Below are 123,099 nucleotides of genomic sequence, written 5' to 3'. Positions count from 1 at the left end.
CAGTGTTTACTGCTGGGACTTTTCAGTACATGTACTCCAGACAAAGTTGTTCACATGGAGGTAGATACATCAATAAGTTAAATGAGGACATTTAGGCCTTTTGGCCTTCCTCCATTATGCCATTGTTAAAATTTTTGCAAGCACAAAGAAAACATGCCGGCTGACCATGGATATAAAAGTGCATTTGGTACATTCATGCTAAATACATGGGAAAACTCATTGCATGCAATCTAGTCTTGTCCTCTCTGTAAACTCCCAAAGGCAATACCAACATCATTTCAGTTGCAATCTTAGTACCCCTTATATATTTCACATCCTGAGCCTTGACCAGAAGTATTCATACACCAGTAAATGGAGATTGTGCAGAAGTGGTCAATCATGGGTGAGTAACAATGCAAAATGTCCCACTGAACTCTATCAAGGCGGTGGCTGACAAAGCCAGAAGCCAGTACCACCAGGCATAGCCAGTGTAGTCTTCAAATGTGCAGCACCTCGGAAAATTATATCTGATAGGTAGATTGTCATTATTTTCAAAAACATACAATATCCCTCATATAATCACAGGGGCTCATAAGTGGCTATATAAGTCAATATTACAGCGTTTTTCTTCCTTTTTCAATGTTAAAAATAAACTAGCTGAAGAGCACAACACTTGTGTAGCTGTCTTTTGTGTAGCTTGTATTGGCATGTATAGTGCGCCCTCAATAGGGAGTGTGATCATATGTAAATGTGACCTTTAGTTCCGTGACCTCTAGCCATGCCTACTTCCCTCTCCATATGGCCGGCCATGCGTACAGACGTCGCTGTGTTTACTGACGTCGGTGTGTTTACTGTACTAATTTACAGTAAGCACAGCGAGGACAGGAAGTAGGCATGGCTAGAGGTCACGGAACTAAAGGTCGTATTTACATATGATCACACTCCCTATTGAGGGCGCACTATACAAGCTACACAAAGGACAGCTACACAAGTGTTGTGCTCTTCAGCTAGTTTATTTTTAACATTGAAAAAGAAAGAAAAACGCTGTAATATTGACTTATATAGCCACTTATGAGCCCCTGTGATATAATCCTGAAACCACCCCGTAAGTTACAGGTATTAATATTCTTTATACTGGGTCTGCTGTTTGTAGAGGCTAACCATTACTGGTCTTGACTTCAAGACCTCAGTCACTTCGCTCTTGCATAATAATCATGGAAAAGTACGCCGCAAGCATTGAGTGTGACTTAGCATCGAGTCGCTCCACAACATGTCTGTCCCTACCGCCAGCAGCGCACTTTACTTTGATGTTTTAATGCATCAGCGAAGCAAACAAGGTCTGGAAAGCGAGACTAAACCATTACATCTTAGAATGGGATGGCCAAAAAAGAATGGAAAAAGTCCATAGAACAAGCGAGAGAGAAAGAGACAGACAGGCTGCAAAATTGACATTGCAGAGGATGCGAGGAGAATATAGGATAAATTAATGCAAATTAGTCATTATTATAGAAAAAAGGAATGTATTTAATCACACTTCGTAATGAATTTTACAGTGTATTTTTACACAGAATTTGAACACACTACCATAACACAATCAGGATACAACAGATTTTACACAAAAATTTTGGGTATTAAGAAGAAACCCAATGATTCATCTCTGATTAAATGTTCAATCATATTTACAATTTATCTTTGCAGCAATTTTGATTTCTCAATCATCCATTGATGTTTCCCAATCAACTGTTTTGTCTGGTGCAAAACTTTGCACGAGATATTTCAGTCATTTTACCGACCCATCCAGGGATAGCAACTTCCTTCACTGTCTTCTTTTCAAACCTCCTTAAATGCAAAAAAAAATTCGCACCAGCAAAACAGTATTTCTGTAAAAGAGACAACTCATGTAAGAATTGAGCACAGTTTCTGATTTTCAGCCTAAAGAAAAAGTTAATATTTCAGGTCAAAGAGATAGTACTGTACACACAACAGACATGTGAATGTTGAACCGATTGTAGGGATGACAAAACCATGCTACACTGAAAGATTCAGTAGTGTGAGGGCGCTGTCACCTCCATGGTTAGGGTCACTACATGTGTACCGCCTGTGCCCGACTGAATCTTTGTTGAAATTCTTGATTGCTGTAACAATGTGGTATGCATGACAGCCTTAAAGCACACTATTACAGTTTGTGATATTCCAATTCAAAATATTTCAACAAAGATGTGTGACATTTTCCAATTTTTTTACGTTACACTCACTCCTGACCAAAAGTTTTGGTACAGTCAGGCAAACATGTATGCTGAAGTAAGCTGTGAGGGCGATATCTGCACCTATAATTCACTGACGGGTACAAAGTTATAAAATTTGAACAAACATTGGGATGACTGGAGTGAAAATTCACCTCTAAAATATTCTGCAATTACTGGTATAAGCTGTTCTTTTGGAAAGGTCACCACGAAGAGAAACTGGAGGGTGACAATTGGTACAAATTATTGAGCTAAAACACACTAACTTTTGAAAGTTGCAGTTCATCGCAAACATGTTTCATTTAACATGTAAAATCTGAACAATTTGAGTCTCAAAGTGAGCAACAGATCATTGTAGTATCCAAACACTCTGCTCTGAGTAGCTTCAAACATTGGCACCTCACAAATTGCCGGATATTGTACCATTATAAGAAACGAATACATCTCTGAGTAATGATTGCATTCAGATGTCGGGTAGCACTGAAAGAACTCAATAAATTTTAAATCAATCTAGGTATACTACACGATAATAAATAATTATACTATGAAAATGACACTACAGAAACTTTAAAATATTTCAGTTATGGTCCCTGTTGAGTGGTTATGAAATTATTTGGCATATACAAATTCTTGAATAACTTGATTGAAATATCTTCGTCGTGTTTGTAATTTCTTACAGAAAATATAATTGATTAATCTTAAATAGAAAAAAACAACTTTTCTATATATCACCATACTATATTATGATAGTCTAAGTAGAATTCTAAGTAGAATTTTATTTCAGAGATTGCGATATTGCTAAGACTTTCTTAGGAGACTGGAGAGGCATTGTACATTAGACTTTGGAATGCCATTAACTGGGATGTTCAATGTATTTGTAGAATACTCATTCCATTTGTCACACATGCATTTTTTTTGTTGCATTCCATGAATCATGTCAAAACGCCAAGTGTTCAACTTGGAAACACAGTTTGCCTGTGTCCAATGTCTGATTTTCTTGAGGCTACTGATTTTAAGTTTATTACTAAGATTCAATTGTGAACGATAATTCTGCATGTTGTACACAATGTGAGGTATTTGCAAAGCTCATTCTTTGTATTTCAGCATACTTGAAGGCGAACAAAACGAATGTCTTCTTTTTTGGAAGTGTTAAATACAGCTTTTGTCAGCTTCACAGAGGGCACTTTCCCAAGACACCAATGGTTTTTCAGTTGAGCAGGTTCATTGTTCTTGACTCTCGCAATACCCTGTGGTCTCTTAAATGAAATATTTTTCACTTTTAGCATTTGGGACAAGACTCGTAAGGAAGGGACTGCACACAAATGATGGTCAACTAAAATTGCAAGTTTTGGGAGTTTAGCCTATCCAATCCAGTCTCCGGCAGTGTTTTAGCTTTTCTACGACTGATGCTATTTTGTTTTGCTTGCCAATCCCATGCGATATTGCACCAAATCATGCAAATGTCAAGCTGGCTTAAGTAGCAGCACTGATTTGAATCTCTACATGTTAAAAAATAAACAGAATGCAGAAAATAGAGATCTTACGACAAATCATTCTGAATCCACTTATGAAAATGTATGATTCATAATGTTGTTTTCTAGTTCATTTGGCAACTAAACTTCTTTAGAAAATTTATCTAAACAAACACTTTAAAGAATGAATCATGCATGATCACCCAAACTGTTGAACATACTGACGAACTTTATCAAAATTTACAAAATTTCAATAAAAAAATAATCTTTTTTTGGACAAGATCTGGAATAGAACATTTATGATTGAGATATAAAACAATGATGCTGCATAAAGCATAATATTAGCAGGAAACAAATCAGGAATAAACGTGATTTTTTGATGAACTTTTATCCTGCAGAGCATTACACAATCAAGGCAAAATTATTTTAGAGACATGATTTGGCATTTCACCCAAGTTATGAAGGAAGATCACGAGATTTCTGTCTGTTCTGGAAAAAATAGATTTGCAAAAATGTGAAATTACTGGCTCATTTTTCAACAGAATATTAATTTGCACTTGATAAAATATTAGGAAAGTATATTTTTAGAAAACTCTTCATGAGTTGGTGATTTGACCGAGGCAAAATGCTCTGATAGAAGCAATGGTGTGCGGGACATTTTAAACAATTGCATTGAGGAATGTGTATAACTGGGACTTCTTAAATAAACCTGGGTCCCTATTATGACAAATATTCCAAGTTCACTCTATTTTCGCATCCAAACTGTGATCGCCTTTGCCTCTGCGTCACGTTCTTATGCTGATGGCCTTTGCTGTGACTTCGGAGCCTCCCAGAGTACACGTTCTGCACTGGCTGGAGCACGGAGCCCTTGCACGGTGAGAGTTTGCCGCCTGCGTTAATCCTGTACGACCTCCGCGAGCCGGGGCTTGGCCCCTGCCGGCTGCGTTTGGTTCCGGGGCTGAAACACGCCGCCAGAGATGACAAATCACTGTTGCTTGTATCCTCGGAGTTGCTGTCACAACTGAGCACATCCACAGCAAGTATTGCACTGAAGGTGTTTAGAGAGAGCTCTGAAGATATGTCTATTGGTTCATCAAGACCATCGTGCGTGTCCATGGACCATTCTGTAAAAATTGACAGACAAATGCCGAAAACATCAGTAATTTCTCTTTTGAATGTACAGTAATTGCATTACTATTACACTATCAAGATCACCTGTAAAAGGAACTCACTGATATTTTAATATTCTCAATTTGATACTTTTTTCCCGGAGGCTCCATTCACATTATATGGCGTGATAATTAAAATTCCTTGAAAAGCACCTTCATCTAACACCTTTAAGAGCGCATTAAAAAAAAACAAAGGCATGTAAAGAAAATCCCAGACACGGTTTTGAAGGATATTGTCAAGGCTTGTCAATGAAGAAATTCTAACCGGAAATCTTGCAGCGTGTTTGCATAAGGCGGGAAAAACCGGTTTTTTGAAGCTTCAGCAAAACGCTTGTCACGTGACTCCTATGCAAATAATGACCGTGTACTGTGCTTGGTCGGATAGCTCTATATCAGGGCTTTCAGAAAATGTATACTTTATTGGGGTTTGGGACGTGTTCAATTGAGAAAAAAATAAAAATCTTAAAGTGTCTAAAAGGTATGTAGCTACCTTAAACTTAATTTTGTAAAAATAGTGTTTCCCATGTAAAACATGTAATTTGATCATTTTTAAATCCTGAAGTTATCAAGTTGAGAATACTTCCAGGTTACTTTCAGCCAAATGATGACTACATGGCTAGTGACGTCATTAAGAAGATGTGGAATACATGGCATTCAATACACGAGGCATGTTATAACACTTTACTATTTCATGGGATAGACCATACAATGCAACCCACTTTCTACACTTTAAATCAGATGCAGAAAACTAATTTCATTGCAACTATTGTCTTTTGTAAAGTCCAAAAACCATCTCTCTATTATAAGTACCACAAATTTTGTTTTGCAAAAAGGAATACAGTCGTCGGAACAGCGCTCAAAGGTGGTATGGGACCATACGACCAATGACAACACTGAATCCAGGATACGATGGTGATTGATGAAAGTTAAAACATGTCTGTCATAATCTACATTGTATAATTTAAATGTTGCAGCTATGATGATGAGGTGCATCTAGATATCGTGCACGAAATACATTGTTTGTAAACAAGAAACTCGCACAGGCGCAGTTCCGATTAACGTTTCCCTTAAAAAGAAATGTGTCATACCTTCTTCATCAACCTCCATTTCTCCCTCGCTTTCTTGGTCCCCTTCATACCCTGTCCCAACGGAGTCAAAACTCACATTGCCAAGTTCACTTGCCAAGACACTGTTGTCATGGCCAGCCTCTGAAAGCTCAACAAACGGCGTGACAACCATGCTGTCACGATCTTTACTGAGCTCTGATTGGTCCATCCTGTGAAGCAGGAAAACATGTAACATTGAGGAATATTGTGTTTGTCCAGAAAAAGTGTGAGTCAGACAGTCACAGCTAAGAGTTAGCGTTACTTAAAAGATATATGAAGACAAATGGTTATCTAATTCCTTCAGTGAGTTTACAATGACTTGACACTGACTTCACTATGTTTTGGGGAATACATGACAGTTACATTGTCACAGATCTTTCCCCGTTTCATTTTTTCCAAGTTTTTTCCATGGATTGACAAAAATGAATCTTTCTGGACGTTGCAGTCTTCAATCCATGGTTCTCACATTAGTCCTTGTTGACACAGACTATTCACATGTTGTCAGTTCTCTATCCTCTTTTTGAACGTTGTGTACTTCATGATCAAGTTCAGAGACAAAAGCTGATAATCAACCTTCCCATTTAAGGTGCTAGGAAAGAATTAACATTCAGGTAGAAATAATGCACAGAAAATCAAACAAGTGATAAGTCTGAACTTCTGTAACAATGGCATTTTGAGAAATGTTATTTACCTCTCTTTGTTGGGTGACAGGAAGTCCATATGGCATGGTTCATCGTCCTCCCGGGTGGAGTTGTCATCAAGTACTGACTGAGCACCTAGCATACTACACAACTCTGTGTATTTCATGACCTGGATCACGATCAAAAGGAAAAATGAATTAACAAATTCTTGCTTAAAATGTCATGACTTAGTCAAGAGTAGTTGCCTATCACACCTGTGTATCGAAGTTAAGTTTTTAACATTTGCTCCAACTTTCCTCTGTGATATTTTAAACAATTTTTTTCTAAAATCAAGACTGAGTCATCATTACCATGCCTAGTAAGTGATCAGAAGAATAAATTACTTAAAATATAATGATACTTTAAACTCAACATGGCCACTGTATTATATGTCCTATTTTCAAAGGAACAAGACTGTGAAAAATTTGTGTATTCCACAGGATTTAAAATGAGTCGACATATGTAGACCAGTAAAGTATCATAGAATATGAGCATCAGGAACACTGTCTGCAAGACGCATTCTAACTAAAGACACACTCTAACTTGACTCAAACCAGTCTAGCAGACAGAATTTCTTTAACAGGGTCGATTTTTTGAAAGAGGGTACCAGGTAAAGTATTCACGACTGACTACAATTCATTCGTACCACTGATAGCGACTTAGACTTATTTTACAGAAAAAGAGAGAAACTGCCTCTTCAAATTGGGATTTATGTTAATCGGTACCAAACAGTAAGCGATCGGATGTGTGCTCAGTCAACTGAAAGTTTGAAAGACAGTTTTACTGCCTGCTTTCACTTGCTTCATCATAAGTCATTTTTCTAGAATTTGCTCACCTCCATCTTGGACACCTCCATGAAGTCACTCTCTGAGTATCTCTGCTTGATAGCCATCAGAGTCACATCTCTGTGATCTGTCAGTGATGGCTCAACAAAACTGAAAAAAAACACCAAAATAATGACATTATCTCGTATGATAAAAACTGAGAGGATTATTACTGAAGGCAGTGTGCAAGTTGATTTTACATGTACAACACATGTTACCTCTCAGATGTCAATATGAAACGATGCAAAAAAATATGATAAGCAAACAAAAAGCCTGAAATTAAAAACAATTGTAAAATCAAACATTACAACAAATCACTCAAAATAATATCTCAGAATACTTACCATTTCCTGAACAGTAGCAATGTACACGGGATTATGTCAACAACTTTGTAGCCTGTGAACTCTACCATGTGAGACGGCCATGGGAAATCTACAATGAAAGCATAATGGAAGGTTTGTTAATGTAGAGCATTTTGGCCTCCCATGGCCAATTCAGCTGTGTTTGATATTGCAGACTGCAATTCATGTACTATGGAACGCTGTTCCTACACATAGCACGATCATCTATTAAAGTAAAATAACTGGATAGAGAAGAATTTAAAACAAATCATGGTGCAAAATACAAGACATAGATACATATAACTGAATAACATTGATTTTCAGACCAGAGTGATAGATTTTGCCAGTTTGCCTTTATATATTATTCAATGTTAAGTAGTGGTAAAGGCTATTTTTGCACCAATTCTTTTCTCAGAGTTAATGTCAAGTTTCAAGTGTTAGAATCAAGATATTTAGTTCAAATTTTCAGGATAACTCCCTTAGTTAATACTTTCTCCAAAGAATATAAAAATTGTATATTTGTAGCCATGATTTTGAAATATGACACCAATCAATATCAAAATTTAATTTTTCATATTTTTTTTACATATTTGAATTTAATAATAATTGGATAGTATTAATATTACCAAATTAGTTATAAATATGTTGACACTATTAATTGTAAGATTTGTGCGGCAGGATTTGTAAATAAAATTTGTTTTTATGATTTTACATGGGTTTACATATCAAAAATTATTAAAAATTCTTTCAAATTTCAAAATGTGATTTTTCAAAAAGTACTTCAAATACAGGAAAATTGTGCCATACAAATCTTATCTGTAACCTTGTTAATAGGCTGTAAAAATTCCATGTCCATATCTCATTTCAAAGGTTGGATTAAATTGGTATAAAATTATGTAGGAAAACTGTTATTCTGTCAAAAATGTTGAAAACAAGCCATATTTGCACCCCTCTTTTGAAGTCACAGAGCAGTCTTTTTGGTTAATCTCACTTTTGACACCTCTTTGACACTCAAAGAATCTAAAAATGCATTTACAATAGCAGTCACGCATTCTAAATGCAAGCACTGCCTTGTCAAACTTTCCTGAAAAACAGTAAAAAAATGACTTTCCCTTTTCAAACATTTTTTTAAAAGCTAGGGGACCTCTGCCATAGTTAATACACTAAGGACTACTCAACTTCCTCTTATTTGGTCAGTTTTTCAGAAGTTTCAACAGGCAATAACTCTGCAATGCCTATGACCCCAAATGTCTATTTTTTTATTCCACAGAGAATGTTGACTACTTTTATGGTTTGATACAGTGGAATTTGATCGAGTGTCCGTTTTGCCTTGCAGAGCTCGACAAGTCTACATGTTGCTTATCATTAGAAAAGTGAACATTTGCAACAAATTGAGTCTTTGATGTCAGATTATACAGCGCGCGCGGCGAACGTTTCCCATACACTGTCTAGTCTACAATCATGACAGTCGTTTCAGCATGCCACTCATGCACAACAAGCTTGACACCGCACTATAGCTATAGCACATCATCAAAGTTTTCTTTCAGCTATTTGTGTACTTTGATTTGGTACAACTCAGACAAAACTCACTGGCATATTTTTCGAGTGTCGGATCTATATCTCGAGGAAAGTCCTCAACATCAACCGGACTGACTCTGGGCGTTTTATTATAGTAGAACATTGTATTTCTTCAGCAAGGTAAAGAATATTTTGAAGGCAGAGAGATATCACCGTCCCCTCAATGCTAACCCGTTGCCGTGTATGATGTTGTCCGGGAAATTAAGTGCCAAAATACAGTGAATTATTTCAGAAACACTGGGTGTGTTATTTAATGGCACAAAATGTACCGTGTTGATTGAATTGCACTTGCATGTGCAAAATCTTCAAGTCTATTTTGTAGCTCAGAGAAGTGTCAATTTAGAAAGTTTCATTTAGCTGAGACAAAAGATAAAGCGGGATTAAAGTTTCATGCAGGAGTGTTTAGCATTTTCTGGTTGACAATATTCAGTGTTGTATCGTGTCAAACTTGTTGATAGAGTAGACTGCACTGGCAATGCTACAGACTGCATGCTGAAGGAACTGTTGCCGTGATTGCTGACATCGAGAGAAGAAGAAAAGTTTTTTTAAAAGAATTTACTTGTTTCTTCATAAAGTTCCCAATTTAAAAGTAAACACCTAAAAGAAAACTGGTGATGTGCATGTAGTGCAGTGTTACTAGTAAGCTTGTTGTGAGTGACATGCTGAAACGACTGCAGTGATCGTGACGAGACAGTGTATGGGAAACGTTTGCCGCGCGCTGTAATCTAACACCAACCAAAGACGAAGACTGAATTGTTGCAAATGTTTACTTTTCTAATGATAAGCAACATGAAGACTCGTCGAGCTCTGCAAGGCAAACCGGACACTCAATCAAATTCCACTGTAGTTTTATTGGAGTTTATAACTGACGCTCTAGCCTTTACCGCCACTTAAAGAATCAGGCAGTACCTTAAATATGAAGTATTCCATAGTGAACCTATGCAAGTTTCAGGCCATGGGTAATGTGTCATTCATACAATGGCTGATAAATAATTATTCTGAAGTTTGAAATTCTTCAGGAGTCTCTCAGTCTTAGACTCGAGTACAACTTTGTTTTCAAAAAAACACACAGACTGATGCACTGGAAGACTGACATACAGAAAAGTGGGCACAATGACATTCACTACAAACCTTGCTGTAGCAGCATCCTGGAGAGGAACACGGCACTTGCCGCGATGGTTGCCGGGGAATTTGAACCAAACTCTGTGTAGAGCAGTGTCATCTCTGCTAGAAACTGGGCAAGGAATTCAGTCTGTCTGTCCACTGCAGCCAAGTTACAAAAGAGCTTCAGAAAGTCTAGTACTGTCGGGACCTGAAAATTGCAAGTCAAAAACAAACACAGATTATTAAGAAACTGTAATGAATCATCTTTGCTTTATGAAATGTCATGGTAACAACTATCAATGGTATTTCATGTAGAGTACATGAATGTGACTGAAGTAAATTTGTCAGAGTGGCACTATAATACAATATTCACTGATGGTCTGGCTTTTTTTACCCATAATTCAACCTTACCCTGATCTGTCCATGGAGTACAGCTACAATTTCTCCAATCATTCTCACTACCTCTTCATAAGCATAAGTGCCGTCTGTAAGCCATGCTGCTTCCCTTATTGTGATAATGTCTTTCTCCAGCAACCTATGGAAAAATCAAACAACACAATAAACATCTTCAAAATCGAGCTTTGTGAGCCACTGACTTTGTTTAAGCTAATGACACACCACATACTTCTTACAGAGTGCATTACCAGGAAATCTAGGAGAAAACTGCGCTTGAACATGTTTGAAGGTGGAAGTGGACCATGGTACAAATAGAACCACGAGTAGAAAAAAAACTGTCTATTCTTGTCCACACATTTATCCATGTTTTTGTTTGTACCACATAGCGTCTTCAGTGTCTGTTTTCCATGGAACACTGTCACAGTCAGAGTACCACATTGTATTCTGTAGGCCCATTAAATTGGCATTTTTTTCCAAGCATATTTATTGGGGCATAGATCTTAGATCTTCAACGACTGATCTTCCCTCTTTCAATTTTGCACTGACCTTGAACATATAACCATTGCAGAAATTCCTAGAAGTTGAAGGTTTGACCTTGTAGTTGGCTGTAACAATAGATATCTGTCAATACATCGCACTGCCGTGTGTAGCGTGAGATTGTCAAAATCCTTCATGTCTGTAACTTCAACCAACCAGTCAATTAAGATATACCTGTGAAGATGACAAAAAGAGAAAAAAATGTGTTTTGCTCATTAACCTTGATAAAAACTGTATCGCAATAATTTCTGTTTGTCCATATGTCCTGCGCAGAGATATGCAAATCTAAATTTTTGCATAAATTTCTTCAAATGTGATGCTGAACATTTTCAAAAACTTTCTAACATACACATGGATCACACAAAATCAAAAATTTGCTTTCTTGACTCCTCTCTTTTGAGGACCATTCATATTTATTTACACAGAAGATTCTTCATAAATATAGAGGCAGCCATACTAAATCGTGAATTTTAGGGGGACTGACCTACGGTATTTCCATGGTGAAATTGCAAATACTTTGGGAAATATGGCAGGAAAAATTCAAGAGATTAAAATTCCAACTTCTGCTATCGCTAAAACCAATTAGACTATGACCTCTGAACTCTTGCAAATTAGGCGGACCCTTCTGTTGAAAGAATGGCTGACGTACCTCATGCTTGCGTTCAGATTTTGTTGTTGGAAGAACATATCAGAAGTTCCCATTGGCCTTGAACTTTTCACAAGCTGACTGATGCTCTCTGCAATCTGTGGCTTCGTAAGGCCACCAAACTGGCCTTTGGAGTAACACTCGAACAAAGTTAGCTATGGGAAGGGAAAAACCAAGAGAAAGCAACCGTCAATTCTACATGAGATGTAATAAAGAAATATCACTTGAATGACAGAATAGAAATAAAAATTCAGACTTGTGTTCAAGATTTCTTGGTCATCCTAAGCATCTCAAAACATGCAATAAATTAGATTTTGAAACAGTGGGCCCACACCTTGCGTAATTGTGACATTTCAAATATAAACATCAGTATTCAGAAAATTGATGACATGTCACAATGTCAAACCAAATTGAATTTTTTGTAGTTTGATTTGCAAATTAGCATATTTTCAACTAAATTCATTCAGGCTTTGTGAACTATAACCTCCTGGGAAAGAGAGGGATTAATTTTTTTCAATATTGACAGACTTACTAAGATGGACAGACTTACTAAGATGTTGTGCACAGCACAAGTGAAGCAACAAGAGTTGACAAGTCATACCAGTACTTGTCTTATTACCTAAACTATTGGAAGAATACAGTTATCCTTTGAAGTACAGAGATTACAGTAAAAATGGCAAACTAAAATGGTAAAAGTTGCCATTGTTCACTATCCATTCTAATATCATTCATGCACAAAAAAATCACAAAGTAGGAAATCTGTGAGTCACCTTGACATCAATACAGCTGTTGTTTGCACATTCCCTGAGTTGTCTGATGCTGTTTAGACTGCAGCCTGGATCCAAACGCTGAGGATATACAAAGAGAGGTCAAACTAACAAAATGGTTGAAAAATTCTGCAAATGCATCTGGGCATACAGCTCCAGCAAACTTGCAATCTTTCATTCCAAAGATCTCTTGATTTCAGTAAATTTTGAGCAAAAGTTAACACAAAAAAGTTTTAAAGAATCTTTGGCACAAACTTACTGACAATGTTCATGTGAAATATGAAATATGCAAAATTTGTGTGTGACAGTTTTTTGGCGGGAAACGCATGGGCAGTCCAATTGCCTACACTTACATTTTGACTTTGAGCATTCTTCCATGTAACTAGAGCTGCATGAGGTGATCCATGATTGCTTGCCTTCTGGTACCAATCCATGGCTTCTTTTTGCTTTGCTTCATCCTGGAAAGGAACAAAATTTGTTCAACTGTCAAAAAAATTCAAGGTTTTATCATGCAAGTTGATCTAACATACATGGACATTTCAAGGAAGTGTAACAAAATCAAAACAGTCCAGTGCCTGAGATAGGGTCGTACATGTTCTATCCAAAACAAGTTTGCATGTGCATGAAAAATGCTTGAGATCTTACAACCAGTAATACTTACGTCAAACAGACTGAGAATTTTTGCTATGCAGTACATGGTTGATGAACTTGATGCCTGTAAACACAAAAAGCAGCAAAATGAACACTTTTAAGGTGGTATGGACAAGTATAGATTTCAAGACAACTCAGTGAATATATAACTAACAGTTGCCATGGTGTTAGTGTAGTTGCATGAGTAATAGCTATGTATTGAATGAACATTTTTCAAAAATTGAACAAGAACTTACTCAGTGAGCAACTGTACCCTCACTGTAAATCAGATTTCTTGATTGCAAGCATGGGCCAATCTTCTCCTGATGCTAAACATCTAAACACAGCTTCCTTAACTTGTACAAGGTTTCTGACCTCACATTGAATTACAGTATTTCCTACAAATTTCTTTGTGCAAACGTTATACTTGTGAACCAGATATGACAAAATATCTACATTCACAGCAATCCCAAATTCATGTGTGCTGCTAATTAATCGTATTTCTCCAAAGTTGTATTTATTTCTATGGTTTCTCTATGGAACCTGGTAAAAAGAGGATTTAAGTGCAATCAAAATGATGAGAAAACCTGTGTTAAAATACGGAATAACTCTCTGGTAGGTTTTTAGCAAAGCATGTAAGCCGTTGGATCATACCAACGCACATACAAGGATTGATCAGAGCTGGGTGGGGGACTACAAACCTTCGTTTTACAGTGGTTTTTCATGTTATTGAAAACCATGGCCTTGCAACATGTACCACTGGCTGACCATGGGGGACGGATAAACAACCACGTGAATGGCAATGGGCTGAGAGCCTCGGCTTTGCAAAAATATTTGGATGTCTGACTGCTGTTATTTGCTGCTTTGCCATCTTCTGAAACTGAAGTCAATAAAATAGAAAATATGTGAGATGTGTCATGCATGCATGATCAAAAAAGCATGTAATAATAACAAAAATAGTCTTTATTTTCAGAAACAATAACTGACAACCAAATGCCACATAAAGTTGGCGATAAAGAAATCTAACACTATTTTTTTTTGTTTTTCCTAATTAAGCAAAGTTGGTAAACGTTTGACAAACCTTGACAATCTATTGTTACACAATTTATCACAATATCAAATTGTTTGTCAATCATTGAGGACAGCTTCCCATATCTAGTTGTCCTAAAGAGTGTCTGGATATTTGTAGATAATGCCACTTGTTCAAATCTACACAGAAATTGACATAAAATTTGAAGAAATTTCTAAATGTCTAAATATGACAGAAAGTTGAATCTCCCTACAAGGACATTTTGCAGTTTCCATCACCATAAACCTCAATGCCATTGGTTTAACTCTTTACCAAAGAAGACTGCACAAGTCATCTGTTACTAATTAATGGCTTGCTCACAATTCACACCTGTTTTTCCGTTTTCATTGTATCCTAGATATGAAGTTCACACTCTCATTGTGTTTGTTACACAGGAAGCTGACAGAACAGCTGACATTTAGATGAACTGTGAATGATGGGTTGTCAAGGTTTATCAGGAAAGGGAAAGTCTACAGATGGTAGTTGACAAACTGTAAATGGACATACAAGAGCTGTTCACACTATTAACTATGTGCCAATGTCTAGACAACTCTTGCACACATTGCTGTCCAAGAAAGCCCTAGTACAATGTTTTGTTGTGGTCTATCATTTCCTTTGTTTCCTTTATACAGAGTCAAACCATGGATGGTCCAACAAATATGGCCTACCAGCAGGTTCCCGTATCATACCATATAGCACCAGATAGATGCTAGTCTTTCGCCCATGATCATTCAACCATGCCTAGCCATTGCCACATTTTTGAAAATACTATTCACTATGGAATAGTAATAAATTTTGAAAAAATATGTGAACGATTGCCCTGAATGCTCTTTAAAACTCTAAAATACAAGACAATTTTGTTTAAAAAAGTTCATTAAAAGAATATTAAGCCTCATTCTTCCTTTTAGGCAGCCCTATCACTATATCTGCAATGGGTGTAGTATTTGACCCAGGTCAGGGGACTTTGTAACAAAGGTCAAAAGTCACACCTGTAATTTACAACTCTCTACAGCATATATACTATCTTGAGGAGAGCAGGCCTCTACACTTTGTTTATGCACTTGAGTTTCTAATGAAATGTGGATTACTTTTGTCAAGACACGATTTTTAAAACAATTCTTGGGCTGGCTATCTGCCCAGATATGAACACACTCAGCACACAAGGGCCATACAGATAAGATATAAATAATCCACTTCACCCATGACTTGTCCAGACAAAGTTGCTGACAGAGTTCTGAAAACTACAGTCAGGTGAAAAGTGTTTCTCAGCATTTCTTACTCAGGTGACAGACGCATGCAATCATATTCATCAATGTCTTAGAAGAAATTCAATGTTTATCACGCAGTCCTATGATCAAACATGACCCAGCCATGTTCTGGCACAATACTTTCCGGTTGTAGGTCAGACTGACAAATTACGTAAGTTGATAATCTTTTAACCACATTATTCTTGCTTTTTATAGATTTTTTCTCTCAACCTTATTCTTTTTCATTACTCTGAAATTCATTCTGAGGTTCAAGTTCACATGTACAGATTGAATTTAGCCGACAGTATGCTCAACTTTTCGACGTAACTCGCAGACCAGTAAAGCTACTGATCAGCCAAGGGTTCAATGACATTTTGATTAGCCATTTGTTCAAACAAAACACCAACACACTCAATACAGACGCTTAGTTTTTCAAATTAAACTAGTTATTGATAGGTTTTTGAACTTGAATTTCTCATTTTAAGTGATTCAATGAGCACAAAGGAGGCATCTAACAAAATTAACCTTTGCACAGTGAAATTTTTGAACTGTTGTAGTTTTTGTCACATCAAAGGAAAACTTAACACAGAAACTACACATGAGTAAAATGTCTCTGTGTTTTGTTGATTATGAACGGACAAACAAGGTGACATAACATGATGCATAAGAAATAACGAGAATACTTACTTCCTTCGTTGTAAAGATACGCTACGCCAAGTTTTATTATTGCTTCAATATTATTATGCTCTACTGCCCTGTGGAAGAAACAAGAACAACTTGTGTTAAATGTGAGACTAAATAAAACAACTTCATTGTTCAACAGAATTCTCAAAAACTGTCCTTTTTCATCAAATAATCTTTATTTCAAGGGCAGATTACGAACTTGGGTTTGTTTTGTCACCACCATTATCTACAACTTTGAAAAGGCCTTGCTTGGAAACTGTTTTATGACTGACCAGACCACTTGGTTTTATGACCAGAAGTCCATATATATCTTTCTTTCTTGGTCTCAGACTCCATTGTAACACATTCTGTACTTGGTCCACTTGTCTGATTCTGTGTTTGTTGTTATTTTTGAGTAAGTCAGTATATGACTATGTCTACAATTTCAATTAAAATGTTAGTTCCTTTTCCTCTACACAAACTTAGACAATAATTTTTTCTATTACTCATTGGATCAAGGTGTGAATTATAGAGGAAAGGCAGCTGTTGCATTGATAATGCATTCATACACGTCCCAACAATTGAGAATTGGAATTTTCTGGGTGATGGGAAACCAACAGGTGGGCAAAAAATTCAAAATAATGGAAGACAACTAAAATGAGTTCAACATGTCACAACATGGAAATTATGAAAATACTTTTGTCTGAATCCCACGCATATCTCACCAATACATTGACAGTTAAATTATATCACTTTTTTAACTATCTACAATCTCTCCCCACTGATTAAACATCAGATTATGACGATACTAAAGATTTCATTTACTGCTTCTTGTAAGTTTTGATCAACCATGAGTATAACATGGCTTTGGGTAGATCATTGATTTGTCTACCAAAGGAGAAAATGCCTTCATACTGAAAAATTTGCTGGTTACATTTCTTTCAAATTCGAAGAAAAACCATGCTAGATTTCAGAAACCATGATCAAAAGACAAAGACATTCTCAGCTGCAGTCTTCAAGGCTAAATTTGCACAAATAAAATAAAAACTGACAAATGAAAAGTTTTATACTATAAAATTAAAAAGGACCAAAAACGCCATTGGTATAAAATTTGAAGAGCACACATTTGGAATATTGCCAGCACTGAAGGTGTATAAATTCAGTACAATTGATAAGAGTAAGAGCAGAGCATCACAATTCAGGTTAAACTTTACAATAAAAGGTGTTACAAAATAAAAAAGGGTCCTTGGAAACGATAAATAATTGCTGTTACTTATTAAAAGTGAGGTGAAGAGGAAATGTCTAACGTAAAACATGAAAACTGATATGGAATTTTTTAGCTTGTACCTAGAGGGCACAGAAACATTTCTGTAGACCTTCACACACACCGTTACTTGGATTCTATTCAAGAATGCTACCTAGCACTTGGCACTCTTTCAAAACACTCAGCAGCGCTTCAAACTGATAAATTCAAATGATATTATCAAAATTTCGGTTAAAAGAAGCTGTTAAATTCCAAAGGTTGTTGTTTTTTTGTTTTGTTATCATTTTTTTTTATTTCACTTTACATGAAATTTACAACAGACATCTGGACAGCTATTCTACATTTTTCATGCAGCAAACAAGCGCATAACCTTATCCAAGGTCAACTCAACCATGTTAAAATCTCTAGAAATGATGTTCAGAGAAAAAGGAAATTCATTTACTCATACTTGTCCATATCTAAATATGCTTGCCTTGTAATAAAACTACAAACAAAAGAAATATGACTTCTTTGATGTCCCAGGGCTTTATGGATCACAGGTAAATCCATCTAAAAACACACAGAGATCAAATAAAAACACCCAGGACTGACCTTTCAAAATGTGTTCTGTTTCCAGGTGATGGCCACTCGCCATGAAAATGGACAGTCGACCAGATGCTCGGGTTACTGTCGATAAGGTTTCTGAACTTGGAATGCACCTGAGGTCAAGATCAAACATTAAAAAGCCTGTGTACATTTTCTGAATCCACAGGGGGACGATAAACCTTTTCATTCTAATTTCCACGATTCAAGGAGGGTGCTTAAATTTGGCTCTAAAATTTCTATTCATTAATGATTGCTTCATGTTTGTAAACTTCTATAGAAGTTCATATTCAGGTCATGTTTTTCCACAATCAATATTTCTGTAAATATATCAAGAAAAATAACCATTTTTTCAAATACAGAAACTCAAAATCCGGCACAACAGTGTCAATAAAATATTTTCAATAGTATTGGTTTCTTCCACTTCCAAATGTCAAAAAATTTCAAATAATAGTCAATAAATCCTTTTTTTAAAATAACAGACCACGGTAAATGAAATATAGATACATAAAGAATCAACAAACACTTTACGAGTCTGAATTTACACAGTACTTTCACGAAATACCGATGGTAGTACTTACTGCGCGAACTGATAGCAGGTCCCTGGCTGGCAAGCCGGCGAACAGTAGGAGTTGAACTTCTTCAGGTAAACACCAAATATTATATTTGCTTCTTGTAGATCGTGTTCTGGGAACGCGGTTTCTTCTCTGCTCTGTTATACGAAACACATATTTGTTTGCGTAATTTTGATTCATAATGACTACCTGGAACTGGGTGATTCTTTCCAGTGGTAACCGTTCGCAAAAATCTGTGGGTACCTCCCTGAGACCGTTGGTGGGTGACGCCGTCCTGAGTTCGCAGCCGTTGGCGTTCAGGACACTGGACTCAATACCGGTCGAGTTAACGGGTTTGGCCGCGCCGACCAGACGTGTCGTTAAAATCAAACACAAAGAATCAGAGCGTAGAAACACCAACAGGCATTGAATGAAACAGCAAAGTTGCACTGCCAACGAGAGAATAATCGCGTTGTGGGTGAAAATCCAACGTAATCAGTTGCGGCGTCTAAGAGTTTTTCAAATGACCCGCCAGTAAACGACTCGCTAATGAGATGCACACACGTTGGACGTCTGACGAGAAACCGCCGCAAATGCGTTCAGGAGCTCAAAAATTACAGGTAAAATGTGAAGAAGAATTTTGTATAAATCGGTCGATGACGCTTTGCGAGTATATTCAGGAAGATCAGTGATTGCTTGTGGTAGGTCAAATTTCGGTGAAGCCCGCCAACGTCAAGACGTTGGCTAATTACCATACAAGAAGTTTACCGGAAGTTTAACGAATGTTTGCCGATACCGTGCAAAAACTGCTCCCCCGAGTCCCTGACACGTTAATTTTGACAGTGACGACAACAATAAATTTTCTTTCGACCAGAAAATTTGCAATCATACACCTCATTCCCACAAAACTCTAATTTTGCTCGATTTCGGAAAGGGAGGGAAGCGGTCTATACAGCTGACCGTTGAACCACAACACTTTGTACTGGCCATTTAACTGACCGGCGGCGCGGGATCAAAACGATACAGGCCGATTTACGCCTCTTACAAAAAGTCTTGGCGAGTAGCAATGGTGAGAGCAGGCAAACTGAACTTGTACTTACCTCTCATTGTGATTCCCTGAGAAATGACAGCGCAAAAAGAGAAGGAAAGGGAGAAGAGCGGCTGAGCAGACGGAGAGTCGTTACGAACACTGCCACTACACTAACTGATTGCATACATGTGTTGTCCGTTACAGTGGAACGCGTTCGTTGATTGGTCAGAATGCGTTCTCGCATAATTAGGTAAACAACCGTTTCATAACAAAAGAACATCGACTGCGCCCCGCTCAAGCGCAATATTTACTCACTGCACTGGTGACTCAGGTGTGGTGATGATGTATCTATAACAGGTTCGGTTTCTTATAGCTGTGGTCGGTGCAAATGTCATTTGTAATCGTTCTCAATTCTAACAGGAATATTTCAACTAACTAATCATGGAAATAATTTTTCCATAGTAACATTAAGAAGACAGCATCGTGAAGTAGCTGACCTATTATTAAACTGCCGTAAATTAATTTTCTGAGTAAATTAATGTTCGAAATATTTTCGCCTCTATTGGTCATTTCAGAACGTACGGATAGTAAAACATATCACCTCTGCCCTGGGGACTTCATAAAAGTAATTATGTTCCCTAAAAGCCACTTATTTGGTCTAAGTTTGTTGTAAACACAAATGTAGCGATTCTTGTTGGGACAGGTTCCCCGTGTGAATAGAAAGTTGAGCAGCAGGTGTCTGGACGCTATTCATTGAGTGCGGGTGAACTCCTTATCGCCTCTTAACGTTGGTGAAAAAAGAAACAGCTTGAATGTTTCAACGGACAAGTTGTCCCCTACTTTTCAGACGGGCAGCGATGAGCGTTTGTTTAATCGCTTGTCAGATAAGGCGCTACTGAACAGACGCGGTCATTGAGAGAGACAGACACAACCGCTGACGACCATTCGGTTATTTTCACACGAGAGTTATCGGTTTGGTATTTCGACGCGTAGTGACAATAGCACCAACCGCCGTAACACCGAAAGCAATAATTCAGGTTCTGTCACCAAAGCGTGTAATTATGGCTAGAGAAGCCGTAGTGTAATAATGGTCGTTATGAACACATTTCTTGTCCGTGCCTGGGAGGATTAATCGAATAGCGATCTTGTCGTTTTGTGGTTCGAGGTAAATACAATTGTTAAAAACTATTTTTTGTGTGTGTGTTTCTCGTGAAAAACAGACGCTGAGATATATAAAAATGTAAAACTGTTCTTAATTATGATTGTTAAACACCGGGGCAGAAGCTCAAAAACACAATCCACATTTGATGATAGTAAAATACTCAATTGCATGTGCTGCAGAAGTGAGTTCCGGCTGTATCATCTGCAGTGTTTTCTCTGCATGTTCACTGAAAGCAGTGGAAGGGGCAATTTCTGTTTCATTAATCAAAATTAGGGGTATACTTGATATTTTAGGGGCAGAAACAACAGCAAATTGACAGGTCACTACACTATGAGCTTGGGTCACCATCATAGGGCGTATTTGCTTGCTGCGTATTCAGTGCGCGCGATTTGCGCGCTAAAAGGCAGAAAATGGATCGAGCGCAGGCAAGAGAAAACCCTGCATTTGAAGAACTTTCTTTTTTCTATCATCTGTATGATGTTAGCCTTATACCTACTGCTACTAGCATTTAGGTCTTTGTGAGTTACCGCCATGCTAAAAGTGATCAACGTTGTTGGCGTCATAAGAACAAATACAGTAGCTGTCTCGGTATCGTTTCACATTTATCACATGACAACAAAATATGCCCAGAGGTAATTCACTGTTCAGACCAATGCATTAAATCAAAATATAAAAAGGTTTCCGATACTGCAAAAGATATTTACATACGTCCAAGATCAATACAGTTCAAATATATACTGGCTGCCAACAACAACCTGTTAGTGTGGGTGTTATATCCGCTATTTCTTCAAAGTTTTAAGTTTTTCTAACTTTTACAGGCTTTAGTGTAGGAAAAAATCCCAGCTTCATGTGTTTGACCACGCCTTTCAAACATTCTTATGTAAAGCCCGGCTCGAAAAGGCCCGGGATCGAGATTAACTGAGGCGTTAAGAAGATTATAAAGTGTTTTGTCTTTTGTCTTCTTTTGAAATTGCAATCATTATATAAACATGTTGTTAAATTTTTTGGACTAAGTCAGCACAGGGGTTTAAGCTTCTAATTTCATGCATAATCACTGACATCGCTGATTTCGCCCGCCCTCACAACGGACTGCTGTGCTATAAATGAGAAGGGACTGGAATTTTGCTGTTGAAGATGAAATGCAAGTAATGTGAATTATGCAGACTTCAATATTTTATAGAACAATGCTACTTTCTTATATTGCCGTTTTACTATACATAATGTCTATGCTTCCTTGACTGCAAGTTAATCGGCACGACATAATTGGAGTAGTGGATACACCTACAGAATGGTCACAATGGTACGATTTCATGAAATTTGTCTCTTGGTGACCTGTTATCATCACCAATACCGCTTTCAATAGCAATAATAGTGATATTTTAGTAAATTTGACAATTTTCCATGTATACTTAAAAACGAATTCTAGTTATAAGACAAAATTTGGTATATTCGCTGAAAATTACAAAAATGCTATTTGTTGACAATGACACCCATTTCTAGTATGTTGCAAAGATGGCTATAGCATATGTTATTATGTGTTTCTGTTAGTTGCCCCCTGTATTAATATAATTATGTTGATTCAGGAATGTCTAATCGGGTATTTCGAATTTTTACTCGAAGTCGGAGGGATGTTCACTTCACGATTGTACCTGATATCTGTAATATTGGAAGTTGACTAGAAAACACGTTTGGTACTTCACCACAAAGCCATTGCCAATCGGGTTTCTGATCTTGATGATCGACGAGTGCAGCGAGGTATGAACCGTTGTTAAGATTTTATAATTTATAACTTGGTGGACACTAGCGTTATTTTATTACAGCATTTAACGACAAGGTTAAAACCGTTCCCCTTTGGAATCAAGCATGTAAAATCAGGGGTTACCGAGCAAAATTTGGTTCTAGAAAAACACATTGTCTGCTTCAAATGGGCAGCCATCCCTGTGCTAACGCTATGAGGAAAAATTAAATATAGATGTTGAATCAATAAACAAACACATATTGTACAATGCTATGAAATGGTGACTTTTGTTTGTGTACTCATTCTGCACTAAAACGGGACAAGTTACGCAGTGCTATTGTACAGAATGATACTCTTCCACTGATAAAATCGTCAAAACGTGTGCCTGCGATCGTGCAAGGCGCGTTGCATGATGAGTCGCGTCAGGTTCTATTTATAATGGCATGACAACCGAACGCTGAAATGTTCTGTTTTGAGTCAATGTTTCGGCGTTGTCAGGTATTCCGTGTTCGTCATACGGATCTGAAAGAAAAGTTGCCAAAATGGGACTGAAACAAATTATTCTCGCTCTCTTTGTGTACATGGTAAGGTTGATGTACAGTCTCTTACACTACCTACCTATCATCGGGACAATTTTGACGATTTTTGACAAGATTGTTGACTCGATCACTGCCCTCTTCAATGATTTGCGTCGCAACGTCGAAGTTGTGATGGATCACATGGAGGGAGTGGAGCGTTTCTGTTTCAGTGGATACACAGAAAGAAAAAGGAAAATTATCCACAATATTCTGAAAGTTGGCTTTTTCTTGGCATTTGTGGTGAGATGTGTGGTCTACAGTTTGCCCGTAGTAGGCTGTCGGATTGCCAGTTTAGAAAGAGCGCTACTGCGGCTGTTCCGCATAACAGTAGGCCTAAATTCGTTCAGAGTGATTCAACCAATGTTGAGCATCTTGAATATCACACCTGACATTCTCTGCAAAGAAATCGTCAAGAAATCAACTCGTCAGTCAACACATAGCCAAAGCAGAAACGACAGCACGAGCAAATCGGATAGAAATGGCGGGATATCCGAACCGAACGAGTCAGGGAAAACAAAGCCAAGCTCAAGACAGCCAATACTCAAAGTGCAACCACTTCAGAATCCAACGATTATACCAGGTAAATCGTTTATGTCCTCAATGCCCTTCGTCAAATCCTTCATTCGTTCATCGCTCTTGGTAAATTGGATTCCCGACGCTTGCTTTAAACTCTGTGCACAATATGCAAGAGGCTCTTTTGCCCGCACTGTCGACAGAATCATGGGAATTCCAGCTTATAACGAGACCAAACAGGTGGATGGGATCACCAGTAAAACCAAGAAAGGCAAGGAAGGAGGAACCTCAATTGTCAGCGACAAAGGATCTCACCCTGATGACCGCTATCACGACACACTTGCAAAACTGGAGGAGGCAGTTACCCGCCGCTGCGACATGCTTACAAAGCTTGATTCTGAAATTGCCAACCGTCGTGAGCAACTTGCCAAGTTAGACGCTGATATTGCTGACCGTTTTGATAAACTTGCCGAGCTCGACGTTGATCTCGATGACAAATACAGCCGCTTCAGCAGGCTGGAATTCATCAAGATGGCGTATCGCAGCCAAATGCTCAAGAAAACATTGTCGCGTGAATCTGCAAAAAGAAGCAACCATCAGCAGTTTTGAGCAGAAAAAAATGTTTGTGTCTGACTGCATGAATTATACAATTGAACAAAATATCTGGATGCACCAGCACGTTCGATGACAGAGCAATTGTGATGTGTGCAGTAAAAACTATCGAGAACCCAAGTTGGTGACAAGAACTGTCCGCCAAGACACATAAAAGGAGAAAAAGGTGAACTAATAATGGCCGGAAGTCTACACAAAGGTAAAAACGTTCTTCGAAGACAGGAGACAGTCTTCATTAATACTGACCTATAGACAGATTGAATTCGTCACTGACAGACCGCGACGAGTTCGACAAGAAAGGGACTCACGCGCTGCTATCAGGAAGTCTTGGAACTGTATCTTCAAATCCCGGGATTGTGCAACCATGGAAGTAGCAGTGCGTACAACGAAATAAACTCAACTTTACCAACTGTCTGGGGCGTTTTTTAACAATACACATATTTTGACGCTGATCAAACGGACAAATTTGAAATGGATGGAAAAAAATCAAGCATTTGCCATTTGTTCTGACAATAAAACCTATGCAAAGTAAATAAATGTTTGTGTTGACCTAGTCTGTGATGCTAATCGGTTTTCACACTGGCTCTGATGCAAAACCAAAAGGCCAGCAGTGTAACTTTTGATAATTTTTCACGATTTTTGTTTTGAATGTCGACTATAAGATCTTGTTCTACTCTCCAAAACATGTTGAAACACATGTTCAGTTTGTCAACTCAGCCTGTACAAGTACAGACTGCATTCAGTGTTTTCATGTGAAAATTCACTTGTCAACAATGACAGTGCAGTCAGCACTTGTACAGGCTGAGTTGACAAGCTGAATACTGAGTATCTCAACGCGGGGGGGGGGGGGGGTAGGACAACAAAAGACAATTGACATTCACAATAAAAGTTGTAAATATTCATCATAAGTTACACTAAGCTATACTATTTCTTCAAGGGAAATATCCGAAAACAACAGATATGTTATCAGTAAGATGCACGTCATTGTTTAATCTCGAGTCTCTCTGAGATTTAAAGTTAGAAAGTGGAAATATTTACGACATCATAGAATATGGTAACCTTTGTTTTTACCATGGTCAATCTTGTTTTCATGTGTCATGGTTTACCTGGTCTGAACAACCATGGGAAATTTCTAGTTTCAAAATCACATTCATTTTTCCGTGTCTCGCGCGGTAAAATATTTGTGAATGTATTTAAAATTACAAAATTCTGTTACGTAAAACTCATTTAAAAATAAATAACTCCCGTCCACGAATTTATAAATACAATCTTCTGCGTGTACGAGAATAAACGTGAAGCGAAGAAACGATTTGTGATATTTTATATATTTAAAAAGTTTTCAAAGTCTTAAAAAATGACTGTCTTACGCGAATCGCGAGAAAAAAATGAAAGATTGTAACTTGACCCATATGAGAAGATTGATATAAGTTTAATCTGGCAAAATGCAGAGACACGTTGCGGGATTGTAACCGTGACTGTGCCAGTCGTCCAATCATTCCCAATACCAAGGAATATTTGCCACATGTTTGTGAGTGATTCAGAAAAGGGGAGAAGGTTCAGTCGTAGACAATGGCTATATCGTTTCATGCTGTCGACGAATATTACATGAATATACAGCGTATGTGTAATCGGTCGTCGAGTTCAATGTTCGACTTATAATAGCCATGTTGAAATAACAAACGCCTATATTATTATGGAACATGAGCGTCATCAGCCAAACACTTTATCTAAGTTTAAATGTTTCTCTCGCCTATTTATTTATTAAATTGTGTTTGTTTGTTTGTTTGTTTGTTTGTTTGTTTGTTTGTTTGTTTGTTTGTTCGTTCGTTTATCTATAATTCATTTATTCATCCATTCATTAGTTTATTAAAATTACACCAAGATTCTCTATTTTTTGGGACATCGTATCTTATTCCGTGTAAAATCTCAAATTGTCGTTCATAACTGTTGTGTTTTACATTTCTCGTCGTGCTACACAAAGTTGGTGTGAATTACGGTCCCGTGTCTATCGTATACGTGCGTGTCCCGTAGAGGGCTACCCGTGGTTGGAATAGTGGAAGGCAGATCCACTGACTTGCATGTACAGCCAAAATTATTCGTTTCTTTACATTTGAACCCATGAAAAGATACCGACTCAGTGGTTTTTCTCTGTGTTACTGACAATTATCTCCGTTGCTTGATCAGCAGTCCATTTGTTTGTTCGTAAATCCAAAGGTCATCGTAAAATAATTATTTTCGAAGTCTGCACTTAAAATGACAAGGCTTCAGTCTTAATCAGCTTCGTGCTTTTTTGAAGGCTGAAATTTGTCAAAAGGTAATGTGATAAATCCAAAGGTACAATTTATTTCCCCAAGACGTATCTCTTAAAAAGTAAAATGGAACTTCCTATTTTTCTCATCAAATCTCTTCTCTACTAAACGTTGTCTGCAACATATACAGTTATGATGAAAATTACAATATTTTACTTCAGCATAATCGCCTACCTAAACTGTATTGTATATGACCTTCCCAGTATGGAATTTCATACTTTCCCGCCAAAAAGAACCAAGGTAAGACGTTCGGCATCGTCAAGGCGCGATGAAATATTGCGTCGCGTCAGGTAAAGACTGCAGGCAGCGTTCTATTCATAGTGACAACCGAGCGCTAAAATGTTCTGAGTCAATGTTTCGGCGTTGTCAGGCATTCTGTGTTCGTTGTTCCGATGCAAGCAATACGCTGTACGGATCTGACTGGAAAAGTTGGCAAAATGGGACTGAAACAAATCATTCTCACTCTCTTCATCTACGTGGTTAGGCTGATGTACAGTCTCTTACACTACCTACCTGTCGTCGGGACAATTTTGACGATATTTGACAAGATTGTTGACTCCATCACTGCCCTCTTCAATGATTTGCGTCGCAACGTCGAAGTTGTGATGGATCACATCGAGGGAGTGGAGCGTTTCTGTTTCAGTGGATACACAGAAAGGACGAGGACAACTATCCACAAGATTCTGAAAGCTGCTGTCTTCATCACATTTACAATAAGAGGTGTGGTTCATAGGATGCCAATCGTAGGTCGATGGCTTGTGAACGCAGAAAGATTGTTACTTCGGCTGTTCCGCATCTCAGTCAGTGCTTTTAAAGCGATCCGACCAATGCTGACTTTCTTGCACGCCACAACCGGTCTTCTGTCCGAAGGTACTGAAAAATCAACTCGTCAGTCACCACATGTACCTCGTCAAACCAAAACTGATGGCAAGGAGAAGTTTGCTCGAACTGGCAGCAAATCCGTACCAAACCAATATTGGATGGCAAAGCTTGGTTCTAAACAGGATCAAACGACGGAACCAGGTAAATGGCTCGTAGAAGCTTTCATTCGGTCATCACATGTACTTGGTAGGATTCCAAATGCCTTCTTGCAACTCTTTGCCCAATCTGCTCTTGATACCGTCGGCTCTTTCGGTCGAATGATTTGTAGTATCGTTGGAGTTCAAGCTACTGATCACACTGAAGTCAAACAGGTAGTTGGAATCACCGATGGAGGCAAGCAAAGCGAGAACACTAGGAAAATCTCAGCCTTCAGCAGCAAAGGATATCGTAAGTCAGATTCTACCAATAGTGACCGTTATCACAGCAGAGTCACAAAACTTGATTCTGAAGTTACCCGCCGCTGCCACATGCTTACAAAGCTTGATTCTGAAATTGCCAACCGTCATGCTCAACTTGCCAAGTTAGACGCTGATATTGCTGACCGTTCTGACAAACTTGCCGAGCTCGACATTGATCTCGATGACAAATACAGCCGATTCAGCAGACTGGAATTCATCAAGATGGCTTATCGCAGCGAAATGCTCAAGAAAGAAAGGTTGTGAGCATCTGCGAAGACAAGCAGCCACCAGGGGTTTTGAGCATAAAAGATCTGTTCGTGTCTAACTGTATGAATTAACTTCGCTAAATATATTTTTACAATTAGCAGGTTATGAAACTACTTATGTCTATCTGTGTGGAGATACATAGAGTTCTGAGAGTTGTATCGTGAAGATGGCAATTAGAGCAAAAGCACATCGGACAAAGAAGAAACCATGGCATCTGAAGTGAAAATTACCGAGAGCAACATGAAAGGAGCAATAACTGAAATGATGATGACCGCGAAGTCTACCTCATGAAAGAAACTTTCAGGACGACCAATTTGAAGACCAGGGATACGTGTCTGGATTGATGACACCTGTCGGCGGATTGTATTCTTGAATCGATCCAGCAATGATAAATTTTCGAAGAGTTCAAGGAAGTGATAGTTCACATCTGTCATTCGTGTACTTGACTTTGTGTACTTCTGTTCACTTTGTCCCATTTGTGACAATAAATTAATGAAAATGAAGCCACCAAGTGTCTGTAATGTTTTAAACTCTAAACGGTGATCTTACATTCAGATCCAAGTGTGTAATGGCCCATGATGATGCAAAATTAAGATAAAGAATGTTTGAAGTGAAACATGAATCATCGTTTATCCTCGACCCTGACCCTGGCATTCAATGACACTTACTGGCCAACAGATGGGAAAAAGTAATGAATACCTCTGCTTTTGCCAGACTTAACGACTAAGCTTACTAGCTCGCTTTTTGCTCAAAAGACATGCATCTTCAGCGGAACACAGGGACCGGGAATAGAGCAAGTTGCGACATCAAAACCATGACAGCATTACTTTTCTTTTTGTAATATTGGATGTAACAGGCAAAGGTACACGTTTATAGGGTAAAACTGAACATTTTCTGTACTTTTCTGAAATGTGGAAAAATTCGACACAGGCCTGCTATGTCTGTCTCTCTCTGTCAGTTTGTCTCTGTCTGTCTGTCTCTCCCCACCCCCCCCCCTCTCTCTCTCTCTCTCTCTCTCTCTCTCTCTCTCTCTCTCTCTCTCTCTCACACACACACACATCACACATCAATTTCTCAAAATTTTCGATGCGAGAACGCGGACACCCCTTCGTGCTCTCCTTATTAGGGTGTTCTGTATTAGTAAAAACAAATTGAAAACACCTCAGATTGCACCAGACTGCACCATTGTACATGCCAAGTTTTAAAAATTTCCTACACAAGCGAGGAGACATCCCCCTGACACTTTCCCCTTTAGCCTGTCGCATGTTCTCCCCCATGTACTTTCAAATTCTGTCAAGTAAGATATCCTAGTGAAAACCCTGTCATGACACCCATCACAATTAAACAATACTATATAGTCGGATACTAGTTATGTAGCGAGAGCTTTTACATCTGTATTTTGTTGTCACTTTGAATTTCATTTTGTTAATTTCACCTTTCTCAATCGTCATGAGAGAACAGATGATAATCAAGCAGGGTACATCAGGACTTGAAAAGTCTTTACTATTTACTATTGCTGTATTTTTGTAAATTTTACAAATACATGTACTGGTATTTAACTCTTCTAAGTGAGGGGTCACTCAAAATTTCTGAGTTGGAGAGGGGGGTTATTCAAATTCATCATGGTTGGCAAGGGGGTTACTCGAAATTTCGGAGTTTCCAATGAAATTCCTCCGATCCCCCAGGCCGTAAATAATGACGGCTCCCTACCACTGCTCCCTACGTCAAGTGCGCTAAAAAAGAAATCATGTGACAAGGCTGAACCAACCGCTGCCCTGGTTCCAATAGAGATCAACATAGAAATAATCCTATAGCATGAATAAGCATTGTCCGCAATGAAAACCGAGCAAAGTTTGTATACCTGAAGTAATCTGCTAGCAAAGTTCTACGTTAGGCTCATCTCACCTTAGTATTCAACCCATTGGATTGCGCAGGCAATGGTTCCATTGGCTTAAGCCAATCAGGGACAGGGAGACAAACAGCTTTTTCGTTCGTGCAACTCATAACGGACGACAGTGCTGTAGCCTACGGGGGAGGGGGGGGGTAAGAGCTGCCCCCGGAACTTTCTACATTGTCAATATGTAGGCTAAATATGTAAATTACCCAGATCCCAACTAAAATAGTTTCTGTTGTCCTTGTCAATTTGTCAGGCACGGATGATGATGATGATGATGATGATGATGATGATGATGGTGATGATGACGACGACGACGATACCGAACACGGTGGTGGTAGTAATATCAATGATATCGCAAGATTACCTTCAGCCTTCAGGTTTTATCGTGAGATATATATCGTATGCTTTCCCATGTTGTTTACATTCTGTATTTTGTTTTAGTTCTATACCTAATCTGTCCTGTGCTGTGACTCGCGCACTTTCTTCGCGTTTCTTAAGAGATAAACCAATACTTCTCGGGAGGAGATGGCCAGGCTGCCAATATGCACACTACTTTTTTTCTCGTACAGAAGATTTTATAAGTAATTTTATTTCATTTTATTTCATTTTACAAAAGTATTTCATTATTGTTTGTGTAGAAATATACCGCTTTTTCGGCTTCGAGAAATAGCAATCTGTATATGGTAATACACGGCATCTCGTACCGTCCGCTCGCACGGGTCCGTTACTTCCCATTAACTACCTGTTTTCGGGAAGCATCCAGCTGCCCCAACAAGAGATCTGGCAAGCGAAGATGGGCATCTCCATTACATGTAGCGGGCGCTATTGCCCCCATGACCATGCGATTAAATATAGATCACACAGACAGCGAGTTCACACTTTTTGTCTGGTTGTTCCACGAAACACCATCATTCTACAGGAAAGATGGTCGACGCCGAGACAGCAGCCAACTCTGGTATGCGATTTTCAGTGGACAAGATACGGAACTTCAAGGTCAGGAGCGATGACGTGTTTCTCTTGACCTATCCAAAATCAGGTAGGTGTTCCGGGCGTTCCGTTACCCGGAATATACTTCACACACCAAAAGTAGCTACACGACCTTAGCTACACGTGAATATCCCATCTTCGCTCGCCAAGGTCTCTTGTTCTGGCAGCTCGATGCTCCCTCAAATCAAATTAGCCAGTGGGAGGAGACTGAAGTAGAAATAAGGACTCGTGCGAGCGGACGATGGTGAATATATCTCTGTGCATCGCACTCATTCTTTCATGCCAAAGGAAACTATTAACTGTGCGTAAACAACACTGTCGCTGGCTTCCTTCCGGTATCTCAGTTAAAGGGATATAGTCGTCGGAACTGCGCTCAAAGGTCGTATGGGACCACAGGCGCTCCTTAGCTGGGTAGTGTGCTAAGTATATGATTTTCGGCTCGATCTATTGATCCCGTAGTCGATATGCCCACCACTGCAACCTAAGGTTGCAGTGGCGGGCATATCGACTACGGGATCAATAGATCGATCCGAAAATCGATATACTTAGCACACTACCCAGCTAAGGAGCGCCTGTGTATGGGACCCATATGACCCATGGCAACAATGTATCCAAGGCACAATGGTGATTGATGACAGTTAAAACATGTCTGTCATAATCTATCATCGTATAATTTAAAGGCGAGTCAGAAAACCCGGACCGAGACGAGTCGAGACGAGACCAAAAGACCTCCTATCTTACTGATAGAAAAGTTACGGGTTTTTTTTGCACAAAGGCAGCATCTGTACCAATGCCACGGGAAAAAAAGGACGTTGATCCACTTCTGTCTTAGTCAAAGAAGTGATATCCCACCCCTACCATCGACTAATGCTTGTTCATTTTCGTACATTCTAGTCAGTGGTTACATAGTTCTCCGAATTTGAATCTTAATCTGAGGCTGCCTCAGATTCCACACACATAACATACATGTACTATAGTATCGGTAATGTAGAAAAATGGTGCAGAGCCACTATAGGTGCCTGTCAATAGACAAAAGTTCGCTATTGACACGCGGGACGTTTTTCTTCATAATTCACCACATTTTAGTGAAATAAACTGCTCTTCTTCCACGTAAATGAAGAATACATTGTTCTGCCATGTAGTAATTACAAAATAAGTTCTAAATAGGTCGGAAAATCAATATTTTGCAATGCTAGCGAAAACCGTCACGCACGGTACGTCGTACGCGTTCACCATGTTACTCTAGCACAACCACGGTTCTAAATACGCGTATTTTTGCCGATTGGTGATACTTATTTGGTACACCCTTTAGTGATGATGAGGTCCGTTTTGCATTGTAAAAGTCGGAAAATCTTATATAGTAGTTCACGTCAGAGAACTGTCATGACAGGCATCGGTGATTTCCGATGGCCGCGACATTGACAGCTGGTTGGTCGCTTTCGACATAACTCCGCATGCCTGCATTGAGAAACGACTATTACCATGGTGACAACATTCTAAAGCTTCGTCAACTAATCCAAAATAGCAAGCAAAATGCACCCGAAGCGTAACTTCACGGCCTAGAACGACGCGAGGCAAGAGCCAGAGAGAAAGATACAAGGAGTCTCAACACAGGGAGCCGACATTTTAACCTTGACCTCCAGTTCGGGTCAGCACTGGTGTGCTGCCTCCATGGTATAGTAAAGCCAATGACCTTGGGTACGACAAAACTGTACCCGGAAATTAAAACATTTTGGTAAAAAATTTTCTCGCTTAAAACATCGTAGTAAACATTGCTATCACTTTCAATATCATGTCTTTCCTTTTCAATGTGCAAAAAAGTTTTCAATATGGATCTATACTTGACAAATAGGTTTGCAGGGGAAGCAAAGTCGCCTTGCCCCCACAAATTGATTTTTTTACCTAATAAACGTTTTGTTTACTTTATAACATTATTCTCAGAACTATTCTTAAAAGATGATGCCATTTAGGAGAAATTCCTGACTCTCCAATTGCAATAGCATTACCTCTTATCCTCATATTTCGGCTTTTCCTTTGCAATTAAAAGAACCGTGGACGACGACTTTGTTCATTCTGACGAACAAAATGGCAGAGGAAAACATTCTGAGAAGCATGAGGAAGTTTATTTCGCTAAAATCCGGTAAAATTTGGCTAAAAAAGTCCCGTGTGTCAATAGCCAACTTTTGTCTATTGAGAGGCGCCTGTCAATAGCCACGGCATAAAATTAAACCTATGAGCTTCCAGTTTACTTTCCTATAATGTGTTTATAAATGGTGAATCTAATTTCTAAAAAATGATTACTTAAATCTCCTGTATGTATGTTTCTAATACAAGGTTACCTATTTTGAATTCACAGTAGATATCATAGTAGAATCTGAATCTGGCGCTTGTCGCTTAGGCCAAATGCCGACGTCGCATCGCAGTTCGCATGTTTCGAGCTCACCTTGAACTCAGTTGAAAAACCTCAACAAATCTTTTTTTCAGTTGTTCCGATCGTTGATTGTGCTATCTCTTGCTTTGTGCATCGATCTTTGACACTCACAACAAACTGCAAGCTTTCTGTAGTATTGTATATATGATGTATTTACAACGCCCGGCCTGAGGGGTCATTATGGTCTCGTCTCGACTCGTCTTGGTCCGGGTTTTGAGACTCGCCTAATTTAAATGTTGCAGCTATGATGATGAGGTGCATCTTGATATCGTACACGAAATACTAGTACATTGTTTGTAAACAAGAAACTCGCACAGGCGCAGTTCCGACGACTTTATCCCTTTAGGCTAATTTGTGAACGTTCTCTGCGTACACATACATGTGAAATGGTGGCCTTACATGTATAACATCGTACAAGTGACTGCCTGGCATAGCGTGTTCCATAGGCTAGCATAATACGTGGTTTTCGTACTTGATTTGACATTGTTAAACATGGTTTTCATTGAATTGAAGTCTAGAGCGGACAGAAAAACAACCTTCACCTTTGACCGACGCAGTTCAATACCATGAATACCAATGTAGGTCATGGCGGCGGATATTGCAGTTATCATACCTGCCAAAACCCAAGTCCAGGATCTCTCAGGCATTTCGATACCCAGGTTTCTAATCTGTTTTTTTTTTGTTTTTATTTCGTTTTTTTTTGTTTTTTGTTTTTTTTGTACCGCAACATAGGTAGTCTGGCCAGACCTCAGGTGACCCCATTTCAAACGATAGCTTGCTACGGCGAACGCTTACGCATCGTATCCACAGCAGCAGCACTGGCTGCGTGGTTAACTATCAAGTTTGAGAAGTCAAGTAATGCATCAGGAATTCAATTTCAACCCATTGGTGTATACGTGATTATTTTTCGAGCGTCCATTCCGGTAGCTGTGATATCGCAGCGGTACCTGTGGCGAACACACTCGGGTCATTGGGGTCATAGCCACAGTCCCTGTGGCGATGACTGTGGGGTCAGAGCGCGTTCAATACACGCCACAAGTTCAGCTGTGCGCAGTCCCTCCTCGTGGATAGAGGGACTGTGCGCTGTGATATCACAGCTACCATTCCGGTCGTCCATTCAATCATGGCCCTAGCTTTCACAAACGGTTCCGTGAGAGGGACCATGCTTAAACGCTTCCTGCTGAAATTTCCATTTACCGGTGGTACTGTATGGTGTAGCCAAAATCACCTTAATTAATAGTCGTCTTTCGAAAATAGTTTTCCCTCCTCACAATCCATCCACATCACACACAAATAACTAATAACAAGTTTACGTTCATGTTCCCAGGGCGTGTGACTGCGCCCTCTACTGTATACGGCTATCCGTCACGTCCTTGTCATCAAAGTTAACCGTAATCGAGAAAAAATTAGAGAAATAAATCATCGCGAAATCGTTTGCCCGCACCGCCCGCATCATGTATAAGCTTACATTTCGTGACATCATTTCACAAAGCGTACACGGGAACAGAACGAAGGGCGAATGACAGTGCGAATTAGTTTCGTCAGCGCAATTATACAGGGTGAGAGCATAAATGGACCCCACGTTGGCGTTCTAACACTCAAAGCTCGCTAAGTTAGAATACGAGAAGACGTGTAAGGGAGAAAGGAGCAGCGGATTATACTTGTCATATTTGTTGAGGAAAGAAGAGGGGCGTCAAGCCGGAGAGGTCCTTTACAAACGTTAGCGGAAGGTCATTTGTACTTTCACCTTTAACTATTTACTTATTCAATTGTTAACAGGACAGTTTACTGATATTTAGCTCAAGAGCCATCTAGAGCCAAACTGATTCGAATCTGGGTCGGTCTTATATAGGATATCATATATTTTTTCTGCGACCCCCCCCCTCTGGTGACGTAATACGATAGCGTAAAAGACCGACCCATCACTACATCGGATTTTAATCAGATTGCATCTAGAGCCACAGTGTATTATATATACTGTGCAGTAACTTTCGCCGTAGACTGAACATGGGTAATGGTGTCACTTGTATATTTTCCCATAGATTGTAAACTACATAAAGGTTTCCAGAGGGTTGTTTACATAAGCAGATTACAATGTGTAAAATTTTATTTTATTAATCATAATCATAATTTATCAATAATGATAATTATAACAACTTACAGTGGGTTTTCACAAAAAAACGACACTGTAAAAAAGGAAGATTTTATTATTCTGTAATTAATTTCTGATATAACTGGAAAAATCAACACAAATAATGTCCTACAGCAAAAAACAGGATGGTTGGACAGTCTCATATACATTACGTTTACTTTTTTGTACGTGACACACAAGTTTTGTAGATAACATTGTAGATAAAAAGAACCGACTCATTTGAGTGTCTGGATAGAACACACAAGGGAATTGCTAAATTACTAAGCTACTGCAATAAAACTGCTTACACTAATTAGTTTCAGCTGTAGCCAGCTGGCAGGTTGGCGTGTAGTGTGTTATAACTGGGCAGTTTCTGTTTCACCCGTGGCCACTTTAGTGTTGACCAAGGTTACTTGATACAGACAAAAAAATTATACTTGTCCAAAGGCAAAACTAGCTCTGTCTGGGGTTGTAAATGGAAGTTTACGATTGTCACCCTGTGTTCAAGATTAAGATACAATGTAACACTACCATCACTGGTCCATGTACAAATCTTGTTTATTTCAACTTCCCCAGACAAACTGTCTGCATGGGACATACAATGTTGTCGACTTTGCCAGCTGGATACAGCTGAAACTAATTAATGTGAGCAGTTTTATTGCAGTTCGCTGCAGTAGCTTAGTAATCTAGCAATTCCCTTGTGTGTTCTATCCAGACACTCAAATGAGTCGGTTCTTTTTATCTACAATGTTATCTACAAAACGTGTGTGCCACGTACAAAAAAGTAAACGTAATGTATATGAGACTGTCCAACCATCCTGTTTTTTTGCTGTAATTAGCCTGTGCTATAGCTCTGCATGGCAGGGCTGTGTGTTACCGGCGTTATACGGCCTCCCATCCACAAGGCCGTATAACGCCGGTAACACACATCCCTCCCATGCAGAGCTACCTGTACTAGAGCTGGGGTTAGAATATAAACGTGTCCGGTGGACGTATCTCCAACGATCACTGTCCAAGAACCTTCCATTTATGTAATAACACATGAGAGCGAGGGCAATATCACAATTTATTGCCTGCCCTCGGGATGGTGGTCATGATCGAAATATTGATGATGCCCTCGCCTACGGCTTGGGCATCATCAGTATTTCGATCATGACCACCATCCCCTGGGCAGGCAAAAAATCGTGATATTGACCAAGCTCTCATGTGTTATTATTTCTATTACACGAACAAGCAAACATGCAAAGAAACAAAAAAACAAAGACTTCTTCGAGTACAGTTCGCCTTCTTAGTCCGGACGTCAGCGTAAAATGTTATCAGTGCCGATCGAAATACTGATGATGCCCTCGCCTACGGCTCGGGCATCATCAGTATTTCGATCATGACCACCATCCCTTGGGCAGGCAAAAAATCGTGATATTGCCCAAGCTCTCATGTGTTATTATTTTTATTACACCAAACAAGCAAACATGCAAAGAAACAAAAAAACAAAGACTTCTTCGAGTACAGTTCGCCTTCTGAGTCCGGACCTCAGCGTAAAATGTTGTCAGTGTCTAGGGTTGCCGCTAAAGTTTGCCGATCTCCTCGGTGGCGTATCCAAATTTGTTGCTTGCATAGTCGCTGAACATAGAAATTGCATTCCTTGTTGCCATTTTCGTTCGTTTGCTGTTTACTTGCATCAAAATATCGTGTAACTGTGCCGGTGACAGCTCTGCATGACGTTTCGCAGCCATAAGTTGCCAACTGCAAAGTACAACAAGCGAACGACAATTTGTTTTGCGCAGAAAGGATGCGCAGTAAGTAAAATGATGTCATCCATGTAATATCAAATGCAGAGGGCATCATCAAGTTCGCAGAGGGCATCATCACATTCGCAGAGGGCATCATCACGTTCTTTTTACATGTCACGTGAGTCGTGTTTAACCAATCGCAGTGCACGCTGAATGAGTGAGGTGTAATAATTCGGTTTATTACACCTCACTCATTCAGCGTGCACTGCCATTGGTTAAACACGACTCACGTGACATGTAAAAGAACATGATGATGCCCTCTGCGAACTTGATGATGCCCTCTGCATTTGATATTACATGGATGACGTCATTTTACTTACTGCGCATCCTTTCTGCGCAAAACAAATTGTCGTTCGCTTGTTGTACTTTGCAGTTGGCAACTTATGGCTGCGAAATGTCATGCAGAGCTGTCACCGGCACAGTTAGACGATATTTTGATGCAAGTAAACAGCAAACGAATGAAAATGGCAACAAGGAATGCAATTTCTGTGTTCGGCGACAATGCAAGCAACAAATTTGGATACGCCACCGAGGAGATCGGCAAACTTTAGCGGCGACCGTAGACACTGACAACATTTTACGCTGAGGTCCGGACTCAGAAGGCGAACTGTACTCGAAGAAAGCTTTGTGTTTTTGTTTCTTTGCATGTTTGCTTGTTCGGTGTAATAAAAATAATAACACATGAGAGCTAGGGCAATATCACGATTTTTTGCCTGCCCAAGGGATGATGGTCATGATCGAAATACTGATGATGCCCGAGCCGTAATCATCAGTATTTCGATCATGACCATCATCCCTTGGGCAGGCAATAAATCGTGATATTGCCCTTGCTCTCATGTGTTATTATTTAAATATGTACTCGAGCACGTTTGACCGTATAGATTACTGAATAATTTCTCTTCCCGTACCTAAACCTGCCGACCTCCATAACTTTGTCATGAGGAACTTACGTAAATCAACCTTTTCTTTAAATATCGACACTGACCTAAATTCTGTGCTGTAAAATCATAATATGAACGCTGATATGTTATGGTCAACCATGGAGGTAGTAGAGACCCTATGGGTCAACGGACCTTCCCTTTATTCTTTGCACTTCAAGTTGGTCAAGTTAAGTGATTCTCGCCAGTGTAAATATCATCGAAACATTAATACCAAATACCAATACCAAATTACACTTTTAGTAACTCTCGATAAAGCCAATGTAAAAAATCAAGCTCAAGTTACATGTATGATTAATTACATAGGCGCACGACGAATTTTAAAATCACTTGTCTGTAATTGAATGGTGAAACTTGCATTTTATTAACAACTGTGCAAACAGAAATCATGCGGACAGCTTTTGAGACATACTGTGAGCAGCGCCCAGAACACGGCTGTGGCCGCTCGGCTATCTTGTACACATTACTCTATGTACAAGACAGCCGAGCGGCCACAGCCGTGTTTTGGGCGCTGCTCACTGTATGTCTCAAAAGCTGCCTGCATGATTTCCGTTCGTACAGTTATCAATAAAATGCATGTTTCAACATTAAAATTGTAGACAAGTGATTTTAAAATTCGCCGTTTCTATAAAGTTAGTAACGTTAACAGTAGAGCTGAGCGGCCACAGCCGTGCACGGGCACTGTTCACTGAATGTCTCAATAGCTGCCCGCACGATTTCCGTTTGCACAGATTTTAATCGTATGTTTCAACATTAAAATTACAGACAAGTGATTTCAAAAGACGTCGTGCGCCTGTTGTTAATTAGAGGAAAAATAGCGAAAACTTTTGCGATGCGGCATTGGCTATCTCCAACGCTATAGTTTTGTGATCGCAGACCTTCGGCCTTCAAAAACAAACCAATGGATGGTCTTGTGTCCAATAGTATCCTACATGGAATGACAAAATTGAGATCTCCATCGTATCTCCTCTTCTTAAACACCTGTAGGTACAACATGGATGAAAGAGATTCTGCCATTGGTGTTCAACGGTGGGGACATAGACGCGATTAAAGACATACCGGTGGATGTCAGAGTACCGTATCTGGAATTTACCATTTCCGCTGAGGATGACAAAGGGTGCAGGGGTGCGCAGAAATCATTCTTGGTGCCGGACGATTTTAACTTAGACGAGATGGAGTCTCCAAGAATAATTAACAGTCACTTGGGCGAGAAGTTCCTACCGATTGAGCTCGAAGAAAAAAATCCTAGGGTAAGAGAAGGGGCGAACTGAACTACAGAATCTGTTGGGAGAGATAGTCAAACAAGCTGTGTTGTCGGCAAACATATGCTGTAAATCACTCTCTTCACGTTCCACTGTTCTTCTTTTTCCCCTCTGTGTTAGCTCTGCGTGGCAGGGCTGTGTGTTACCGGAGCTGAGGCCTATAACGCCGGTAACACACAGCCCTGCTACGCAGAGCTACCTCTGTGTAGACTTGGCTGCCCGTCTACCCGTGCGTTACGCAGGTTCGTGGTGGGATTTGGTGCACAGTCAGAGATGCCACCCGAAGAGGTGCTCTGGGTGCGTAAAGTCTGTGACTTGAAAACTTTGATTGACCGTACTCACCGGATCTACCGTTAAATGTGATCGTCTCCGTCATCTACGGCCTACTTAGACTGAACAATCCGTCGCTTGAAGACGCTGTATGCTCTCCTCCTCTTACAGGGGGGGGGGGGGGGGGGGGTCGTATGGGAGCGCCCTCGAGCGACCGAACTTTCAGTCTACTTGGATAGAACCGTGTCCATACGTGGACAACTCAACATATCATACTGTGATCGCGTCATTCCACTGGGCTAGTGGTGGAATGACGCGAATAAAAGTTTGAATCAAAGTGGCCACACCAGTTTCGTCGTCGCATCTGACAGAGAAAACCCTGCTTCAAAATTAGTACCCAGAACATAATCATGTCTTCGAGATTAGGGAAACAGGAGTGAGCGATGTTTCAATGTCGGCTGTGAAAAAATCAAATCTAACTAGTTTTATTCTCAATTTTTTTTCCCGCCAGATTATCTACATTGCACGAAATCCAAAGGACGTGGCTGTGTCATCGTACTATTTTGCTCAACTGATGTTGGCTAGAGAATATAAAGGCAGGATAGCAGACCCATACCGAAACTTCAGCGAGTTCTTCCCTGATTATTTGGACTGTAAGAATCGATTTCAGGTTGTTGGATGTAAGTGTATCATTCTATTTCAAAAATGCGCGCATGGGCTTGTTAGAGAATGCTCACTTCATAGTCACTTTAATTTTTCTTTCGGAAGTCCAAAGAGTGTGGACTACCAAAAGAATATCGGTGATTGCTACCGTAGGCACAGATGACCGAATTACTTTAAACTTTCAGCTTTAAAGCTGAGAGGCTTAATGTTGATATGAACGTTTTTCATCGTGTATCAGTTAATACATACAGGCGACCGACTTACTTTAACCCTTTCACCCCAGTTCCCTGTATACAGGTCCAACTTTACCATAGAAAACAATGGATTTGGGACAAACCATGGTGGTGAAAGGGTTAAAGGGGGAAATTTTTATCAGCTTTATCTACACGCAAATTGGCCACTTGGATAAAAATTTCAATGGAAAACAAAGGGCTAACACTATGTACATGCTAAATTTCACCAAGGTCTAATGCGAGAACCAGGTATTGAGGACTGCCCCTTTAAAGCACTATGGTTTAGCGGCCCAAACACATTCCTATCAATGGTGAGGCGTGGACCCGTTTATTGGGAATCATGGATGAACACGTTGAAGGTGTAAGACCCAGCTGATGGCATTAGGCGTTCATTTTACAACCGGAGTTCACAGAGATCACTTCGTACTTGAGGGTCTTATGAGCGTTCAGCTCTGTAGCGTTAGAATGAAAACAAACCAATCACAGTTTGGCAAACTGTACTGATATCCTGAGAGTACAGTGCACATTTTTGTTTTTCAGAATAATGTAAAATTATATATCTTTCTGTTTGAAACTGGTGCTATGGTCAAAGCCCACCTAGAATGGTATTGATCTCCAGTGAATTCAAAATGCCGTTGAAATGCCAAGCCCTAACGATGAAGTGACAATGAGAGAATTTATTTTGAAAATGTTTTGTTAGTAGCAGACCATGCAAAACAAGCATCAAAGCGCGTTTTAACTCCTTAACAGAGATATTTCAGATAAGCAGGTTCATAATCACCATCGAAAACAATAGGTTTGGGCCAAACCATGACGATATTTACGTGTTTGGAGTTTCTTAGCTACAATATCACACTATATTAATTAATTAATTAATTAATTAATTAATTAATTATTAATTAATTAATTTATTATTTATTTATTTATATTAATTAATTAATTAATTAATTTATTTATTTATTTATTTATTTATTTATTTATTTATTGGGGGTGTATCCCAACCGAGCTCCCAGCTTTCTTTTCATTAGATAATCAATTACATTGACAAATATTGGACTTGGGACAGGGAAGATCAATAAATCTGCAAATAGTTTCTTATTTATTCCTTAAGATGATGGGAGTCAATGGCACGAACACGTGCTCACGTGGTGGAAGAGGAGGCATGATAAAAATGTCTTGTTTCTGAAGTATGAGGACATGTTTCAGGTAAGTCTGAGAAGTGATAGCCAATTACATCGGAGGGGGTCCAGAGATGAGTTCCAGTAGGTCAGGTACGGGTTGATCATTACACCTCTGCGAGTGGTCGGGGAAGACGTACAAAGTTATTTCACGTTTCAATCTTCTTCCCCTTTTCCGGCGTGCAAACATTTTACTATATACGAAACGTGCCCCTGTATTTTTGCCCAAGTAGCAAGGTTGTATTTTCACAAGATTGTGCTGCAGATACTCTCTCCAGTTTGATCACTGTGGTCCAAGATCTGATTGTCGATCCCCGCCATACTTTTCAATTGACTTCTTTACAGGCACTGCATATATAAAACAGAATATTCTTTTTCACTCAATCTGTAGGACCTAGAATCGAATATTCGAAAAATTGCAAAGTTTCTTGACATCCAGCTGGCTGACGATGTTGTGAAAAAGATAAGTCATCGCTGCACAATAGGAAACATGAAGAAAAACAAGATGGCCACCAAAAATAACTACTGCGAAAAGTCTGTCAACGTGAAGGCTGAAGGAGACTCTCCGTTCGTAAGGAAAGGTGGGTTACTAGATTTTCATGGTTCATCGGTCGTTGAGTTTTTTCCTACTTACGATATTAAAGTCACTGTTGTGTCGCAAGATGCATAATGTTGTTGCTGTTGGTCAATTTACAGGTGGAGCCGGCGGTTGGAAGAAGTACTTCACAGTGGCCGAGAACGAAATATTCGATAGGCATTACAAAGAATGGATGAAGGACAGCGATTTGGAGATGACCTTTGAGCTTTGATAATATTTTTTCCTTTAATTCGCGTATGGGACAGGCATTAGGCAACCCATGCAGTTGTTATGTAATTCTAATTTCTACAAAATATATATAGGATACAAGAAGTATTTTTTTATTTCAAAAAAGCTCCTTCAATTTGCTATATTATTATGAGCACTTACAATGTTTCGGACAGTAATTACTGTTCGCAACTTATCGCCAAAAGTCCTCTCCCTGCCATTTCACTTGATAAGCTTCGAAGCGGAGTAAAAAAGTTAGAGTCCGAGAGTTTGGACCAGAACTTCCTGATCGAACAGCGCTGGTTGCTGGCAACTATACCGCTAAAGGCATTATTTTTTCCCGTTTTTCTAAGGGTAGTATGCGCGTCGAAAACTTAAACTTTTGCTTAAAACTTTCCTCAAGGAATCTTTCAGTCATTCTCTTTCAAAACCGAGAATGAAAATCGGGAATCACCGTGCAAATTTCGGTACTAGAGAAACAAATTAGCCAAGATTTACCGATATTTGAAATTCAAAAGGACCACCGTCTCTGTTTAAAACGTAACTCTATGGGGAAAATAAAACAAACACAGTTATCGTTATAAAAATATGTCCTGTTGACCAGGGCTACTGAACACGCTGGAATAGGTCACGATCCTTTACCCTCAGGAAAATTGTGAAGCGTAATAGTCTTCCATGGCAACGCTGTCTAACAAAGCAAGATTCCATTAGTATAATCATTCCATTTCTCTTGAAATTCGCACTTTTTATATCTGTTAATATAGTTTTTGTAAACTCTGAATTAACTCAAATGAATGATACATAAATGGTAATTAAAGGTATTACTCTTCAGTGGCTTTGTGATGATACATTTTTAAATTTAATTTATCAGTCAATCAATGTATTTATTTATTTATGTTCATGATTAATTACCTATATTCTCAAGTACCTCCAAGTGACTGTGGCATTTATTGTCTCGCTTTTCTATTGAGAAACTGTCCACAGCCTGATAGATTTCAGGATGTAGTGTTACCGGTAATACGTCACCTGAAATTGAGTGAATACAGACTATAAAACTGTAACATTACTGTGTTTCTAGTGAATACGATCATCTAGCATAAGTAAATACGTCAATAGCCAGCGTGTTGCTTTCCGTGATTTCTCAGCAAGGATACTAGGATGGATCGCACAGTGCGAATTTGTCGCTCCCAGACTCCTCCCATATGTGAGGCAGTTTCTGTTGATGTGTTGATGTTGATGTATTCTATGATAGTTGAGCGGAGACATCCAAACATATGGAAAGTCGTTCGGGAGCCCCGACAACTACATTCGAACCAAATTATGCAAAATTCATACAAACTGTAGCCAAGAAGCGGTCAAGGAGTACATCGATTGCCCTGGAAGTCGGAAGTTATGACAGTGCGCGTGTGACAGTCTCATCTTGCCAGAAACGATCAACGAATACATCGATTGCATTAGAAGTCTCAAGTTCTGACTGTAATCGTGGGCCGGTCTCGGTCTTAAACATTCTCTTTACAAAATAAAACGGTATACCTTAGCATGACAATTTGTCCATCTAAGAGCAAGACTATTGGATTCGTAACAACGATGAAGGCGTACAATGAAAGAATGTAGACAAAACACGGAAAAGCTCGCCGTTTCATCCCACAAGTGGTTAGTTCAACGGAATGTAAAATATTAACCTTTAGGGCTTAAAGAGGCACTCCCATTTGGTAACATTTTTAAAACACATCTTTTTAATGCTAACGGTCGATATTTGACGTGGCGACTGCGCGCGGATCGCGAGATATCGATAATAACATGTCATTTCCCGAGCGTATTTTTCACATCCCGAAGTTTTACGATCGTTTCTGATTATGACGCGAAATCCACCGAAGGTTTGTTGTTGTGCTTATTGACGATATTCTAGGGAGTCAATAACTTCGAACGATGCAATTTTACCTCCCACTGCGAAGACTTTATAGCATTATCCGTGGGCTAGAGGGGGTCTACGTGCACCCCCCCCCCCCACAGGATAACAAACCTGTATTTTTCAGAACCCTTGGGATCCCTAGAATACGAAATGGAATTTAACAGGAAAAATATAGGGACGCAATAGCTGTTATGGTCATGTTTGAAGGGTACCGCAAAATCACGATTTTCCAAGCCAAATGCATTTTCGTCAAATCTGTCTTCTTGTAAGTCATGTGCTGAGCTCATTTTTTAACATAACCTCACTTGTTTGGTATCATTAGAAAGGGAATTTATTCTTCTTTAAGATGACATATTGCATTATGCAATATCTTCTACAGTTTTCGTCAAATATAACCAAAACTTACCCCTTACCCCAAAATTTAACATTGCAAATTACAGTAAAACTCAAATTCTACCAATTTTTTAGCTGGGCATAATAAAATATGCATTGCTTTGTCTGCAATCTGTTTTATTTGATACAGGGACATGTCAGAAATATGAAATAGACTTTTAACAGAAAAAATATTGGGAATCTACAGCTGTAACAGTCATATTTTGAAGGGTACCGCAAAGTAACAGTGTTGCAGATTTGCATGCATTTTTGTTAAAACTGTCTTCCTATAAGTTATCTGCTGAGCTTGTTTTTGGATATAACCTGGCTTGTTAGGTATCATTAGAAAGATAATTTACTAATCTTTGAAATGACATATTGTAACATGCTATATCTTGTGTAGTTTTCATGATATATAACCAAAACTTACCCCATACCCAAAGTTTACATTGAAATTTCAGTCATAGCTAAAACCAAATTCTACCATTGTTTTAGCTTGACACAAAAAATATGGCCGTTTTTGCTATGAAATCTATTTCATTTGGTACAGGGACATGTCAGAAATATGAAATAGACTTTTAACAGAAAAAATATTGGGAATCTGTAGCTGTAACAGTCATATTTTGAAGGGTACCGCAAAGTAACAGTGTTGCAGATTTGCATGCATTTTTGTTTAATTTGTCTTCCTATAAGTTATCTGCTGAGCTTGTTTTTGAATATAACCTGGCTTGTTAGGTATCATTAGAAAGATAATTTACTAATGTTTAGAATGACATATTGTAACATGCAATATCTTGTGTAGTTATCATGATATATAACCAAAACTTACCCCATACCCCAAAGTTTACATTGAAAATTTCAGTCATAGCTAAAACCAAATTCTACCATTTTTTAGCTTGACACAAAAAATATGGCCTTTTTTGCTATTAAATCTGTTTTATTTGGTACAGAGATATATCAGAAACATGAAATAGACTTTTAACAGAAAAAATATTGGGAATCTACAGCTGTAACAGTCATATTTTGAAGGGTACCGCAAAATCATAGTGTAGCAGATTTGCATGCATTTTTGTTAAATTTGTCTTCCTATAAGTTATCTGCTGAGCTTGTTTTTGGATATAACCTGGCTTGTTAGGTATCATTAGAAAGCTAATTTACTAATGTTTAGAATGACATATTGTAACATGCAATATCTTGTGTAGTTTTCATGATATATAACCAAAAATTACCCCATACCCCAAAGTTTACATTGAAAATTTCAGTCATAGCTAAAACAAATTCTACCATTTTTTTACCTAGACATATAACATCTGGCCATTTTTGCTATTAAATATATTTTATTTGGTACAGAAACATGTCAGAAATATGAAATAGACTTTTAACAGAAAGAATATTGGTATTCTATGGCTGTAACAGGCATATTCTGTGGAATACTGCAAATCACAGCAGTGCAGACTCATATGTGCTTTTGTTAACTTTGTCCCATTGTAGGTCTTCTGCTGCGCTTATTTTATTACATAACCATGTTTATTTGGTATCATTAAAAAGCTAATTTACTACTGTTTTAAATGACATATTGTTATATGCCATGTCTGATATAGTTTTCATGGAATATGACGAAAACTTACCCCATACCACAAAGTTTATATCGAAAATTACTTTCGTAGCTATCGTCAAATTCTACCAATTTTCTAGCTAGACATAACAAATAAGGCAAGGCTTTATATCAAATCTTTTTATTTGGTACTGAGGAATGTCAGAAATATGAAATAGACTTTTAACAGAAAATATATTGGGACTCTACAGCTGTAACAGTCATATTTTGAAGGGTCTCGCAAAATCACAGTATTGCCAACTCGCTTGCTTTTTCGTTAAATGTGTCTTCTTATAAGTCATCTGCTGAGCTTGATTTTTGACATAACCTGGCTTGTTAGGTATCAATAGAAAGGTAATTTACTAGTCTTTAAAATGACATATCGTAATATGCAATGTCTTGTTTAGGTTTCATGAAATAGGACCAAAACTTACCCCATACCCCAAGGTTTACACAGCAAATTACTGCAAATCTGAAACTCTACCTTTTTTTACAATTTATTAACTTTATATACCAAAGGCAATGCTTGTATGCAATCTATGAAATCTGTGATTTTGTTAAAAAAGTATGTCACAAATATGAAACTATCTTTTAACAGGAACATAATATGATTTTGTAGCCTTTTGGATCATATTTGGAAGGGTACCCAGGTATCAGGGCAAATTTGCCGAAACACATACATTCGCAATATATGGGTTCCCCCTCCAAAAATGATCCAAATGGCTACTAAATTGTATCATCTTCCCGTTATAAGTTAATTTTATACTTGTGACATACTTTTGTAACAAATAAATCAGATTTAAACAAGAATTGCCTTTTGTATTATGTGCAGCAAAAATGGTAGAATTTAAGATAAGCCGTAATTTGCGATTTGAACTTTTTGGGTATGGGGTAAAGTTTGACCATATTCCAGGAAACTATGAGTGACATTGTGTATAACAATATGTCATCTTAAAGAAAAATAAATTGCCCTACTAATGATACCTCACAAGCCAGGTTGTGTCACAAAATAAGTTCAGCAGATGACTTACAAGAAGAAGAATTTAACAAAAAAGGTGCCAGTTTGCGGTACTGCGATTTTGCATTTCCCTTCAAAATATGGCTGTTACAACCATACAGTCCAAATATTTTTTCTGTTAAAAGTCTATTTCACATTTCTGACATGACCCAGTACCATATACAACAGATTTAATACCGAAACAGAGCTATTTTTATCATGTCTAGCTAAAAATTCACGGAATTTGATCACGTTATGTATGACAGTACTTTCAATATAAACCTTGGGGTATGGGGTACGTTTTGGTCATATTCCATGTAAAATATACAAGATACTGCCTGTTACAATATGTCATTGTAAAGAATATTCAATTACCTTTTCAATGATACTAAACAAACCCAGTTATAATCAATAACAAGCTTAGTAGACGACTTATAAGATGACAGATTTAACAAAAACACATACGAATCAGGAATACTGAGATTTTGCTGTACCCTTAAAAATACAGCTGTTACAGCTATAGAATCCTAATATTTTTTCTGTTAAAAGTTCATTTCATATTTCTGATATGGCAAAATACAAAATAAAACAGATTTTATACAAAAAATTGTCTAATTTTTTATGTCTGCGTAAAAAATTGCTTGAATTTGACAGTAGCTATGACAGTAGTTTTCGATGTAAATTTTGGGGTATGGGGTAAGTTTTGGTCATATTTCATAAAAATCTGTACAAGATATTGCATGTTACATTATGTCATTTTAAAGACTAGTAAATAATCTTACTAATGATACCTAACAACTTACATTATATTCTATAAGAAGCTCAGCAGATGACTTAAAAGACGATAGATTCAACAAAAATGCACACAAGTCAGGAATACTGAGATTTTCCTGTACCCTTCAAAATCTGACTGTTACAGCTGTAGATTCCCAATATTTTTTCTGTTAAAAGTCTATTTCATATTTCTGATATGTTCCTGTACAAAATCAAATAGATTTCATAGCAAAAACGGCCATATTTTTTGTGTCAAGCTAAAAAATTGGTAGAATTTGGTTTTAGCTATGACTGCATTTTTCAATGTAAACTTTGGGGTATGGGGTAAGTTTTGGTTATATATCATGAAAACTACTGAAGATATTGCATGTTACAATATGTCATTCTAAACATTAGTAAATTATCTTTCTAATGATACCTGACAAGCCAGGTTATATCAAAAACAAGCTCAGCAGATAACTTATAAGACGACAAATTTAACAAAAATGCATGCAAATCTGCAACACTGTGATTTTGCGGCACCCTTCAAAATATGACCGCAACAGCTGTAGAGTCCTAATATTTTTTCTGTTAAAAGTCTATTTCATATTTCTGACATGTCCTTGTACCAAATAAAATAGATTTCATAGCAAACACAGCCAGATTTTTGTGTCAAGCTAAAAAATGGTAGAATTTGGTTTTAGCTATGACTGAAATTTTCAATGTAAACTTTGGGGTATGGGGTAAGTTTTGGTTATATATCATGAAAACTACACAAGATATTGCATGTTACAATATGTCATTCTAAACATTAGTAAATTATCTTTCTAATGATACCTGACAAGCCAGGTTATATTCAAAAACAAGCTCAGCAGATAACTTATAAGACGACAAATTTAACAAAAATGCATGCAAATCTGCAACACTGTGATTTTGCGGCACCCTTCAAAATATGACCGCAACAGCTGTAGAGTCCTAATATTTTTTCTGTTAAAAGTCTATTTCATATTTCTGACATGACCCGTACCAAATAAAATAGATTTCATAGCAAACACAGCCAGATTTTTTGTGTCAAGCTAAAAAATGGTAGAATTTGGTTTTAGCTATGACTGAAATTTTCAATGTAAACTTTGGGGTATGGGGTAAGTTTTGGTTATATATCATGAAAACTACACAAGATATTGCATGTTACAATATGTCATTCTAAACATTAGTAAATTAGCTTTCTAATGATACCTAACAAGTCAGGTTATATCCAAAAACAAGCTCAGCAGATAACTTATAGGAAGACAAATTTAACAAAAATGCATGCAAATCTGCTACACTATGATTTTGCGGTACCCTTCAAAATATGACTGTTACAGCTGTAGATTCCCAATATTTTTTCTGTTAAAAGTCTATTTCATATTTCTGACATGTCCCTGTACCAAATAAAATAGATTTCATAGCAAAAACGGCCATATTTTTTGTGTCAAGCTAAAAAAATGGTAGAATTTGGTTTTAGCTATGACTGAAATTTTCAATGTAAACTTTGGGGTATGGGGTAAGTTTTGGTTATATATCATGAAAACTACACAAGATATTGCATGTTACAATATGTCATTTCAAAGATTAGTAAATTAGCTTTCTAATGATACCTAACAAGCCAGGTTATATCCAAAAACAAGCTCAGCAGATAACTTATAAGACGACAAATTTAACAAAAATGCATGCAAATCTGCAACACTGTTACTTTGCGGTACCCTTCAAAATATGACTGTTACAGCTGTAGATTCCCAATATTTTTTCTGTTAAAAGTCTATTTCATATTTCTGACATGTCCTTGTACCAAATAAAATAGATTTCATAGCAAAAACGGCCATATTTTTTGTGTCAAGCTAAAACAATGGTAGAATTTGGTTTTAGCTATGACTGAAATTTTCAATGTAAACTTTGGGGTATGGGGTAAGTTTTGGTTATATATCATGAAAACTACACAAGATATTGCATGTTACAATATGTCATTTCAAAGATTAGTAAATTATCTTTCTAATGATACCTAACAAGCCAGGTTATATCCAAAAACAAGCTCAGCAGATAACTTATAGGAAGACAGTTTTAACAAAATGCATGCAAATCTGCAACACTGTTACTTTGCGGTACCCTTCAAAATATGACTGTTACAGCTGTAGATTCCCAATATTTTTTCTGTTAAAAGTCTATTTCATATTTCTGACATGTCCCTGTATCAAATAAAACAGATTGCAGACAAAGCAATGCATATTTTATTATGCCCAGCTAAAAAATTGGTAGAATTTGAGTTTTACTGTAATTTGCAATGTTAAATTTTGGGGTAAGGGGTAAGTTTTGGTTATATTTGACGAAAACTGTAGAAGATATTGCATAATGCAATATGTCATCTTAAAGAAGAATAAATTCCCTTTCTAATGATACCAAACAAGTGAGGTTATGTTAAAAAATGAGCTCAGCACATGACTTACAAGAAGACAGATTTGACGAAAATGCATTTGGCTTGGAAAATCGTGATTTTGCGGTACCCTTCAAAACATGACCATAACAGCTATTGCGTCCCTATATTTTTCCTGTTAAAATTCCATTTCGTATTCTAGGGATCCCAAGGGTTCTGAAAAATACAGGTTTGTTATCCTGTGGGGGGGGGGGGTGCACGTAGACCCCCTCTAGCCCACGGACTTTACAGCATTATACCTTTACCACAGGTCAGTTTTGGAAAACTTCTTCTTAGCTTTGTCGTTGTCATTATTTTTAACCAATATTACATAAACATAAGTTTTTACTTGTAAATATTAGCCGCCTCCGATCACAGGTGTGCGGAATGTTTCGTAGATCGTCGTCGGATTGGAAGTGACCGACACTGTGAGGCCGAAGGCCGAACCTCGGTACTGTATTCTTATACACTGTACCGAGGTTCGGCCTTCGGCCTCACAGTGTCGGTCACTTCCAATCCGACGACGATCTACGAAACGTTCCGTACACCTGTGCCTCCGATGACTACATTTTGTTGTCTGCCACACAGTACGTGTGGTTCGCCGCGCGCGTGGTATGCGTCTATGCATACCACTCGGTGGCCGCTATGTATCAACCGCACGTAACTGGGCTAGTCACCTATGCGAATTCTGGTGGAATCAGCAAAAATTGTTTTTCGTTTTATCACCAAGTCAGTAAGACTCAGCTTTCCCCCCACGGGGCATGACCGATCACCGAGGCAAGTGGTACTGTGGCGTACAGCAGCGTCAGTGTAGACTCGTACTCCATAGCTTAGTTGACAATGCCCCAGAGTCGAACGTTCGATGTTCGGAAGCTGAATTTAGGTGGGCCACAAGAATTCAAACTTTTACTTTTTTGAAGACATGATTTTATCGATATCTCGCGATCCGCGCGCAGTCGCTACGTCAAATATCGACCGTTAGCACTAAAAAAATGTGTTTTAAAAATGTTACCAAATGGGAACGGTTTTCCTCAAGCAAATTTCAACCATTCTCTTTCGAACTCAAGAATCAAAATCGGGAATCAGAGTGTAAATTTCGGCAGTGAAGGAACAAATTTCCCAATATTTATCGACATTTCAGTGAAATTCAAAATGGCCGTTATCCCTGTGATATCTCTGTGGGGGAAATAAAATTCCATATTTTTACAAAACTAAGCTGGTGAAAACTTTGTATACCCCATAAGCTTCAAAATGAGTGCCCACAAGTGATGGGCCAAAACACGGTCTCTCCACAAAGGGACCGTGGCCAAAAGGGTATTTGCTAAAAGTTTGACAGTCCGAACATATTAGGCACGTTCTACTTTGATACCGTCGTCCACTTCTTGGGTATATTCTAAATTTGTCTGTAAGTGCGAGTATATTTGGTCTCAGGCTGTTTGTATAGGTATACATTACCTGTGCGTAAACAAGACAACTTTTTTCTCGTTAGTCAAAGCAACGGCTTACGTTCAGCGTTAAGGGCTCTTTCTGCAGAAAAATCGTGAACGGTAGCATCATCCATGGCAAGCTAACGTGATGTTTTCAGTTTTTCACGTCTGGGTCTTAGCACAATGATGCAGTCAACAGGTATTTTAAAAGTTTTTTTACACTAACACATACTATACGTAAAATTACAAATTACCTCAAAAGAGGGATAAAACTCTCTTGTTTGATTTGCTGTTTGTGTTTCTCGTTTCTCTAGCTAGTTTTAGTACTGACGAAGGGTTGCACCCGAAACGTCTGGGTATTTTTAGTCTCTGCGATCTGCAAGTGTTTTATTTCCCGCTGGTCGGTTAGTATTTAACTGTATTTGTTTTAACTATATTGCAGTTTTTATCTTCTGCCTTTTAACAAGTATTGTCTTTCCAGCTAGTCGGCCAATTTTTTACTACATACTATACGTATCCCTTCCACAAATATATGGCGGGGAAACTGTGCTTGTTCTACGTAACTGCGAATGTGGACCGACTTCTCCTTTGCGTGTGTGTTGTGTGCAAACGGTGAAGACACAAAATGCCATATCAATTCCTTTATCAAAACACAGAGCGAACGTAAACAAAAGTGCCATACGTAAAATATCAATTTTTTCGCAACAGACGATTGTATCCTCCTCTCGGGAGCAGTTAAGTTTTTCAGCACCGGAACAACTTGGTTTGGTCCGACGACTTCTGTTGTGATTACTGGTCAGAAGTTGTTGCCCTGTCACTGAGTATCGCTGGTGGCAACCGCTTGTTTCCTGAGCATTTCGCTTCGATAAGCCATCTTGATGGAGTTCAGCCTGCTGCGTCGACTGCATTAGCTAGCAAGATCAACGTCGAGCTCAGCAAGTATGTCATAACGGTCAGAAATATCAGCGTCTAACTAGGCAAGTTGATCACGACGGTTGGCAATTTCAGAATCAAGCCTTGTTAGCATGTGGCAGCAGCAGCAACTATTCTAAAGATTCTAATCTTGTCAGTCTGCTGTGATAACCGTCACCGATGGTGGACTCCGACTTACGAGATCCTTCACTGCTGGCATCTGAGATCCGAGCGTTTTGACCTTCGCTGGTGAATCCAACCATGCACCTGTTTTATTTCGGTAGCATCAGAGGCTTGAAGACTGACAATTCTACTAACAACGTGGGCAAAGAGTTTAATGTTATCGCGGGTACGATAAGCACAGGTTTTCGAGCTGGTGTGGGGAATCTCATCTACTGTCAGAGCTTAGCCAATAAAAGCGTTAGTGAATTACAGATGTACAATCTGGGAAAGAAAGCAAAGTTACATATCCAGCCCCAGGGCCTGAAATAGTTCAATACATTTTATCACGGTCACTTATTTCATATATTTAACCAGGTAAATTTTATGCTTTCCTTTTGGATAACCATGACATTTGGGAGGGATGGCTGCGCTGTGAAAATGCACATAATGCTTTTACCGGTACGATATATACAAATAATTTTATTATTATTGGTGTAGAAATATATTGCTATTTCTCACATAAAAGCATATCGAGGTAGCGGGCGCTATAACCCTCGTGACCAAGCGAAACGGGTTCATAACACGGACACTTTTTAAGCCACACAGCGAGTTTTTGCATTATTCTGTCTAGTTGTTCCATTATGTAGGCTTACCGTACCACCATTCTACAGGAAAGATGGTCGATTCCGAGACAGCAGCCAATTCTGGTTTTCGACTTTCAATGGACAAGATACGGAACTTCAAGGTCAGAAGCGATGACGTGTTTCTCTTAACCTATCCAAAGTCAGGTAGGTGGTCCGGGCGTTCCGCTGTACACCTGGAATCTGCATTATTCTGCATTAATCTGCCCCACACACCCGGGCTCACACACCAGCATGCAGCAGCTACTTAAGGTTCCAAGACAAGAAATTGGCCTTTTTAATCTAACGATTCGCTGGTGGTTGATAAGCTCAGAACCCCCGTAAATAGTACATTTTCTGAAAGCCTAGATATAGTGGGAACAATTTGGTAACAACAGTGTCACCATTGTTTACATAACTATCACGTGACAGGTAATTTGCATAACCCTATGTGTTGTCTCAATCCTTCAAAATATCTGAATCAAACTTTCTGGAATGCAAGCTGTCACAACGCTCTTCCAAAGTGTGTCTCAGATTTTTTATATCTTGCTTAGTTTTTTTGGAGCACAATTTTAAAGAAATCAACTGGGATTAAATTCACCGCTCTGGAAGTTTTTCTGGCATAAAAATTGTTTTACAAGGTTTAAAAAATTCTGAGACACATTTTGGAAGATCCTTAGGATAGATTGCAGGCATAGAAATTTCAGCCTAATATCTCAAAACTTTAAAACAAACATAGGGAAAACCGATTTTTTAAAGGTTATGCAAATTACCTGTCACGTGATAGTTATATAAACAATGGTGACACTATGGTAATCAAAATGTTTCCCTATACCTAGGCTTTCCGAAAATATATAATTTACGGGGGCTGTGAGCTTATTAACCACTAGAGAATTGTTAGCTTAAAAAGGTCAGTTTCTTGTCATGGAACCTTAACTAGATCAAAACTGTGCGTAAACCACGCTCTCGCTTCCTTCCCGTAGAAGGTTGTAAACGCTCTGTGCCTTCACATTTAAAAATGGCTCTACATGCCGAACCTTGATACAAATGAATGTCAGTCATTAATATCTGGTACCTTAGCAGTGGGTCCATAGCTATGATGTTTTCAGATGGGATTCCTGCCTTTGACGGGCTGATTTTGACTTTTTCGACTTTTGATGAAGGGTAAAAGTCGTAAAACACCACAGCTATGGACCCACAGCTAGTGGTTCTCGTATAATATTTTAAAATATGGTGTTACTCCAATCATGGTCTACTGTCCCTAGGCCCTGAGCAGGGACTGTGATTGATGAGATGACGCTGTGACAAATGACCTCAACTTTTGACCGGCGCAGTCATCAACTTGTGTAGCAGACAATCTTGGTGTCCTGAGGATGGGGCGAAAAGCAAAAGGTGCAACAGACGTCGAGGTTCTCGACTATTCATCACCATCAAAGCAGGTTACACAGCGTTTCCTGCAGCGGCGGACATTGCATTAACTGGGGATCGAAGTCTAGGATCTCTCCTGACCTCAGTATGACCCATTTCAAACGATAACTTGACACGGTGACCTCGGACATGTCGTATCCACAGGAGAACTAAAAATTCAGCCTGCAGCTATTAGTAATAACCAACAAAGGTGGTCGTTTTACTGTTTTTACTCCTGATATGTTGTGATCATAAGGGTATAGTCTACGGAACGAGGGCATTCTCGTGAGCCAGAGCATAATTTCCGCTCCGCTGACCAAGCATTGCAAGCCAGCCATCTAGAGCGAGGGTTAGACTGTAAACGTGTTGGATGTGTGAATGTCCAAAGATCACTGATCACTGTCCAAGGGCCTTCAAATGCAGTACGCCAAATGAACTGTAAAAAAGCAACCCCCTCCAAATCAACTTTCAAAATTTGACCCCCAATTCATCAATTGTAAAATATTACCCCCCCGAAAAAAATTCATCGAATTTTATTCATTAACTCTTCGCACCCTATGGCCCTGGAATGAACAATTGGGCTCTTCAAAAGTTATTGCAAGTAAAAGAGTGACCAACCCCAATTTTCATGCACAAAAAACAGCGACCCTCACCCAGATGTCACAGTCCGTATCAATAATATCTCAATTGACTTATAATTTCATCTTTTTTATTAGTTTTTTATTGAGTTACAGAAATGCTTTTACAAAGTTATGTTTGATTAAATCTGGAAATATCTGGAAAGTTGTACAATCAAGAAAAGTTAATAAATACAATACATTGTTAATTGTTTGCATAGAATGTTTGGTCCTAAGTAACAAGTTTTAAGTATCCAGCCCATTTCCTTATATGGAATTCTAATTTGTTCTTTCTGTTTGCAATATTATATTCGATTTTTTGTATTGACTGTACATATTGTTTATAAGCTATAAATTCTATCTTCACCTTTTTACAACGACTAATGTATATAAACCTTTTACCAAGAAGAATAAGAAAGTTTACAAGACATGAGAGACTTGGCTCTCCAAGAACAATTTGCCAACCTTTTAGTTTACTCTGCAACCATAGACCCTAAAACCCTAAAATTTATCCCAAAATAACATGACATGTTCACATTCACATAACAGATGCATCAAAGTTTCCTCTTCCTGCTTGCAACATGTGCACAAAGCGCTTTCCACTCTTGGGGGTTTCTTTTTATACAGTTTAACATTTGTCATTAAAATATTATGAAGAATCTGAAATTGAAACTCACGAAGTTTTGTATCAATAGTAATTTTCTTGTAGCTAAATACTTTGTACTGCACGGGAGAATTATTTCTCTATCCAGAGCTTTCGACAACTAACCAGCCGTCTTTATCAATGGTGTTGATTAGCACCACTGCGCATGCGTGATCTTAAAATATTATCCCAGATTCGGGGAAGTTGATACCGTCCGCCATCCCGATTCAGCGTTGGTTTATGTGTTCTTATGTATATCGCTTCCTTAATACCTCTCTTGAACCAATCTGGCTCCCGATCCAAGATTTTCACATTTTCTACCATGAAATTATGACCCGGGGAATCATTGTGAATATGTTTAGAAACCTCTGAAGTGACGCAACTTGGACGCCGATGTTCTTTCACTCGGGCTTGCAAGGATCGTTCTGTTTCTCCGATATAGTCCATTTTGCATTCATTATCTCCACAACCCTCACATCGGATGTGATAAATAGGACCACATACGTCTTTCGATGGTGTGGGATCCTTCGGGCATACCAGTAGTTGTCTGATGGTGTTAAAGGGCCTAGCGTGTAACTGTTCCATCATGTGAATAATTCCAAACAGTTTTGTGATATTATCAAAACATGTCATCTTGGACCGGATGAAGAAATGCGATCGTACGATGTTAGTGCGCTATTTACTAGTGTACCGGTGGACGGGGCCTTGCAGATTATAAGTCAACGCCTGGAAAGTGATACAACTTTGCATCAACGTACATCCATGACTCCGGCCGAAATTATCATATTACTGGGACTGTGTGTGAAATGTACATATTTTACGTTTAACGGATCTTTCTATCAGCAAATTCATGGGGCAGCTATGGGATCTCCAGTGTCTCCGATAGTATGCAATCTATACATGGAACACTTTGAATCTATCGCTCTGACAACAGCTCCCAATCCACCGTCGTGGTGGTACCGATATGTTGATGACACTCACACAAAGTTAGAGCGGAAATTTGCTGATGAATTTACGCATCATATCAACAACTTGGACCAACACATAAAGTCACAACGGAGGAGGAGCATGATAACGCATTGGCGTTCTTGGATGTTGAGACAATCAGGCGCCCAGATGGCCAGATAAAAACCAAGGTATTTAGGAAATCAACACACACTGACCAATACTTACATTTCACCTCAAATCACCCCCTGGTTCATAAAATGGGGGTAGTCAGAACCCTCCATCACCGAGCAGATCTCATCTGTAGCGATCCCAATGATAGGCTGGAGGAGAAAACCCACATCAACAATGCCCTTCATCACTGTGGTTATCCATCCTGGGCAATTAAGCAGGCAACCCGTACCAGAAAGAAGGCCCACACTAACTCAGTACAGAGGAATGGAAATCAAAAGAAGGTGCACGTAACTGCTCCATACATCAAAAACCTAACAGAATATTGCAGCACACTTTCAGAACATATGGTGTGCAGTTACACGCTAGGCCCTTTAACACCATCAGACAACTACTGGTATGCCCGAAGGATCCCACACCATCGAAAGACGTATGTGGTCCTATTTATCACATCCGATGTGAGGGTTGTGGAGATAATGAATGCAAAATGGACTATATCGGAGAAACAGAACGATCCTTGCAAGCCCGAGTGAAAGAACATCGGCGTCCAAGTTGCGTCACTTCAGAGGTTTCTAAACATATTCACAATGATTCCCCGGGTCATAATTTCATGGTAGAAAATGTGAAAATCTTGGATCGGGAGCCAGATTGGTTCAAGAGAGGTATTAAGGAAGCGATATACATAAGAACACATAAACCAACGCTGAATCGGGATGGCGGACGGTATCAACTTCCCCGAATCTGGGATAATATTTTAAGATCACGCATGCGCAGTGGTGCTAATCAACACCATTGATAAAGACGGCTGGTTAGTTGTCGAAAGCTCTGGATAGAGAAATAATTCTCCCGTGCAGTACAAAGTATTTAGCTACAAGAATATAGTATGTCTGCACAGATGAGTCTGCATCATTGTATTAATAGTAATTTTCTGTGGCAACTGATAAAATTCACCCCAGGATTTAAAATGCAATTCAAATATGTGAGAAAAATAATGTTCTGCTCGAGGTCTAATAAAAATATTCTCACTGATTTTTTCAGTGATCATTTTTGTCGTGAATTTACTTAAAGCTACCAAATCATTCCCCAACTACTCTGGCTTCCCCTTCGGGTTCATGAAAATCTACATTTTGGCCCATTTTATTAGGCATGGCCTTCATTAACCCAAACCACCTCAGAATTGAAGACTGCGGAACTCCCTTATTTCGAATATTTTCCCAACTGATGTTATGGCCATTCTCTGTGTAGAGTGGGTCAAGATAATAAATGCCAATATTTACGAAATCCCGATAAAACACTGATTTACCCGCAATTAAAATATCTTTGCTATTCCAAATAATTTTTCTCTGTGGAGAGACTTGGTCAAAAAAGGGCTGTTCTGTTTGCAACTCTGACCAAGTCTTTAACATGCTATGGAAAAAACCTGTTACCTCTATATTAAGTAAATCAATATTAAAATTACATTTCAACAATTAAATCTATACATCCTATTGGATATAAAATTCTCTTCATTACAATTTTCATGGATGCTTTAAAGAATCATCACAATATCTCTTTATCCAATTGACTCTCGCTGTTTTATATTTAGCATAAATATCTGGCATTTCCAGTCCCCCATTTGCCTTTTTACCTATAACAGTGTGTCTCGCTATTTTGTCTGGGCCACGCCACAGAAATTTGTACAACATACCATTAATTTCCTTAAGTTTTACATTGGGAATATTTGTTATTGACATTTTATACTGAACTTTAGACAGCTCCATTGATTTAATTATTCGTATCTTTCCCAGTAGTGTAAGATCTCTGCTTTTCCAAAAATTGAGCGAAGTTTTTAATTTCTCGATTGGTCCTGCAATTTTCATATTGGATGCAGCTTCTTTGTCATATGAGATATAAATACCCACAATCTTGATTGGTTCTCTCGGCCATTTGACTTTAAGTGGCTTTTTCTTACACATTTCCATTTTTCCAAGCCACAGTGCTTCTGACTTATCATAATTAATTTTCAAACCCGAAAAACTTTGAAATGCATTTAAAAGAGTAAATTGATTTTTCGCTGACCTCACATCCTTTAAAAAGCATGTTAGGTCATCAGCAAAGGAGGCACTCTTAATTTCCTTACCGCCAATTGGAATACCTTTAATACCTTCTTGACTAACTAACTCTATCAAAAAAATTTCTAAACTAAGTATAAATAGTGCTGGGGATATGCTATCACCTTGTCTCACACCCCTACTCAATGGAAAGTACCCTGTAGTCGTACCTTTGTTCATGACACAACTTTCAAAGTTAGTATACGGCTAGTTTTCAATCGGATTCGAACCCACAACATACGGCATCAGTCGCCTAGCTGAGAGGCCACAGACAGAACCGCTCGGCTAAATCTCCACTCCCAAAAAAGAGTGGTTCATAGCCGGCTAAGCTGTTACATCTTTCTGACTGAGACCGCTCAACACGTTGTAGAGTTCGTGAAGCACTCACGCACGCATATAAAGACTTCACCCAATGAATGAACGAATGTCCAAAATTAAATGCCTGAAGTGCTTTTAATAGGAGATCCCACTCCAAACTATCAAAACCCTTCCTAAAATCGATTGTCAAAAGTATACCTGGAAAATTCATTTCATGTGTATAAGACATAATACTTTCAATTAAACGTATAACATCCCCTATATATCTATTGCTAACAAATGCTGACAGAGTTTCATGAATAATATTTGGAAGTACTTTTTCTAAACGCTTTGACAAACAGTTTGTGCGAATCTTGTAGTCCATATTTAACAATGACACAGGTCTCCAGTTTTTGATGTATCTGCGATCCTTCCCCTTTTTTTCTAAAAGATTAATTGCGCCCTGTCTTTGTGAGGGCAGGGTGACATCTGCCCCTTTTCAAAACCGTTATTTAGAGCTGCAACCAATTTTGTATCCAGAATATGCCAAAACTGTTTGTAAAACTCCGCTGTTATCCCATCATTACCAGGTGTTTTGTTATTTGGTAAGTCTCTCATTGCAAATGTGGCTTCCTCTAAGGTAATTAACCCCTCACAGAAATCTGAATCCTCCTGGGACAGCTTTGGAATATTACATTTATCATAAAATAACTTCGGATCAGTACCGTTATTCACATTGACAGACGGTATTTTTGAAGAGTACGGGTCCTGATAGAACTCTTTAATTTCTTGGTTTATCTCCCCAGGATTAACAAGAATTAAATTTTCCTTCATGGAGAGTAATTTATTAATCTGTAGCTTTTTGTAGTTTGCCTTTTCCAAACCTAAGAAATACTTGTTGTTCTTTTCCCCAAGTTCATACCAATTACACCTAGATCTAACAATACAACCCTCTGTAATATAGTCCATTTCGGTCTGTAAATCCTCTTGACTAAGTTGTATTCCCGGGAAATTAGTTCATTCTCGGGGTCAGATTCTAACCAATTTTCAATTTCTCTAATTCTTTGCTCAAATTTTAAGATCTTAAGTCTTCTCTCTTCGACCTTTCTTTTGCTATAGTTCATTGTACACTTCTTAATTTTAAACTTTACCCAGTCCTACTCTACAGCAGGATCAGTAATTTTAGGGTTACCTGTCCACTGAATAAGATTCTCTTCCAATAACTCTACATAGTTAGGATCCCTCAATAAACTGTCTAGTACGATGGTCCCCTTTTAGTCTACTCCCACCGCATGGATAACACAATGGCAGAGTGGTCAGAGCAAACACATGGCACAATTGATGCGTTAGTGATATCAGACTGTAAATTATCAGTTGTCAGAAAATAATCAATTCTGCTCATAACTACATTTGGGTTGAAACGTTTCCATGTGACGGATTTCTTGTTTGGGTTCAAAACTCTCCATACATCAATTACGTCAAAAGTCTCCATTATTTCATTAAAACTCTTAATTGAATACTTCCAGGGGTCTGGGTTTCCACCATATCGGTCTAACACCGTGTTTAAAGCAACGTTGTGGTCGCCTCCCCAAATTATATAATTTCACATTTAACCTTTGAACTTTGAAAGAATCCTTTTGAACTTTACAAATAATCACTTTGATGAAATTCCAATATAATATCTGTTTTTCAGATCTGCTCTTTCAAACATAATATGCTGATCATGTACATTTATATCAATTGTCACACTTTTTTATAGTACAGATTTAGATAGTTTTGTATTGTGAAAAAAAATATTCAAAGTTTCCTCACAGACCACAATGTACAATCAACATTTTTGGTGAAATTCCAAAATCAAATTTCTTACACACACATGAACTTGTAATTGTCCTAGTCAAATCAAGTACACTAATATCGATAATCAAGAGTACATAAATACACAGATTTACCTAGTTTTGTATTGGAAAACAATAGTTTCCTCATAGACCACCATGTATAGTGAATCAACATTTCGGTGAAATCCAATGTCTTCCACAAACATCCACTTGTAACCACCCTACTCTAATCAAGTACACAAATATCAATAATCAAGAGTACATAAATACACAGATTTACCTAGTTTTGTATTGGGAAAAATTATTTATAGTTTCCTCATAGATCACAATGTATATTGAATCAACATTTCGGTGAAATTCCAAAATCAAATTTCTTACACACACATGAACTTGTAATTGTCCTAGTCAAATCAAGTACACTAATATCGATAATCAAGAGTACATAAATACACAGATTTACCTAGTTTTGTATCGGGAAAAAAATTATTTATAGTTTCCTCATAGACTACCATGTATAGTGAATCAACATTTCGGTGAATTTCAAAATCCAGTTTCTTACACAAAAAATCCACTTGTAATCACTCTACTCTAATCAAGTACATTAGTATCAATAATAAAGAGCATATAAACACAAACAGATTTAGCTAGTTTTATATTTAAAAGAAATTATTCATAGTTTCCCCATAGACTACAATGTATGGTGGATCAAGCAACATTACTATGAAATTCCACAATCAAATTTTTTCCGTACAAACCTTCGTAAAATTTGACCCCCTCCAATCATTTATTGTAAAATTTGACCCCCTTAAAAACGGTTTCGTAAAAGTCACCCCTTCCCCCGATTTCCACCGACCCCCCTCCCTCTAAAAAGCGAATGCCTCCTTACCGAAATAGATTTAATACTTCCCGTACCTAAACCTACCGATCCTCCATTACTTTGTCATGATCAAATTGCGTAGATCAACCTTCCTTATCAATGTCGACAATGGTTTAATTCAGCGCAATAAAAACACAATATGGACGCTGATTTGTTTAGGTCAACTGGCCTCCTTTATTCTTTGCACTTCAAGTTACTATATGTCAAGCTAAATCATTGTTGTAAATATCGTCGAAACATGGATACATACATGACAGTTACTGACCCAATTCCATTTTAGTAACTATTGGCAAGCCCATTGCAAAATTAGAATTTAGCTAACATGTACGTCAGTTAATAGTGAAGACTTTGGTTGACAATGCGTCATTGGTGATCTCCAACGCTTTTGATTTTGTGATCGAAAACGTTTCTAACAAACGCAAAGTGATGTGTCCAAAAGTATTCTACATGGAATGACAAAATTAAGATCCATGGTATCTCCTCTTTTTGAAATCTTGCAGGTACAACTTGGATGAAAGAGATCCTGCCATTGGTGTTCAACGGTGGGGACATTGAGGCGATTAAAGACATACCGGTGGACATCAGAGTACCGTATCTCGAATTCACCATTTCTGCCGAGGATGACGAAATGTGCAGGGGTGGGCAGAAAGCATTCCAGGTGCCCGACGATTTTAACTTGGACGAGATGGAGTCTCCGAGAATAATCAACAGTCACTTGGGCGAGAAGTTCCTACCGATTGAGCTCGAAGAAAAAAATCCCAAGGTAAGAGAAGAGGAGGACTAAACTACGGAGTCTGTTGGGAGATATTGTTGTAAATAGCTTTATTGTCGGCAAACGATTTCATGCTGTCAATCTTATTCTTCAGCCTCTTCACATCCAGTCAGTTTCTACCGACCTTCTTTCGCTCTGTTGGTGTAGATTTGGCTGCCTATCTACCCGTCGACGGTTACAGATTTTGAATCCAATATGAATTGCGATCCAGCGCTCAGTCAGAGTGCCACAGGGCCGGTGAGGTGCTCTGGGGCGGGCCGGGCGATTATTCAGAATAGGCGCACACCGTCTACGACTCGAAAAGTCTGATTAGCTGTAATCACTAGACTTTGTTCAAGTCTGTGATTTGTGAATGTTTGAGTGGGAAGAACGCAAAGATTTGTGTTCCGTTTTTATGAAACGTGAGAGTGGTTTGAACGCGATGAGTGGGGTGTACTCGAAGAGTGATGGAGAGTTTCACGCGGAACCCGGCAGAAACTAAATGACTACTGCGCAGACTCAATGGTAACGCGTTCGATCGCCAGGCAAACCTGACCTTGGCTGCCGAATTTCAAAGAGGTTTGTATGAAATAGAAGAGACACAAGAGAAACTGTTGCAAATTTTATTGTTCAAATATTCACTGACATGACCGAAATCTACATTATCGCCGGATTTACGGTTAAATGAGGTTGTCTTCATCATCTACGGTCTACTTGGATAGCGCTGAGCCATGCCTTATTAGGCAGCTCGTCATGTCAACCGGACAGTTGGTAATCGCGTTATTGTATAGATGGTGGAAGTTCGAATCCAAGTGGCCACATGAGTTCCATTGTCACATTTAACAGAGAAAATGCTGCTTCAAAATTAGTCTTAATATGACGATGTCTCCGAGATTAGAGATCGAGGAATGAACCATGTTTTAAAGTCGACTGTAAAAATCCAAAGTTAAACAGTATAAATGTTCTCAAATTTTCCCCTTCAGATTATCTACGTTGCACGAAATCCTAAGGACGTGTCAGTGTCATCGTACTATTTTGTTCAACTGCTGTTGGCTACAGAATACAAAAGCAGGCCAGCAAACCCATACAGAAACTTCAGCGAGTTCTTCCCTGATTATTTGGACTGTAAGAATCGATTTCAGGTTGTTGGATGTGAGTAAATCATTCAACTCAAAATATGTGCATGGGCCTTTGGGAATATAAGCTTACTTCATGGTAACACTTTCATTTTCTTGAGGAAGTCCAAAGGCATATCGGTGATTGCTGCCGTACAGACAGATGACCAAAGTACTTTAAACCTAAATGGATTACTTTAACCCTGAAGGCCGTCGACACGAACGTTTATCATTGTGTATGAGTTCATAGATACAGGTGACCGACTTACTGTAAAGGGGTAGAGAGCCAGAGATTGAAGACTGCCCCTTAGAATCACAATGTTTTGGCCCAAACCCATTGGTATCAATGGCAAGGTGTGGACTAAACTTGTTGCAAGTCCGTGAGCATATAAATATCAAAAAATATCAAGGTGTTAACTTTAGCAGACTGACGCGTTAGTGGTAGGCAACAGCACGTGCAACTTGGGCAGCCAGTAACTGTTGCCGATAAAAAGCCAAGCGACTGGGGGCCAGGCTAAGAGTGTATCTGTTTACGGGAAATCATGGATGAACATGTTGAAAGGGACAACACAGGTGAAAGACCTAGCTGATGACATTAGGCGTTGATTTGACGACTGGAGCTCACAGACATCACTGCATGCTTGAAGGTCTTATTAGCCAAAACCTAACTGGTGGTGATATAAAGTGAATCCAATATGCCGTGCAACGTCCAGCCCTATACTGATGAAAAGTCAAACGCAAATGCATTTTTAAAAAATGTTTGTTTGTGGCAGAGGATGGAAAAAGCATGACGGCGCGCTTAACTCCTGGCTAGAGAAATTTCCTGTAAACAGTTTCATAATCAGCATCGAAAACAATGGGTTTGGGCCGAACCATGGTGTTATTGAAAAGGGTTACGTATTGGAGGGAGGCGCCGGGGGGGGAGGTCATACATGTAAATCACGACGTTCTTTTATTTTAATTGAATCTTGCAAGATATTCAGTTATTTTAGGACGCGATGATCGTATTTATTTATTTATTTATTTATTTATTTATTTATTTATTACTGATTTACTTAATATTTATTTGGGGCGTTTCGCAACCGAACTCCCTGTGTTCTCCTCATTAGATTACCAACTACATAAGAGCTGTAATTTACGTATATTTCCAAAATGGACAATGGCTGGAACAGCTTACATCGCCTCGGCGTGCATGGGTGTATATTGTGTAATGGTAATCTGTTTCGTTCGCGTAAAAACGGTTTTTACTAGACAAACAGACGACTTGGGAAGATCAACAAATCTGACAAACACTTTCTTATTTTATCCTAAAGATGCTGGAAGTAAATGGCATGAACATGTTCTCACGTGGTGGAAGAGGAGGCATGATAAAAATGTCTTGTTCCTGAAGTATGAGGACATGTTTCAGGTAAGTCCAAGAAGTGATAGACAAATTACATCGGAGGGGGTTCCGAGGATAAGTTCCAGTAGGTCCGGTACGGGGTTGATCATTACATCTCTGCGAGTGGTCGGGAAAGACGTACATAATTATTTCACGTTTCAATCTTCTTCCCCTTCCGGCTTGCAAACATTTTACTACCGGCGAAACGCAAAGTAGCAAGATTGTAATTTTCACAAATATTGTGCTGCACATACTCTTTGCATTTTGATCGCTGTGGTCCCCGTCATACTTTTCAATTGACTTCTTAACAGGCAGTGCATTTCCAAAACAAAATGCCGTTTTATACAACTCTCCTGATTGAATATTCTTTTTCACTCAATCTGTAGGACTTGGAGTCGAATGTCCGAAAAATTGCAAAATTCCTTGACCTCCAGCTGACAGACGATGTGGTGAAAAAGATAAGTGATCACTGCACAATAGGAAACATGAAGAAAAACAAGATGGCCACCAAAAGTAACTACTGCGAAACGACTACCAACGTAACGGCTGAAGAAGGCTCTCCCTTTGTAAGGAAAGGTGGGTGAATAGATTGTCATTGTTCATCAGACGTTGAGTGTTTTCCTACTCTCGATAAGTCATTATTGTGTCACAAAATGCATAATCTTGTTGCTGTTGATCAATTTACAGGTGGAGCCGGCGGTTGGAAGAAATACTTCACAGTGGCCGAGAACGAAATATTGGATAGGCATTACAGAGAATGGATGAAGGACAGCGATTTGGAGATGACCTTTGAACTTTTATAATAATTTTAAGTTTTTACTTTTGCGAATGGGATGGGCATTAGGTGCCCATGGCTGGTATATAATTTCAGGAAATATAGATCGGGTATTCGGGAAGTATTTGTTTTGAATTTCAAAAAAGGCTCCTTCAAGTTTTTTTATTATGAGTACTTACTATATTTTGGGAAATAATTACGGTTCGCAACTCCCCGCCAAACCCCCTCTCTGCCATCTCACTTGATAAGTTTCAAAGCGGAGTAAGAATCGCTTACATGAACGTGCTATTGTTATATATTTTACACTATTGAATTCAGCGGCTACCGTTGATATTGAAAGACGCTACATTTAGTTGGACGATCCTGAGAACGTAGAGGGATGTATAATTTTAAACTAATCACAAACATATAAATAAGTAAATAAATAAATGCTGTTTAGCAATGAAGATTTAATGTGGTTACAAATAACCGACAACTTGGTATCAGCTTCAGTTACTGAAAGTGTTACGATATCCGACCGGTACCTCTCAACTTCTTAACCATGAAGCAGCAGTTGTGAAACTAGAGAAACAAATTAGGCAAGATTTTACCGATATTTGAAATTCAAAAGGGCTACCATGCCTGTTTTACTAGTAACTCTAGGGGAAAATTTTTTTTCGATTTTCGAAATACTAAGTCGTTGAAAATTTTTCATGCACCGATGGCAAGAGCTTCAAAACGAGCCCACACAAGCGGTAGATCAGAAAATAATTGTATTTGAAGTTTGAGAATATCTGCCCCCACACGCTCCAGACGCATTCTACCTTAAAAGCTGATAAGTGTGAATGAACCAAATCAGATAATTTAGATACATATTTCACCCATTTCGTTTCCTTTTACTAAAACGTTTATAATGTGTGAGACCAGAGTGCTTAAACTCCGCCTTAGCGATCATGTACATCCATATTGAACCATCTGCTATGTATATGAAGAGAAGGTAAAGTAAAGTTATACCACTCTTCGCCTCGTGCCCATTGTTCTAACCATGCTCTCTAATTTCCATAACCGAATATTTTATAATTACCACCTGGCTTTATTTTGTTTAAAAAGTGTCCGATTTACAAGTTCTTTTGTTTAAAAAGTGTCCGATTTACTAGTAAATCGGACAATTCTTTTGTTAAAAACTGTCCGGTTTACTGGTAAATCGGACACTTTTAAACAAAAGAACTTGTAAAATGGACACTTTTTAAACAAAAGGAAGTCACGTGGCGACGAGCAAAAAAAACAAATGCGAGACATTATACCAGAAGAAATTTATTTCACCATTAAGTACAGAGGAAAGACACTTTAAAAGAATCACCGGACAGAATTAATTTTGCACGACTGTACATCTCAAAATGAATTACAGGTCAAAGTGAAATAACGGTATTGATTGCAAATATCACTTCTGTGTTAAGGTTATTGTTATCACGATCATTCGAAGCTGAAATTTAAGACTTCAAAGTCAGTTATCAATACTGATTGTAGAGGTTTCAGTCGCCTTAGGTAAAGTTAAATCTAGCTACAGGCAAACACACACGCAGTACCACAGTCATTGTGGATCTAGACATATTGTTTTTTGTACTTGCAGTTTCTGTTGCGCCTTTCTCTGACGTGGCTGTGTAGCTTGGTCTTCCGATTGTGGCCGTTAGCACTGGCATGACAGGGGGACTTTTCTTTTCCATCTTTGGCTTTGGTAGTTGAAGTGCACCGGATACAGCTTCCATTTGTACTTCATCCGCCATATCGATATACGTAGAGCGACTCGGCAATTGCGTGTATGCTGTTCAAAGTTTTCGACCCAAATGAGCAAAACGTGACTCTAACGTCGATCTGCAAACACCTTTTCACTTCATTCAACCAACCAATCAATCAAACATAATTCATACAATTCAAATCAAACCAGGTGCTCAACACGTCATCGCACTACAATAGCAACACATGTCAACTTTGTTTTATCCAATCATGCGTTATTTTTTTTATACTTTCGTTCAACAAGGTGTCAGAACGCGTAAATGTTTTCCTGCCAAAGTTTCAACTTGCACTGCACTAAAATTACAAATAAAAACATTCGGCGTGCAAACAAGGCTCTAAAACTCGGCAAATTCGTGGTATAACACGGTCAGCGAACTCGTAGTCGGCGGTTTACGGAATTTAACGGTACAGTTTGCCATAAAACTCCTCGGCCCTGCGGGCCTCGGAGTTTTACTGGCAAACTGTACCGTTAAATTCCGTAAACCGCCTCCTACTCGTCCGCTTACCTATAGTAAAGTAAGCCTTTATTGAAATCGTATCCCAGTTGGGATCTTGATCATAAAGTACAAAAAAGGTTTTGCAAAATATATATATATATATATATATATATATATATATATATATATATATATATATATATATATATATATATATATATGAGGTCAACATATTACAGGTTCATAAATAGTTTACTTTGTTTTTTTTCATTTTTTCAAGGTATTACTAAGACAATTATTGTCATACTTCCAGTTGACCAGGGCTAGTGAACGCGCTGGAATAGGTCAGGATCCTTTACCCTCTGGAAAATTGTAAAGCGTAGTAATCTTCCATGGCAACGCTGCCCGACAAAGCGAGATACGATTAGTATAATCATTCCATTTCTCCTGAAATGAGCAATAAAAGTGTGCGATTTTTATATCTGTGAATACAGTTTTTGTAAAGGTTGAATTAACTCAAATAAATGATAAATAAATGATCAATGAAGGTGTTACTCTTCAGCGGCTTTGTGATGATATATTTTTCAATTTAATTGATGAAAATATTTATTCATTTATTTATTTATTTATTCATTTATTTATTCATTCATCTAGTTATTTATGTTCAATATTAATTACCTATATTTGAAAAGTACCTCCACGGGACTGTGGCATTATTACTGTCCACAGCCAGATAGATTTGAGGATATAAATAATACGTCACCTAACATTAAGTGAATACTGTCCAGTAAAATCTAACATTGCTGTATACGCAAATGTACGCCATGATATTTGTAGTGTATGCGATCATCTACCACAGAAGAGAAATAGGTCCATGGCCAACGTTTTGCAAAATGGTGAAAGGTGGAGACTCTGTTGGTGTGTATTATTAAAGGTGTTAGAAAAGGTCGAATGGGTACGATTTTTGAGCAGAGACCGCTTGTTTCCTGAGCATTTCGCTTCGACAAGCCATCTTGATGGGGTCCAGCCTGCTGGCTGTATTTGTCATCGAGATCAACGTCAAGTTCAGTAAGTTTGTCAGAATTGTCAGCAATATCAGCGTCCAGCTTGGCAAGTTGATAACGGCGGTTGACAATTTCAGAATCCATCTTTGTACTCACACAGCAGCAGCGGGTAACTTTAAATTATAGTTCAGTGAGTCTGCTGTGATAACGGTCACCATTTATAGAGTCTGACTTACAAGATCCTTTGTCGCTGACGGCTGAGATCCGACCGTTTTGGCCTTCATCAGCGGTGAATCCAACCACCTGTTTGATTTTGGTGGCATCAGAGGCTTGAACACCGACGATTCTACTGAGAACACGGGCAAAAGAGTTGACGTTATCGCGGGTACAATAAGCACAGATTTTCAAGCAGGTGTTGGGAATCTCATCTACTGTCAGAGATTAGCGAATAAAAGCTTAAGCGAATGACATAGATGTACAATCTGGGAAAGAAATCAAAGTTGCATATCCAGCCCCAGGGTTTGAAATATTTCAATATATTTTATCATGGTCACTCATTTTTTAAATTTAACCAGGTAAATTGTATGCTTTCCTTTTGGATAATCATGACATTTGGAGGGATGGCTGCGCTGTAAAAATGCACATGTTTTTACTGGTACAAAATATTTAAATAATTTTGTTATTATTGGTGTTGAAATATATTGCTATTTCCCACAAAAGAGCATCACGAGGTTGCGGGCGCTATAACCCTCGTGACCAAGCGAAACGGGTTCATAACAAGGACACTGTTTAAGCCTGACAGCGAGTTTGCGCATTATTCTGTCTTGTTGTAATTTATAGGTTTACAAACATTCTACAGGAAAGATGGTCGACGCCGAGACAAAGGCCAATTCTGGTTTTCGATATTCAGTGGACAAGATACGGAACTTCAAGGTCAGAAGCGATGACGTGTTTTTCTTGACCTATCCAAAGTCAGGTAGGTGTTCCGGGGTGCTCCATCATTCACCTGGAATCTGCTTCTAACAATCTAGCAGCTAACCTGGCCATAAAACTATCAACTGTGCGCAAAACTACTGAGGCTTATCAGTGACACACCTTTTTTGGTTTTTTATCCAACTAATGCCCGCCGCACACGAGAGAAATTAGCTGAGCAAAGTTTCATTCGAGGCTGTTTGCTCAGCTAGTTTACCCTCGTGTGCGGTCGATTTTTCGTGAGTTTTTGTCCTCGCGAGGCGTTGAGCAAAATATCCAACCTGTTGGATATTTTTTGCCTCGCGAGGCAAAATGCTCACCGTGTGCGCCGGACAAAGTCATTTTGCTCACGCCTTTACTCTAAAGTGCATGCGTTAAAATCATACGTATCCGTGGCGGGGTTAATGGCGGGGTTGACCTTTTGATGACCCGCATAGCGACGCACGCTACAGATAGCTGCGTTTCCACAGCTAAGGGACTGGTCAGTTTCTTCGGCCGGGGGGGGGGGGCGGTGGATTGTTTTTTGCCGACGTCAAAAAGTGGCTGACCCCCCCTATTCCAAATTTTGAAAACAGGGTGACCCCCCTATTCCAAATTTCGAAAACAGGGTGACCCCCGCCCCGGCACGCGACATAGGTAAAACAAAAGGTGGACATAAATTATATATATGTATATATTTATATATATATATATATATATATATATATATATATATATATATATATTTTACATTTTACATATATATATATATATATATATATATATATATATATTATATTTTACATTTTACATATATATTTATATTTTAAATAGTCATTCTATGTTTTAATGAAATTGTTAACATGTCAGTTGTAAGATAGGAATTTCAAAGTGTCAATCTTAAAGTTTGAATACAGTACATTTTGAATGAGCTGTATTTTGAATGAGCTGTGAATGTATTTCACACTTTCTATGCTTAACCAGATGTCCTGAACTGTTGTACAGAAATGGATGTCAATCATTAATATCAAAGAGGAAAAAGCAGTGAATAAAAAACTTTGATGGGTGTATAGAGTTGCCAACCATCCAATTAAATCTCCTGAGGAGCCATAGAGAGCTTTTTTAGCCAAATCTGATGTGTACAGTGTCTGAGAGGACCTTTTCTTGTAGCATTGAAACCATAAAAGCGCAGCTAGTAATGACAAAAACTGCCTTTTTTAACTATTATTTTGTTCATAAAAAAGCATCTTCTACAGAAAACCTGTGACACAAAGGAAAATAATTGCATCAATGAGAAGGAAAGATATCTTGTCATTTTTCTATCTCTAAAATAAGTCACTGTATCAAATATATATTGTGAAATATTTGTGCATGTTACTTTCTTATACTGAATTCTCACAGAGAGAACAGAAAAGTATCAGGAATTTGTCATCCTTTTCATATGAAATGCAGATTTCATAATGTACACTTTCACTTTGCAAACATCAAGATATCTCTGATTTATTAAAGTATGGCGCCCGAAGGGCACGCCGAAAAATATGAAACATCCTGATATCTCTGATATATATGCCTTGTATATTAAAGTCATGCACCTGAAGGGCATGCTGAAAAATGTCTATATGTTAAAGTAATGAGCTTGAAGAGCACGCTGAAAAATATTGAACATACAGATATCTCTGATGTATGTATGCTTGATATGTTAAAGTTGGGCGTGCTGAAAAATATGACTGATTATTAAAGTTACGCGCCCGAAGGGCGCGCCGAAAAATACAACTGAATGATGAAATTTGTGGCTGACACTAGCATTTTAGGCAATGATGAGCCTGTGTCAAAATTCAAAAACACACTGACCCCCCTATTGGGTATTTCAAAAACATGGTGACCCCCCTATCACCAAAGTCAAAAACAGGGTGACCCCCCCATGAATCCACCGGCACCCCCCCAGGCTGAAGAAACTGACCAGTCCCTGAGGAGGACCAAATTTCAAAAGATGGCTTGCCACGGTGACCTCACACGTATGCGCAGCAGAACTAAACATTCAGCTTGCGGCGATCTAGCTGTGGGAACGCAGCTGTCCGTGGCAGGGTTGACCTATTTGTGGCAGGGTTGACCTTTGACCCGCATAGCGACGCACGCTACCCCGCCAACAGATAGCTGCGTTTCCACAGCTAGACCTTTTGATGAACCGTACAGACGCCGCCTACCCCATCACAGACAGCTGAAGCGATCAGTAATAACCACCAAGGATTATCGTTTTTACTTCTAAAATGATGTGATCGTAAGGATAGTGTCCAGCAGCGGGGCAATTTTCACCATATTTGAGGGAGAGGACATATGATATTATGTTAAATCACAGACAACTTGGAAAACTTGAAAGCTGGGGAAGTCGAGTACTGGATCAGAATCTCAATCCATTGGTGAACGTGAATATTGAACTAGCATACCTTCAATCACGGTCCTTTCACAAACGGTTCCTTGAGGGACCGCGTTTCAATTCAACGTTTGCTGAAATTTCCATCTAAGACTAAGTGTTGCACTGTATGGTATAGTCACAGGGAACTTGGAAATCTGGTTGTTGTTGTTTGTATTGTTGTTTATGTTCATATTAGTCGTGTTTTTGTTGTTGTTGTTGTTGTTGTTGACGAATAAAATTCAACGAACATAACTACGTAATATAGATATCATAAGAAACACTACAAGGACGCTATCGTTATTTGACCCAATGCAACTCTCTTCCAACGTACTCTCTCTGTATGTAACAGTTTATACAGAGAGCATACCTTGGAAGAGTGTTGCATTGGGTCAAATAATTATAGCATCCTTGTAGTCTTTCTCAGGACATCTACAGTACGTCAATTTAAAACAACAGCAACACAATATTTATGTTCGTTGAATCTTGTTGGTAAACAACAACAACAACAACACCAACAACAACAACAATGCGACTATATTTACAACAATACAAACATCAACAACCAGATAACTGGGTTCCCTGTGTTCTAACATTCTGAGCTCGCTTGGATAGAATGCGAGCAGCCATGTCAGGGAGAAAGGAGAAGCGGATTACACTAGTATAAGCCACCCTTGTGGAAAAAAGAAAGAGGGGCGGCAAGCCAGAGAGGCTCTTTGCGAACGATAGGGGAAAGACATCTGAGAAAAGCGTGTACTTTGCCCTTTAAGTTTTTCTCACTAGTTCAATACTTTGATGATTATCGGGACAGTTATCCCTGGATATTTAGCACGAGAGCATTTCAAGCCTGCCATCTAGAGCGAGGGTTAGACTCTAAACGTGTTCGATGGATGAATGTCCAAAGATCACTCACTGTCAAAGAATTAACCTTAATGGAATTGTAGCTTACCGAAATATTTGTATTTCCCGTACCTGGCCCTACCGACCTGCATTACTTTGTCATGATTAAATTCCGTAGATCAACCTTCCTTATCAATATCGACACTGGTTTAAGGTTCCAAGACAAGAAATTGACCTATGTTTTGTCTCAATGCTTTGAGATATGTGGCTGAAATTTGTATGAGTGCAAACTATTCCAAGGATCTTCGAAAGTGTGTCTCAGAATTTTTTTAAACTCACTTAAACTATTTTTATGCCAGAAAAACTTCCAGAGGGGTGAATTTAACCCTAGTTGATTTCTTTAAAATTGTGCTCAAATAAAAACTAAGCAAGATATAAAAAATCTGAGAAACACTTTTGAAGAGCATTTTAACAGCTTGCATACCAGCAAGATTAAGTAAGATATTTTGAAGTATTGAGACAAAACATAGGGAAAACCGATTTTTGAAAGGTTGTGCAAAATACCTGTCACGTGATGGCTATGTAAACAATGGTGACACTGTGGTTACCAAAATGTTCCCCTATATCTAGGCTTTCAGAAAATGTATAATGTACGGGGGTTCTGAGCTTATTAAGCACCAGAGAATTGTTAGATTAAAGGGGTCAATTTCTTGTCTTAGAACCTTAATTCAGCGCAATAAAAACACAATATGGACGCTGATTTCTTAAGGTTAACTGGCCTTCCCTTTATTCTTTGCTGCTGTGTTAATTTAATGATTCTTGTAAAGATCGTCGAAATATGAATACATACATGGCAATCGTTGACCAAATTACATTTTAAGTAACTTTTTGCAATCCCTTCGGAAAAATAAACCTCAGCTAACGTGTACATTAGTTAATTAGGAGGGTAGGGAATAGCGAAGACTTTGGTTGACAACGCGTCATTTGCGATCTCCAATCCTTAAATTTTGTGATCGAAAACGTTATTAACAGACCCATGGTGTTGTGTCAGAAAATGACAATGGAATGAACAAAGGAATGACAAAATTTAGATCCTATACTCTTCTTGAACACATGTAGGTACAACTTGGATGAAAGAGATCCTGCCATTGGTGTTCAACGGTGGTGACATTGACGCGATTAAAGACATACCGGTGGACATCAGAGTACCTTATCTCGAATTTACCATTTCTGCCGAGGATGACGAAATGAGCAAGATTGTGCAGAAAGCATTCCAGGTGCCCGACGATTTTAACTTGGACGAGATGGAGTCTCCGAGAATAATCAACAGTCACTTGGGCGAGAAGTTCCTACCGATTGAGCTCGAAGAAAAAAATCCCAAGGTATGAGAAGGAGCGGACTAAACTACGGAGTCTGTTGGATTGTTGTATATACCGGTAGCTGTATTGTCGGCAAACGATTTCATATACTTTAAATCTCATTCTTCATATACAGTCAGTTTCTACCGACCTTCTTTCGCTCTGTTTGTGTAGATTTGGCTGCCTATCTACCCGTCGACGGTTACAGACTTTGAATAGTTGTCACTGCCGGTATGCAGCGACAGTGATACTGCCCGTCGGCAGTGGCAGGGCATGTAGCTGTATAACTTTGTATTTTGACAATATTTTTATTCAGTTTATACAACTGTGTTCTTTATCTACTCCCTAGAGCATGTTGAGCTGTCCAGTATTCAGCTTGCCAACACAGTCTGTGTATGTGTACCGTGTATTTGTATCAATGACAAATAACTTTCAATCTGGACTCGAATTCATTTATCACCAATATTTAGATATACAGACTTTGTTGACAAACTGAATATTGTGTGTTTCAGCGTGCTGTAGAGAGATTAAGAAACTGTATTTGATACATTGCATAAAAAAATTGGAAAAAAATTTCAACGGTTAAAGTTTTTGCCTCGTTGCAAGGCCAACTTGTCATTTTACGAAAATTTAATGGCATTCAAACATTTTTAGATTTGCTTAGATTTAAGTCATAAAATGCGACAAAATGGTTCAGATTTTGTTTAATTATTACTAACATTAGAACCGTTGTTTGACATAGAAATGTTGGGCCAAAATATTTTCAGGTCCCCCTTGTAGGTAGAGCAAAACTTTCAACCCCCTTCACCACTTTTTGAGAACGCAGCCTAACAGAGAAAATCCTGCATAAAAATTAGTACTCAAATCTTAATATGAAATGTCTCCAAGATTAGAGATAGAGGAATAGGCGATGCTTTAACGTCGACTGTAAAAATCCAAAGTCAAACTTTTATGGTTCTAATTTTTTCCCCGCCAGATTATCTATATTGCACGAAATCCAAAGGATGTGGCTGTATCATCATACTATTTTAGTCAACTGCTGTTGGCTAAAGAACGCAAAAGCAGACCAGCAAACCCATACAGAAACTTCAGCGAGTTCTTCCCTGATTATTTGGACTGTAAGAACCGATTTCACGTTGTTGGACGTGAGTACATCATTCTACCTCAAAATATGTGCACTGTCGTTTGGGAATATAAGCTTACTTCATAGTAAGACGTTCATTTTCTTGAGGAAGTCCAAAGGCATATCGGTGATTGCTGCCGTAGAGACAGTTGACCGAAGTGCTTTAAAACCATAGACAGTAGATGGGGATTCCTTACTCTACTGTCTATGTTATAAATCTAAATGAGTTACTTTAAACCTGAAGAGCTAAATGTCCACACGAACGTTTATCATCGTGTATTAGTTCATTGATACAGGTGACCGACTTACTTTAAAGGGGCATAGAACCAGGGATTGAAGACAGCCCCTTTAAAGCACTATGGTTTAGCCCAAACCCATTGGTATCAATGTGTGGACTAAACTTGTTCCAAGTGTGTGGGCATATAAATATCAATACAGAATAAATTGAAGGAGTACACTTTAGTAGACTGTCAAGTTAGTTGTAGGCTGTTGTTTAGATCGAGGAGGTGAACGTGTTAGACTTGCTCCAAGTCTGTGGACATATGAATATTAAAACAGAATAAATTGAAGGAGTTAACTTTAGCAGACTGTGGCGTCAGTTGTAGGCTGTTGTGTAGATCGTGGGGTGAATGCGTTAGACTTACTCCAAGTCTGCATATAAATATCAATACAGAATAAATTGAAGGAGTAGACTTTAGCAGACTGTCAAGTTAGTTGTAGGCTGTTGTTTAGATCGTGGGGGAATGCATTGGCCCAAACTCTTGGGCAGAAAGTAACAGCTGCCGAGAAGAGTCAAGCAGTCTACGCAATCGATTTTTACTAGAAAAGCATTGGATCTGAGAAGATCGATAAATCTGACAACTAGTTTCTTATTTATTCCTAAAGATGATGGAAGTAAATGGCACGAACACGTGCTCACGTGGTGGAAGAGGAGGCATGATAAAAACGTCTTGTTTCTGAAGTATGAGGACATGTTTCAGGTAAGTCTGAGAAGTGATAGCCAATTATATCGGAGGGGGTTCAGAGGATAAGTACGAGGTAGGTCCGGTACGGGGTTGATTATTACATCTCTACGAGTGGTCGGGGAAGACGTACATAGTTATTTCACCTTTCAATCTTTTTCTCCTTCCGACTTGCAAACATTTTACTACCGGCGAAACGTGACTTTCTAACGTTGCCAAAGTAGCAAGATTGTAATTTTGACAATATTATGCTGCATATACTCTTTACATTTTGATCGCTGTGGTCCCCGTCATACTTTTCGATTGACTTCTTTGCAGGCACTGCATTTCCAAAACAAAATGCCGTTACATTCTTTTTCACTCAATGTGTAGGACTTGGAATCGAATGTCCGAAAAATTGCAAAGTTCCTTGACCTCCAGCTGGCAGACGATGTTGTGAAAAAGATAAGTAATCGCTGCACAATAGGAAACATGAAGAAAAACAAGATGGCCACCAAAAGTAACTACTGCGAAACGATTTCCAACGTGAAGGCTGAAGAAGGCTCTCCGTATGTAAGGAAAGGTGGGTGAATAGATTGTCATTGTTCATCAGTCGTTGAATTTTTTTTCTAATAACGATAAGTCAGTATTGTGTCACAATATACAAAAACTTGTTGCTGTTGGTCAATTTACAGGTGGAGCCGGCGGTTGGAAGAAGTACTTCACAGTGGCCGAGAACGAAATATTCGATAGGCATTACAAAGAATGGATGAAGGACAGCGATTTAGAGATGACCTTTGTACTATGATAATAATTATAATTTTTTCTTTCGCTTATGGGACGAGCATTAGGCAACCCCATGGCTGATACATAATTCCAGGAAATAAATACAGGGTAATCGGGAAGTATTATTTTGAAGTTCGAAAAAGGCTTCTTTAAGGTTTTTTTATTATGATTACTCACAATGTTTTAGATTACGGTTCGCAACTCGCCGCCAAATTCCCCTCCCTGCCATTTCACTTGATGAGCTTCAAAGCGGAGTAAAAGTTGAGAGAGTTTGGAGGAGAATTTTTGCTGATTGAATGGCGCTGCTTGCTGGCAACTGGACCGCTAAAAGCATCATTTGTTTCCATTTTCTCAGGGGAGTACGCGCGTCGAAAGCAAATTTTTGCTCAAACTTTTCTCAAGGAATCTTTCGGTCATTCTCTTTCAACACCAAGAATGACCAGATGTGAACTGAATATGCCCACGTGTTTTACAACAGGTTCATTAATAGCAGTATGCTTCACAGAACAATCAGATATATGTTATATCACTATATTTAGCAGGTTTTATCAACTTTCGCACGGTACTCTCAGAGTTTCATCACTAATGACAAAACTTTATTTAGTATGCAAGTGAGCTGTTAATTAACTGGACACTATATGGGACAATTAGATATCCATCAGATCAACATTTGTAGCACGTTTCATTAAATTTAATGCTGTAATTTTAGAGTAATATTACTAACTACAAAGTTCATTAAATATGCAGATGAGCCCTAAATTAACTTGACACTGTTCATTGTTTCATAGCACAATTAAATATTTATCAGATCAATATCTGTAGCATGTTTCACCAAATTTGGTGAATATTTGTTCACACACGTGAGCTAAAAATCGGGGGGGGGGGGGTCACCGTGCAAATTCTGGTGCTAGTCCAACGAGTCCCACGCCCTTTCCACGTTTGGTGTAGGAGATATCCACGTGATATCTAGCATTTTGGTCAAGGCTGGGAAATCTCCTATATAAACTAGCTATTGTTACATACTTTACACTTTTGAATTCAGTGGCAACCCTTGATGTTTAAGGACGCTACATTCCATGGGACAATCCTGAGAACGTAGAGTGATATGTTTTAGAATAATCATAAACGTGGTCAACAAGCTCTGCCTTTTTAGAACAGCTTAAAAATATTGTTTTGACAAACTTATGTTTAGTGTTTGGACACGTGTTACATTCTTAAGGTACATTATGTAGTTAAAGTAACAAGTCTTAAGCATTCATTACAATATGTATATTTGGAAAAGATTTTAGCTGACAAGTATTCTTTTTAGACAAAGAATAATCAATCAACTTTATTCAGTACTATAATAGGCCACAGGCCTTTCGAGTACAATACATACATTTCAAAGTTTTACAGTCACTTGAGGTTTTATCTAAGCTGTAACTTACTCAGTAATATCGATCAAGAGCTGTGTCGTCTTTTGAAAGAATAATAAAGGTATTTACCAAGATTCTCTAATGTGTGTAACTTATCCGTTTGAAGAAGCAAAATAAATTTCTATTCACATGCTGGGGAGTAGTAAAATTTTGGAATAAACCTGTGTCTTATATTCTTGATAGTTTGGGCAAACTAAAATAAAATGAAATTCATCCTCGATAGAGCTACATTGAAATGGGCAGTGTTTCTGCTCATATGGAATCCAGGTTTCCTTCCTTCTTCAATGCAATATTAATATCATGTGATGACAATCTAAATCTAGACAGGGCTAGTCTATAAATGGTATCATTGATACAACTTAAATACTTCTTACATGTCAAAGTATTCTTAAATTTACAGTACGTTCTTAGTTTCGAACTATTAGTAACTTCAGCCTGCCAATCCTGAATAGATATATCTAAACATCTTTGTTTAAACTGTATTAAAAAAGATTACTGTTAACTGAATACTGATTATCCCCTACATCTGCAAATCCAAATTTACATAACAAGTTTTTCACAAAAAATCCCCTGCAATTATACCCCTTTTCTGCCCTGTCATATTGGTATCTATAGCTGCAATCTTTGACAACCTGGTGAATCAATGTGAATACATTTAAACCAAAAACGAAGGATATCTAAATACAAAGATACATTCGAACAGGGTGTCTCCCTAGCTCACCTCTTGCTGCAGTATTTGCAACATTTGTATGCACTCCTAAAACAAACTACAAAATCTATGATGAATCTTTTCCACATCTAAAGAGTCATGTGTTCCCCATATCGCACTACCATAAAGTAAAATTGGGAGTATTTTACAATCAAACACCCTAAATGCAATGTCTGGTTGTAATCCATCCAGTTTATAAAGATTACTTTCAAGAGAGTACAAGGTTTTTCTAGCCTGTTCTGAGATAAATTTTTGTGCTTGAAACCAAGCATCAGAACTGGAAAACATTACACCTAAATAGTTGTATTTTGAAACAGTTTCAATTTTTTTGCCATTCCAGAACCATTTCTCACTTTTCTTTAGGCCACCAGCTTTATGAAACACTATAATTTTGGTCTTTGGTAAGATTCACAGTCATTCTCACTTTCTTACAGTAATCAGACAATCTATTTAGAAGACGCTGCAAGCCAATTGGAGAGCTGCTGAATAAGACAAGGTCATCAGCATATAACAAATAAAAGAGTTTCATCATATTTGCATACACAACCGTTTCTGTACCCTGTTTAAGGGCTTCCTCAATATCATTTATATAAAAGCAAAACAATAGCGGGGAGATAACTGACCCCTGCTGTACTCCTATATTGAGTTCAAAAAAACTCTGTCACACCATGTGGGGTTTTAACTGCAGCTTTAACATGTGTGTACATAGAATATAAAGATGCTAAAAATTTACCCCTCATCCCTGTTTTGGCTAGTTTATAGAACAACGAGCAGTGATGAACTCTATCAAACGCCTTTTCATAGTCAATGAATGCACAGTACAAACGACTTTTTAAATGAAAAACATACTTTTCAATAAGGGTACGTAAAATAAATATATTGTCAAGAGTGCTTCTCTTCTTTCTAAAGCCACTCTGTGGTTCAATAATCTCATTATATTCATTAAGCCAATGCGTTAATCTATCAGATAAAATATTTGTATACACTTTACTTATCACATTAAGAAGCATAATTCCACTATAATTACTTGGAAGGTCTTTATTCCCCTTCTTATGTATAGGACTTATTAACCCAATTGCCCACTCCTGAGGAAAGATTCCATGGTCAAAGATTTCATTATAAAGTATATGCAGCATATCAAAGATTTCTACAGGTGCATGTTTCCAACATTCAGTAGGTATACCATCATGACCTGGGGCTTTATTATTTTTTAATTTTGCAATATTATTTTTTATTTCGGCCATAGTGATAGGTTGATTCAAAACTGAACAATCCACAGCAGTATTTTCCTCCTCAAAATTTTAAATCATCAATATAATCTTGAATAGAAGAGAAGAAATCTTTCATGTCTTCTGCCTCAACCATCTCTGGCTTAAATAAAGTTTGAAAATAATCAAACCAATCTTCTTTGTTAATTTTATCAGATGGGCCTGTAGTCCTTTGATGGACTTTCTGCCAGAATGACCTACTATTTGATTGCACAGCTAAATGAATAAATTCCTGCCTTTTATACTTCTGATATTAGTTTTTTTTCTCTCTGATTAACTTTCTATAATTTGTTTTGGCTTGCAAATAATTATATAGACTATCCCTGTCACGAAAGCTTCTGAAATGGTTGAGACACCGGTAAACTTCTTTCTCAGTTGTTAAACATTCCTTGTCAAACCAAGTGTTCTCTCTTTTTATTCTATTGTTACCAAAATCTTTAACTTTCATATCATTGCAACTAGAATACATGATCTCAGATAAACATATTTCCTTGAGCTATACTGTCATAAAAAGTATTATATCATAACTGACCAACTGTATCTGTCTGGAAATTACAATGAAAACTATCTTTTTTCTGGAGACCATCTCAACCTAACGGTATCAGTTGGATGAGTTTGAATATTCTGGTAATGAACATGTGAGATACTTTGAAAAGTGACAACAAATTGTGAAGGCAAATGATCTGAGTCTATGCGATTGCTGACACTGAAATCCTTAAATTTTGAAAATAAATCACCAGTTGCTAAAACATAATCATTTAACAGCTGTACCAACTTTCGAAATATTTCACTATACTAAATCCAGTACGAGAACAAAAATCTAATAACTGTAAACCATACTTGTTTACCCCATCATCCTGTGAGTTTCTCTTAGTTAAGTCATATATTACTCTGTGTTTCTCCTATAGGTAACTAATCAGTACTTATTTCGACATAATCAGGTCTGTTTCCAGTCCGACCATTGAAATCTCACGCTAAAACCAATCCACAGTTATAATAAGAGGACAATCTGGTCATATCATTTTCAAGCTTGTCAAAAGTCTTTTTCAGCAAAATCTGATCCCTCAGGGGGTCTATAAATAGTACCAATTAGTAACACAGGTTGACTCTTTTTTGTAATCAACGTCCAACAAATATTTTGAGAATGGTCACTAGTGAGAAATTTCACTTCAAAATTACAGACATTATTTTCCCGAAAAAGGATTGAAATACCACCAGATGCTCTTCCGTATTTCCGCGTTCTTGCTCCTTCTACATGCATGCTTTTGAAGCCATCGAGGCTTATATCAGACTGTTTATACAACCACGTTTCCGTAAAGCATATCAAATCAAATGAACTAATATACTCACGAAAGTCACTGTTACCGAGCTTGTTCAACAAACCATTGACATTCCAAACTAAAAACGACAACTCTGAGTCAAAAACTCGTTCTCATGTTCTTGTCTTTCAATATTTGTCCGACCCTGGCCATTTTCCTATACCGCTCTTGTACTTCGCTCTCCGTCTCGCTGACCACTCAACGGGCGAAACTTCTCTGTGTTTTCATCATACACGTGTACAACGTTGTCAATTTTAATTTTATCATAGACTATCTTCGCCATTTTCCCGGCTGACCGAGCTTCCTCCACAAATCTGCCCAGCATCCTTCGAGTTTCTCGAACTTTCGGTGTAAAGTCCTCGCTAACGCGATATGCAGTTCCTTTCAGTTTCAGCAATATCAGCGTCCAGCTTGGCAAGTTGATAACGGCGGTTGACAATTTCAGAATCCATCTTTGAACTCACATCGCAGCAGCGGGTACCTTTAAATTATAGTTCAGTGAGTCTGCTGTGATAACAGTCACCATTGATAGAGTGTGACTTTGAAGATCCTTAAAGCTCCATATGACAGTAAGTTAAAAATTATCTATTACACAAAGAAAAAAAGCTTAAAAAACTTGTTAAAAATAAGAAATACGACTGTTTTGGCCTTCAGCGGAGAATCCAACCACCTGTTTGATTTCGGTAGCATCAGAGGCTTGAACACTGACGATTCTACCGACAACGAGGGCAAGAGAGTGGACTGTTATCACGGGTACGATAAACACAGATTTTCAAGCAGGTTTTTGGAATCTCATCTACTCTCACAGCTGAGCGAATGGAAGCGTGAGCGAATAGTATAGGAAAGAAATCAAAGTTGCATATCCAGCCCCAGGGTCTGAAATAGTTCAATGTATTTTATCAAGGTCACTCATTTTATAAATTTAACAGGTACATTTGTTCTTTCCTTTGGGATAAACCATTACATCTTTGGAGGGATGGCTGCGCTGTAAAAATGCACATAATGTTTTTTTTCTGGTAAAAAAAATACAAATAATTTTATTGTTATTGATGTGGAAATACATTGATATTTCCCACAGCATCATAGAGAAATAGCATCTTAAGGTAGCGGGCGCTATAGCCCTCGTGACCAAGCGAATTGGGTTCATAACACGGGCACTGTGAGTTCACATTATTGTGTCTCGTTGTCCCATTACATATGCGTATCACCATTCTGCAGGAAAGATGGTCGACGCCGAAACAACAGCCAATTCTGGTTTTCGATTTTCAGTGGACAAGATACGGAACTTTAAGGTCAGAAGCGATGACGTGTTTCTCTTGACCTATCCAAAGTCAGGTAGGTGTTCCGGGGTGCTCCATCATTCACCTGGAATCTGCTTCTAACAATCTAGCAGCTAACCTGGCCATAAAACTATCAACTGTGCGCAAAACTACTGAGGCTTATTAGTGACACACCTTTTTTGGTTTTTTATCCGACTAAAGTTTTGGGTTTTTTGTATCCAACAAAATTTGGCTTTTTATCCGACAAAGTTTTTTTTTTATTCAACAAAATTTGCCGTTTTCTATTCAACAAAATTTAATTTTTAGCCAATAAAATTTGTGTTTTGGTCCTGTGCGCCATGAGGTGCTGTGTTATGACAAATTATGTGCGGGGACAAAGTGTTTGTTGCAGTATGTCGTTGTTAAACTCAGTGGTGGAACTTTTTTGTATGAGTTTTTGATGGCTCCACCGATGGTCATGAAATTTAAGAGATCCCTGAACTGTTGTTCTATGAACATGGCTACTTCACGTTCTCCTGTTTTGTTTTTGCGACGGAACAGACCTTGTTTTCCAAGCGTTCTTTGCGAATGCCCGAGACTTAAGCTTATAGAAAAATTTAAAGATGCTGCGCGCTGACAAAACTAGTTGAATTTCACGATATTAAGTCAGTCCAAGATGAAGTCTCTTTGCTCAACATTCATAATCCGTCACAGAATTTGCCAGAAAGGTGATGAGTTTTGCAAATGGTCACTACACCAATTGAACAAAAGAGTTGTTCTATTAAATGCACAATTTGCGGGATAGAACACAAATTTATTTAGATAAAAACAAACAAATTTTGATGGATAAAAAAACAAATTTCGTCGGTTAAAAACAAATTTTGTTGGAACAAAAAACTTATTTCGTTGGACAAAAAAATTGGTCGGATGCAAACAAAGCTGGTTGAATAAAGAACAAAATTTCGTGAGATGAAAAAATAAAACAAATTATGCCGGGAGAAAAAACAAATTTTGTCGGATAACAAAAAAAGGGTGTGTCACTAACAAGCCTCCGTACAAACCACGCTTTCGCTTTCTTTCCGCTGACGGTTGTGAACGCTCTCTGCGTACACATTTATTAATGCTTTTACACCTCGAACATCGTATAAGTGACTTTCTGGCATAGGTGTTTCAATGCTTAAAGCCACAGTCGGTCATTAATAACAGGTTCTCGTATTTGATACTGTTAAACATAGTCACTTTTTTCTTTAGCTGAAAAAAAAACGTGGCTGTATATGGCGTTTTCACAGCCAGGTGTTATTGTAGTATTTTCATTTAGACCTATGTCTATTTGTTACTCAATAGTCTATTGATGAGATGAAGCTGACAAACGACCTTCTATTCACCTTTGGCCTGCGCAGTTCAACATCTTCAACATCTTCATCTTCTTGTCTAGAATCTTGACGTCCGGAGCATTGGACGAAAACGAAAAGGCCCAACCACAATCACCTTTGATCTATTCCACTCTGTGTCCATGCGCCCCATAGACGTGTGTACATATGCCTGAGAAGAACCATCTACACACGTCTATGGGGCGCATAGACGCAGAGCGGATTAGACCACTGGTGACTGTGGCCCAACAGACGTCAAGCTTCTATCCGTTTCTAGCTCCATGCTTCTCCGTTTCTAGCTCCATGGACTATTCAACACCATACAAATCATGGTTACGCAGCGTTTCCTGCAACGGCGGACATTGCATTTATTTGCGGATCATACCTACCATACCAAATCTAGGACCTCTCCGGCGGGGGTTCAGTAAAGAAGTACCATACCGCATCGGGGTTTTTTTGTACCACGACGTAACACTGGAGAGATCCTCGACTGGTCTGACCTTAGGAGGACCCAATTTCAAAATATAGCTTGCCACGGTGACCTCACACGTATTGGCAGCTGAACTACAAAAACAAACAATAACATTCACTCAGCTTGCGGCGATCTAGCTGTGGGAACGCAGCTGCTCGTGGCAGGGTTGACCTTTTGATGAACCGCATAGACATAGCCTACCCCGTCACAGACAGCTGCGGCGATCAGTAATAACCACCAAGGATTGTCGTTTTTACTTCTAAAATGATGTGATCGTAAGGATAGTGTCCAGCAGCGGGGCAATTTTCACCATATTTGAGAGAGGACATTCACTGCCAACTTGGAAAAGTTGAAAGCTGGGGAAGTCGAGTACTGGATCAGAATCTCAATCCATTGGTGCACGTGAATATTTTACAATATACCAGCATACCTTCAATTACGGTCCTTTCATAAACAGTTCGTGGAGGGACCGCGTTTCAATTCAACCCTTGCTGAAATTTCCATCTAAGACTAAGCTTAAGTGTAGTACTGTATGGTATAGTCACAGTGAACTTTGAAATCTGGTTGTTGTTGTTTGTACTGTTGTTTATGTTCATATTAGTCGTGTTGTTGTTGTTGTTGTTGTTGTTGTTGTTGTTGTTGTTGTTGTTGTTGACGAATAAAATTCAACGAACATAACTACGTAATATAGATATCATAAGAAACACTACAAGGACGCTATCGTTATTTGACCCAAATCAACTCTCTCCCAGCGTACTTTCTGTATGTAACAGTTTATACAGAGAGCATACCTTGGGAGAGAGTTGCATTGGGTCAAATAATTATAGCATCCTTGTAGTCTTTCTCAGGACATCTACAGTATGTCATTTTAAAACAACAGCAACACAATATTTATGTTCGTTGAATTTTATTGGTCAACAACAACTACAACAACAATGCGACTCTATTAACAACAATACAAACAACAACAACCAGATAACTGGGTTTCCTGTGTTGTCACACTCTGAGCTCGCTTGCATGGATGAAATGCGAGCAGCCATGTCAGGGAGAAAGGGACAGTGGATTATACTCATCACCCATGCTGAGGAAAGAGTGATGGGCGGCAAGCCGAAGAGGTCTCTTGGAAACGATAGCGATAGCGAAAGGACAACTGAGAAAAGTGTACTTCCCCTATAAAGTATTACTCACTAGTTCAGTGTATCCCAGGATATTTATCACAAGCGCATTTCAAGCCCGTCATCTAGAGCGAGGGTTGGATTGTCAACGTGTTATATGGTGAATGTTCAAAGATGACTCACTGTCCAAGAACCGCAATGGAGTTGTAGCTTACCGAAATATATGTATTTGCCGTACCTGGCCCTACCGACCTGCATTACTTTGTCATGATTAAATTCCGAAGATCAACCTTGCCTTTCAATGTCGACACTGATTTAATTCAGTGCAACAAAATCGTAATATGGACGCTGATTTGTTGAGGTTACCTGGCCTTGTATTATTTGCAATTCAAGCTACTATGTCAAGTTAAATCATCCTTGTAAATATTGTCGAAACAGGAATACACACATGGCAATCGTTGACCAAATTACATTTTAGTAACTCTTTGCAATCCCTTCGGAAAAATAAACCTCAGCTAAGGTGGGCATCAGTTAATTAGGAGGGTAGGGAATAGCGAAGACTTTGGTTGACAACGCGTCATTGGTGATCTCCAATCCTTTTGATTTTGTGATCGCAAACGTTATTAACAGACCCATAGTGTTGTGTCCAAAAGTATTCTACACGGAATGACAAATTAAGATCCCATTCTCTTCTTGAACACCTGTAGGTACAACTTGGATGAAAGAGATCCTGCCATTGGTGTGCAACGGTGGTGACATTGAGGCGATTAAAGACATACCGGTGGACGTTAGAGTACCGTATCTCGAATTTACCATTTCCGCTGAGGATGACGAAATGTCCAGGGGTGCCCTGAAATCATTCCAGGTGCCGGAAGATTTAAACTTGGACGAGATGGAGTCTCCAAGAATAATCAACAGTCACTTCAGCAAGAAGTTCCTACCGATTGAGCTCGAAGAAAAAAATCCCAAGGTAAGAAAAGGAGCGGACTAAACTACGGAGTCTGTTGGGAGAAATTTTTGTAAATACCGGTAGCTGTATTGTTGGCAAACGATTTCATATACTGTAAATCTCATTCTTCATATACAGTCGGTTTCTACCGACCTTCTTTCGCCCTGTTTGTGTAGATTTGGCTGCCTATCTACCCGTCGACGGTTACAGACTTTGAATCCTATTTGAATTACGATGCAGCGCTCAGTCAGAGATGGCACAGGGCGAGGTGCTTTGGGACGATTAGTCAGATTAGGCCGACGCCGTCTATGATTCGAAAAGTCTGATTGGCGGTAATCACTGGACTTTGTTCAAGTCTGTGATTTGTGTATGTTTGAGTGGGGTGAACTAGATGATTTGTGTTCCGTTTTCATGAAACGTGTTAGTGGTTTGAACGTGATGAGAGGGTTGTGCGCGATGAGTAGTGCAGAGTTTCACTCGGAACCCGGCAGAAACTGACTACTGCGCAGACTCAATGGTCACGCGTTCGATCGCCAGGAAAACCCGACCTTGGCTGCCGAATTTCAAATAGGTTTGTATGAAACAGAAGATATACAAGAAAAACTGTTGCAATTTTTTTTAATTCACTGACATGGCCCAAGTCTATACACAATCGCCCGATTTACGGTAAAATGTGATTGTCTTCATCATCTATAGTCTATTTGGATGGCGCCGAGCCATGCCTCATTGGGCAGCTCGTCATGACAAAACTGTACAGTTGGTGATCGCGTTATGAATAGATGGTGCACTGTAAAGTTAAGTGTTCAAGTATAGAACACCAATTAAACACCTTTTTGTAACACTTTTTGAACGCCTCTAGACGTCAGAAATTTAATACTACGTGTTCAACCAACGTTCAATTTTGAACACACGTGTGCAGATTTTGAACGCTACGTGTTCATCAGACATTATATTGAACACCATGGTGTTCCATATCTGAACACACGTTGCACAGGAAATGTGTTCAAAAAATTGAACCCTTTACGCGTTCAAAGGGCTGTAACACTTTTTGAACGCATGGACGCCGTTCAACGATAAGTGTGTTAAAGGCTAGAACACATGATGCGCGCTTTTGAACACCTTTAATTTTGGGCGTTCACGGGGAGTTCAAGCCTTGAAATAACATTACAGACCATTGATATCCAGTAAAATTTCTTATTCTAAAAATACACGAAACATTTCTAGAGTAAAATACAATAATTTATTGTAAAATGGGCAAATACACATTGCAACTTTGTATGTAAAGTTTGTCAGCAACAGTGTTTACACCTTCCTATCAAAAACATAAGCAATAAAAATCACCATATTGTGGATTACGTTTTATGTTCATACTTGTTTAAAACGTACAAAAATCATCTGAAAAAGCTCAAAATTTTGTATACTTATTGTCTTGAAAAGACGTATATGTATGAAATGCATACTCCATTTTTGTAAGATGGTTTCTTAAAGACATTTCCTCCTGTATAGACAATTGTAAATTTTGAAGAAAAAGAAGTTAGTCAAGGCTTCTCTGGTGCACATAGTATATAGTTGTCCACACAAGTAAACACAACATGTCAAGTTGTCAAAGTGTCACAGTAAGGCACAACATGCTGAAAGTGGGGAAAGTGTGTCCTTGGCAGGGTAAAACCTATTTCCTTGTCCAACAAAGTCCTTCATTAACAAAAAGGTTTGTTTGTTTGTAATATCTTTAAATAAACCCTGAAATAAATGGGTGACATTTCAAAAATATAATTCTCAGAAATTCAAAACATATTCGTAAAGACCTTTCAAATTCCGGTGTACCCTGCTATTAATTTTTATACAATTTTTTTTACCAAAAGTGGTAAAAATCACCCTTAAAATGAAAAAAAAATGTACATTTCATAATAACTTGAATATATCACATTCTGGTAATCCCTAAGTTCTTAAAAATGTCTGAAATGTCGTTAATGCCCTAAAAATACAAAGTTGCAAATTTCTGCATAATTTGAACAATCTGATAAAGACTATCAGTTAAGATCTATGTCCTAAATATCAAAGCTGTTCGATTAGCAGTTTTGAAAAAGTTTTAAAGATTTTCTGACCAAAAATGACAAAAATTGCCATGAAATATAAAAATTTGAATATTTCATTACAACTAGCACAAATTTGACTAAGGTCATTTTTAGGGACGTGTTTACCAAATATTGAAGACGTCAGCAAAAGAGAAGAAGCTTTTTGCCAAAAAATAAAAAAATAGCAAAATTAGCCTCAAAAATATAAATTTGCATATTTCATCATAATTTGAACATATCTGATTAGGCTAATCCCTGGTACCAGTAACCCAAATATTAAAGGATTCGTACAGGCTGTTTTGAAGAAAAACCTGTGGATGTACAAATTTGAGGACAATGCTACACATCCACCTATTTAGCTGACAGCAAAGCTAAAAAGCAGTTGCTAAGTACAAGAAACGTGTTGAGCTGCTATACAAAATAATCTACGGTTACGTTTGGTAGCAGGCTATGATCAACTAAATGTTACAAGGGCGTAAGCTTTCAAAGACGTGAAGTCTCCTTCATCAGATGCAAGGGGGATGAAAAATTGAAGCAGAAAGTGACAGAAAATTCAGAGTGAAAATTTCAGAAAAATCAGTAATTCAGAGTGGACATTTTTACTCTGAATGGTCTGTCGCTTTCAGCTTTAATTTAAATAAGGGAGACTACACGTCTGTGAAAGCTTATTCTCCGGCAACATTTAGTTGATCATAGCATGTTACCAAAGCTTAGATTAATTCAGAACAAAAATACAGAAATTTATCAAAATTCAGTTACTGACCCTTGGAAGTAGTACATTAGAGATGAACTGAGGTTCTCAAGCTTGTTTCCAGACAGCTACCTGTACACTCATCTTCTTCGTTATCTGTACCACCAGCTTCTATGAAAACTCTTCGATTTTCAGTTAAATCCAACATGATTTTACATCCTGAAAAAATGCAACAATAAGTAATATGGCGAGATGATACTTTAAATGAAAGACAAGGGGCTGATTAGGTTAAGGAAAAGGAGAGACTTTCATATGGAGTGCCTCTCTTCAATACTGCTACAAAATATTTGCTGTTTCTTTTCATCAACTGATTAAAATAAAAAAGCCAAACTCTCATATGCTGAAACAATACATTGTATACTCTACTATGTTTAACTGATGTTTTATATGCGAATGTGTTTACTAAAAGACATGTGTGTTAGCTGTGATTACGCAGCGGTACTATGCAAGGCGTATCGATCGCGCTCAGGTCAAGGGTTATCGCTACAGTTGTGTTGCGATGACCCTTTACCCGAGTGAGATCGATCGATAGGCCATGGCCAAAAGTACCACTGCGTAGTCACAGCTAGTTGTTAGTATAGCAGCCACTGAAAGAAAAAAGGTTTCTTCACGTAGTTAAGCTATTTAAAGGTACAATACAATTAATTTCAAAAGACGATAATATAGATGCTTCAAAAATATAATACCTTTTACTATTTTGGAGAGGAATACTTACCCTTTCTGGTCTTGCTTTCGCACGATCACGACTTCAGGGTGCGCTTACAAGAAAAATGTCGCAACTTCCGTTTTGATGCATCATGGGATAGGAAAAGGCACCAAACTTGAACACCAAGTGTTCAGAAGTAGAACGCCTCTTGCACGCCGATGTTAAAATTAAAACGTTCATGGTGGTTTTCTGATTTTCTTTTCTAATTTTTAAACTGTCAACCCGTAATAAACGTGTAAAATTATTTTGCATACTTCCTTTTTTAGAAAAACATGCTTTCAGCAATTGTAGGCCGGAAATATTTTTCACTTTGTGTGAAATTCGTTACACCAAAATCCGTGTACGTTTGCCGGACAATGAAGCAATAGTAAATTCAATATAGCCATTGTAAAGAAAAAAAACACAAAAGATTGTTTCACAGTATTGTAAAATTTCTGTGATGCTGAGTTTTTGAACACTTGAAGGAGATGGTTGTTAACACTACGTGTTCAGGTTTAGAACATCATTGTTAATATTATGAACACTAGTATTAACAATATGAACACTAGCCGTTCAAATTTGAACACCGACATGTACATTTTGAACGCGTAAAGACGCGTCTAGCGTCCGCCATTTTTACAGTGTGGAAGTTCGAATCCAAGTGGCCCCATGAGTTCCGTTGTCGCATCTAAGGCTGCGTTCACAAAAAATTTTTTTTTTTTGGGGGGGGGGGACTAGAGGAATCGCGATTGAAAACTTATTTTTTTTCAGATCCCCTCAATACCCTAAAAATTTTCAAGTCCATATGATAATTTAAATTCAAGTCTTCCCCAATTATCATATAGCCTCATATTTATTAGGAATGCATGCAGAGTAAAAAAAATAACATGTATTGCATAGTTTTGCTCCCAGATGTTCGACACTACCTCTTATCAGCAGGTTGTAGAGCCATATTCCTAGCGTAAGGCAATTCATTTTTAAATGCATCAGTGAACTTATGGGATTTAGCAGTCTAAGCCTAGCTTGAGTTAATCCAACTCTGGCCAGGTCAATGGCATAAGCTGAAGAGCTCACAAAATGACAATCATGAGAGAGTATGCAAGTTGTAAATTCCTGGCAACATTTTGCCAAACTGAAAAACTGAGCACAGTGACCCACGGAAAAATAGTTTTTTTTTTTCAAATGTACAAGACACATATACGACTTAGCTCTTACGTGTTTCTCAAAGGAATGGGCGATGTTTTAAAGTCGACTGTAAAAATCCAAAGTTTAACTATTTTATTGTTCTAAAATTTTTCCCGCCAGATTATCTACATTGCACGAAATCCAAAGGATGTGGCTGTATCATCATACTATTTTAGTCAACTGCTGTTGGCTAAAGAATATAAAGGCAAGCCCGCAAACCCATACGGAAACTTCAGCGAGTTCTTGCCCAACTTTATGGATTGTAAGAACCGATTCCAAATCGTTGGATGTGAGTACATCATTCTATATCAAAATGTGTGCATGGGCTTATGAGAACACTTTCATTTCCTTTAGGAAATCTAAAGGCCTATTGATGATTGCTACCGTAGAGACAGATGACCGAAGTACTTTCAACCACAGACAGAGGGGGGGGAATTCCCCCTCTACTGTCTATGTTTAAACCTAAATGAGTTACTTTAAACCTGAAGGGCTGAATGTCGACACGAACGTTTATCATCGTGTATTAGTTCATTGATACAGGTGACCGACTTTAAAGGGGCATAGAACCAGGGATTGAAGACAGCCCCTTTAAAGCACTATGGTTTAGCCCAAACCCATTGGTATCAATGTGTGGACTAAACTTGTTTCAAGTGTATGGGCATATATATATATATATATATATATATATATATATATATATATATATATATATATATATATATATATATATATATATATATATATATATATATATATATATATGTGTGTGTGTGTGTGTATATATATATATATATATATATATATATATATATATATATAATATATATATATATATATATATATATATCAATACAGAATAAACTGAAGGAGTACACTTTAGTAGACTGTCAAGTTAGTTGTAGGCTGTTGTGTAAATCTTGGGGTGAATGCGTTGGCCCAAACTCTTGGGCAGAAAGCAGCTGCCGAGAAGAGTCAAGCAGACTAAACAATTATCGGTTTATACTAGACAAACATTGGGTCTGGGAAGATCGATAAAAAACTGACAACTAGTTTCTTATTTATTCCTAAAGATGATGGACGTCAATGGCACGAACACGTGCTCACGTGGTGGAAGAGGAGGCATGATAAAAATGTCTTGTTTCTGAAGTATGAGGACATGTTTCAGGTAAGTCCGAGAAGTGATAGACCAAATACATCGGAGGCGGTCCAGGGGATAAGTACCAGGTAGGTCAGGTACGGGGTTGATTATTACATTTCTGCGAGTGGTCAGGGAAGACATACATAGTTATTTCACTTTCAATCTTTTTCTCCTTCCGACTTGCAAACGTTTTACTACCGGCGAAACGTGACTTTCTATTGTTGCCAAACAAGCAAGATTGTAATGTTGATAATATTGTGCTGAACATACTCTTTGCATCGTGATCGCTGTGGTCCCCGTTATACTTTTCAATTGACTTCTTTACAGGCACTACATTTCCAAAACCATATGACGTTAATTCTTTTTCATTCAATCTGTAGGACTTGGAATCGAATGTCGGAAAAATTGCAAAATTCCTTGACATCCAGCTGGCAGACGATGTTGTGAAAAAGATAAGTGATCACTGCACAATAGGAAACATGAAGAAAAACAAGATGGCGACCAAAAGTAACTACTGCGAAACGACTGCCAAAGTGAAGGCTGAAGAAGGCTCTCCTTATGTAAGGAAAGGTGGGTGAATAGATTGTCATTGTTCCTCAGTCGTTGATTTTTTCCTACTCACGATAAGTCATTATTGTGTCACAAAATGCATAATCTTGTTGCTGTTGGTCAATTTACAGGTGGAGCCGGCGGTTGGAAGAAGTACTTCACAGTGGCCGAGAACGAAATATTCGATAGGCATTACAAAGAATGGATGAAGGACAGCGATTTGGAGATGACCTTTGAACTTTTGTAATAATTCTAAGTTTTTTCTTTTGAGTATGGAATGGGCATTAGGCACCCCATGGCTGGTATATAATTCTAGAAAATAAGTATAGGGTAGTCGGGAAGGATTTTTTTGAATTAAAAAAAAGGGTCCTTCAAGTATGTTATATTATTATGGGCACTTAAAATGTTTTGGAAAATATATACGGTTTGCAACTCACCGCCAAACTCCCCTCCCTGTCATCTTACTTCAGAAGCTTCAAAGCGGAGTAAAAAAAATGGTGAGTTCAAACTAGATTTTTTTTTCTGATCGAATCGTGCTGGTTGCTGGCAACTAGACCGCTAAAGGCATTATTATTCCCCCGTTTTTCTTCGGGTAGTATGCGCGTAGAAAACTTAAATGTTTGCTCAAACTTTCCTCAAGGAATTTTTCAACCTTTCACTTTCAAAACCAAGAATAAAAATCGGGGGGGTCACCGTGCAAATTTCGGTACTGGTGTAACGAGTGCCACGCCCTTCCCACGTTTGGTTTACGCACGTGGTTTACGAGATATCCAAGTGATATCTAGCATTTTGGTCAAGGCTTAGAAATCTCTTATATAAACTTGCTATTGTTATAAATTTTACAATTGGATTCAGTGCAACCCTGGATATTTAAAGACGCTACATTCCATGGGACAATCCACGGCCCCAAGGACCGTGGACAATCCTGATAACGTAGAGTGATGTATTGTTTTAAAATAATCACAAACGTCGTACAAGCTATGTCTTTTTAGAACAGCTTAAAAATACCGTTTTGACAAACTTATGTGTAGTTTTGGACATATTTTACATTCTTACATTCTTACGGTACATTTTGTAATTAAAGTAACAAGGACTTTGAAACGATTTAAGTCGTGGACTTACTAGACAAAGAGTAGAACAGAGCTGGTACAGACATTGTAGACTTGAGTTCGGAATAAAGATTTAATGTGGTGCATATAACCGACGACTTGGTGTCAGCTTCAGTTACTGAAAGCCTCACGATCCCCGACCGATACCTCTCAACTTCTTAACCGTGAAGCAGCAGTTTGAAACTAGAGAAACAAATCAGCCAAGATTTACCGATATTTGAAATTCAAAATGGCCACATCCCTGTTTTACCAATGTCTCTGTTGGGAAAAAGTAAAATTTGCGATTTTCGAAATACTAAGAAGGTGAAAATGTTTCTATCACCAAGAGCTTCAAAGTGAGCCTTCACAATTGGTAGATCAGAAAAGAATTGTAAAAGTTTGAGAATATTTGTCCCCGAGGTGCATTTTACAAAAGCTGACACTCCAACTCGGTAGTAGCACGAGAAGAAATGCAAAACACTAAGCTTACAGTTAATGAATGTCAGTGTGAGATTTCACGTGAATAAGACGTTCAAAAAATTTAGAGTTAGTTTTGATGTTATTTAAATTAACGAATAAATCAATAAATAAATGAGTAATAGATAAGAAAGGAAAAGAACAAACACACAAACAAACACATAAAGAGAGAAACATATAAAGGTTTAGATAAAATTTTCAGCCGATGACGCTCATGTTCCAACTTTCGAGTCAATATAAATCAATCATCGAACTCAACAACCGATTACGCATGCGCTATATATTCATGCAATATTCGTCGCAAGGTTTACACCATGAAATGCTATTTATTCGGATCTCCATATGCCATATATAGGGACAGCCATTGTGTGCACGAGGACGACTCTGACCCACTCTTCTGAACCACTCACAAACATGTGGCAAATGTCCCTTGCTTTTCGAAATTACTGGACTACTGATATAGTCACGGTCTACAATCCAGCCACGTGTCTCGGCATTTTTGCCAATATATCAATTTTTGAATTATTTCTAATGAGTTTTGTCTGGCAGAATTTTGTAATTTCAAGAGATTCAGGAAAAATTCACCACGAAAGGCATGGAAACAGTGAATGTGGTTTGAACATTGACATTTTCCCATGTTGTTCAGACCAGCTAAACCACGGACAAAAAACTTTAAGATTGTCCATGGCAAAGACCGAGGTTACAATATCTAACACGATTGGAACTAATTTGGGATAATTGGATGGTGAAGTAATGCCGATTTAATCTACAAATGTAATCTCATCTGCTTTTCTTTTTATATTACACACTTGTTTTCATGAGTAATTTGTATTATTGCAACATTCAACTATCTTGCACCGAACAGTTTCGAGAAATTTAAAAAATTTAAAAATCCAATTATCCCAAATTAGTTCCAATCGTGTTTTATGTGATTCTTCGTCAATATTTCCACTTTATATTTGCTGTTAAGACAATGACCCGTATCTGACTGAACACGAGGCTGTTGTTTTGGGATATTTTTCATTAAGGAATATTTGGTGCTGTAGTATTCAGCTAGTAAACTGTGCAAGAACAGACAGCATTGACCATTGTTATTGTTGACAAGTGAATTTTAGTTCGGCTACAATTCACTTATCAACAATAAAAATGCAGTCTTTATTCGTATAGGCTGACTTTACCAGCTTAATAGATGTTTCAGCATGCCTGAGAGAGTAGAACAAGAACATAGTTGACATTCCGAAAACAAATATGTATAGTGAAACAATTATCAAAGTTACAGCTTCTAGCCCTATAGTTTAGCATCGGAGCCAGTTTCAAAACCAACGAACATCACATCGACCAAACAAGTACAACACAAACATTTGGTGACTTCGCATCCATAGTTTATTATCTGAACAAAGTGAACAGAAAACTGGCAAATGCTTGATTATTTTCCATGTGATTTCTTCAAATTCCTCTCCTGGGTCAGCGTTTCGTCTTTTCAAAATACGTGTATTGTTCATTTCCCAGACTTTTGGGACACGTTTTGTACTTTGTTGTACAATGACACTTCAACGTCTGCTTATTACACTGGATCGGATTTGAAGATCTTGAGGTGTACAGTCACAACACTTTCGTATCAGCAGCATGTGTCTTCGTTCCCTGTCGGAATCGTTTCGGGTTGTCAGTGACAAATTTAGTCTTTCTATATAGGTCAGTGTTGATGAAGACAATTTTCTGTCTTCAAATTAATTAACTTTGAAGAATGTTTTGATGATAGCGTTGTCTTTCCAGCCATCATCAGTTCAGTTATAGGGCAGTTGTTATCAGCTAACTTTGGCTCTCGGTATTGTTTACTTTAAACATCACACTCCTGTTTTCGTTATCGGAGATGCTGATTATCCATATATATTTTGTGCATTTAATCCATGCAGTCAGAAACAAACTGTGTTTCTTCTCAAAACCGCCGATGGATGCTTGTCTTCGCAGATGCACACATTTGTTTTCTGAGCATTTCGCTGCGGTAAGCTATCTTGATGGATTCCAGTCTGCTGAATCGGCTGTATTTGTCATCGGCAAGTTTGTCAGAACGGTCAGCAATATCAGCGTCTAACTTGGCAAGTTGATCACGACGGTTGGCAATTTCAGAATCCATCTTTGTAAGTATGTCGCAGCGACGGGTAACTGCCTCCTCCAGTTTTGCAAGTCTGTCGTGATAGCGGTCATCTGATTCAGCTATTGACTTACGAGATCCTTTGTCGCTGATCTTTGACATTCTTCTGTCCTCGCCTTTCTTGATTTCACTGGTGATCCCATCCACCTGTTTGGCCTCAGTGTTAGCAGGAATTCCCACGGTTTCGCCGACAGTGCGGGCAAAAGAGCCTCTTGCATACTGTGCACAGAGTTTAAAGCAGGCGTCAGGAATCGCGTATGCCAAGTGCGATGTACGAATGAAGGATTCAGCGATGGACATTGATGACATTGGTACAATCGTTGGATTCTCAACTGGTTGTACGTTGAGCTTTGTTTTCCCTGACTGGTTCGCTTCTAATTTCCCGCCAATGCTATCCAATTTGCTCTTGCTGTCGTTTCTGCTTTGGCTATGTGTTGACTGACGAGTTGATTTCTCGACGATTTCTTTGCAGAGAAAGTCAGGTGTGAGATTCAAGAAACTCAACATTGGTTGAATTGCTCTGAACGAATTTATTGCGATGTGGAACAGACGTAGTAGCGCTCTTTCTAAACTGGCAAGCCAACAGCCTACTACGGGCAACTTGTAAACCACACATCTCACCACAAATGTCATGAACACGCCAACTTTCAGACTCTTATGGATAGTTGTCCTCGTCCTTTCTGTGTATCCACTGAAACAGAAACGCTCCACTCCCTCGATGTGATCCATCACAACTTCGACGTTACGACGCAAATCATTGAAGAGGGCAGTGATCGAGTCAACAATCTTGTCAAATATCGTCAAAATTGTCCCGACGATAGGTAGGTAATGCAATACACTGTACATCAACCTTACCACGTAGATGAAGAGAGTGAGAATGATTTGTTTCAGTCCCATTTTGGCAACTTTTCCTGTCAGATCCTTACAGCGTAATGCTTTACATCGGAACGACGAACACAGAATGCCTGACAACGCCACAACATTCACTCAAAACAGAACATTTGCAGCGTCCCGTTGTCATGATGAAAGAACACCACCGATGTCTTTGCCCGACGCGTCGTAGAACTTGACGCACTTAGCCGCATATCCCTATATCATAATTTGTACATGCTGCGTGGCAATAGAGCATGAAGCGGTCCACGCACACGACTTGGCCTGGTCGGTGTGCTATAGTCCACTGAGGGAGAGTCCCTTTCCGAGCAAACACCCTCGGTTAACGTAGTAGATAGAACAGCGCCGAATCAATGGATTCCTTCTCAATATTATTGTTCACTCCAGGAAAACGAGAGAGAGAGAGAGAGAGAGAGAGAGAGAGAGAGAATTTAAATATTACAGTAAACAGTTTGATAAATATGTTATAACTTTTATCAGTTGCCAACATACTAGTAGATACAATGTTTGGTCGTATTGGTCTCGTACTTTCATGCAACCTTTAAAGGGAAGAGGTCGTAGGAACTGCGCATGTGCGACTTTCTTGTTTACAAACAATGTATTTCATGCACTATATATAGATGCATCATGGCAACATAGCTGCGACATTTAAATTTTACGATGTACATTATGACAAACATGTTTTAATTTCATCAATCGCCAACGTAGCTTGGATACAGTGTTTACATCGACCGTAGGGGTCCCGATAGCGACATTTGAGAGCAGTTCCAACGACCCCCTTTTATTTTTATACGCAGAGAGTTGACACTTGTAGATCTTTTGATTTCCGTGCTTATCACTGCTCCGAGTGTGTATTTTTTTTAAAGAAACCGTCGTCTATTTTTTATCATTTGCTGGTATGAAAATTATTTTGCTATTCTTTTCCACAGGTCCAGTCGGCATTAATTCTTACTGTAATATTGATAAACCTATGAATGCAGTGGAACTTACTCAGTTTAAGGCCGAACAAAAAAAATTGTGCTGTTCAGATTACGCGACCTCTCCTATTTTTTACCTGCCGACCCTTAAGTTTTTTAGAGCTACGTAAACACGGAAGTAGGAAAAAAAAAAAAGAAAAAAGCCCGTAAAATCACGCGTTCGTTACTTGGCATTTTACTTTTGCTTGAACGAGGATGTCTTTTATGATTTTTTTCCTTTCATATGTATGATACATTTTTCTGGAAATGTTGTGGCCAGTGTTTGATCGTCCTGAACCCCTGAATTAAGATATTTAACCCTTTTCCTGCCAGACAGTAATAACTGTCTTCCCCATCAGCCAACTTGAGTCAGTAAATAGCGGTATTGAGCCAAAAAATGACGTATTTTCACCCACTTGGCTTGGTATGTTATAGCATCTTTTGTCAAAAATCAACTTTACAGTATTATGTTTTCAACAGCCTTCAAATGTACAGTATTATGTTAAAACACATGACATGGAATACATTGTGTTTCGTTAATTTTAACCATCTTGACCTGGTGGTGCAATATTTTAGAAGAAAAATCATGCCGACATATCATCCCTATTTTTGAAAACCATGTTATCGGAACAGCACAATTTATACCTATTTTTTTGGGCCTACCAGTGAAATGCCTATATACACCTTTCATGTCTACTCCAGCACACATATTCTCCAGTCTCTCTATTCTACAAGTTGAAATTTTTCGGAATCTTCATCCGAGAAATGCAAAAAAAAAAGCCGTCGTCAGCCGATGCAATCGTTATTCAAATATCTTTCTGACACTAAAGTTTCAGAATGCGGGATTTTCACCGACAATTATGAGCTATTCTGGATTGTTTGAGACGCAACATGCCGAACAGTATTAAGAGATTTATGACTGGTGCCCAACAAAATATGTAAAGAAGTTTTGAAAAATAAACGAGCAGTTTTGATGGTAATTCATTCAATGTCAATATTACGACTAAATAATCGACTTTGGGCTTCAAGAATCCTGCGATTTTCAGCGTAAATTTCATGAATATAAACACCTTACTTATGTATATTGGCATAGTCATGAGTCAAAGGTTGTCAAATTACCCTATGGTATATATTATACACGATTGCTTAAATTTTTTAGTTGAGTTTTTCTCACAGAAGTCAAAAGAAACATCATGTATGGTGCACGAGCAATTGCATTGGCATGCTATTCCTTTGGGAATGAACTGTGAGACAGGATGGCATGGCCAGAGTGGGATTGAACAGACAGAGCGTGCGTGTTCTTCCCTCGCGACTAACCTTTTTTTCTGTCTATCATTTTGTAAATATTCTATCATTTTGTAAAAATGTCCATCAGCCAAAGTTCTGGACTCCCCCCCAAGGTCTGTGTTGTAGCCCTTGTGCTGGGATCGGTCACCTCTCGTAGAATCGACGAATCCTCCCATGGCTGCAGTGTGTACTTATTGATAAGTGTGCTAATTGATAAGGCTTATGCCAAAGGCCACTGTTGTGCAACTAAAGGACATGGTGGACGCGGAGACGATCGCTAAGTCTGGGCTTCGGCTGTCCCTGGACAAAATTAGAGACTTCCAAGTCAGAGGTGATGACGTCTTCTTGATTACGTACCCGAAATCAGGTATACCATATTACCATACCATACCATACTATGCATATCTATGCTCGAGATCAAAGGCGATTACTGCATGCCACTGCACTGAGTATTTGTAGAGCTTTTCATAGCGCACTGGCATTGCTTCTCAAGCAGCTGCAAACTGACGGTGCTTATGTAAGGCGCCGCGTTACATAATGTGTCAGTTCATCCAGGTGTGGCGTTTGTAAGGGACCGAAAGTTTTTTCCGGCCTAAGGTCTCAAATTCTTGTCATTGGTTTCACTAAAAACACACTCTCCTGCAACCGTTACCAAGCGGCTGACTCGCAGCGTGTTTGCAAGGTTATATCTGATTGGTCGATTGTCACTATTCACAGCAACTTAGGGAGTTTATTTGTATTATTTCATTATAACGGTACGATTCTGCCAACCAATTGGATAACAGCTTCGAAATCGCTGCGAGTCGGCCCTTGTATCACCCCAATATGTAATAATTAACCCAATATGTAATACTAACCCAATATGTAATAACACTTAACCCAATATGTAATACTAACCCAATATGTAATAACACTTAACCCAATATGTAATACTAACCCAATATGTAATAACACTTAACCCAATATGTAATAAAAATGAATTTGGGATATAATACTGACCAAAATAAGACTAAAATATGCATAGCAACCATGATCAAGCCCCTTCACAACCTGCAGCATTTCTAAAATTTGATAATTTTTCAAAGGTTTTTCGAGTTATTTTTACCCAATATGTAATGCTAACCCAATATGTAAGATATAAAGGAAAATGAGGGCAACTCCACACATCGGCTCTACCAAGATTGTTTATTATTACGTTATGGTGAATAAAAGGATCATTGCATTTATTTTGTGTGGAATACATGGCGAGACACCGGTGAATCGATAGTGCTTTGACCCTAGTCATGTGATCTGGGTCCCCGGTAAACCGGTTTGTTGATAGAGTGATTCGTCTTAACGGTGTTTCGGAACCAAAATGGGGTTCCTTCATCAGTCGCTCTCTTGTTTTGTATCCCATCCGCTTGGTTGTGTAATGAAGTCATCCTCGTCATCGAGGAGGAGAAGCCAGATTCGTTATTGAGAGAGTTAGCCACTATTGACTGACTCTATAGTGAGCGATCCGGTGTGTGGTGTCATATTATAATTAACATGACCCAGCATCGACCGAAGTTTCTGGACGCTTATAAGGATTTTTAGGCATATTTTGAGCGTTGCTAGTGCTCGTTATGTTAACAGTAAATGTTGCACTAATCTGTCAACGATTAGTTTGTTTTAGGCATCCGAACTTTTAGTTTTGTGTCTATTTTTCGTGGACTTTGTAATAGATTTCGGGTCGATATTGGTGCCTGCTTTCCGGTGTTTGAAAAGCATATTGTGAAGGGCTGTTTCGAGAAATAAATCTTGTTTCTCTGTGTTTAGCCAATCCCAGGTTTCATGGTTTTGTTAACAATATTTGCTGTAAACGGCCTTTGAAATCGGTTTGGTCTGAGGAGAGTATTGGTTTATTTAATTCATGCCGCCAACTTTGATTACTTATATGGCAGCTCTCTCAGATTTTGATTTTCTTTGCCAGATGATGTTTCCTGTATTGCTCAGCAATCTTTTCAGTTTGGTTGATTGTAGTACCAATTCGATGACAAATTGCATCTTGGTTTTATACGATAAAGTGTTATAAAATGGAGACAAAAAAAAATTCAGTTTCCCCGTTGTTAAAACCGCTATCGTGAAACCTTTTAACTATTTCAGCGATATGGGCAAAATGTATTTGCATTATCAAACCGGACTTTTTGGTTGTTGTTCCGGATATCGACGGAATGCTTAAACCTTCACATGCGTATGTAATACTAACCCAATATGTAATAACAATTAACCCAATATGTAATACTAACCGAATATGTAATAACTTTTAACCCAATATGTAATACTAACCGAATATGTAATAAAACTTAACCCAATATGTAATACTAACCCAATATGTAAAAACACTTTACCCATTATGTAATAAAAATGAATTTGGGATATAATACTGACCAAAATAAGACTAAAATATGCATAGCAACCATGATTAAGCCCCTTCACAACCTGCAGCATTTCTAAAATTTGATAATTTTTCAAAGGTTTTTCGAGTTTTTTTACCCAATATGTAATGCTAACCCAATATGTAAGATATAAAGGGAAATTAGGGCAACTCCACACATCGGCTCTATATGTAATAAAACTTCCATGCATTCTCTATGGGGACTTTATTACATATTGGGTTAACCCAATATGTAATAAAACGTCCATGCATTCTCTATGGGGACTTTATTACATATTGGGTTTACCCAATATGTAATATTGGGTTTACCCAATATGTAATAAAACGTCCATGCATTCTCTATGGGGACTTTATTACATATTGGGTTAACCCAATATGTAATAAAACTTCCATGCGTTCTCTATATGGACTTTATTACATATTGGGTTAACCCAATATGTATTAACACTTCCATGCATTCTCTATGGGGACATTATTACATATTGGGTTAACCCAATATGTAATAAAACGTCCATCCATTCTCTATGGGGACTTTATTATATATTGGGTTAACCCAATATGTAATAACACTTCCATGCATTCTCTATGGGGACTTTCTTACATATTGGAGAATACCAAAAATAGTTCAATGAATTTTTCTTTTTATCCAATAAAGTAAGACTTATATACGAAAGGCCGGTATTATCATTCAATCGAAGTTGGTCACTTCAGCCTTTCAGAGCTACCATGTATAGTTTCTTCTCTTTATTAATCCGTGGAAACATTTATGTCAGGATAATATTCCCGTTAATTTGCCCATAATATTGTGATATTACACATCATATTAATATATCGGTAGTCGCTTTCATATTTACCATAAATTGTGTTTGGTTTTATGAATATTGACAGCCATAAGCGTTCCGAATGTAAACAAACAAGTAAAAAATTTGAACCATTGCTGTTATTTTCTGATTGTCGTGTGGTCAGGAACTAGAATGTTGGTGAAACTTTTCATTCCGTCATGAAATTATTGCTAAATGATTATAAGAAATGTGTGTGTTTTCAGGTATTTTACGCTGTATGAAAATTAAGGAACAATTAAAATTAAAATTTAAATGCTCGCCGACGGCTTGATTATGGTACGTGGGCGTTCCTAGCTTTTTAGCAAGTTTACTGATCTCAATAATTGTCGGCGCTTTCATCTACAGTTTTGAAGTGTTTTGGCCACACAGGGATGAGTTGATGGTTGTTAGGCATTTTTTTGCATTGTTATGCTTAGTATTATATCCCAAGTTAATTTTATTACATATTGGGTTAAGTGTTATTACATATTGGGTTAGTATTACATATTGGGTTAAGTGTTATTACATATTGGGTTAGTATTACATATTGGGTTGAGTGTTATTACATATTGGGTTAGTATTACATATTGGGTTAAGTGTTATTACATATTGCGTTAGTATTACATGTTGGGTTAAAAGTTATTGCATATTGGGTTAGTGTTACATATTGGGTTAATTATTACATATTGGGGTGATACAGGCCCTTACCAAGTCAAGACGACCCCTTTGACAGATGAATCTATCACGTGTTTTACCTCAGTCCAGCCATTACAGAAATGTGGTTTTGCTGCATGAACTATGTCCACATTTTGGCTCCGCTGACAGAGACGCGGAGCTGTTGTTCTATTTTGTTCAAATGGAGATAAAATATGCATATGCAGAGTTTTGGGCTAGTTTTCTCATTTTTTGTCGAACATCAGTGTAAAGATACCGCTGGTCAGATAGTTTTCAAATTTGTTATGTAGCTTTCAAAGGATGCCCTCATTAAAATACATTAAAATTAGCATTTAATTTGCATATTTAAATTTTTGACAATTTCTTTTATATTTTGCTAAATTTTCCTCAATTTTTGTTTCTTCTGAAATGGTTTATCAAATAGCAATCTAATTTGCTGCCAAAGTTCCGTGAAATGACGTCAATCAGATTTAAAGAAATAATGGTCAAATATGCATATGCATTTTTGGGCTAATTTTCTCATTTGTTGTCAAAACACTGTGTCATCTGATACCACTTGTCTTATGCCTCTGAAATGAAATACGTAGCCTGATAGGTATGTCGATATTGAGTTTATCAAAACGAGCATAAAATTGAATATTTAGATTTTCAGATTTTTTTTCTCATTTTTAGCTTGTTTCTTTTCTCTGAAAAGTAGCAATCATTTTTTAGCGAATTCCAAGCGATGAGCTCACTTCATTCTGCTTGGCTCAAATGATGATTAAATTTGATTCATATATTTGAATACGTACGTTTGAATTTTTCTAAATCATTCCGAACAATTATTAAAACCACAAAACGTTCGGATTTTCTAAATCAGAAATTGTAATCAATCGATTCCGTTTCTCAACATGGCTTTTTGTCGGCAAGGTCAAGCCAGCGCAGTCCAGGGTATAGATAACAGCCCCTCACACCCTCGGCCGACCCCAAAAATAATAGTACAATGCGTTAGAGATCTCTGTGGCACGACACTTGACAAGGTCCTTCCCGGATTGACGGTTGCCAAGAGACAGAAATTTTAATGTCTTTGAGTCACTGCTACTTCTAACATTAAAACTATAGCACAGGCAGACGACACACTTCAAAGTGAACGGGTCTGCCCCGCTGGTGACAAATGTGTACGAAGGTTGACTAAAGTACGCTGCTATGTGGTTATTTTGACTAATACATCGCAAAATTATTAATATTAAATGCTCTTAGAGAAGTGAGAAGAAAACATGCATCCCCTGGCAGAAACATGTTTCGTATAGCATTATGCCAATGAGTGAATGTGGACTAAGCTTTGCGAAGGAAAGTGATTTAAATCAGATCAAGTTATTAATGGCACTGGTGTTTTCTTCAATAAAATACGATGAGTGAAATTTTCTAGAGTATTAAAGGGACGCGAGAAATATATTCTCGTCTTTGGGCAACTTCGGTAGCCGAAGGTGCTTCTTCGGCAGAGACACTCCCTCGAAACTACTAGTTTGCTACGCCAACATAACCATGCTGAGAAGACTGGACAATGTTTATGTTCCACAGTACTCTGTTCACATTGCACCTGCGGGAATCAATTTTTTTTCAAAATTTCAGAACGAAACGGGGGCAATCATTATCTCTTAGTCGGGCCTATTTGCCTGGCCTTTCTCCTCCTGAAAAATTCTACTGAAAACCCTGTAAGTGTACGTTTTGCACTAGAACTATAGGCCTACATGAACTGTACAGTTAACTCTCGTACTCACTTTTTCCTTAATGGTCAAGTTGTCCCTGTCAGTTTTTCTATATGAGTCATAGCGTAACGAAATACGTGCACAGGACGTGTTGTCACCTTGAAAGCGAATCTCAATTCGGAAAGTCGCGCACATGTGAGATCATGGTGGACGCTGAAACGATTTCTAGCTGCGGGAAACGACTGTCCCTGGACAAAATTAAAAGTTTTGAGGTCAGCCCCGATGATGTTTTCTTGATTACATACCCGAAATCAGGTACTGATGAGACATTTTGTGTGCTCCCTTTGATCAAGTCGATGGAGTTGGTGATGATTTTCCGCCAATGTAGAAAAGCTTTCACTGTGACGTAGCCTGTACACTTTACAGTATAGAGGCATTATTCGTCATAACAAAAGTTTCAAAGCTGTTTTATGTTATTAATACGTTTGTAAATATGAATATCGTTGCTAAAACTTCAATCTTTCTGTCATCTTTGTAAACCAATATTTTACTCAACTGTAGAATCCTGAATGTTCAATATTTGCGCTAAATTCGCGCGGTTGTGGCTCAGATCATCGGAAATAGACTAGACGTAGTTGTAGCATTGCACAGTAACGCGAGGTCACAGTATTGCCTTCACAATCTTTCCAAATGGTGAGTATACGATAACGACAGAATGCTATACTTATTATGAACCAAGTTCATACTATAAATTTATCACAAACATAAACAAGACTTTTTAATGACTAATAACTCCTTATTTCCCACATGCCATTTCATACGTTAGGTGAATATTTTCATTCTTTGTGTCCAACTAAACAGTGACTTTCTTCTACTTACCCATGAATCTTCCTGTTCACAATGAATTCTCGTCTGGATGAAATTGTAAAAGTGAGCATTTACATCAAACATTACGTGCACACGAACAAACTGTTTTAATATGTGAAAGTGGTCTTGAAATGACCTTTTAGCCGAACGAGGTCACTCCTATAGTGACCCATGGACACGATCATATTCGCTTCCGCCTTAAGTTATTGCCCGTTTTCGTGAGATAATCGACGTTAGGGTACAGGACATGCACTTCAAAAAAGCTTTGCTTGGTCGATTTTTTGCCCTTTCCGAAGTTAGTCCGATCTACGTACGTAAATAAAACCGTACTCCACGCCCCTGAAAATCGCCGTACAACAGTGACATTCTGGCACGGCCTCTATTTGCATAACTAGTGTTTTTACCAGCAGTATGCTATCTGTGGGTCCATGGCTGTTATTATGGTCATTTGTGTGCTGATTTTGACTTGGACAATGTTTTGCCCACCACAAGAGCAATGTAATATTACATAGACGAGCTACCGAATCCGTGAAAAAGCTGCTAGTGCGAATGATTTGTTTACGCATCCAATTTATATTCTGCCAACACTATTCGATAGCCTGGCTTAAAGGGACTTACAATGACCAGAAATACAGACAAAATTCACCTAAATACCAATGTTTTCCTAAGTTGCCCCAACATGACTGCCCGATAACCTCGTTTTTTCTAACTCATAACTGCCAAACCAAGTTTCGCTCATGAGCTCTTTTGACCCGCCCCCAAAAATGGCAAAAATTAACCTCAAAATACAATCACGCAAATTGCCACAATTTGAATAAATTAAGCTATGATCGCATCAGGATCATGTACACCAAATTTCATATTCATCCTACGAGTAGTTTCTGAGAAAAAATAATTTGACAAAAAATGAAACAAAATTGCCTTAAACATAAAAATTTGCAAACTTAATCACACTTTGAAGAAATCTTATTCAGGATGTCAGCCACAACAAACTAATCTATCAGCAAAATAAATTCCTTGGATGGTGGACTTGATTTTCTGTTTCATTGTTTTACATTTTTTATTTATTTTCGTGCTGGACATACAGTAGTGAATGAAATCCCTCATATATCTACATCAACCCATAGACTGCAAGAACGGCTGTCTATGTGATTTCCATCATATTGTTCTGGGTGTCAAATGCTTTTTCGTGTTGAACTCACGAAACCAAGTCGGAAGGCTCTGTATTCAACTTGTCAGTGCCAAGCTACACTGAATATTTGAATGCTCAATGTTCCTCAGTGTTGAAATGTGCGTTTTTTGTCCGGACTTGAATATCAATATTAACATTTCACATTGCACACTGCGTTTGCCAACAGATAATGAGTTTTCTTTTTCCCCTTGTCTGTGGTTTGCACAACTAATGCTTGTGTACACCAATGTACAAATTTAGGTAGCAGAAAAAAAGAAAATTTACCTGTTTACCAAGACAAATTTTATAAAAATGTTATCAAAAATTACAGCTATTTTATGAAATAATGCAAGTCTTGTGACAACGCTTTTCTCTGTAGGTACAACGTGGATGAAGGAGATCGTGCCGTTCATTCTCAATGGCGGCAATATCGACGAAATCAAAGACACCCCGGCTGACGTCAGAGTACCTTATTTGGAGTTTGCCTTGTCCTCAGACGACGATGAACGTGTAAAGCAAATCCAATCAAATTTCAACGTACCAAAAGGGTTCAGCCTTGACGACTTAAAGCCACCAAGAACTATCTGCACCCACTTGAGACGTGAATTTTTACCGAGAGGAATCGAGGAAAAGCGAGCTAAGGTACTATTCGGGAGTATGAGGGCGTGAATGCGATTTTCGTGGGTACCATTTTTCTTTTATGAGCCATTAGATCTCGGAAGGTGGTGGTCACAAATGGATAAAAAAATATTTGGAGCAAAAGTGCGGGAAAAAATTCAGCCATGCATGCAGCTATAGAAAATATGTAAGTGCAGATCGACCGAATGAAGGATGTGAAAGTGGTGAACACAATCTGCAAGTCATGCGAATCCGAAAATAAAAGTTTGGAGAGGAAAGGAAAGAAAGATACCAATACCCAACAATACAATGGTCTATCACCGATTTCCTGTCGGATGTTGTGTGTCCTCTCACGTGGTTTATGGATGTGATAAATTCATCCAAACTTTCGGTCACCCGCTTGACTTGTTATTGGCACTATATATAGTGTCGGTTTTTTCCGGTCTATTCGTTTCGATGGCGCCCATATTTGTCAAATTTATGATCCGAAATGATCATGAAAAATAAAAGCTAGGTTTCTCTGCATGTTGCTGTGGATGCACCACAAACGCCAGACAATGATTCTCTAAATTCTCGTATTATATTTACTGTTATTATTTTCCAATCGTAGGTTATCTACGTCGCCCGGAACCCCAAAGACATCGCCGTGTCTACTTATTACTTCAGTAAGATGCTTATGGAGAAGGGCCTGGGTTGCAGATCTTCCGAACCATATGGAGACTTCAATGACCTTTTACACGACTTCTTAGAGGCCGAATATCGTACTCAAACTGTTGTATGTTAGTAAAAAAAATGAATACGCTTTTTCCCGTTGGGTTGTGAAGGTGTTGATTTGAACCTCATTGGCTGTGCCATGGGGAAGCGCAAATGTCAAGATCATGAGCCGTCAGTTATGGAAGATGAAACGTATATGACAGGCGCACCAAGGATTTTGATCGTCAAATCTTAGGGACCGTTCAGTTTTTACGGCCGAGGGGGCGGCAAAATCCAGGGGGGGTCATCGTAATTTTGGAATCCGCGAAGGGGGGGGGGGGGTCATCGCTTTTTCACTGGTAGGAAAGGGGGGGGGGTCACCACATTTTCAAAAACATAATACCTACAATAAAGTTCACTTTCTGCCATGGCCATGATCGACCCTTACCGGCGACAAGATTTGCCGCCCCCCAGGCCGTAAAAACTGAACGGTCCCTTACTGAAACAAATAGATTATGAAAATAATTTGTCCTCGCGATGTGTTCGACAAAGAAGAATGGCTGATATATGTATATCGAGGGGCAGAGGCGGCCCGATCTTATGGAAATCAGATGTAGATGTGCTCGGTCTTCGTGTTGTACAATGTTGTATGGCTTTGGGTTTGCTGCTCAGGGAGGGGAAGCCCAGCCTAAAACGGAGTACACAGAAAGAAACGTAAAAAGGGGCAAATCCCTCGGTCTTATTTTAGGCCTAATTCAGATTTGTGGCGGCCGAGACACCGGCGTCTCACGCGCCTTTCATGCTCTCCTGCATAGACATGATAGAGCATAGCACGAAATTAGTTTAGTGTCTGTATCTGCATCCCCAAAATGGAATTCTAACATCGTCATTTACGTTGTCGCCAATATCTTAGTAGTGAAATAACGCTTGTATGTCAATGGCGGCGAGCAAGTGGTTGCTGTACGATGTCTGTAAAATAAGTTAATGAAAATAATCATTTTTATACATGATAGAAAGCAAGAGAATTATCAAGCACGTAAAATTGCAAGGACAACGAAATTTTAAAAAGCATGAACAAGAACAAACCTGCCGTCACGGTGATGGGAGGGAGTGTGACGTCATTAATTATCCTTTATTGTCATTCGCCACGTACAACATCGGGGACGCCTGAGTCCCCTGTGGGGTAATTACGCGATAAACTCTCGTTGCACAGATCACACAACGGATTTTCCCTTTACCTCACAGACGACGGCAGCAAATGGCATGAACACGTGCTGGAATGGTGGAACAGAAGACACGAAGGAAATGTGTTATTCTTGAAGTACGAGGATATGCTCCAAGTAAGTGTTGCGACACAATTCTAGTACAGTGTCTTTATTTGTAATACAAGAATTCGAGAACTGTAGCATTTTTTATGTCATGGGAAAATCGTAAAAAAAGCAATCCCGTATTTTTCTTTTTATATATTTTCAGGATATCAAGGCATCCCTACGTCAGATATCTGAGTTTCTATCGGCGGAATTATCTACCAGCGCGGTGGAGAAAATAAGCAACCATTGCAGTTTCAAAACTATGAAGAAAAACCGAGTGGCACTTAAGGGGGACTACTGCGAGAAGATCCTTGGCGGTAAAAGTGAAGAAACATCTCCTTTTGTTAGGAAGGGTGAGTATTTTGTTGCGTGAGTTACAATGACATGGTGCAGGACATCTGGATACTTTCACCTTAAGTTGATCTTCTGCCAGTGACTGCAGTAACTTCAAGGCTTTTACATATCTATCTATATGCCCATTTTTCTCTCAGTCTGTCTGTACCTATATATTCGTCTATCTGTGTATCTATTCCAGCTATCTATCTATCTATCTATCTATCTATCTATCTATCTATCTATCTATCTATCTATCTATCTATCTATCTATCTATCTATCTATCTATCTATCTATCTATCTATCTATCTATCTATCTATCTATCTATCTATCTATCTATCTATCTGTCTGTCTGTCTGTCTATCTATTGACCTGTCTGTCTGACAGGTCTGTCTGTCTGTCTGTCTGCCTGGCTGTCTGTCTGCCTGTCTGGCTGCCTGGCTGTCTGTCTGCCTGGCTGGCTGACTGGCTGCCTGACCGCGCATATATACATCCAATGCATATACTCATATACTAGTACGGCTAGTAGCAGCCAAAAAGAGCTCAACCATAGCTTAGGCTACTGCCATTGCTCTCTCGTCTATATAACGTTTCTTGAATCAATCATTTACAGGTGGAGCCGGCGGTTGGAAGAACTACTTCACAGTGGCGCAGAACGAAATGTTTGATAGGCATTACAGGGAATGGATGAAGGACAGCGATTTAGAGATGACCTTTGAACTTTAATGAGAAATGTATATAAAGTGCTTATTTACAGTAAAACATTGCTTTCACCTTTGAAGGAATACCCTAATGATTGCAATGCACATTGTGGATAGATATTCGGACTCTCTTAATTTTACAATACCTTTTTTGGTCTTACCACTAGTTGGGGCTCATTTTCAAGCTCATATAGTTTTCATCAGCTTATATTTGTGAAAACCGTAAAATTTACATTTGCATAGAGATAAAAGTGGCCATTTCAAGTGTTGGAAACTATTGGATAAATTGTTTCTCTGGTACTAAATTATGCACGGTGACCCCTATTTTTATTTTATTCTTTCTTTCTGAAGGGAGTTCTTTAAGTTTTAAAATGGAAAATTTGAACGAAAGTTTAGAGTAAGTCTTTCCGTCAAAGTCGAGACAGTGTTACCTCACGAGATCGTCATTGTATCGCAAAATCTATAGATACTAATTTTTATTTCGGGATTACTTATTTAATTACGGAAAGAAGTTCCTATTGAAAGTCTTGTAACATGAGAAAATGTGAATAAAGTAGAAAAAATAAAACTTACGCAAGTTGAAAAAAACTAAAAAGTATGGGATGCAGTTGATCTTAATGTTCAGCAAAACTTGCGTCGCGAATGTAAATATATAAGTTTTGGTATTCAGTGAAAGCCATGCAACAAGTCTATATTTTTGAAAGTCAAAAGCGTCCATACTTAGAACCTTGTTGAATATGGTACATAGAGGGTATACCAGTTTTCTTATACCGGCCAGGTTACTTGCACCCATTGCTGCGTGTGGATACTGTCTAGAATGATCTTGAATCACTGTGTCAATGGAGAGATGTGTACCGTGTGTCACATAAAGTCTCGTTGATGATATTTGCAAACATTTGGATTTGCAATAAACCCCATTCTGCTAAAAACACTGATTGGAGGTAAGAATGGAATTAATTTGCTACTCTGGCTTAATTGCTGAAGCACTACTGTATATTGCTGAATTTGAACACATTCTAATATGATTCGGATTTTAATTTTACACGTCCGCAAATCGCTTTATGTTGTTCTAAATATCAGCTTCAATGCCGAATTTTTATCCATATTGCTCCGCTAGGCCTTTGAGAAGTTAAAATAAAAAGTCATATCCTTCTGACGTTGACGGAAAATTACTTCCTTTTCCGTAGAAGGCTAACTAGATCGAAATCGTATCAGGGACAAAACTTACTTTTCCCAAATTTCAACTTTCGGCATACAGTCATCAATGGAAGAAAACAACAGAGATCATAAAACATCCCTGCACATTTGGCGACATCATTAACATTAGACAGAATGCACCATGACTATATGTCATGAAGGCAATCAACTTTAAAATTATTGTAATTACAGAAAACGAAGTCCATGAAATGATTGTTCCATGTTTTGTTTTTGTTTTAGACAATGTAATACTGCGATAAGAGCTATTCAAAATAACCTAAGATGGGTTTGTGGACCATGACACTGCACCGTTATGACTCTGTCCATGCAATATTTTTTGAGATCGAACTTTCCCAAATTACAATGATGTCGTAGTCACTTTGATGAAAGGTCCAAATGCAATATATTGTTCAAGGTCATTGATCACCTTCACTGGAGTCACCATGATAACAGACCGCTTGCATGGACAAAGACTTATAAAACTTATTTAGTTTGATATCAATCCCTTCACTGTCGACAGATTGAGGTGAAAATAATCTTACAAGACGGGTACCTTCGCAATAAGGTAGAAACACACCTACACCTATTTTCAGTCCGCTTTTTCACATAAAAAAGAGGTTATACATGCAACATGTAGTACATTTTTTATTCACTCGATCATTGAAGAGTTCAAAAGTTTTGTTAGGTTTCCTTACGTTTTACTCAAAAACTCGTGTTTTTTTGTAATTTTACTCAAAAAGTGTAAGAAAAAATAGCCAATCAACCTTCGTGATCCGTCTACGGCAATCGACAGCTGGTTAAACACTCGGCAAAAAACTGTGTCTTGGATTTTTGAAATTCCCTTTTGATTTCTCCCAATAAGCCAAAAATAGACCTTTGTTCACGCTTGTCAAGATATATTCACATCTTGACACGTTACCGGAAATGTGTGGTATAGTTTCTCAGACTCAGATATATTCATTCACTGTCACATTCACAGGTGAAAAAATCAGCAAATCTCTCCTTTCGCCGCCGACCTATACTTATTTAAATAACATATACGCTGCCAAAACGGAAATGACCGTCAAAACGGAAAATCGACGATTTGAGCAGACGACCCCTGCGTCACATAATATAGCAGTGAAGTCAAACTAGCGTACAATTTTCTGGGAAATGTATTCAACCAGACCTGAGGTGAAATATTAGGGTCAGTTTTGCGAATTGAGAACATGAGGTCGCATAAAAATGGCAAGAAATTAACATTGAACAGGCTATTGCTTGGCGCAGTTCCGTGCATGGCGTAAGCTGTTGGTGGTATTTAAACGACGGATGCAGAAGAGTAGTAATTCATGGTTTAATCTATTTGTTTTCAACCTGACTCAAGTGTTCAATCACAGGTAAGTCAGGATTAACAAACAAACAAACAAAGAAAACAAAATCCAAAAAGTAAACCAAACAAAAATATAAACAAACAAAAAACACCAACCAAAAATATACATAAAAAGTCAACGAAACAAAATAAAAGAAAACAAACAATAAAGAACCAACCAATCAAACAAACAAACAAACAAACAAGTAATAAACAAATAATTAAAACAAATTAAAATATATAAATAAAGAAGAAATAAATAGATAAATGTAAGATGAAAAATACATTGAATAAGAAATGAAATAATTGATCGAGCAACACATGTAACCTATTAAAATGCGACGTCTGTATCACTACCACCATACTCCCACAAGGGATGTAACTTCATGGTTACCCATGCCATGCCGTGGTCCACGATATGAATTTATCCTATCGCTAACAAAATGAACGGATCACTGCCGATGAGTAAACATCCATACGAGTTTGGAAGAACGTGCATGGGGCTCACGTATTCGCTGTGTACTAATGAATATGTGATCGATAAGAGAATCAAGCTCCGGTGATTTCTAAAGTCATGTCGATGCAATCTCTTTCCGTTTCTACTCTTCCGCATGCAACGTTTAAAACGACCAGGTTGCCTTTTGAAGTTGAGCGACGCCAGTTCTTTGAACTCGCAAATGAACAATTGAGTAACCCGTTTTAGAGGGCCTAACGGGCTATAGTGATACTGACGTCGCATTTTGAATATGTTACATGTGTTGTTCAATTTATTTTCTTTTATATTTATTTATTTGTTATTATATATTGTTTGCGTGTCCTGGGATTTTTCGGTTTATTTGTAATTAATTAATTTGTAATTTATTTATTGTTTGTTTGATTGGTTGTTTGTTTATTCTGATTGGTTGGCTGTTCAGCTATTTTTGTTTTTATGTGTTTTTTGTTCGTTTACATTTGTTTGTTTGTTTATATTGTATGTTTGGTTGAGTTTTCGTGTTTTGTCTGTTTGTTTGTTTGTTTGTCCTGGCTTCCTTGTGATTAATGCATTGGACTGTGTCCCTGGGACACTGACAGGACTTCAAGGTAAATAGTGCGTATGGCAGCGATGTGTTGATGGCACCTATCTGTAACACGAAGTTGCACGATTTTATCCCGTGATCAAAGAAGTTTTAATGCATGTTTTCCTTCGGGCAAATGAAGGTTCGTTCTTCCAGTCTTTGGCAGGTAGCGAGCGACGTAGCTGCCGGTGACTTGCTGCTCTCACTGTAACACCATTTTCCCAGTACAACCAAATACTGTCCGTCACTGCCCGAACTTGAAGAACTTGAAGTAGACAACATTTATCCGGAATCCGATGAGCGCGAACGGGCTCACGGGAGGAGCGTGCGTGACGTCATCGGCGATACACGAACGTGTGTGGTAGCTTACTCTAGCATTGGAGTCTATGACTGTAGTAGTGCAGAGTGTTGATCTCTGCACGTTACAACTTTTTAATCAAATAATCATTAGCTTGCAAAATGACTGTTGTGCAGTTGGGTGCAAAATGACTCAAGGAAGAACAAAAACGGTGTTAGTTTTTACCGTTTTCCAAAAGAACAGCTCTTACGAAGACAGTGGCTCAAGAAAATGGGGCGAGTTAATAAAATGTTAAAAACTGTCAAATATGCAAAGTTATGCTCTGCACATTTCAAGGATGATTGTTTTACAAGGGATTTCGGGACTCTAATATCGATACTAGACGATACTACACAATGTGGTTCTTCTCTAGACACGCTCATGAGTCAGCCTCAGGTCGTCGTCGACACACTCATGAGTCAGCCTCAGGTCGTCGGTATTGACCAGATAAATATCGGCGATTTTGGGGCCCGACAAAACGATAACATCCGAAGACGAAACTACACAAAGCGTCTCTTATCTTGACATCCCGGTCTGCCAAATCTCCGATATATAACCAATAAATATGGCAATTTCGGGACTATACCTGTATCGATACTAGACGATACTAAAATGACTTGTTGCCTATCGTGTCTCGGCACGCCAGGTTTGAGAAATCGCCGATATTTACCCGATAAATATCGGCAATTGCGGGACTCTAATATCGATACTAGATGATACTAGATTAACTTGCATTATGTCTCGGCACGCCGGGTCTGCGAAATCGCCGATATTTACCTGATAAATATCGGCGATTTCGGACTTTAACTCTGATACTAGACGATGCTTAACTTGTCAAATCGCGGGTAAATATCCGATGTATATCGGAGATTTCACCACCTAACAGATCTGACCACCGACTTCCTCTGTCCGACTCTTAGTTTGAAAAATAGCATCAATGGACAGTAGTCAAGAATTCTTCATGATTTACTTTATTACAAATTTATTTATGCACGAAATGCATTTTTTACATTTAATACATTTTTTTTCTTTAAATTTGGGCACGAAATACACTTTACTATCGGAGCTTCGTCGGGAGGACCGATCGGTCATCATCGGGAGTTTGGGCTGGTCTTGCACGAAATTAATTTCTTTACAAAAATAGACGATACTAAATTTTCAAATCGCGAGTTATGGCAAGCCAAACGTTGCAATATTCTAGAAAAAACTACTTTCTTTTTATACAAAACATTTTCTTTGTGCAAACACCTATTTTCGTTTTGTGAATATGCATTTTCTTTGTGTTATAACCTATATTTCTTTGCATGAAAACCTATTTTCTTTGTGTAAAATCCATTTTCTTTGTGTAAAAACCATTTCTTTGTATGAAAACCTATTTTCTTTGTCTAAAAACCCATTTTGTTCGTGTGAAAACCTATTTCAAGTTCTTTATGCAAAAAAAACCAAAACATTTTCTTTTTAAAAAAAAACATTTTCTTTTCGTACAAAACATTTTCTTTTTGTAAAAAACATTTTCTTTTTGTAAAACCTATTTTCTTTTTGTTCAAAACATTTTCTTTTTGTACAGACCTATTTTCTTTTTGTACAAATCTATTTTTTCTTGTTGCACAGCCTTCATTCATGTTGCAAAACGTATTTTTTTGTTGCACAACCTTCATTCATGTTGCAGAGCCAATCCTAGTATTCCAAAGCGACCATTCGTATTGGTCACGTGTCACATCTGTTTGTGCTTGTTCAACTCACGTTTCTCTTTAAAAATGTGTTATTTTTATTTGAAATATCTTCTTCTATATTAATAAAATAACATACGCAAGTTTGTAAAACTTTCATTCCTGTAAGTATAACCTATGCTTGTATTCCAAAACGGTCATTCGTATAGGGTCATGTAACCTTCGAACTATGGCGTTTTGGCAAAGGTTATTTGCAGACGCCACCAGTTATGTGCTATCTGTGTTACCGCAGTACTGGTCGGCTCTTCTATGCGCATCTTCGCTTGCCAAGGTCTCGTGTCAGGGCAGCTGGATGCTCTCCGATGAGGTTGTTATTGGGAGATGCTAGTCGAGGACCCGTGCGAGCGGACGATGTGTTACGCGGGGTCAAGGTTTCGTGTGTTCCGTGCCACAGTGGATAGAGGAACTGTGCACACCGTTCGGTGGCCCCCGTGCACGGTATAATTATTTCTTTTAGCGTCATTATTTAACTTTTTGCGAGAATTTCGTCTCATCACAGATGTTGAAGTCCAATGACTGTATCATTACGTTGAAAGAGATAGTTTCACAGTGGGACATGTCAGAAAGAAGGCTGTCTTCACGAGGCTTCGGCAGCATGATTATCGTTTTTTCAACCATGTCAGCGATTTGAGAAAGCCTATAGGAGGTGTGTGGTCGGCGTAACACGGTCCCTCCTCTTGTGGACCGTGGCAGTGGGACCGTGGCTTATACGACACTGTCATTTAATGCTCTGACCTCGCGTAGCAGAGCCGCTAGACTTACCAAAAGTCAGTGGGCTTGATAATGGCGTAATAATATAAAATACATTCCAGCAAAATTTGTCTTGATTTAATTTTACGTGAGAAGTGCCATTGCGTAAAGCTGCGTTCACAAATAATGGGGGGGGGGGGGGGGGGGCGGAGGAACCGCGATTGAAATCTTTTTCAGTCTCCTCAATATCCTCATAAAAAAATTTCAAGTCCCCTCATCTGCATGTATATGGTCAGAATTTTTCAAGTCACCCTCAAATTATCATCTAGCCGTATATTTATTAGGGATGTACGCCCAGACAAAATAAACATTTGCGCAGTTCCGCTCGCTGATGCTCGACACCGCCTGATATCAGCAGTTTGTAGAGCCATATTCCTATGGCAAGTGTAAATTGATTCATTTTCGAATGCATTAGTGGACTTTTGGATTTATCAATCTAGGCTGACCTGAGTTACTCTAACACTGGCCAGGTCAATGACACCTGAAGAGCACACAAGAGAGAGGCAAACTGTGAATTCCTGGCTACATTTTGCCAAATTATGAAAATACTGAGCACAGGGACCTACCCAGTGACCGATTTTTTTTCAAAAGTACCAGACATGTATGACTGAGATGCTACTTAAAAAAGTTGTATGAAATCGACAATACTGGAAGGTTAAAATAGTACATCAAATTAACGATTTCATCTGTGAAATTTTGGATGTGATAATGGCAAATTTAGTAAAAATTCCATTTAGTCACACATCTTTTCATTTAAATTAAAGTCTTTACTTTTCAAAGTTTTACTTTTGTCATTGTACGATGAGAATGTGAAACTTTCATTCACAGCATGAACTTGCAATGAATGGTTTTATATAGGCCTATTGCTTTACGTGAATTCATGAAAAACAATTACTTTTCATCGTAAATTTGTAAAAAGTCAAACATGGTGACCCATCTTTTTCTTTAGTATTTTATTATTCTAGTATGCCAGAATTCAAAAATCCTTGATAAATAAGGACCCAGTCAAAGTCGTCATAAAGTATCGTCCAGTTGGAATACTTAGACGATACTAGATGATAGTATCGGATAGTATCGATATTAATCATAAATCGTATTATGTAACGAGTTCTAAGCGGTCATATTAAACTATACTAGACTCTAAGATCGATATTTTCTAGCATCGATACATATCAAATATCGTATAGATATGCAATGTCGTACTACCCTCGCGCTAGGTATTCTGGCGCTTAGGAGTCTACTGTAGGTGGGAGTATCGTCCATTCTCCAAAACGGTGTCGCTCGATCATGTGACCTGGTAAAAACTATATCCGCAACGTAGATTAAAACAGTTAATACGAATAGGGGACAATTAATTACTCAATAAGTTGAAAAATATTCATTTAAAAGTCAAAAACAAAGATTCTAAGCGACTGGTGGGCTAATCTACTCGTGGCATCTGCAAATAACCTTTGACCAGAGCACATTTCACTAGAGCGCCATCTTTATTCGAAGGTTATGTGAACAATACAACATGAATGAAGGTTGTGCAACAAGAAAATACGTTTTGCAACATGAATGGAGGTTTTGCAATAAGAAAATAGGTTTTTCGACATGAATGAAGGTTGTGCAAAAAGAAAATAGGTTTGTACAAAAGAAAATATGTTTGTACAAAAAGAAAATGTTTTGTACAAAAATAAAATAGGTTTTACAAAAAGAAAATGTTTTTTACGAAAAGAAAATGTTTTTTTAGCAAAAAATGTTTTTTTACACAAAGAAAAATAAGTTTTTATACAAAGAAAATGGATTTTACAAAACGAAAATAGGTTTTTATGCAAGGAAAATAGATTTTTACACAAAGAAAATGGACCATTACAAAAAGAAAATGGTTTCCTACACAAAGAAAATGTTTTATGCAAAAAGAAAATAGGTTTTCAAGAATATTGCAACGTTTGGCTTGCCATACGAGTAAATATCCGATATATATCGGAGATTTCATTACCTTTCAGATCTGACCAAGCCTGACTTCCTCAGTTCCAAACCAACTTCGAAAAATAAACTATACTATAGATTTGTCATATTGCGCGGATAAATCCAATATATCGAGAGTTCGCAACCTTACAGATCTGGCCAAGCTAGACTTCCTCAGTCCGACTCAATTTAAAGGCGAAACAACGTTACGATAGAAGGACTGTGGATACATTAAGGCATGCAAAACGAAGCCGCCTTTTACACAGAAAGTCACACAATTTATTGAAAAACTACATGACCGACAATACAAAAAGAGTGATATAAAACACGTCGGAGAAACAGAACATAAAACAAGAAGTAACTTGAACAACTTGAACAAAAACAAAAATACAATACAATGGACAATATTCTAGTTTTCACAACGAAATCAGAACTGAGAGAATCAAACTGAGCCCTGATAGAAAAGTGGAGTGAACTGAAAGGAGACGAAACGCTTAAAATCTGTTTCAAAAGCAACCAATAATTGCATACAAAAATAGAAATATAAGCGATACACTTAGGGGGAAAAAAAAAAAAAAAAAAAAAAAAAAAAAAAAAAAAAAAAAAAAAAAAAAAATTGTGCTGTTCCGATTACATGGTTTTCAAAAATAGGGTAGGTAGGTAGGGAAAATTTTTTATTGTTTTTTTTTAATTTCTCAATGTGCATTTTGTACGCGTTCAAACAAACTACCAGTGAACAATTTTCCCATGAAACGCACTCAAATTGAATACCAATAATTTATTGAAATAAAATATTCATCAGTAGAATTGAAGTGTGTGGTTTATTAGACCGCCACGGAATTTGATATGGCTGAATTACAATTCTTTGACAGGAAAGTGAATTGTCTATCCACAGATAAGTCTGACTTGTAAGACTTGACACAACACAATATTTACTGTCATCAATGCAGTGTTTCATCTGGGATACTATACCAGGGGTGATTGGTCCCCCTCTATTGGAATTTTTGACGGGGATTTTAAAATTTTGGAGGGATTTAACTGAAACATTTAATGACATCTTATATGTAAGTTTTAATGTTGCAGTGATGTCACTTGTGTTATACATACTACAAGCCATAAATCACTTGCTTACACAATCCAAGCTGCTGGCTCCAAACACCATCCTCTATAAGATTTTTTCAAAAGTCAACAAATATGGATATCATTGTTGTGAATGTATGGGGCTTCCAAGAGTGGCGGACGGCTCATTAATATTCATAAGCTTTAATATCCTCAAAAATTGTAGCATATTCCCTCATGCTTAAATATTCTGTATATTTGTTTGTACATATTCTGTATGTTTGCTTTCTTAGGGCTTAATGTACATTCAAACATAAAAATTAACAACAGCCAGCCATTCCCACTCTGTACCTTCAAGGGATGTTTTCATTTTTCACTGAACTGTCTGCACTACACAAACCAAGAAAAAATCTATTGTAGTTATAAAAGAATGTTTTGTAGCTTCTGAAAAAAATAATTTGCTTGTTTGTCACGTTTTTACTGTGCGTATATCATCCCTCACTACTGTAAGTTTGGATCAACATTGCCCTTTGCAAACCAGTGAGCTGTATTTTTCTAGTGACCTAGCTGGTCTTGCAGTTTTGTGCGCAGACTCAGTAGAGCTAAAACGAACAACTTAGA

General features: G+C 38.3%; 6 protein-coding genes across 7 annotated transcripts; 5 read left to right on the top strand and 1 right to left on the bottom strand.

Moving 5' to 3' along the window:
• Positions 1–1,479: 1,479 nt before the first annotated feature.
• On the bottom strand, positions 1,480–20,074 carry LOC139151096 (cyclin-F-like). The gene is made up of 17 exons (XM_070723634.1): positions 19,952–20,074; positions 18,879–19,009; positions 18,307–18,413; positions 16,476–16,543; positions 14,174–14,352; positions 13,504–13,557; positions 13,196–13,300; positions 12,846–12,923; positions 12,079–12,230; positions 11,439–11,603; positions 10,908–11,031; positions 10,524–10,704; positions 7,818–7,905; positions 7,485–7,584; positions 6,661–6,779; positions 5,952–6,139; positions 1,480–4,818 (listed from the first exon to the last, which is right to left on the bottom strand). The coding sequence occupies exons 1-17, from the start codon at positions 19,956–19,958 to the stop codon at positions 4,415–4,417; spliced, it is 2,250 nt and encodes a 749-aa protein (XP_070579735.1). The 5' UTR covers positions 19,959–20,074; the 3' UTR covers positions 1,480–4,414.
• Positions 20,075–31,065: 10,991 nt separating this feature from the next.
• Positions 31,066–43,756, top strand: LOC139151095 (sulfotransferase 1E1-like). The gene is made up of 6 exons (XM_070723633.1): positions 31,066–31,273; positions 39,502–39,764; positions 40,558–40,726; positions 42,054–42,148; positions 42,512–42,701; positions 42,817–43,756. Exons 1-6 carry the CDS (start codon positions 31,162–31,164, stop codon positions 42,927–42,929), a joined length of 942 nt encoding a protein of 313 aa, XP_070579734.1. The 5' UTR covers positions 31,066–31,161; the 3' UTR covers positions 42,930–43,756.
• A 10,320-nt stretch (positions 43,757–54,076) lies between these two features.
• On the top strand, positions 54,077–68,145 carry LOC139151094 (sulfotransferase 1E1-like). The gene is made up of 6 exons (XM_070723632.1): positions 54,077–54,288; positions 63,503–63,765; positions 64,737–64,905; positions 66,182–66,276; positions 66,636–66,825; positions 66,937–68,145. The coding sequence occupies exons 1-6, from the start codon at positions 54,177–54,179 to the stop codon at positions 67,050–67,052; spliced, it is 945 nt and encodes a 314-aa protein (XP_070579733.1). The 5' UTR covers positions 54,077–54,176; the 3' UTR covers positions 67,053–68,145.
• A 2,848-nt stretch (positions 68,146–70,993) lies between these two features.
• Positions 70,994–80,136, top strand: LOC139151093 (sulfotransferase 1E1-like). The gene is made up of 6 exons (XM_070723631.1): positions 70,994–71,214; positions 75,559–75,821; positions 76,774–76,942; positions 77,806–77,900; positions 78,255–78,444; positions 78,557–80,136. The coding sequence occupies exons 1-6, from the start codon at positions 71,103–71,105 to the stop codon at positions 78,667–78,669; spliced, it is 942 nt and encodes a 313-aa protein (XP_070579732.1). The 5' UTR covers positions 70,994–71,102; the 3' UTR covers positions 78,670–80,136.
• A 4,337-nt stretch (positions 80,137–84,473) lies between these two features.
• LOC139151092 (sulfotransferase 1E1-like) lies at positions 84,474–96,110 on the top strand. Its single transcript, XM_070723630.1, has 6 exons — positions 84,474–84,693; positions 88,282–88,544; positions 93,340–93,508; positions 94,290–94,384; positions 94,738–94,927; positions 95,038–96,110. Exons 1-6 carry the CDS (start codon positions 84,582–84,584, stop codon positions 95,151–95,153), a joined length of 945 nt encoding a protein of 314 aa, XP_070579731.1. The 5' UTR covers positions 84,474–84,581; the 3' UTR covers positions 95,154–96,110.
• Positions 96,111–101,968: 5,858 nt separating this feature from the next.
• Positions 101,969–113,624, top strand: LOC139151091 (sulfotransferase 1A1-like). Of its 2 annotated transcripts, none has more exons than XM_070723627.1 (6): positions 101,969–102,124; positions 109,775–110,037; positions 110,624–110,792; positions 111,952–112,046; positions 112,180–112,369; positions 112,965–113,624. In XM_070723627.1, the coding sequence occupies exons 1-6, from the start codon at positions 101,980–101,982 to the stop codon at positions 113,075–113,077; spliced, it is 975 nt and encodes a 324-aa protein (XP_070579728.1). In that variant the 5' UTR covers positions 101,969–101,979; the 3' UTR covers positions 113,078–113,624. The 2 variants fall into 2 exon arrangements, with proteins under 2 accessions (XP_070579728.1, XP_070579729.1); XM_070723628.1 differs by lacking the exon at positions 101,969–102,124 and adding an exon at positions 107,530–107,672 and having other exon boundaries at positions 112,965–113,266.
• Positions 113,625–123,099: the final 9,475 nt, after the last annotated feature.

The sequence above is a fragment of the Ptychodera flava genome, chromosome 15 (assembly GCF_041260155.1).
Source record: "Ptychodera flava strain L36383 chromosome 15, AS_Pfla_20210202, whole genome shotgun sequence".
Classification (NCBI taxonomy): domain Eukaryota; kingdom Metazoa; phylum Hemichordata; class Enteropneusta; family Ptychoderidae; genus Ptychodera; species Ptychodera flava.
The sequence above is the reverse complement of the archived record's forward strand: the minus strand, read 5'-3'. Positions and strand labels throughout refer to the sequence as shown.

What these genes read in the sequence shown, in the direction of transcription:
- LOC139151096 (XM_070723634.1), bottom strand. An exon ending in AAAACCACTGTAAAACGAAG is followed by an intron (nt 13,558 to 14,173) that starts GTTTGTAGTCCC and finishes TTGTGTTTACAG; the next exon opens with GCATCAAGTTCATCAACCAT. An exon ending in TACTCCATGGACAGATCAGG is followed by an intron (nt 10,705 to 10,907) that starts GTAAGGTTGAAT and finishes TGCAATTTTCAG; the next exon opens with GTCCCGACAGTACTAGACTT.
- LOC139151093 (XM_070723631.1), top strand. Translation starts at nt 71,103, where the DNA reads ATGGTCGACGCCGAGACAAAGGCCAATTCTGGTTTTCGATATTCAGTG. An exon ending in CCGATTTCACGTTGTTGGAC is followed by an intron (nt 76,943 to 77,805) that starts GTGAGTACATCA and finishes TTATTCCTAAAG; the next exon opens with ATGATGGAAGTAAATGGCAC. An exon ending in CTCTCCGTATGTAAGGAAAG is followed by an intron (nt 78,445 to 78,556) that starts GTGGGTGAATAG and finishes GTCAATTTACAG; the next exon opens with GTGGAGCCGGCGGTTGGAAG.
- LOC139151092 (XM_070723630.1), top strand. Translation starts at nt 84,582, where the DNA reads ATGGTCGACGCCGAAACAACAGCCAATTCTGGTTTTCGATTTTCAGTG. An exon ending in CTTGACCTATCCAAAGTCAG is followed by an intron (nt 84,694 to 88,281) that starts GTAGGTGTTCCG and finishes GAACACCTGTAG; the next exon opens with GTACAACTTGGATGAAAGAG. An exon ending in TCGAAGAAAAAAATCCCAAG is followed by an intron (nt 88,545 to 93,339) that starts GTAAGAAAAGGA and finishes TTTTCCCGCCAG; the next exon opens with ATTATCTACATTGCACGAAA.
- LOC139151091 (XM_070723627.1), top strand. Translation starts at nt 101,980, where the DNA reads ATGCCAAAGGCCACTGTTGTGCAACTAAAGGACATGGTGGACGCGGAG. An exon ending in TCGTACTCAAACTGTTGTAT is followed by an intron (nt 110,793 to 111,951) that starts GTTAGTAAAAAA and finishes TTTACCTCACAG; the next exon opens with ACGACGGCAGCAAATGGCAT. An exon ending in AGTACGAGGATATGCTCCAA is followed by an intron (nt 112,047 to 112,179) that starts GTAAGTGTTGCG and finishes ATATATTTTCAG; the next exon opens with GATATCAAGGCATCCCTACG.
- LOC139151095 (XM_070723633.1), top strand. Translation starts at nt 31,162, where the DNA reads ATGGTCGACGCCGAGACAGCAGCCAACTCTGGTATGCGATTTTCAGTG. An exon ending in TCGATTTCAGGTTGTTGGAT is followed by an intron (nt 40,727 to 42,053) that starts GTAAGTGTATCA and finishes TTATTCCTTAAG; the next exon opens with ATGATGGGAGTCAATGGCAC. An exon ending in AGTATGAGGACATGTTTCAG is followed by an intron (nt 42,149 to 42,511) that starts GTAAGTCTGAGA and finishes CTCAATCTGTAG; the next exon opens with GACCTAGAATCGAATATTCG.
- LOC139151094 (XM_070723632.1), top strand. Translation starts at nt 54,177, where the DNA reads ATGGTCGATTCCGAGACAGCAGCCAATTCTGGTTTTCGACTTTCAATG. An exon ending in CTTAACCTATCCAAAGTCAG is followed by an intron (nt 54,289 to 63,502) that starts GTAGGTGGTCCG and finishes GAAATCTTGCAG; the next exon opens with GTACAACTTGGATGAAAGAG. An exon ending in TCGAAGAAAAAAATCCCAAG is followed by an intron (nt 63,766 to 64,736) that starts GTAAGAGAAGAG and finishes TTTCCCCTTCAG; the next exon opens with ATTATCTACGTTGCACGAAA.